Genomic DNA, 144179 nt, shown 5'->3' with positions numbered 1-144179 from the left:
GTTAACATTTTTAATGCACTTTTAATGCAGCCTTGTGTTAAAAGTGTCATTATTTACCGAATGACACTTCATGACACCAGACATAAACATTCATGAAAAGTCCTTCATGTTTATGACGGTGTCATCATTATGCACACCCCTTCAAATAAATAGTGTTACCAAAGTTTCTCCTGCAGTCATCTGACTGGTTGTATCACCTCCTGAGAGCCGATGATGACAGTAAACACTTCCTACTGTGTTGTCATCTCAGTAAATACAAATGTTCCTCTTGCCTTGTTCACGTGTAATCTATATTGTTCTTTCACATTCCAACAATTGATAGCAGTTTTGAAACTCGATCTGTAATTTCGGACCGGTTTTTCTAGTTTGATACGGTACTTTTCAACATGTCTCACTGTGGAAGGGCGTATCCTATCAACAGTTTCTAACAGCACCTGTTATTGACAGTAGGTGACCAGCCACGATTTACATGCTTTTATTGATGATGGATTGATGAGAATGGGCTGAACAGCGACGATGTTGTTGGAGCCGTTGCCTTGCAGCAGGAAGTGATCTAGGGCCTTTCTCGCGTGAGGTTTTTTATCTTCTCCCAATTATTGTGTGGATTCTATCCGGGTACACTGGTTTCCTCTCACCGTCCAAAATCATGCCTTTTTTTAATTAAACCTTTACTTAACACTCCAGGTATGTTTTAGATGAGCGATCGACATTATAACATAAAGATAAAAAAAGTTGCTTCTGCATAATGAAGTTAAGTTACTGAGTCTGTTTTTAGTAGTAGTAGTAGCAGTTGTATTTATCTTTTTCTTTCTCAAAAAGTTATTTTTCTTGAACTGCTTCTGGTCTACATTTCTGTACATTTTAACAAGAAGGCTCAAATTGGAGCACTTGGCTGCCCTCTAGTGGTCAGAGTCTGAATGACATCCATTGTAATTGATGTAGCGGTAGAGTTGTTGCCCCTCAGACGGAGCCTATTGTTCCTCAGTTCAAGTCCCGAGGTCTTCGCTTCATGTCCCCAGCCTCGTCTTTGTCAAATTATTTAAAGTCAAAAAAACTACTGACAGGACAAAAACAAATAAAAACGTACAACCCTGTTTAGCATAAGCAGCATCCATAGTTTAATGTAAATACTTGTAATTGGAAAATAATGATGTCCAATTATGTCTAATATCGCCACAGGCGTCAGCCAGAAGGCCCTCAAACCCTCGCGGTAACCCAAAGGAACTAGAGGGGATAAACACTGGGGGGGCGTGATTACCGACTGGCTGACAGGTGTACTCATTAGCTGATGCAGAACAGGTGTGAGAACCTGAAAAATGAGGCAATTGCTGGAGCCGAATGGCAAGAAATAAAGTCACCTCGCACTCCGAAAACTACAAAGAGACAGAAGCCGGAAAAAGTAAGCAACACCCTAATTTCAATACTAAACAGTAAACAATCAATTCACAAAAAACAGATATGGCTTTCCATTGTTCATGGCGGCTAATCCCAGTTAAATAGGAAAGGACTTTGGCTGAGGTCAAGCTGGCTCACAGCCCTTAAGATCAGCTGGCACACTTGAGGCCACGGCACCAGGCACGGGCCGGTGTCTGGGCTGGACGGACAGCTGGAGGGGGCTGGGGGAGGTTCTCTGTCTGGGATACACACAAACACACACATCATCTTTTATTGCCTCCACTGTACCAAGGCGAGTCTTTGTTGAAGCTTTACTTGTTCATTAGTAGAGGAAATTATTCCATATCCCGGTCAAAACATGTAAGAGTAGAGTGCTTTATTGTGACACCAGAACAATATGGAAATGAAAGACTTGTGTTGATATGCATGGATGGTTTTGGTGAACAAAAATGACAACTTATCGTTGTGGCACTGGGTTGTTTGCTTTAATTTTCACTATGCTTTCTGCAACATCTGAAATAAAAGCATTTTATTAGGGGTTTTTTTTGTCTTAAATACGTTAATCACCTCACATATACTACGTAGTTTGTTGGGGTTTACTTCTCATGAGACTTTTCTGTCAGGCAAAAGTTTGAGTCGTGCGTTCTTCTGCTAACTAGCTGCTAAAAGACGCTTGCTAGCTAGCTTGCCGGCTTTTTGCAGCTATCATGGGTAAGTGCAAATTTATTGCCAGTTGGCTGGATGACTGTCCGTTTGTCTTCGCCACTGGTTAGATGCATGCTGTGCAACAACGCTTGGCACTCTGGGGGACAACACTAGAGAGCCATGTGCTGTGTGAGAAGCACAAAGCGGCTGCCAAGAGGCACAAGCAGACCCTAGAAATGTCAGTTTGTTCCCCCGGTGTGGCTAAAGCGCCTCAGAAAACGGTCAGCGCTGCTACTAGCACTGATCTAAAAGCAGCATTTGGTGCGACGCAGACGCCAAATTCAGAAGTTTTTTTAATTTTAAACTCGGCGGTCAAGCACCAGTCTGACCTGTGGAAAAACTTCATTTCAACAAAGTTGTTACTGTGGAGAGAAATACAGCGGAGACAGAGGAAAAGGAGAATAGAGAACCACAGATGTAGTCATGATGACAAATACAAAGAGATCAAAATGGACTGTAATCAATGTATTTAATTGAAAAAAATGTGACATCTATGATTAATATCACAAGGTGAACCTTTTCTTAAATTTCTTAAGCAGTCTTAAATTTGAGTTGATGAAACCAGCAGAAACCCTTTACTGTGACCTGAGAGCTCAGATCTGGGCTGTTGAGTAATTGTAAAATAAATAAGTCAGGTTTTTTAGTTTTCAACCTTGGTCAAGCTAAAAGTCATCAACATTTTTGGCACATTTCTAATTATTTGACTTCTTTGGGCTGCTGTTATTTCTTTTTCCATTGAATAGAAATGAGCAACTTCTACTTTCTTTGATAACACCTATTCACTCCCCGTTTGACTAGAACGGGTGAGAAAGCCTAGAGATTCACAATTTGAATCACTTTTCATTATTAGTTTGACTATCAGTGTGGATTTCTCTTGCCTCAGCATTTAATTCCAATCAACACCACAATCTCATACCTTAAACAAAAAAACCCGTCCTATCCCAACTCCAGGCCTTTAAAATGAAGTGCCTTGTCTGTGTCAGACAAAAAGTTTTTTCTGTGCATACGCCACAATGCCAACAGTATCCATTTCAATGGTCACCCTCAACCTCGAGCAAAGTGCTGGCACGCCCCTTGTCATTTATAATATCAGGCTGACTGGCCTATTGATGGTGAGAACAAAGCCTCAGTGTGGCCAGCGTACTGTGGTGGCCGTAGAAACATGGCGCGTCCCTGGTGACTGACGATGCCACGCTGGCTGCGACCACAGCCTGGCACAGGAGGGGCAGTGGCCCGGGTGTGTGTGGGTGTGTGTGTGCGTGGGTGGGTGGGTGGGTGGGTGTTGGAGTTTGAGGGGTTGGGTGGGCATTTGGTGGTTGTGGCAGCTGGCGGTAAGAAAACAAAGTTGGGGGGCAGGGAATTCCACTTTTATAAAGAATCCCCTGTGTGAAGCCAACGCGACGCCACACCCTAGATGCAGCAGCAGCATGAACCCTTGTACGTTCACCTTTGCACACACTGAGAGGTGCACTCTGGTCATTTTACCTTTGTTTCTATCCATGCCAGTGTTTGATCTGCAGCTGTGCGAGTCACTGACGTTGGCTAGCTGCTGCCATGCTAGCCAACGTCATGTTCCCTGAGCTGTTTATTAGTTTCAAGTAGCTAGGGTTTGCAATCAGAGCGTCTCAGCTGAGTCATGTCACGGACGTTCGTGTTCCCACATTAGAGCCCCCGAAAAAATGTTAGTGTTTGCGTCACTGGCTGCACTGAAATAGCTTCCCTGAAAATGAGCTCAGGCTCTAGGTAACTCAAAACGTCTGTACGCGCACAAGCTCCCAGATGTTTGTTTGGATGTTTATGTTAAATTTCGGAGTCTGCTGATACCCAGAGACATTCTCAAGTGTCACGCTGTGACGGACTGTTTACGAGAGCATAAACGGACGCGTTAAACGCGACTGCGAGCGAGGCCCGTCGCACCGGGGACCAGTTACAGGAGCAGGACTCGCCCAGCTGTCTTTGAGGACAAATGCTACTTCAGGCAACTGCTTATTCTTCTCACTCGTTCACCACCCCGCCCCACACACACACACACTCCCCTCTGCACACACACACACACCCCCTCTTTATCCCCAGTGTGTTTACTTGGCTTTACATACTAAAAACCATCTTAAGTGCTCCGAACGCTTCGGTAACGGGACCAGAGGAGCTCCATGTGGTGACAGCTTCCTAGAAAAAGGTTGGAGGAGGTTAAAGTGTTTATGGATTGATGGCATTTTGGTTTACGCCTTTCATCTGTAATGGATGGTAATGGGTAGCGGAGTTTGTTTTTGTATTTTTCTTCCCATTTGTTTGAGCCTTGGCCTCATTCCAGCCTTTCTTAGCAATACTTCACTAAGTCCTCAAGATAACAAACACTTTGAGTTTCATAATTCTCAGCTCTTTAAAGTTGCACATTTTTTTTTTTTATTTTAGTGTTGGGGAGAAAAAAAAGTTGTTTGCCTTAAATTCTTTAAGGCCCAGATAATCAGTCTTTAACAGCTCATTATTACGTAACCCATCTGATTTTTATGCTTTCGATAAACCAGAATTATTATGGAATTATTTTTTAAGGTAGAAGCTGCAGCTGGTTGCAGATTTTTATGTTACACTGAAAAGTATTAAAAATGCTGAAAAATACTTGAATATTGTAAATGTTTTGTTGGTTACATGTGAATGTTTCTTCCCACACATTTCCAAAAGTGGATATTGGATATATGAGGGTAACATAGTATTTTATTGTGCTATAAAATATAAAATATTGCCCATTTAAAACTTAGTATCACATTCTTAATTAAAATAAACAAAATAATATTAGGACTGTAATGTTGGTTATTTTAGCAGAAGTTGGAAAAATTGCTGCTTTTGTGATTAAAAAATGTACTAGTTGATGTTGTACATTATTTTGTAAATGACAAAGTAACTTTGAAACTTATTTTTACTCAAGGTTGCCACGAGGTGATAATTTTATACTCCCCCATTAAACAAAAGTACCTCACTTTAAGAAATAAAACACGTCGTTTAAGCCAAATTCAATCTTCTGTTAATTCTGGACATTAAAGCCTCTCTTGTTGCCGTTACGTTATAAATATTGCTCATGTCTCATTTGTAATTTTCAGATTTTTTTTTTCTTTCAGCTTAAAGCAGTAATAATTGAATAAACAAAGAACATATGAAGAAGCAAACTGAACCAGCTTGAGTCACCAACCCCTTAACACCACATATTCATGGGAGGAAAATATAAATATTCTTCAAAGTCAAGCATCAAAGCCGTCCTCCAACAAGCTCATAGCTGCTTTAATTTACGGCTGATTTAAACCTCCAAGCGAGACATACGTACATTTCTGTGTCCGTTCAACGCATGTACACGAGTGGAAGTATTCGACGTACTCGGAGCACAGGCCTTCGGCGTCGCACGGGCACGTTAAAATAAAGTTACTAAAACCCCATAAAACCCTAATAGGGGTTTCATGAAAGGAGGCGTGTGCAGTGAACAACGGAGATAAAACGCCAAGTAGGACAAAGAGAGGAGGATGGGAGGAGTGGACACAAGGGATTGTATGTCCTTGTGAAAGCAGGCCTCAGAAACAAAAGCAGCATTGAGCAGCATATCCACTTTAAAGAGAGATTAGCTGGCGCTCACACACACTCCCGCACATCGCTAGCAGCACCGCCGCCGCAGAAATGAGCTTTGGCTGCAGTTTAGCGACACGTGGCGCGGCCCTTGATGGTCACCGTCAGCGTCAGGTGCTCTCGCTCAGTTTCCTGTTGTTTTAAGCGGAGCCCCCCCACCGTCGTCCCATTCTTTTCTCTCTTCTCCCTCTCTCCCTCTCTCTCTCTTTCCCTCTCTCTCTCCTTGTGAAGCTGCCCTCAGGCCTCCACCTTCATGCCTCCACACTCTGCTTCCACCCCTCTCTCCTCTCTCCGTCCATCTTTTTCTCCTGCTCTCGCAAACACAAAGAGCGCTTTGTACGTTGCGATGCTGAAGTGAAGGGAAGCCGGTCTCGCTGGCAGCACGCTGGCCCGCCGTGAATCTGAGCCCGTCTAGCTCTGTTCTCCAGCTGGCACAGAGGCGGCCGGTGGTGCAGTTTGGTTCGCGCGTCCGGGTCGGTCACTTTGAGGACAGCCGACATGTTGGTTCGGGATTCATTCATGAACTCTATCGATTTAACTTCTTCTGCATCTTTAAGGCTTTTTTTGTTTTTTATTTTTACACACGTCTTGCAAATTGCCTCTCCGTTGGCATTAGCCAAATTACAGGAGCGTATCAAGCAAACATTTTTACATCTTTCGATTTAAACTGATGGTTTTTAGGTGTGTTCTGTTTTTTTTTTTTCTTCTTCTTTTTTCCAAATGCAAACCAGAGTCTCGAGTCTTTAGGAACCTGAATTCAAGCACATAAAAAGCACACAAGCATGCAAACAAGTTTGGCTGTGCTAAACAATGCTTTGGACTGAAACCGTTGAGTCTGAAGACAGACCCTCATAAAGTACAATCAGTTTTCTTTTCAAACACTTTCAAAAAAACTCAAAACCCGACACACTCTGCCAAGGTTTTTACATGAAAGCCCGTGCTGTTGGACACAAAGGAAACCCAGCTTGTAATGAGACGCTATCGCGTTTCATAATCACAGTTCAGGCCCAGAACCGAACACAGAAGTGAAAAAACAAAAAAATAAAGAATCAACCGACTCACAAATCAGCAAAAATAAACTTCTCAAGTTTTGATGTTTGGATGTTTGCGACGCTTTTCACTTCTGATCCAAGTTTGTTTATTTTTCATATGAGCTTCTCGAAGTTTCCTGCTGTTCTGGTTGAAAAGCTCCATGTTGAAAATTAAAACGTGAAAGTCAGATTACTGTACAATATGTTTGCGATTGAGTATGCTACCCAATAATACGTTTGTTAAATACTCAGCTCTCAACATTTTAGTTTTTTTTATTATTATCTAAGCCGCTGCATCAGAACTGTCCCAACTCTGCTGTAAATTTGTTATTTATATTAAGTGTAGTGAATAAGTGTTTTGCTTTTTCTTTTGTTTTTGTTTTGTCACATTTAAATGTTTCATTACATAACCTGGGTGAAGATAACCACATCCTCCCCTTTGGTCAATTACAAATCAGCCATGTTTAAACACATTTACATATCTCTTGCCACATTTTGACTTGATTATTGCCAGACCTGCAGCAACACATTATGCTCTAATCAAAAGAAATTCAAAAGCAGATGAGAAAGAAGATAACCGACACCAAGCTGTTTAGAAAAGGGTTTGGGACTCCAGTAAACCAGTTTTTGAGAGAGCTAAACCCTGCAGGCCTTTCTTGCTTTGGTTAAGTTCATGGTAGAGGTTAAAGGGGAAAGACCGCTGCTGTTCATAAAACTCAGAAAGGTACATCGCACATTTCCCGCCCTACGAAAACATCTTGGTGATCCCGAAGACAGTCAGGAGATTTTTTTGTGAAGTCCTAAGCAGCATTTCATGATTTTCAGATAGTGCAACAGAACAAAATCGCTTCCGAAAATAGCAGTTCTACATTGTCACATTCTTTTTGAGGTGATGTAAACAGCTCAGTAATTTTAATTGTTTATTTTTTACTTTATGATCACCCAACGAAACCTTGACGATCCAAAAACAGTCTGTCGTTGCTCCCAAGTATAAAAAATTTCAAGCTGCCATCAATATTAGCCACTTCAAGCACTCAAAATGCTGAGGTGAGTGAATCTATCAATTTCCCCCCAATATAGAAGAATAAATACAGTCATTGTTGGGTTTCTGTTGGAACATTTAATTAGCATTGGCCTCAGTTAGAGTGAACTATATGTGATATGTTACATTTTAAAGCTTTGACAGCCATTTGAGCAAAATATCTGTAGCAGTCTAGAATTCACAACTCGCATCCTCCAGTGTCACATAGACAATCATAACATCCTGAAATGTTAAAAGGCAAGCCAGATATACACATGTGAATGGGGAATTATCTATTTTCACAAAGTCAGCAAGCGTTTTGTATAGTGTAGTGATTGGATGAACTCGATAAGCAAACTGTTCCTCTTTTCTCTGCTTACTTTAAAATAGTTTTTATGCTTTTTATCGAAGGCATGTGAGGATTCAGTCGGTGAGTTTTCAAAATGATTTTTTGTTCACGTGACAAAAACACAAAAATAATACTACACTGCTGATTTGTTTCAGGCTTCTAGATCTCAAGCAGGGTATTGACTTCTGCTTTTCTTCTGCCCGTTTGTTTCTTGTAAAAACCCCAAACTTAGACGAGGCCACACCTCTCGCAAGAAAAGCACAATCTGTTCTGACAGGTGACTTCTGTGGAATTTACAGAAAACATTTAGTGGACAAAAAATGATAGGCATACACTCCTAAGTGCTGGAGAGGTTACTAACATTTTTTTCCACGGCGTTCCAGGAAGTGATAACATCTGAGATATGAATAGAAATGCTGGCTGAACACCATTTTTGTCATGGTCAGGCCCGAGACCGGCGACCTGCGGTGCAGGACTAACAAAGACTCATCTTGAACTCCAAGGTTGACCATAAAAAGTAAATATGGAGCGCTGTGACATGCGAATACACACACGTTTTATGAGGCTTTTGTTTTATTGCCTGATGTTAATAAATATTATATCCTCTCCAGTTATAAACAGCATTTTTTTCACCATTTTATCATCTTTATATTCATCCTGCTTTTATGCAGTAATGATAGTGATGACCTGTGTGTAATGCTAGCCTGTTGTTGGCCCACCAGAAAGGCCAGTGTGTACACCCTATACTGTTTCTGCTTGCCAAAGCCAGCATGCGTGTGTGTGCGTGTGTGTGTGTGTGTGTGTGTGTGTGCGTGCGTGCGTGCGTGTGTGTGTGTGCGTGTGTTTGAGTCACAAAGGGCAGCTAGGTAGTCTAAATCCAGCATCATATGACCTGAAACTATTTGCTACTTTGAGCAAAATGTGTTTGCAGCCTTTTGTTCTCAACACTGATCCGTCAGCATTTGTAGCTTTGTTGTTGTTTTTTTAACACAACCTTTCTAACAGTTTTCCTAACAGATGATTATAACTCATGCAATGGAGATTACAACTACTGATGACAGAGATACTGGAAGTCCAGCAAGAACTTCTCGCAAATGGCCCATTATCTGACAGGTTACAATACAAGATAACAAAAAGTTGTGGTTTGTTAAGTTAAAGCAACAGAACAGAACCAGCTTCCTACCACTTAGTTCAATATGTTAGTAAGTGACTCATGTAACGTAGAAGTAAAATCTAAACAGGTACTTAAACTTTAAGGATTACACTACATGTGTTTCCATTGACCATCTTATGGCGCAATTTGACATTTCGAAAATGAATTTGGATGTTTGGATTTTTGGCCATATTGAAAGTGGCTCATTTCTCAAAGTTGCTTTTTTCGCATCACATGGTCAACAAGCGGATGTTGCCACTGGCTCAAACTACGAAAAAGACGGTGGCAGAAAGTGGTAGGCCAATCAGGGCGCACCGAGCTTTTTTTAATAACTTGTGGCGTGAACAAACTCATTCACATGTGACTCGTTTCGTACCTTTACTCTATGTTCTCCATAGAGTCGCGAAGCAATCAACCAACTCTCTGTCCGCTTTCATAGGCATATCACTTCCATTTCTTGTTTTTCCTCAATTTTCTCAACCGTGTTTCAGCTGAAACTGTTCGTCATTCATAACCATCATTTAGGTTCTCAGAGAAACGGCAGTGAACGGCAAAGGTGTGGACGAATGTTGATGTCAGATGAGAGATAAGAGACGAGACTGTGCAGACTGATTAGAGATGATGGAGCAAATAACTACTCATTACAGCCCAGAGTGGAGGAAGATACCATCTTACAAGGCGTCAAGCCTTCCAGCAGCAACACGGGTTGGCACTCTGTTTGGCTAAGAACAGGAAGCCGAGGTTGGAATTCACACGTTGCTCACCAAAATTAGACGACAGACTTAGAAAATGTTCCCATGAGGAACGAGTCTGGATTCCAGCACCAACATTCACAATATTAAGATGATAGGGTCAGAATTTATTAGGCAACATGAAACTGATTTCTTGGGTGTGACGATGTGTTCAGTGTACTCCTATTGCCTCCCTAGGTATGTGGGGAGATTCTCATGGTTGTACAGCTGACAAATCTGCAGCAACTGCAACTTTATTCCCATTACAAATATGTGCAAAACGTTGTCAATTATCTGTTGATGTCAAAAAAATCATAATTTTGCAATTGCGGTGTTTCCACTAAATAAGAAATGCAATTAAAGTCACATGTGAATCAGTCTGTTCATGCAGTAAGCCATTAGAAAAACGTGTTGTGACGTCATCCTTGTACCATTCCTGTTGTCTTCTTTCTTTTCTGGCAGTAGCAACATTTGATTGTTCATTTCAATTTTTATTTGTTTTATTTTATTTCGGTTGTATATTTAGATATAGCTGAAAAATCATCACGTTGAAAAACGGGATTTTTTTTTTTTTAATTGCCGTTTTTCCATGTAGCGAATTTATTTTCGGAATTCCAATTTGCGCTATTTTGTGGATAATGGAAGCACAGCTTGTGTGGTTTTGTAATGCCAGATAATATCACAAAACTAGCTTGGCCATCGCCTTCCTACGCCATTCTCATCTCCCTTCATTGCTCCATCTGGGCTTTTTCCCCATTCACTTGGATTCCTCCTATTTTCTAACAGGCCAATCAGCAAACAGAAGAAGTTGTGAACAATAACATCAATTTTCTGCTCTGTTTTAAACTTGTAGTCTGCCTGTAGTTTCAGCGATGGCAGCGGAGGAAGTGAACGAAGCTGTTCAGTCTGTGTTGGCCATGCTTCCAAATATTCAGTTAACATCAGGATGTTTTTTGGGGGGTTTTTTACATTAAAGGTCATTTCTGGTAAGCTTCATAGCATCAAACTGACCATATGTTAGTGATTGGGTAAAATGTAAAGCCTTATCAGAGTACACGCCTCCAGGAAGCAAGGAGCCAGTTTTGACCAGGCTGCCATTAAACATACTGAAGGTAATATGATGTCCAGCCTGTAGTAGCAACGCGTAGCTAAGAAAGCGCGTGTGTTAAAAGTACAAAGAAATAAGATACTGGCTTCATGCAGCCTAGCATAGAACTAAAGCTTTGGAATTTACTCCCACATTATTTCCATAAATAAAATAGGTCAACATTATGTTTCAGTAAGATATATGGAGGAAGACGGTAAATATACTAACAGGAAAACAAAATCCATGACTTGGTTTTAGAAGAAAGTTATTTCCATAGGAAATCAACAATATGTCACTTAATTTGTTCGACTACAAGAATAAAAGCTAACGTTTGGCAGAACAAAACTGCGTTGCTGTGAAGACGTCTGGTGATAAAAGGGTTAAAGCCACAGGCCTTGTAAGGTTACTGTGGTGGGAAAACACATTACAGATTTATTACAGCATGAGACGGCGCTGATCTGTACAATGGCTTCTGTCTTGTCTTATCTCTTTTTCTGCTCCGGCTCTATTGTCTCGTGCCAACATGAGGATTTCAGTGTCTTGTTTTTGTTGAGGGAAAAAAAAGTTGTGACCTGGACAGGCACATTTTGCAGCGCACTGCTAACGCTGGTACGCTTTTCTTTTTCCTCTTCTGCCGTCCTTGTGTTTTTATCAATGCTTATCCCTTTTTTTTCCTTTTTTTTTTCCACCACGTTGTTCCCAGAATCCCTTCAAGACTGCTGTCAGAAAGAGGGAGAACAAGGAGAGGAGGAGACAAATATCACATTATGAGTTACGGTTTCTATTATTGCCTGTGTGGTATGTGAAGAAAGAAAAAAAACAAAACATTTTTGTATTCAGTCGAGACATCTCTGACATCTCTGTGCACCGTGTCCAAGGCTTGTTTTCGCTTCTTGAACGAGCCGCGCCGCTTTGCAACACCTAATTACGGCTGTCAGTGCTACCACACGCTCCCTCATTCTGCTCCATCCAGGATCTCGTATCCCTCTTGCGTGTCGTGTCTCCATTTGTCAAAGAATCATGCGATGGTAGAGTTTGGCACGGCTGGAAGAATGCAGCGACTGCAGATTTTGAGCCTTTCTCCAAAGCTTCCAGAGCTTCCAACAGATGGCAGTGTGAGTCGCTGAATGTGGGAAGGTCAGCTTGGGAAGCACAGAAACGCTTCTGCAAAGATTTTTAACTTTAGTGAAGAGGAGGGGGGACGAAAAATCTTTTTTTTTTTTTTTTTTTTTAAAGCTTCATAAGTTTTACAGACCTGTAAATATTTTTCCTCCTTTACAGATTTGTTTAAATCTACTTTCATGTAAAGGAAAAATGAGTAAATAAAACATCTGTTGATTTTATCTACTAATGTAACAAAGCTGATGTGACCTTAAGCTAAAAATAATAATTTAAAAAAAAAAGGTATTTGCTCATTTTAGCAAATCAAGACAGAACCTCGCTGACAACACGAAGGAGGCCGGAAGCTCTTTAAAGCCAACGCATCGAGCTCTGGTGAAAAGAAATTAAACACCAAAACCACAATGAGAGTCAGTAACCACAAACAGAGTAAACAAGGAACAATGGTGGACTTTCCCAGGACTTGGTTTTTGTTTTGGCCTATCAGAATTACCCTAAGAGAGCATTAGTGTCTAATCCAGGAAGTCACCAAGTGACCCTGAGCAACATGGAAAGTGTTGCAGGATTCACCAGGTCAGGTCAGGTCAGGTGAGCGTTGTTTATATCTAAAAAAAAAAAAAGCTGTTCATCGGATGTTTCAATGCCTCTACCTGAAAAAGAATACAAAGTGTCTTTCAATTTTGCAAAATAGCCTAATGACACCCAAAGTTTAGGAATATATCCTGTGGATTTAGAGGTCAAAGTGGGAACTGTTTGGACGGTGTGTCCCAAACACACCACTTCAGGAAAAGTATAAGGGCCACACTAAGAACATTTAAAAAAAATAAATTATGAGAATAAACTTGTACGAGAAAAAAGTCAAAGTGTTACAAGAGTAAAATTGTACAAGAATAAAGTCAGGATGTTACGATTTTTTTTTTCTGGTATTATTTCGACTGTTTTTTTTTTTGTTGTTTTTTAAATACTTTGACTTTATTCTCATATTATTTCAACTTTATTCTGGTCATTTTATTTTTTTAATTTAGTTTTTAGTCTTAGCGTGGCTCTATACTGACCTACAGTCAAGCACGGTGGTGGCAGTGTGATGTCTTGGACAACTTTGCTACTTCAAGATCTGGACGACTCAACGTAATTAATGGAACCAAGAAAACAAATGAAATAAAATAAATTAACTGATGTTAACCCTAACAATACCTAACCCTACCAACACATGGACCAAAGTTGGTTTGGGTAACTTTTTTTTTCGTACAAAATATATGCTATTTGTATGCTACGGTGGCCTGAAATGTCTAAATGTCAAAAAAGCAAAAGCGAGTAATCTATGTATGGAGTTGTTGTACTCAAAATAACAGCAGTGAGTGTGTTAGGAAAAGAAAAAAGAAAAAACACATTCACAGTATTTAATTTCCGCAGTGTTTTGCAAGAGATTCCTATTTATTCTGGATGCAGCGCCACGTCTCAGAAAAGGTGCCCTGCAGCCACAGCCTGGATATATCGCACCTTATCGTGAGTCAGGTGTATGTCAACACGCTCAGTGTAATCAGACTGGCTGGTTCAGCTTTGGGCAAAACAATTTCAGCCGTTTACAGCGCAGAGCGTATGGGCATGCAGGCTTTTCAGTCGCAGACTGTCTGAGAACTTGGACCTGCGGTTGGAGTCCCCAACGGGGGACACGGGTCTTTGTTTCTCAGGCTTTGTTTGTTGTTTGCTACGTGACAATAAGACGAGGAGAAGCTAGCCGCGTTTGTGTGCGTGTATTATATGCGGCCCTGTTTATCTGCGTGTGTGCTCGTACAGCAGCAGATAGCAGACGGAGCGTCCCCCAGGGGAGAGCAGGAAGGTGGTTCAGGAAGGGAGTTCCTGTGTGAACAGGAGCTCTCTGTTGTCCCCACCGCTTGTCTCCGTGTCTCCACAAGTCCTCGTGGAGACCGGAAAGCACACGAATTCCTGATTAAAGATCAAACTACTAAAGATGTTTGGCGTTTTCCAGAAGTATCCGACGGTTATGTGGTAACCTGCGCTGTGGCAGTTCACGTTTCACGGCTTTTTGACTGAAAAGCTAAAATGTTCACCTCAAACGCTTCAAGATCGATTTTGGAGAATGAAACAAAATTGTGCGTATGATTAAGTGTTTTCAGTCTGATGAGTAAATGTTTGGCTGAACCAGTAGCAAGTTTTTCACTCCAAAACCATAAAATCTTACCTAGTATTTTATTTTTTTTGGTCTCGTTTCTTTTGCAGATATCTCAATACGCTTGAAATAAAACTACAAATAGCTTTTCAGATCAACACAGGAGCTTGTTTTAAATAAATTATTTCTTAATATTGATCGTAAAAGACCCACTAGAATACAATAACTGAAATACATTAAGAAGGGAATTGAATTAAGACATTGCCTAATGAAAAAATGGGTTGCACTGGATTTTATTTAGGGGTATCGTTTTAATGGAGGCTTGAAACAAATGCACATTTTCCATTGTATATTGCATTGAAGCCCATTTCCATGAAGGAAAGGGTAAAGCATTGTATATTGCATTGAAGCCCATTTCCATGAAGGAAAGGGTAAAAGCCAGCAAGGAGTCATAATTTCGACTTTCGAAGTCATAATGTTGTAGATGTAAAATTATAATTTCGGCTTTCCAAGTCATAATTATGAGACTCCAAGTCGTCATTTTGAGTTTCAAAGTCATAATTTCGACTTGCTAAGTCATAATTTTGACTTTCGAGCTCATAATTACAATTTATTGGGAGAAAATGTGGAAAACCATTTACTATTTTTCCTTCCATTTCACATTTATGCCCTTCTTTCTGTTGCTCTGTCTCGTAGACTCCCACTGCAGTATACTGGAAATTTCAGTTTGTGGTGTGGGGGGAAAAAATGTGAAAACATCTACGGGGATTCAAAAGAAATGTTATTTTTCATAACTTATTTAAAAGCTTGTTTATTAAATTAGAAATACTTCATGTACGGAAACCAAAATAGACATATTTAAGCATCTGAGCAACCGAGCAGCACCCATATTTAGTTATTGTCTACAAGTCTAGAGATAACACTAAGCAAACAGAACCTCGCTGACAACATGAAGGAGGCTGAACTGATCAGTTGTTCTCTAAACACTTCCAGCTTGTTAAACATATCACCAAAGGTTTAATCTGCATGCGTTTGTGGAGCTGAGCTGTCGGACGGGGAAACCCCCTGCAGCTGAGCGGCCATGTTTTTGACCGTCCCATGTGCTGCCTGTGGTCAGAGGACAGCTGGAGCGTCACCTGTCACCGGGTCGCACGTCAACGCAGTGTGTCACTCAGACGCCTCAGAGAAAAATTCAATGAGAAAAGATGGGCAAAGCTCCAAAACTTTGTCATCCAACCTTTGATTTCAGTTCATCCGTTTACTGGGAAAGTCGATTAGATGTGAAGGAAGAGGTCTGGTTGTTTGAGCTCCTGATGATTCCTTTTAAGTAACTGGAACTAAATTCAGTGTCACATTCAATTAGAGCAGCAACTAATGATTAATTTACTAATCGATTAATTGATGGTTAATTGATTAATCAGATAATATTTTTAAAAAATGTATTTAACCATTTTAGACGTTCTTATACAGTAATCAAAATACATTAGAAAGGGAACTGAATTATGTCTGTGCATCTTTTAAATAAGAAAATAAACGTTTTATTGCCCATAATGCCACTAAAATTATGCCATTTGAAGAGTTTTGGCTAAAACATTTTTACAGACAACAATGTTTATATTAATGTAATTAAATGTATTCTACAGTTTTGGCTCAACTTCTTCTCTGTTTTTTTTTTCACAGCAAATGTCTTGTTTTTTAGTCTGTTGGCAATTACTAAACTAGTTGACCATTATTTCAATACTCGATTCATCACGATTCATCACGATTAATCCGATGAATCGTTTCAGCTCTCGTTGTAATTGTGCTGGCCGACACACTGCCGCGTTCCAGCATCAACTTTACATGCAGTAGAGATCCAGCTCTGTTTGATCAGGATGACTATATTTTGTCACAGCTTCTTTTACATCTGAGAACCAAAATGAAAAAAATAAATAAGTTAGAAGGATGACAAAAATCTTTGACTCTTTTGTTACTGAAGAAAAGAAAGACTGAAATATTGTAGGGTTCAAATCCATCCATGTCCCATTTTATTGGTGTGAACAGGTGGGATTAGTTATTTACAACTGACTTTATTCCTTTGTAGGATGAATATTTTCTCTTGGTGTAACGAGAGGATTTTCATGCTCAAAGATCTTCATTTATTATTTCCTTTTTTTTTTAAAGTAGGAAATGTAAGTAAAAATGACAACACAGAGAAAAAAAACAGTGAGAGAGTAGGTTAGAGAGTTAGCAACAACCTGCTAGATGGAATCACATAAAATAATTTCTGTTTGCTAAATACCAGAAAACCTGTCATGAACCTCTATTTTATTATTTATTTATTTTTTAGATTTTTTTTACCTTTTCACAAGCTTCTCGCAATTTTGGTCATTTTAACTAACCTAACACACGAGACGTTTTTTGGTCTGGTTTAACTTCAGACAGTGATATGCACAAAATGTGCATATCATTTTATTCGGTGTATGTAAATATCTGGTTCCAGCTGTATGAGCCAGTCTAATATGTCCGTCTCAGCTAGAACGTGTTTTGGTTATGCATGGAAAAGGAAATTTGAGAATGGATAGATATTTGTATTCCCTGTCCTGCTGTCTAGTAAATAATCTGTAGTCTGATAATCTGGTAAACTCGGTTCGACTGGGGACCAAAATTGCAACATTTGTTAAATTTTCAGCTGCTGGGGTTCGCCTTCACCCTGCTCTGTGTCAAACAAACCAAACTATTGAAAAACGTGTTCACCTCCTCGCCTGTGGTGGCGCTGCACCAAGAGCCAGTGGAGGAAACGACACAAAAACCTTCCTAGACAAACGGACGAGAGTTTGATTAAAGCGACTTAAGAGGACCAGTGTGAACGCAGCCCAAGTTTCCCAAATTCATCCGTCGGTGGTTTTTGCAAGTGCCTTACTAACAGTCTGAACAGCTTAGAAATGCTTTCTACAAACATGAATCCGAAAAAGTCTGAAATCTTCGAATTAAAGTATGTAGAAACTCTGACCTAGGCGTCACGAGGAAGATGTTTACTTTGCAGCGAGAGCATTGCGTTCTCTGAATGAGGAATTTTATCAGTAAATATCTGAATAAATCAAACAGAAACAAGCTATAAAAAAAAAAACTCCACCCTTTTACGCTTCTCTCGTTTTCAGTCACTGTGGTAAAGTGAAAGGAAATCTAATTGTATACCACACAGCGTGAAAATCACCGGCAACATGTCGATACAGGTTCTCAACCTTTCACCCTCACTGTTCCTTCAGGGCTCTGTCACCAGCCAAAGCCTCAGATGTAAATCCTGATCAGTAAATCGTGTTATCGCAGCGCCGTTGTGTAATTTAGTGTTCTTTTCTTTTTTTCTCCCCTGCTCCATTTCAGGCTCCAGCGAGAAGGCTGATAACTCGACAGAGTTGTGCCCATGCAAGATGTTTACGATATTTTATTTATCTGTAGTCTTCATCTGGGCTCTGGCGCGTGCTTTGTCTGCTTTGCACAACCATTTGGGTCACAGTTCATTCTCAGACGGGGGTGGAAGAAAGAAATCTGTACGAGCTGAAAATTCAAACCTCTGGCTGAAAGAGTCAGAAAAGAGGCGGCACATTGTGCTCACGTTGTGCTGGTTGTGGTTTCGATCAGCGGAGCCGTTTTTCTCCTGTTTGGTGCCACAGAGATGGCAAGTCAAGTTTATCACTACATGTACTATCGAGCATGTCAGCAGTGATGCGGCTGTGTGATATTTCTACACCATAAAAACATCAGAGTTCATCAAATATCTTCTACTTACAAATACGACGGGGCATTACGGCCACACTTAGAAAAAATTAGCAACAAATGAAATTACGAGGATAAAGTTATGACATTATGAGAATAAAGTTGAAATTTTGAGAATAAGTCATAGTATTACTTGAATAAAGTAATAAAATACAAGAATAAAGTCATCGTATTTTTATTACTTTTTCCATAATAATATGAGAATGAAATGGTAATATTCTGACTTTCTACTTTATTCCCATAAGACTATGCTCATAATAGTATGAATTTATTCTTGTATAACATATTTATTCTTGTAATAGTATGACTTTCATCTTGTATTTTTATTACTTTATTCACATAATATTGTGACTTTATTCTTGTAGGAGTTCATTCTTGTAGTATTTTGACTTTATTATAGTAATTTTCTATACATTTTTTATTTTCTCAGTTATTTTCTTAATTTTCTTCATTTGAAGTTTTTTTTTTACTTCCTTATACTCTGTTATGTCCTACAAATCAAAGGCAACTCTAAACCAGCGAGATTTTAAACCAGTGGGTTTTTAACCTTAATTTAAAGCAACTCTGTTTCAGCAGTTTTGCAGTTTTCTGGAAGTTTGCTCCAGATTACAGCCTAGAAGCTGAAAGCTGCTTTTCTGTGTTTGGTTCTGGTTCTGGGGACACAGACCAGACCAGACCAGAATCAGAACCAGAACACCTGAATGGTCCACAAGGTTGACACAACAACGGCACCGACAACAGATATTTAATGTATTTTGGTTCTGATCCACATCAAAGATGCCTTAGATATCGTAAAGCAAAAAGTTCTCCGTTATGACCTCACTTAAACTCTGATTCCTTCTCTGACGTTTTGCGACCATCCTCAATAATTGTGATTTATACCGTCCTCCTCATTACAGCTCATACCTCCACGGGGAGAATAGCTGCTAAACATCCCCCTCTGCCATAAAAACGTCTGAGCCATCAGGCGCACACACAGTAAAAGACGAGGAGACGGAACAAACGAACCCTAAAGCCAATGAAATCGCCGTTAGCTGTCTGAGTGAGCGCTGCCAGGAGGCGCTCGGTCTGGCCGGAGCCGATATCAGAGTTTAGTAAGAAGACAGGAGTCTGAATCTGTCCGTTCAGCTCCGCGCGTCAGATGTTGGGCTCCTTTGATGTGCTTTAATGTCGAGGCTTTGATTCACAAAGAGCCATTCTTATCACTTTCCTCAGGTTTTGGAAGCCATTTCAGTCGTCACAGGTTGTTGGTTGGAACCTGTAAGTAGTTGTTGGAGGATAAGTCGACGAGTACAAAGCAATTCCTCAGCTCTGAAGCTCTTTGTAGTTAGAAACCTGTGTGGACTAGACGTTTTGGATATCTTTACTTGTAGCTTAATTTGGCTGTGTGCACCTATTGCTAATCATGTCTGATCTTAGACACAAACTTAAAGGTTTTTGGTTTTAGCCGTTATTGTAAATTTAGAGATTAATGCTCTGTGGTTCAAAATCAGTTGGACAAATTCAAATTTTCCATCACGTTCAAAGTTGGCCGTTCCTCTTAGTTTTGAGTGAGTTTGGAAAGGCCATCATTGGCACCGTGCGCTTGTTATGGGTCGACACAATGTTTGCTTTTTATTTAGAAAGGAAGCGAGATTTTCCAGAGAACCAATGTGTACAAGTAATTGTTAGACTTTTACAAAACAGGGGGGGGGGAATCTGCATAAACTCTTAATCAGACCACTTCACACTGCTTTCATTATTTACATACTAACTGTAGACTTCAATTTATTATATAAATTAGCTTTCAAAGGTTTTTAAAACCATGCAATGCATCACTTTCCTTCCACTACAAGGTAATTCTTGAAGTCTGAATCACTGGAGCCCAGTTAATGCGTGTGTGACGTTGAATTTGACAAAATGCAAAACACTGAAAAAAAAGAAGCATTTTCCATACTTTTCACAGAATGCAAATTACAGATCGTAGACGGCTCTGTAAAGGCGGACGACATCCAGACCGTGAAGCGCTTTGAACGGCCCGAGGCCTTATCGTTCTGGATTACTTAATTTGCGGTTCGCAGCAGAACGCAAGGCGAAACGAAGTCATTTCTGCTTCCTACCTCTGAGTTGCAGTAATCACTATAATCTAAAGCTATAGTGAGGTGGAAATTAAAGTGCAGGTGCCGGAAAGTTCCAATCCGACTTTGCATTCGGCAGTCTGTCTGCGTCGGAGTCTGTTTGACTCAGGTGTCGCTTCCAAACCCAAACTTGTTCTCTTCTATAGAGTAAATTTCTTCACGTAACATCTTATTTTTAGAGATTAGTTGGTGTTTTTGTTCAGAATTTGCTTAACAACGCTACATTCAATGACACCCCTAAAAAAGATTTCTGCGCCTGAAGGTTGGAGCGGGTTATTTTCTCTTCGACTTGCACTAATTTGTCTTTAAGGAAGCAGGAAATAGTCTGGTGAGTAACCAGACTCATGAAAGCGTATTGCTAATTTTAAAATGGCTCTGTGTTAGGGGTCCTAGCTGAGAAGAACAAACAGATTTAGTCGTTGTGGTTTTGAACATTTTATATAGAAATGCAACGATCGCTCACTCTTTTATAGCCGATACCAATTTTTAGGTTTCGTTTGAGATCCGACTCGGATACTGACAGATTCAGATTTTTTTTTCTTAAAACAATAAAAAAAAATTTTTTAAAAACGTCCTCCAGGATCTTTCATGGAGGTTGTAGTTTTAAAACTCAACATAAAATGATGCAATCTTCCATATTTATTCACCAAAACATCTGATCGAGGGAAAATCGCTTGTTTTAAATTTTTTTATTGCATACAGTTTCGCACTGACTGGACTTTTTATGTTGAAACTCTAGAAAAACAAAAGATAAAAAAACATACTAAACATATTATGTCGTCACTTTCCTAAAAAAAAAAAAATGGTAAGAATGGTATTCTGCCAAATGATGACTTCTGCAAAAAATGACTTGGGCTTTTATATTAGGAAGGTATAAGAGAAACGGTAGAGGTCACCTTACTTAAAGTTCATAAACTCTGAACTCTCAGTGATATTTTTTTTTTTTTTTATGCCAGCCGGTCTGGTGTTTACTTGAGCTGGTGAGACGTGGCCTTTTATCTGCAGTCATCCCCGTGGTTAGACTCTCGGAGATGTGTGTGTGTGCCGGGTGACACACCTGTGTTTACAGTTTATCAAGCGGCTGGCGTGTGTGTGTGTGTGTGTGTGTGTGTGTGTGTGTGTGTGTGTGTGTGTGTGTGTGTGTGTGTGTGTGTGTGTGTGTGTGTGTGTGTGTGTGTGTGTGTGTGTGTGTGTGTGTGTGTATGTGTGTGGGGGTGTATGTGTGTGTCTGTCAGCCCACTCATACATCATATACCTTAGCAGCTTTTTGTAATGAGTGGCTTTACCAGGTAAGACGCCAACGGCGAGACGTGTCATTACGTCTCTTGCTACCCTGTCATTGCGACGGCAGCCACTTTGCAGCGGCACAAAGTCGCCGGCTCACTCTGGTTTAGCGTGTTGATCTGGCGTTGAACTATCCAGTTAAAATTTCTCTCTTTTCATCTCTCTCAGATTCACCAGATGGACCGGAAAATGGACTCCATCCTGCGGATTCTGACGGAGCAGTTCCCACCCAAGCCGGATCTGACGTCCAAGCCGTCCATCCGCCGAGTGACCATCCAGAAGCGCATGGGCACCAGCATCGACGAGGCGCCCTGACAGAGCGGCGATGACCACGACCAGGCGGAGGGCAATTGAAACACTGGGACTTCACTTCAACAGCCTCGCCCCCTCCTCAGGGGGAGTTTGTCTCACAAAGCAAAAGGGGCCTCAGTCTTCCACAACGTCCTCTTTTGTTTTTGTTTTTTCTTTTCCATCAGCTTTAAACCCAAAAGAAAATGCTACTGTTTTATGCTAACCAGGGCAAAACGGCCTCTGCCGGCTGAAAAGTCCGACCTCATTCTCCGGACTAACGACGTCTCCTGCGACCTCACTGTGGCACCCGGCCGCTCAGGCAGCAACATGTTCTATGAATTCATTTCACCGCATTAGCCTCGTAAGCGCACTACTCCATGACGTTAATTTATGTGTGGCCTGTCACTGAGCAGCATTCCTCCCTTCCAAATATTATTCCACAGCTAACTAACCCCTTAATGAAGTCGTAATGCAATCAAAGCGCTCCGGTTTCTCAATGGCACTCGAAGGGGAAAAAAAGTTGTAAACCCACAACCGAGCCAAGGCATTCTTCAAATCCGTCTGATTATCTTGGCTCAATCGGCACCTACACAACAGAGCCTTGCGCCGCAGACACACATCCATCCAGCCTGACTGGACTCAGATTGAAACGAGCGTTTGTTTGTGGAAACTGGATAACACGGGGAGTGGGAAAGGAAGATTACCTGTTGGTTTTGCCCTCACTGCACTGCAGTTGGCATAGCGATGACTTACTGCCACAGCAGATGAATTTGATGCACCCTGTGTTTTTAAATGGATAAATAGGATTTTTTTTTTTTTTTTTAATTGAGAACAATAGTTCCCTTACCTGTTGGTGGAGGTCATATGGTTTTGGTGAATTTATAGAAATCCTAGAGATGGTGGAAAGCTAACAGCTTGTCAGACGGATCCCCCTTGAAACGGAAGGTTTGCTATTTTAGAGGATGTAGTTTCACAAAAGAAGGTGGTTAATTCTGCTGCTGCTTTTCCTGCCAAACACACCTGAATTACTACATCCAGATGCATCGCTTGAGGCTGCAAGCTGAATCAATCTGTCCAGTCGGCTAATCGGGAGTCCAAGTGGATAAATTGCCTCATTGCATCCATCGATGCCTTTGCAAAAATAATTATATTCAATATTCTAATTATTAATTACTATTAATTAATAATTTAATTATTTTAAAGGTTTAGACACCCCAGGTTTAAGCTAGTGAGCCAGTTAGCATCACCATCTAGCATAACTTTAGCATAGCGTCACAGGTTTTAACACTTAGTCTCAGCAACAAACGTGACTGTCATACAAAAGTGTGAAAGGTTAATATTCCCCATTATGCCATCGTATCCTATGATTACAGTCTCAGCTAGCCTGTAGCTAGCTGTTAGCCTTCCAGCACTTTACAAACTCATTGCCATGTGATGCGTTTCTGCTTCAGGTAAATGAATTATTACTGATAACTTCATAGAAGTTGACTTCAAAAAAATATTTAGTATCCATTTACAAAATAATAATAATAACAATAAAAGATTCAGGCACTCCACACTAATAGTTATACTGCAAAACAAATGTTTTGTGGTTTGTTTTGTTTTTCTTGCTGTGATTGCACCTCTTGTCCAAATCTTACGTTTTTGGCGATATTTTTATAAAGTGATTTTGAAGTGAAGATTTTTAAGAACTCTTTTTTTTTTTTTTTTTTTATGTTTACTACACAAACCTTTGGGCAAACAATGACATGACAGCCTAATTTTGCACATCCTCACTATTGCTCTGGGTGTCAGTGGTGCGAAGTTTCTGAGTTTCAAGTCAGAAACACAAACTGAACAACTGAGTTTGAAAAATGTTAAAGATCAGATCTGATTAGGGTACTAATCACATTCAAAGGTAAAGGTAAACTTGTTTGCATCGAATTCTGAGAGAAACTGAAAGCAGCACAAGCAAGTACTAACAATGACCACGACTATGGTCAGGCTTTCTGTTGTTGACGTTTGTCTAGTTAGCTTTTGGGCAGCAAGGCATCATTGTTGCCTCAACCTTTATCGTATCGTTCATTAATTTATTGCGATAATTTCCTCAGCATGATAAGGATCTTCATCTATCGTTGTCCAAAGCTGACCGTATCGTTTCAATTGTTGGTTTTTACAATTTTTCTCCACCTTTGATACTTTTTTGTTCTATAAAAGTATCAATAAGCATCAATGAATTTAAAAACGTATTAATAGATTCTTATAGTCAATTTTATCGATCTCATACCACAAAATGTGAAATTTTTTTAAGCCCAGCAGCATCAAAATTTAATTCTTGTAACTTTTTTTGTGAGCTGGAGTGTATCTGAAATAATATTCTTTTTTTTAAATATCTGGACTCACATAATTGAGTCAAATGTTGCTTTGAGATAAAAAAAAAAAGGTTCTTGTTTTGTATTTCATCATTTTAAGACGTGTGGGTGGTGGAAAACAGAAAGTAGCTCAGCTATGTTGCCATTGTAATGGAAGACCTCTCGTAATTATAGCGTGCACATTCCTGAAAACACGGACACACACACACACACACACACACACACACACACACACACACACACATACATATGCACGCGTAAAAGCGGGGTGAACAAGGGCAGCAGAAGAAGATGATTTTCTCTGCACTAGTATGTATTTTTATATTTGCGGTGGTTAAAATGACCTGTTATTTATCTCGTATCACATAAAGCAGATGGATTTGAAGAGAGCTCTCGTTGCTTCTCCTGTACAGTTTTCTAAGAGTTGTAAATAGAAACATTGCCTTATTGCACTGTGTTTATAACAACGTGAAAAGATCAACCCAGGATGTGTACAAGAAACGCTGTCAGACTTGTGAAGTCAAAATGTGTAAAAATCATTTGAAATGCTATTTAAGACATTCCCTCTTTATTGTAGCTTTGCTGTAAATAATAAAAATCCTTTTCAATATAAAATGTTACTCTCAGTTCGTCTGTTACTCTGGCTTGGAAAAGGAATTCATACTTTGGTGAACTTTTGTTTACATTTTGGCAAATACTACCAAAACGAAACAAATTAATGTTGGATTGTGAATTTCTTAGAAAATGATGTTGCAGTATGTTTCGAATGAAATGGTTATAAAACAATATTGCAAACTTTGAGAACCAAATGGAGCGCTGCTTAAGTAAATCGTTCCAAAATATTTTTTTTCATACTATTTCTAATTTCAATCAATTATTTGGCTCAGGCCATCACTTCAAGAAAGCTACGATTCGTAAAACCGACACCAAAGTATAACAAGATGCTCAAAAGGCCTCTTTTTAATTTTGTTTTAGAATCCCTACTTCATTATCTTAATATTACAACTTTATTCTGGTAATTAAAAAAAAAAAATACAACATTTTCTAAAAATTAAATCTTCAGAACCTAAAAATTCGATTAATCGATTTTACCGATTAATCACCGAGCCCTAGAAACACATCAATCCTACTTTCTACCACAAGGGAGTGAAAAGAAAGAAGAAAAAAAAAGGACTGATAACATGTTAACAGCACAGACTTTGAACCTCATTACTGAGTTAGGCATGTAGAGAATCTGTACGTTCGTCTTCAAAAGCCAAGAAATACCGGGGATGTCCCAAGATCAGCACTGACTGGAGAGAAAGGCGAGATGAAGCAGAGGAGTGACAGTAAGCGGCGTGAGGAAGACGGCAACACCCTGATGAGAGAGGAAGAACGATTATAGGGCCATCTTCAACACGTATCGGGACGTATCTGGACATATCGGGATGTATCTGGACATATCGGGATGTATCTGGACATATCGGGGCGTGGTCCTCTGGTCCCTCTTGTCCCCTCACCCCTGTTCGGCCACTGGATTTTGGCAGCGAGAGAGAAAGAGAGGCCCCATGGCAAGGCGGCGCTCTGCGTGCCCGTGGTTCCCCTTTCATCTCTAGAGAAGACAGAGAAAGACTCCCACTTCAAAAGACAGTTTGATCTCAGAAGTGCACGAGAGTGCAACCTAAAAGAGGATCTGAGGAAGCATTTAAAGGCGGAATATAAAGGGGCGCAGTGTCGCAGATGCGGGACGTGGAAGTACAGTCTGGAGGAAGTCTGCGGGATCGTGAGACGGCAGACTCTCTGAGCCTCGTTGATCATCCTCAGCCTCTTTGATTCTGCCTGCTTTGTCCCACCGAGAACAGAACTGATTTTCATGAGGCTGGTGAAAAGCTGCCTGCTTCAGACTATGACTTTTTGTTAAATCCCAAACTAGTGAAGGAACTAGTTTGGGTTTCCTCCGTATACTCTTTAGCCAAGTACGTACAGAAACCATTGATGAAAACACACGTAATCCTGTCAAATGTATGTACTAATGTCTTTATACTGTGATTCCTACGTCAGATTGTTTGCTGATTCTGTTTCTGATAACCAGTCATCACCACTCTGTCTGACATTATATTTGATCTTTCTTTGGGGTAGTTATGATTATCAAAATGATTTTCTATGTGCTAAAATGCCAGAATAATCTGAATTAATCTGTCGGAATTTGTTTTTATTTTTTTCAAATTCAGAAGTTGAAATGCATTTCTTTAGTCAGGGTGTCCATGCGTCTTTAAAAAGACTTAAATTAGTGTATGTGTAATTAAGGCCATAAAATGTCTGAAATTCTTTTAAAAGATGTAAATCGTCCTTGAATACATTAATCACAGGCCTTCTCGCTTATTGTTTTTTTTTTCTCGCAGGACTTTCCTGCATGTTCCTCTGTGAGTTCTTCTTTCTGGACTTGGTCTGTCACTGTTACAAATGTTGCTGGACAATAAATTGCCCTAAAAGTGACTGAGACCAAGTGATTTAATGGTAATACCATAGTAGTGCAAGAACATCCTCTCAAAGATCAATAAACTGTCAATTCTAATAAACATTTGACTCTGGATCCAGAAAACACTTTAAATACCCATTATAAATATCCTTGTGCAGACTGCCATGGTCTAGCTGAACAAGTATCATTATCAAATATTCAGGAGGTTAATACAAAGCAAAATATGATTAGTTGAAGCACATCGGTGTTTACTCTAAATAAAAGAGGGAAGTGCAGCGGAGGACATTCCTGGAACTGAAGCTGGAACAACAGCGAGTCAAGAACAAGGGGCTGGTCACTTCCTGCTCAGCTGTGAATCTGAAACATGGATCTGGGAATAAGATCAGAGGTCACTGGGCGAGAGGCAGGATCCACCCTGGACAGGTTACCAGCCCGTTACCACGGCAACGGCTGTGGGAAGAAGCCGGAGTACTCGGAGATAGACCCGTCGATAAGCAATGAATTAACTGCATGATGAATTAAAACGAGAGCAATAATTTTCACTTGCATGAATTATTATTATTTTTCTCTTCTCTCTCTTTCCACCAAAAACTGGATAACGGTTTTGGTTGTTGTTTTGATTATTTATATAGTTTATATAGCTGTGACAATAGACTTGGCTCACACATGTCTTTAGCATATTATGGCTGCTGTGTGTTACTGTTTGACCGGAGGGATGCACTCTGGAGCCTGGTAACCGGTAGCCACACAAAAAAAGTAGCTCATGAATATGCAAGTACATTTTTTTAAAAACCACCAAATATCCTACAGATGTTGAAGGTTAATTAGCTGAAATGTGCAAACTGTGATCGCCTCGGCGGTTCCCCAACGATTTTCAGAGCGAATAAAATCTTGACCTCAGATTTTATGGTGGCAGTTTGAGTAAATTCCAGGATATCATGAAGGCTGATGAGATGAAATGTTGAAAATAAATAAGTTAATTAAAATTCACTTGCTTACCTAATTTGCACAATATGACCCGTTAGGGTAGTTTAGATAATCTTACCAGCTGCGTTTCCGCAGACCATAACATTTTAGCACAGTTTGACATTTCAAAATAATAAATTTGCGTAATGGAAACACGGCAATTTCAGGGGGGGGGGAAAAATCTGGTTTTTCAATCACAGGTTTTTGTGCTATAGTGATGTGTTTTTGTTTTTGTTTGTTTTTTGGGGGCCAAATCACAATCGATTTTTTTCACAAAACTGCAGTGGGAACACTTTTTTTTCCCACAACGTACGACTCGCATGCCAATGATGCAAACCACGAAGAAGACGCCTGCAGGAAGTAGTTTGTGGATTATGGAGCGGCATATTTGTTAATGCAATCGGGGGAACAGATTTACTCACAAGAGATTTTAATTGCATTTGTTATTTAAAGAAAACACACTGTAATTTCAACCTTAGCGGAATATAGACAAAGTTTTGTGGACATTTGTAATGGAAACGCAGCAGGAGTTGACTCAACACACAAACCTCATACAACAACTCGTATAATTTTGTCTGATTGTGTTGGATGAACAGAATAACACTCGAAATGACTCGTGTTTTGTCAAACATGGTTTCCTCCACAGAAACATGAACTGTCAGCATCGATTTGCAGCAAATGACGCAGCAGGCGAGAACCTTGGTGCAAATATGATCGCATCCACCAAGAAGTTCAAGGACAGACATTTAGGTACTATGTAGAAAGCCACAGGGATTTCAATCATTCTCTAAAAGCAGAGTCAGCCAGGCGATCGGGTTCTCGCCGGGACAGAGCTTGCTCAAGAATCGCAGCAGACACGAGGCAGATACACTTAAAGAAAAGAGAGAAAAGAAGAAGAAGAAAAAGCTAATCAGAAGAAATCAAATCTTCAAGGACAGATTCTGTAAGAAGAATCAAGAATGTTCAGCAGAGGGCTCTTGTGGAGTTATTTTTAACGTTTCCTGGAAAACGGACTGTCCAGAGACGAGAAAAGTTAAACGTTACCATGAGTAACTGCGTCATGCCAACGGTGAAGCACCCAGAGACCATTCACAGCTACGCCTAAAGCACTGACAGAGCGCCAGCAACGCATTCTCCAGGAGAAACTTTGTCAAAGAGTCCAGAAACAATTTGCTGATAAGAATCAACACTGTAGAGTCACAGGACGAAAAGTGTAAAAGTAGCAAAAAGTAAAGAGGAAATGCAATCAAAGAGAAGTGTGAATTATCATTATGATACGTTCAACTCGCAGTAGAACAGTGGACATTTTCCAAAACTAAAATAAGCTCATGTTTTAACCCATTTAGGTAGCCAGTTGTCTCTGTTTAGATCAGTAAAAACGCATTAAAGATTAAACTTTTTTAGTCCAGAAGTCCTGCCTGAATTGAACCGAAGCTGACAATGAAAGTCAGGCTTTGTTGGCCAAACCCGGGAACTTTGAAATCGTCTGGTGGCCGACTTTATAACCACGTTTATGCAGATGCAGGATAAAGTAATATTTCCAGGCTTATTAATGAAATTCTGCAAAAGGGGATGATCAATCACTTCAAAGACCACATGTTCTGTCGTCTTTGCTGGACAGTGAAGCCGTGGGACTGGAGTGTGTCGTCACAATGCGTAGCGGTCGGGTCGGGTCGGGTGGAAGGGCGCCTAGGGGCCACCTGTCCAGAGAGGCCCAGGCGAGTCGAGGCCCAGCCGGTCTATATAAAAACACACAAGTGTCAACAGGTGGGCCTGTTTGCACACGTGTTAGTACTGCATCACTCTGAATGGTGACAAACATTGTGGGCAGCAGCTGATGCCAGCCACTCGGTCAGGAGTCGTCCCTAAATAACCAGCAGTTGCCTGAGAGGACAGTTGTTGGAGCTTCGTGGTTTCCCTCCCCCCCACCCCTACCCCACGTCTCGCTGAAAAATAGTCATTAGAAGATTACTCTGAGTTCACTCAGCTAGTTTCATTAAAATGTCAAAGTGCCAGATTTAAAATGCCACGTAGTGGGCACTGCAGATGACTGAAAAGCACAAAGTTTAGTTCAAAAATTAATATTAAAAAAGTCACAGTTTCCATGATGTCAAAATCATATTTCTTTCCCTGCGTTTGGTCAGATCGAGCCTCGTAAAAGTCTCCACGTCCCTTGCACGTTTGCACACTTTTTCCACATAACAACCACAAAGTTAAATGTGTTTTATTGAGGTTTTAACATGGAAGAGACCAACACAAAGTTGATTAAACGTTTGGAATGGAATGAAAATTTTTAGTTTCAGATTCCCTTTTGAATTTTTCCTCAACAATTCATTCACAAAAATTGTTTTGATTTGGTCTCAAATGGTCATTTATTGCACTTTATTTAGGGGTGGGGGGGGGAGCATACAAATGTGTTTCTTGTTTCTGTTTTTCATGTTCTTATGTTATTAAAGTATTTTATAGACGCCTAAACCTTGTCCAGAAAACCTCCCAAAACCACCTGAAGGTCAGAAGTTTGATGAGATATCAAACTTAATTAATTAAAAAGCAGTAAGAATAATAAATAGCAAAAGGGTGACAAACAATAAGCACCGCTGCCGTTCTGGGGACTCTGAAGGAGGCGTCTAGCTAAGCTAGGTCACAGTCACAGCGCCCCCTATCAGTAGCAACTGGGGAACAGTCAATGTTATACTGCAGACCGAGAATAGCTGAAGCGCTGTTTAAAAAAAATAATCATAAAAAGAAAGACATCAGTTTGTTGCTTGTGGCAAAAATCAATAAAAATGTCAAAGAAAGGCTTTTTTTTATTGCATACATTTAAGTTTTCTTGAAAGTAATCCTAAAATATCACCCCGTCTTGTGAGTTTTACGAAATGTTACACCGCCATTATTTTACGCTTTCAACAATCTGCAGTATTTTGTGTTGGTCTATCAAAACCCAGTAAAATACATTAAATCTGATGGTTGTAAGTTGATCAAACGTGGAGACGTTCATGGGGTGTGAAGGCGCAGAAAACTGCTGTCAGAGACTCTGCCCTGCAGGAAATCCATGTTTTCTGAGACAGTACCTGTTTCAGAAAACAATTTTCTTTTCCATCCCCTTGCAGTCATGGCAGTTACTTTGTACCCTTTGACCTCTCGTCTGCTTGGTCCGAGAGAGGCAGCATCACCCTATGGGATAATAAATCAACCGAAAGTCAAAAGGTTAGCTCAACCCCCTGCGACCTTTGGCCGTACAAGGATTCCCTCGGCCATATGTCTGTGGTTTACCATCCACCTACGCCCTTCGACGGACCAAAACACAGCAACTGAGCTTCACAACCTGCCGGCCAAACAAACCCCACCTGAAGGAGGCGACGGTGAGCAGGATCCCTGCTGATTCGATGCTTTGGCTTTCAGTAGAGGTCATGTTTGAGGTCATGTTTAACTTAGATTGGGGTGAAGAGACGGTGACGGCTTTGCTGAGAAAAAGTCTTTTTTTTTGGTCACTCTTGAAAATTTTAGATAATCACAAAGTATCAGATGAATATAAGGCAGTTCCCAAATCACAATTTGAATTAATTAGGGGGGGGAAAAAAGCTATCCAAGCCAACCTGGCGCTCTGTGAAAAACTAATAGCTTCCTGGTGGCTGTGCCACCATTGGCAGCACCGTCTGCCACTAGGGGTTTGCAATAATTGGTAGTGAGTCTTTTTCAGCACTGTGCAGGAATCTACAGTTCCTAGCACACTTCTTTTAATTGGCCCTACCGCAGCTTCTCAGTCGGATTCAAATCCGTACTTTGAGTAGGCCACTTCAAGATGTTGCTTCTTTGAGCCGTTATGCAGGTTTTCTTAGGCGGTACTGCTGTTTCATCCGAGAGGGTTCAAGTTTCAGGTCGCAAACCATGTCGTCCTTCAAGATTTTCTGACAAAGGGCAAAGGTCGTACATCCATCAATCATAGAAAATCGCCTAAATCTAGATCTAGATCAGCAACGTTTACAACCCAAAGAGCCAATTTTACTTTCCGGAAAGCCAAACAAAGCTGTAAATGTCACTCGACTTTCTGAAAAAGGACAATTTGTAATTTTAGATAAATCTTTAATTTAGGAAATTTGTTTATAATTTAGAAAAATAAAATTTAGCTAAAAAAAAAAGAAAAAAAAAGACGCATGTTTTGTTTTTTTTTCCCCTGTGGGGTCATTCAGTTCCAGAACCTTCAAGGCAAAATGAGTTCAAGATTTTTACATTTCGTGTCGATCATTACATAATGCGGTTTTGATGATGCTTTAACGCCCCGATTTTATCAAGTTTTGCTGTTACAAGTGAATATCTTTTCACATACAGAATCTTTTCACATACAGAATATCTTTTCACATTGTTTCTTCCTGAAGAAACGATGCATGTGAACATTGCTTCTTGTATTTACTTGGCTTATCCTTGATATTGATCTTTGATTACCTGAAACGTTAAAGTGCGACAAGATAACAAAAGCAGAAGCGATCTGTAAAGGGAGAAACACTTTTTCACAGCATCATATGACCGATACAAAGAGAACCCCACCCCCCAGACCCCCCAAAAATAATAACAATAAAACAAAACAAAAAAAAAACAGGGAGATACGTTTTGGCTAAATAATAACAAATAAACAACAAACATAACTGGATCGACTTCAGTGATGTGATGGGGTTTGGCGAATTGCAAAGCGACGCACAGACGATGCAGAATTTGACATCTGTGCGTCACAGTCGTAAGTTTAGATTAGAGAGAGAGAGAAAAAATATATTTTATATGAAAAAGAGGAAGTGAGAGAAGAAGAACAACGCAGAGTTTCCTTGAAAAACCTGCCGAGCGCTTCTGTGTAAGAGGGTTTCATTATTACACGCGTCTCGTTGCACATAGCACACATTTTTCAGAAATGATGTACGGAGAAAAACGGCGTCGAGATGCTGAAAAGATACTGGAGTCTTTTTTTTTTTTTTTTTTTTTACAACATCAGCCTCACTCTCATCAGTCATTCACCGGGTTTGCTGTTGCGCACTGAGCCGGGAGAACAATTGGTCAAACGTGTGTTGAGCTGCTAAGTATATAAATATCTATCTGCTTTATGCACGTCTCCTCTCGGTTACTTTTACACCGCAAGGCAGCGGAATATCCCCCCAAAGACCGACATCACTCTCCGCAGCGAGTGAAAATTGAAAGCTGAGTGAAAAATGGAGCGCTAGGAAGCCAATGGACCACATCCACGGCTGTCCGTAAGCGGAGGTAGGTTTTCATATGGTGCCGAGGCTGCTTTTCTCATCAAGCGCCGGCCGGCCAGGAGGAGAACACGCTCGCTCAGTCTGAACGGCGGGAAGCTTTTCAACACCAGAACCGAGGGCCGTGCTTTTGCCGCGCCGGGGCCCCTGAGAGCCTCCTGACGAGGGCAGCAGAAGCAAAAGAAGAAGAAAAAAAAAATAAGGAAAGGACACAGGGGGAGTATATTCACATGAAATGTGGTCGGATTTGCCACTCTAGAAAAGTGGAAACTTCTGGTACCAGCGTGGAGAGCGGGCGATGAGGACTGTTTTCCCCTCTTTACATTCTAACCAGCCCCGGTCCCTTCCCCGCGCTGGGAGAGTCATCGGATATATGCAGCGGTCAGAGTTGCATCATGTAGAAATATTTGGTGTCGCATGAAATCCATCCTAACACCGCCCAAACTGTCATCGTACTGCTTAGTGAAAAAGCCCCTGCCGCTAATTTTACACCCAGTAAGGACATGGAAAGCTGGGCTCGGCGGTACAAGCGAGTCTGATCTGAGCCATGTCAGCTAAGCTAAGCTAAGCTAAGCTAAGCTAAGCTAAACACGCTGATAGACGATTACCAGAACTGAACATATGGAGAAAGAGTGATGGTTCCATGTTGAAGACAAATGCCGTTTGGTTTTATATATTTCCCTTTACTATTTAACTGTATGCGGTTACTTAGCGCCCCTCATCACCAACACACACACACACACGCACGCACGCACACACACACACACACACACACACACACACACACACACAACGTGTAAGTTCAAAAGTTCAGTGGCTCTTTTAGTCATGCTGCTGCCTCGCAAACGTATTCATACACACCGAACTGCCATCTCCACAAACTTTAATGTATTTCACCAGGAGTTTAACTCCTTCGTACCCAACATGGCGTATTGTATTTCTTTCAACAGTGCCACAGTTTTATCTTAAATGTACACAGAAGAAAAGAAATGATTCTATATTTCAAGAGAAACACATTTAAACTATTTCCATCATGACGGAGGCGTATATTTTGGTGGACAACAGATTGAACTGGAGACTCTACAAGAAGGGACAGAGCAGATTGTACGTTACATCTTGAGGAAGCTTATTATGTCCTTCAATGTTTGGAGCAAGACGTCGCAGATCTTCTCTAAGTGTCTCTAAGTTTTCTGCCGTTATCTGTTGGGGTAGCAACAGGCTGATGATGTCTATAGACGAATTCTTCACAAGAGCCAGAAAATGATGAACAACTCTGAGCATCCACTTTATGAGACCGTCAGAAAAACAGCCATCAGCACCTCAAACAACTCTTTGAAGATAACAGCTACAACATTTCATCTCTCTTTGGAGTCAAAGTATTTTTTCATTTTGAAATATACTCAAAAGGAGCAAACACAGTCGAGTCACAAACTTTACATTTTCGTTCATATTCTCTAAAATTTTGCTAGGATGTGTAAACATATGAATACATCTATAAAGGCCGGATTAGTGAAGAGCACAGCTGATAGTTGTACCAACAAAAAATGTTTTTCCACTTGAACCTCTGGATCTCCGCAGCTCCTCCAGAGTTATCACAGACCTTTTGCTTGCTTCTCTGATTAATGACCCGGCCTGCAGGGTTGGGTGAGCGGCCGGTTTGAATTATGTGACTTCTGAAGCCAGTTGGATAGACTTGATTTTATTCCAGGGTATCACGGTAAAGGCAAACGAACAAATAGGCCGCACTTTTCAGATTTCTATTTGTCATTTTCCTTTCACGTCACAATTATGTGCTGCGTTGTGTTTATCTACCAGGCAAAATCCTAATGAAACACATGAAAATTTGTGGATGTAACATAATTCAGTGATTTTTCCACCCTTTGGAAATAAAAACCTCATATAAGTCATGTCATGCCAAGATAAAATTAGTTTCTTATAAAAGAGAAAAAGTTAAGAAAATAGATTTTTCCTAGAGAAAAAAAAAATGTGGAGATTTCCTGTTCGTTGCTTTTAAAATGTTATGTGAAGTGCTTTGACTCTCACCATTCTAATTATTATTTAGCGATAGCTATACCTTGATTAGGGAATAGAATAGATTAGGATATAACTTTATTAATCTCGCAGTGGGGAAACTGACTTGTTACAGTAGCACAGAAACAAAATATAGTTCATTGAACAACTCAATAATACTTACTGATAAAAAGAAACTTGAAAATCTGTGAGATTCTGAAATACAGAATATGTTCTTTTGTGCGAGGTCATATGTGAAAAGTGTGACTAGACCTATTTATATAAATATATCACGGGCCAAAATCGGCAGCAGCGAAATTCATCATACACTCAGAACCGTTTGTTGGACTCTTTTCAGAAGAGGCCTTTTCTGACTTTACATGGTGCAGCAGCTAAATCAATAAATAATTGATGATTTATCCATGCATTGACTTTATCAGAAGAGAACAACGTGAAATTGAGCATGAAGAAAAGGCCACTCTATCTCCACAGCACAGATGCTCCAAACTGGGAACTCTGCCTCTGCTTCTCGGCCAGATGCATCTGAACGCAGATGCATCTGGCCGAGTCAGGAGCGAAGTCTGTTCCCGTCAGGAACAGAAATTCCTGACGGGATTTCTGTTCCAGGTACCGTCCGCTGGCGCTGGTCAGGAGAGAAAGGGGAGATAAAGGACGGACGAGTCAAGAGTGAGCGTGCAACGCGGCCCATGCTAGCTTTGCAAGGTCTTGAGCTGCGTGCTTGAGCAGATTTGGGCTGATAGAAGATAAAGGCTCTTTGATAGGCTGCAGGTGTGCCGCTTTAATGAGCTCTACCCCCGGCTCCCCCCGCTCCCTCGCTTTCTCCCTGCCTTTCTTTTTCCTCTCAGTCGTGCCGCTGAAGCACATCTGCACATCTGTCATTCAGTGCTCTGCGGCATCTCTCACCTCTTAACCTTTCCTCTCTCTGCCTGCCAGTCAATCCTGAACTCACACCGCACCACGGCGCTGCAACTTGCAACTCCTGCAGATATGACTCGCTCTACTATGAATCTGATCCAAATCCCTCCCTGTGTGGGGGGGAAACTCACACACACACACACACACACACACACACACACACACACACACACACACACACACACACACACACACAGACGCATAGATAAAATGCACACGAGACCTGGGCCAGATTTTAGAAAGGGCTTACAAAGGCAGAAGCCCAGGGCCCCAATTTTCTTGGAGTCGGGAGGGCTACAGATATTTTTCTACTATTATTTTATTTAATCGATTTAATTTTTAAACGTGTGTCTTGCAATTATTGCACTTTATATAAAAACCACAGGTCCATATTAGGAGAGTTGTAATAATATTTTGGGAATGTATGAATATAAACAATACTTACAACAATATTTGAAAACAATTAAGTTATAGTATTTTCTTTTTGGGAGGCGTGGGATAACATGAAGCTGCAGGGCAAGGGATGTAATATTAACCCACCATCATCATTTGGTATCATTAGTTCATACATAGTTTATGTGTAACTGCAATTTGCATTCGAGAAAGAGCTTTTCTCCATAAATCCGGCCCTGCACGGATATCAGTCACTGAAAACTGAAAAATTTCGGCTGTCGATTGTGAGAAAGTTCCACATTTCGACGTCACCGTCCAGACACCTTGAGTCAGCTGTAGTTGCCATGCCAGGCCTCTGTATGGCGCTGTGATTTTAGCATGTCATTAAACGCCCATGCGCGTTTGATCTTCAGCTTCCGCCTCATTGTAAATCACCTTCTTTCCGTCTCCCATGTACCGAGAAAAGTGCTCCATGTAACACACATATTCCTTATCATCAATTGCGTTAAACTGAACAAGTTAAGTAGCACAACACAGCTCAAAGCTATCCGCCATTGTTTTCGTTGTTATCTGCCCGCGCAGATAAAACCATTCTGCGCATGTGCGCTTGCACAGACGTGGAGTAGCTGTTTCACACCTCAGCAGCAGAGGGTGTTACAGATAAGTATCATTGTGATACCTGGTTTCAAAAAGAGTTTCAAATGTAGTTTTGTAACTTTTAAAATAAAAATCTAGTAAATGTAAAAAAAATAAAATAAAATTACAGCCACTGTGTCTGGGTACCAACAAAAATGTTGTGGTTTTAACTGAAGAGCTGCTCCGACATGTAAACGACCCAGCTCGAGAAGAAGAAGCGGAGGCAGAAAGAGGAAGGGATGTGAGATGCTTGCAGTCTCGTGCTTTCCCTTCTTTCGGAGGCTCGGGTGCCATGGGACTAGTTCAATGACGTATGTTGTGGCTCGACAGGAAACTCGGGGAGGAACTTGTGGCTTTATATTAAGTGTCGGGGCGGTTAACAGGAAAAGATAACCTGTTTGTGTTGATGTAGCGCGGAAGTGTGAATTCTTGGCACACGGAGGAAACGTAGCGAGGGTTTAAACCGAGTGTCTTGCTGGAATGTCCCGAGAGCTCAGTTCAGTGTGGGTTTGGTTTGGGCTGGCTGCGTTCAGGCTGCAGCAGGCTGTTGTCTCACAGTGACCCAGTGTTTGTGTGAACCGCTTAATTTAGGAAGTTGCATAAAATGAATTGGCCTTTGAATATCCCAATAAGGCACCTGGCGGGAATTAGATGGGAATGATAAGGAATTGTATGAATTTGCAAGGCAAATCAAGTTGTGATCGTCATTCCAACTGTGTAGAAAAGGGCGGTGGAGAGGAAAAAAAGTGAGTGGAATACATTCACAGAAACAAAGCCCAAACAATGAGAGTTCAGCTAGTGTGGGAGTTATAAAAATGAAGAAATAAAATGAGAGAAAGAGAGAGAGAGGCTCTAAAATTGCCACAGAAAACGGGTCATGATTCATGAGCAAATTGGTCGGACTTTCACAAACAATGCCACATTTTGTAAGTGTGTAATTATTCCTGCAGTACGGCGAGATTATAGGCCGACCTCCTTCAGCCCAGAGGCATAAGTAAACGCCCTGTTTGCGCTTATATGAAATAACAGGTTGTTGACTCAAATCTTTGCGCGTATTTGTGCTGACAGTACGGGCAGAAGGAAGGAAATAAATATGGCTGTGGCAAAGCGAAGCGGGCCGACGTGAAACACAGCTACAGATTCGAGCTACACCTGGAATTACAGTATATATATATATATATATATATATATATATATATATATATATATATATATATATATATATATATATATATATATATATATATATATATGTCTGTGTTCACATTTATTTTGGTTTCAGTTTGACGAGCGGAAAAATATCACTTTTTTTTTTTTAGCACTTATTAATATATAGTCATTTTTATGGCTACTTTAAAACAAATACATATAAAGTAAATTTATTTGACGAGAAAAATTAAATGTGAACCTTATTACACAGTGATACTTCAAGAACGGAGAAGTGAAGGTTTTCAATGATGGCTTCAAATGAATAAGAACAAAAAAATGTTTCTCTGAAAATGTTTAATATTGTAATGTAAGGCCAATGACATTATTTAGACAGAAGTGTTATGGCGTACACAATTATGAGGTGACTTCCAACTACAGCTGTACAGCAGGCAGTCGTCAACGCCTGCTGATTGGGGAGCCACAAAAGTGCTTTATCCAAACATATTGGAAAGTTGAGTGGAAGTGAAGCCAAGCGCTTTTTGCTAAGATTCACAACGCTCATTACTAGATATCACAAGACAAAAATAACCAAAGCAAACACCAAATACGTTGTCAAAAGAAAGAGCGTCGTATCAAATGCTACTGTAAAGTTAAGTGGAAGGAAAAATGGTTGGCGTAAAATCTTGACCCAAAGCCAAGCAGACACAGATGCATTGAGAACATATCCTTCCTTCTGTTGAGCCACTTCCGTACCAGAGACAAGGCGTTCCCGTTGCTTGAGGTCAAGTGGGAGGTGACTGTAGTTGCCATGTCACCGGCGGTTTGTCCTGCTGTGTTTTATCAAGTCCAAAGTCATATTTAAATGCACTTCATGCCTGCCTTTAGTGACAAACTTCACTGAGATGCTGATTACATTTTCCAGCAGGACTCGACACCACTTACACTGTCAAAAATACCAATACCTACTTTAATGACCCATTTATCACCGAAACTGACTGACGGCAAAACTGATGAGACCCGAGTGCATATACAGTACAGTACATAGAAATACCAGTAATAAAATGTATTTTGTGTCTTTTGTTTAACACCTTGGGTAACGTACAGATTTGAATAAACATCGTCACATTTAAATTTTTGAATTGAATCGCGGAACTAATTGACGTTTTGCCCATTGGAAGCAGGTAATACTGATGTGAACTCAGCATTTCGGCCACAATGTCACAATATTTCCCTCCTTTGCTTTTTCACCTCGTCATGAAGTCAGTCAGTCAGATGGCCAGCCAGTCAGTCAGTCAGTCAGTCAATCAGTCTGCTGTTTGGGCAGGGTGGAGGATTGTAGACGGGCCCTTTGTTTGAACAGAGGAGCCCCAGACACAACAGTGGCCAGGCCCGGCCCCTACACAATGGCCCTCGGCACAAAGGCCCACACACTGGGACAATGGGGCCCGAGCTCGGAGGTGGGGGTTCGGGGGAGGTTTGATGGAACGGCTGGGTTGAGGTTGTCCACCTGCACGCTTCAGAACCGGACAGTCCCCACCTTTCCCACCCGCCCGCTCGCCCACACACACAGAGACCACTTCCACCCCTCATAACACACAGGGGTTAAAGAATATGAATAAAAACAAGCTGCTGCAGGTGTCCTCCTGCGCTGGAGGCGTGAGGAGGAGGCAGGGAAATTCTGTGCAGTGAAAACCTTTATTTGGATTTTTACAGCCAAAGATGTGCAGTGACTGAAACTGAGACGCTCAGCAGTCTGGTTTCAGACAGCAAGAAGAGGCAGATTAAAACTGGATGAAATCAAGACTGCACGTAAAATGCAATAATAATTATATATATTATATGCATTGTTTCCTACATTTTACATTGGGGAAAATATTTAAATGTATTTAAGTGCTAAAATACAGACATTTTATATAATATACAAATTTTATATAATATACAATAGTACTCTTTAATTTCTCTCAAACACACTCCTGTTTGTATTTTTATAGAATAGGACATTGTATGTATGTCAAAAGATAATTTACACTGTAACGGCTGTTAGACATTTTTTTTAATAGTCATGAATGTGTCCAGAATGAATATTTACTGAACCCAAAAAGTGACATTACACCACATTTGGACTGGGGTTTGATTAAACCAGAAAATGACTTAAAGAAGGACTATAAACAACTACACACACACACACACACACATTTAAGAATATAACAAAATATAAAATAAAATGTTTCCTCTCTACATTTTCCTGTCCAAGTAAATATTTTTTTCTAAACAAATGTTTTTTTTTTTTCCATAACTCCAGGGGTAAGGTGCTGAACACTACTGGTTGCACTCAGTGGTCTGCTTTTCTAAACTGCTCTCTCATTGGACGAACCAAGCGTCAATCATTCAGCCTCATTAGGAGACTCACCTCACTGATTTTTCACCCAGCTGCTTAAAAAAAAACAACCCAAACTGACGTCTGAATGGTAAAAATGTTTATGAAAATGTATGTATAATTTTAATTCCTTTATCCAACATAGTGCATTTAGTGTATGCCAAGCATGGACTTTTTATACCCAGTGTAAGAAGTAAAAAAAATAAAAAATAAAGTCCAACTTTAATTTTCTCTTTTATTGATTGCAACATCTTTTTATCCACACATTACAAAAATGCACAACAAATATCAGGCTCAGTCTGCAACCTTATAAGGGGGAGGAAAAAAAATCTACCAAATAAAATATGCTTTAACAAAATAAAAACAATTATAGTAACGTAAATGCCACTTTGGATAACCGTAATCAAGAAACCTTTTTTTTTAACTCTAAAAAAAAAAAAAATCTCAACATAAATAAGTTAGTATAATTTCTCAGTGTTTTTTGTTTACATTTTTTTTAACAAAATATGTACAGATGTACATTGCAAAAAAAAAAAAAAAAAAAAGTCTACACAATTACACAGGCGTGGCGACTGCATTTGTGGGACGAGCCGTTAATCGTCAAATACAGGAGAAGCTTTGAGATCCTCACACTTGCATCCTCAGCAGGTTTAAAATATTGGGGCAAGAGGGAAATAAGGGATGGAAGAAAAAAAAAAAGCGCCTAAGTTATCACAAAGAAATACAATGTGAAGTCATCTGCATAAAAGCAACCATGTATTTGGTATTGTAGGAGAAATAACCGCTGTCTAAAGTAAAAACCCTTCCATCTGCAAAGCAGTAAGGCACATCAGGGTAGAGTCAATAAGTTCGCATGTCCTTCTGTAAATATCTCAGCTAGTCCAAAGCATCTGAGGAGTGCAGAACTACAACAGGGAGGGGGGAGAAAGGTCCAAACAAGTGCTTAAAAGCAACTCTAAAAATTAGAAAATAAATAGAATATCCTCACTGATTTGTTTTTTTTTTTTAAGTTTCCTCCTCTTAAAAGAGCTAAAAATTTTGGCCAAAAAAATAAATAAAAAAAAAGCAAAATTAAAAATAAATGAGCTACATTTGTACCATTCTTCAATGTCGAGTTAGGAAAATGACGGAGTGAAGTCACGCTGTAAAGAAACCGTAAGACGCCATGATTTGTTTTTGTTTTTTTTAAAGTGTAGCAATTAGGGACCGTGTCAACTTCGCACGAGCAGAACAGCATTTCCAGAAAGAAAGAAAGAAAAAAAAAAAATTTCAAACTACACTGCAATTCTTCAAGTCAAATCAAATTTCACACTTTTAGCATAAAGGATTTGTTTTAAAAATCATAATGTTTCTTATGTGCTACATATGAAGAGAAATATATATATTTATTAATTTATATACACAGGTAGTAAAAAAAAAAAAAAAGAAAAAAAAAAAGGAGCAAAAAAGGAAATCCAACCTAATTGCACACTGCTACATCGACTGCTGTTAGAGGCAGTAACATTTAACTGAGTGCCAAAAAACTTTAGTGTTTCTATTCAGTGCTTCAACAGCGTCCTCCCCAGTCTTCAGGAGAGCTGATATGTTTCTGATGCTGCGTAGATCCTCGTCCAAAAGGAAAAAAAAAAAAAAAAACAACACTGAGGTCTCCCACGTTTAGGGAAAAACAAGGGGGAGGGGGCATCTTCTCTGTGGGGCGAGAACAAGGAAGAGAGAGAGAGAGAAGAAAAACATGCAAGTTAGTACAACAGAACATTGTGTAACATTTTCTGTAAGGACAAGAAAAAGAAGTAGAGTTTTTCCCCTGAGGATGTTTCCTGATGTGGAAAAACTGTTTTAAGAGCCTCAATGTGAAATACAAAAATATTATTTGTGTAAACATCAGAAAGTATGTTTTTTTTGTTTTGTTTCTGTAGTTTTAATATCTAGAAGCCAATTTTACATTTTAAGTCATAGTTTGTGAGCCTCTCCAAGTGTTATTTTTTTTAGCTCATACAATTAAGATGCAGGTTAGCTTCCTGTTTTTAAATATATATATAAAACATTTAAGTCAGAAATTAATCTAAAAGAGAAAATACATACACAAAATATTAAGATATCATTAAAAATATACATAGTGGAAGTTCTAAATTTCTTTCCACATTATTATTTTTTTTTTTACAAATTTCTTATTTAAAAGGAATTCAAAATATATTATACCTGCCTCTACTGGTTAGGTTTCATTATTAAAAATATACCTTTATATATAAAAAAAAAATGTTCTCTTCTTCAACGTGGTAAAAACAAATTTAAACCAGACCCTCTTCACTGTGACCCACTTGGTTTTTGATTTCAGACCTGCACGCTCTTCTACCCCTGCAGGGAGAGATGTGTGTGTGTGTGTGTGTGTGTGTGTGTGTGTTGTAACAGGAGTGTGTGAGCGCAGCGTGTGGGTGCGTGCGTGTGTGTTTTTGCAGCTCTCGAAGAGACCAGCCCCTTTCCGTCCCTGCTCTGCTGTGAGGGCAGTGGCTGCTGACGTGTTACTACTACACTGTTGTTCAGCACTTGTTTACAGTTAAGTAGGAAACGAGCAGCACCGAAACACCTGCAGTTAAAGGGCTAAAAATAATGTCCAGCTCAGTTTTGTGTTTCTTTTTCTTGTTTTCACTCGCAACGTTTGTCTGTCTGGTGTTAATGGGGCAGAAGTTTATCGATAAAACTCGACGAGTCGGCAAAATGTTCCCTTTGGTTGTCCAAAAAAAAAAAAAAATACAAATTTTAATCTAATTTTACAAAGTGAAAAGTGTATTTTATGCCACGCGTAGGAAGGGCCACGGTGTTTTCCTTTTATTATTTTTGTTTTTTTAAACCAAGTATAGGCTACCTAATGTTCGTCTCTCTGACATCGTGTGTGGAGAAAAAGGGGGTTAAAATATAATTTTCTTACCGTTTTGCTAGTCCTCACGTTTGCCTCTTGGGACTGGACTTTCTGGGTGTGTGTTCAACAGAGTGGCTCAGGGTTGGACAGCTAACTTCATCTGGGCTGCTGCGTGACCTCTTACTTTGCGCCGTGGTGTCTGCGAAAAACAACAATTAAAAAAAAGTTTGTTTTTATCATTTTACTATCTTCCATATTGATGCATGTATGAAAGTAATATGCCAACACCGTGAGCCGTAGAACTTAATGTTCCGCAGCAGCGAATTAGAGCTGAAAACATGTAGAAAAATAAAGAAAAAAAAGAAGAAAAGAAAAAAAAAAAGTAGTACCGTGACAAGGTCTTTTCCTCAGCCCGGTGCACTGCTCCGTACACTCAGTCAGTACGTCAGACATGCTCGTATCGCAGCTATGATTCCCGTTTAGATCCACATTGTTATTCCCAGAGCAGACGCCTTTCTCCCTCCGCGGGGGCCGCACGTAGAAATCCGGGACCTCAGCGGGGTCCACTAGTTCCCATGTGAGCCTGGCGTTAGGCAGCGGCTCGTCACTGGCAAAGTCGAAGCCCCACTTGGCGGACGCAGCCTCCTGCAGCTCCAGCATATGTCCCTTTAAATCCCTCTTTAACTCTTCGTGGTCCACCGAGCCGAAGAGGCTTCGGCAGGCTGACGGCTTCGGGTGTTCCATAACCCGGGGCTCCGTCCGTTCCAACGTCGGGCTTCCGTTTGAAAGTCGAACGTCTGACATTTTACCCCCCAAAAAAGCTGAATCTTCGAGCAGCCAGGAGCGTCCGGTTTTCATAAGAAAAAACACGTCGCCGGAGAGTGAGAGAAAAAAAAAAAAAAAAAAAAAGATACAGAAAAAAAAAAAACAACGGGTATCTCCTCGTCACGGGGGGAAAGATCCGAAACAGGCGTGAAACGGCTTATGCCATGCGTATGTCAAGCTGGAGGCGCAAACGGCTTCTGCGGTGTTCTGACGCCGGAGATAGTCCCCGCGAATCATCAAAACAAACTGCAGAGGAACCGAAGGAGCTCTTGTCAATTCCGTCCCGGACTGAGAGAAGCTGCAGAATAACCTCAGTACCCAATATGGCGATTCAGAGGCGTTGTGGGGACGGAGGGAGAAGGCTGGGCTCGGATGGAGGAGGGCCAGCGCATGTGATTGACACACAGAGCTATTTAAATCCCAGCGAGGCTGTTCATTTGCTGAACGCAGAGGCCACGCCCATGTTTTTTTTTTTTTTTTTTAAAGCGCCAGCATTTTAAGTAATCTGGGCCAACTTTGTAAATAAGCTTACATTTCGACACAATTTAAATCTTGATCAGCCGGGAGGTATTAATAAAAAAAATGTAAAAAATCATTGCAAGACTGTTAACCAGTGTCTGTATGTTTTATGAACATGCTGTTTGGATTTGATTTTTAAAGATGCCTTTTCAAATAATTTTATTTAATAGCAAGTCGTTTTAAGTTATTGCTATACATAAATTAATTACAGAGCAGATTGAGTATTACATACACTGCAAAATTTAATTTAATGTTTCAACTTTTTTTTAAAAAGTGAAATGGCTGCTTTGAGTTTTGACAGCTGACTGAACTTCTTTGGCAATTGCTAAAACTTGAAAGTTTTACCAGCTTGAGGCAGAAAAGCTGTGCAGTGGTCAGGTGGTTCTGTTTTTGATGTTATTTGAATGACCTTTTTACCTCTCCTCACTGATTAGCTATTAGCCTGTAGCTGTTGGTTTCAAATTTGTTCCCAAAAATAAAAAAACAAAACAAAATATTCCATGATCATGGTATAGTTAATATATTTAGGTTGCGTTTTATATGATAAACACTACGCATGATGCATAGAAAACCACATACATTTGATCGTATCTTTGTTCTTTAATTATGTGTGCATTCTTGCCATTTTTTTGTTCTTTGCCAGCAAAGCACTCTGAAAGCACTTGATAAATGTATTATTAAATATTGGTGAATGTAAAATTAAAATTAGAATTTGCAAAAACAAATGCCAAAAACAGAGATAAAGAAAAACAATCACATTTGCAGAAAAGCGAGAATTTCTTCTTAAGCAACAATAATGGACAGGGAAAAAAAAAAAACCTTACATAAACAGTATTTAAGTAAAACTTATTTTTGAACTCAAACTGCATCATAAACTGTCTTTCCCCCCCAACATGAGATTGTTGTCTCCTAAAGTGTGCAGGTTGTGTTACACTCTACAGAAGTAAAAAGAAGAAAAAAAATTTAAACTGCAACAAAACATCCATCCATTTTCTTACACCCTTGTCCCTCAGTGGGGTCGGGAAGGGTTGCAACAAAACACCATAATTAAACAATTTTAAAAAATAATAATTTGCTTAAAATAGGACCGTAAGCTTTTTGGGAGAAATGATGCAATTTAGTTTAGCGGTGAGCAGCTGTTGACTTGAAAGGTTACAGTAGGATAAATGGCCCGTTAGGTGCTCCGTGGACGGCCACACAGGCAATGTCGCCCTCTTGTGTTCACTGCCTCAAAAGTCTGCTGCAGAGGCAAGTCGACAGAAAAACATTTCTTAACCAAATGTTGTTTTAATAGCAAATCTTTAGATAAACAGCACATCTACATATGTACGTATATATAACACTAAATGACCAGCCACTTATCAGTCCATCAACATCTCCCACAGACTCTTCTCAAGTTTTTCCTCCTACCTTCCCTGTAAGTCAGTGGGGCAGCCTCAGAGGCTGAGCCACTTGACGATGTGAAAGTTTTTCTTGCCCACTCTGAGCAGGGTGAGTCCATTAGACAGTATGTGGATGTTGGGGATGAGGACCTGCTCCGGTTTGTCTTCCCTTTTGTGGTTGATCCATACTGCTCCTTCTGAAATCATCCGATACCTGAACGCAAGCGATCACACGATACGATTCAGGTAAATCAAGAACTTTTAACTACTTAAGCTTGTATGCCTGACAAGCTACAACAGTCATTCAGTATATTCAGGTAGTCAGCAGACCTCATTCTCTGGGCTCATAATGTTGCTGGACCTACTAGACCTGATCAACTCCAGCATTGCCCCTAAAGGCTGGTACAGTAGACACCAGCTCTCTCGGAAAGTGAAACTTTTACCCCAGTTAGCTTCACTGATTAAAAGTTTTCTTATGGCTAGACAGCAGTTCAGTTCCAATTCCTTGTGTTCTTACTTTCACCATTAAACACGTCCCCGAGTCCTGCTGTTTTTCCCCATTGCTTTCACCAAACATTTAGGTGGTTGCCAAACACAATCATTCGGGATTTTCTTTTGCCCCCCAACCACATCTCTTCCTCAAAGATGATGGTTTACCGCTTTCCTTCCAGCGTTTATTAAATCAATGAGCACTTTTTGACCAAATGTTTCAAGAAAACGCCATCAGCTCTGGCGTTTTCTCTACTTCACGCACGCTAGTGACCCTTCTAAAACAGACCAACATCTTTTCCACAATCATGGGATGAGTCTTTGGACCCGGTTGGTTAAGAAATTCTGAGTCAATACAACCAAAACAAACCTGTGTGTGTAGTGCCTGTGGGAGAAATAACTTGTGGTGTTTTACAAACGACAAAAGTGAGATCCTACGACTAAAATCGGACGCCTTTCCAGTTGTTTTGTGAAGAAGAAAGTTGCACCCATTTTCTTCTTCAGAGGTTTTCTTTCAGTGGACCAGCTTTCCTAACTGCTGATGAGAAGCAACCCCACAACCAACGGCAGAGCTCTGTTATAGTATGTGCTCATGAGGAACTTACCCTTTGGGCCCATCAGGGATGGCGCTGGCCTTACGGCAGGCGTCTAGCACCGTGGTCCCCGGCTCCAAAAACATTTCTTGGAAAGGAGCCTCCCTGAAGAGCTCCTGAAGCTCCTCGTCACTCATTTGCTCCAACGCCTGAATGCTGCTGTGATACAACGCATTGGTACATCTGCAGGGACAAACAATACAGCTTTTAGACAGCTCCTCCAGGATTTTTGTGATTTACAGTTGTCAAAATCTCATATTCTGTGGGGTTGCTTTAGAAATACTTCCTCATTAATCCTCATCCAAAATCTACAAATAAGAAGAAAAATATATATACATTTAATGACCACTGACTATAACTTGACATCAAGCAAAGGTTGAGGCAGCAGTGCAGCACAAGCAGAGGTTAAGCTAGACTTTTTCCTTGTCCATCATTTTGACCAATGAGATCAAAAATATTCCCTAATAATCTATTTTTACCAGTTAATTTTTTTATGTTAACATGTTCAATTGTGTTTAATTTAATTTGGTTTAACTAATCATAATTACAATAATTATGATAAAGCAAAATGTGTTATTGTGTCAGGTCTAGTCAGATGGAAAATGTTCCTTTAACACGACCTGTGAGAAATACTGCCACCTGCAGGTGGGAGTTAGAAGTCACCTAAACTCAATGTTTTTTTTTTGTGGGGGGGGGGGATTTGGTGTAACGCTTAAAAAGAAAAACCTCCACGGACCAATTCTGACCTCTTGGCGCTCTCCAGGCCCTCCTTTCCATGCACCAGTTTGGTCACCTCTGCAGCCAGTCGTTTGTGGGCGAGGCGTTTGCTTGGGTCCTCCCTCTGCTGCTCCATCAGCTTCTCCACCTCCTCCAGGGACAAAAAGGTAAATAGCTTCAAGTATCTGCAAAACACCCACACAATGCACTTCAGCTTCCTTGTCACTGGGGTTCAGGCATCAACAGAACCGGTGAGCTTTCTTCTCTGCGTACCGCTCCACGCTGGCATCTGGCTGTCGGAGGAAGAACTGGTAGAGCTCGAAGGGGGACGTCTTGTCTCTGTTGAGCCACACTGCGTTGCCGGCGGTTTTCCCCAGCTTGTCACCGGTGGTGCTGGTCACCAGCGGGATGGTCAGGCCATACACCTCCTCCCCACTTACTCTTAAAAAGAATGTTTTAAAAACTTATTTGAATGGTTACATGGGAGAATATGGTCAAACTAAATTGCAGAGCTGGTCATAACAAGAGATTAGGTAAAGCAGAAACATGGGGAGACGATTATTTCACTCTCCCCGCAGTTAAAATAATGTGGCGAAAGTGGTATATTTTAGAGCCAGATAACATGAAAAAAAATAAAAATCTGAGAGCCTGAGGAAAAATTGACAAATGAGATTTTCATTGCTTTTCTGTTTGGGATAAGTCATTTTAAACAAACACCTTCGCACCTCAAACAAAACCATGCCTACTAAGACAGGAAGCAGCGGTAAATATGGATGACGATGTAGCGGCTGGAAACATCTCATGGTAATGAAAGAGCAGATTGTTTTGACTCAAGTAATGGGTGTGGCCACTTGATGGCAAAAGATAGAGAGAAATGTATAGAGTCACCACATCTGCTGCAAAGTTCAGCGGTGCAGGAAACATCAACGATGAGTTGTGCGGAAGTAAACGGGTGGGAAAGAAAATCGAACATGTTTTGCTCCTGAATAATGAAACGATTACGATCTTGTTTGGAAGCCAACAAACAACCCAAACTTGAAGGATGAGGTTGGCTCAAGCTATGGATAGCTTGGTCAGGGAATAAACACTAAAGTGGACTACGATTGTCGTTTGTAAGCATAAAGTTTATCAACCAAAAAAAAAAGCTTTCATTTACAGTGATTTTTACTATTGCTCTCCGTCGGTCCAAAATATCCACTGACGTCCATCGATTTCCCTTCAAACTGTCCTCGGTACATTCAGCTGCAATTATTAGCTTCAGGTACTTCCATCCACCATGTCATTAGCTTATAACAACATTTTAGGACTAAGCTAGATGTTTTGCAGTTTTGAATGCTTAAGTCAGTGTTTGCCAACCCTGGTCCTCAAGGCACACTGTCCTACATGTTTTGGAGCAGGGGTGTCAAACTCCAGTCCTCGAGGGCCACTGTCCTGCAACTTTTAGATGTCCCTCTGCTGCACCACACCTGAATAGAATAATTAGGTCATTAGCAAGGCTCTGGAGAACACATCTACACAAAGAGGATGTAATTAAGTCATTTCATTCCAGTGTTTTGTACCTGTGGCACATCTAAACACTGCAGGACAGCGGCCCTTGAGGACTGGAGTTTGACACCTGTGTTTTAGAGGTTTCCCTGCTTTAATGTGCCCAATTCAACTGATTGCAGTTCAGCAAACGCCTGTTAATCAGTCATCGATTGAAACCAGCTGGTCTGAAGCATGGAAATACCTAAAACATGCAGGGCAGTGTGCCTGGAGGACCAGAGTTGGGAAACACTGGCTTAAGTGTACTTTAAAAAAAATGTTAAAGCAGCTCATGATTAAAATGTAGCAAGTTTTTTTTTATTTTTATGTGAGGCTGGAACAACTGCTGAATAAGTAGTTAATCTAAAGTAGGTGATTCAACGTGCTGAAGCTTGCCTGTGCATATCAGAGTAAAAATGCTGGTCAAAACTGGAGCACAAATGGAGAAATCTGTTTGAATGGTGCCAGCGGTTTGGGATATCTATGTGGGAGGAATTACAGGCAGGTAAAACTGGTTCTGGCTGTGAAAACCTTTAAACTGGTAAAGAAGTTTACTTCTCAGGTGGAGGAAAAACCCTGAAAACATAGCCAAAGTCTGTGTTAGAATGGCCCAGTCAAAGTCGAGGCCTGAATCCAATTGAGAACCTGTATGAGACCCATTAAAAGTTTTCACTTGTGAAACCTGCAACTAATTATTTTTAGATCTTTGGATATCAAAATACACAACTAGGGATATCCGGCCATTTTTTATTCTGATTTCCAAATGCAGCCTGGAACAAAGCTGGAAGGGAAATTTACTTGTGAATGTACTCATGTCCGGACATCAAATTGCCCAGCTGGTCGGTGCCTCCGAGCTGAATCCTGCAGCCGTATATTTGGTGGAGGTGGTAGAAGTCATAAGCTTGGAACACCTGGTAGGTGAACTCTGTCAGGCTCATACCGTCTGCGCTCCTCAGCCGGGACTGCACGCTGTGGCGGCTGAGCATGGTCCCCATCCGGAAGTGCCTGCCGGTCCCCGACAGAAAGTCCACCACCCCCCAGCTCTTATACCAGCTCCGATTGTTCAGCACGTTCACGGTGCCCAGCGGCCTCGAGCGGTCGTGGAAAAGCACCTCGTGGTTGACAAAAATCCTCTGAATGCTCTCCCGGATGCCGCGGGTGTTCTCCCCCACCACATCCGCGGACAGCCGCTCGCGCTCGCTCGTTTTCCCGCTCGGGTCCCCGATTTGCGCCGTGGCCCCTCCGAGCAGCGCGACGACGTTGTGCCCGGCGCTCCGGAAGTGGAGCAGGCCGATAATGGCGAGCAGGTTGCCCACATGGAGGCTGTCGGCTGTGGGGTCGAAGCCGCAGTATACAGTCTGAGGAGCGGACTGGAGCAGCCGGGGAAGTTGGTCCTGTGCTGCGTTTTCTGGGAAAGAATCCTTCAGAACACCGCGCTTATGTAGCGACAGGAGCAGTCCGCTGGACGCAGCGGCAGAGCGGTGAAATTTAGACCCGAGTGTGAGGAAGAGACGCGCTCGTCTCCGGAGGCTACAGGACGCGTGTCGCGAAACACAACAGCAGAACCCGAGCATGGACACCGCCATGTTGGACAATGTGACGAGAAGGAGGAAGAGCGTAAGATAATTTGATAAATGCAGACTGCCCCCTGCTGGAGTGGTTCTGAATCAGAGAAATCGCAGACATGGCAGTGGCTGCTTATTTACTAAGCAAGAGTCAAGGTCACAAGACTCTGCTATCGTCATTTTGTGGGTCAGATTGGGAACGACTGAATTAAAGAGGAAGTTCTGGATTTATGAAATGTGATTCTATAAAAAAAAATTCACTCAAATTCTAATTTTTATTAGTATCATCGGTGTACTTTCATAGAAATGAGTATCAAGCATTTTTGTGGAAAATATTTAAGGTTTCATCTTCAAAGTTAGCTTTTTGCATTTCCAAATGTTTTAAGCTCATGCCTTTAGCATAACACAAGGTGTTTAATCTCTCTTCCGATTCCTCATTGTGAGATTACTTTTATTACAGATAACGGAACTATAAAAATCTACACAAATATCTTTACTTTAAGCAAGCTACACTGTAGCCCAGTTTGGCCCCAGAGTTTCAGTCTAAGAAATTATTTGTCAGAGAAACAATTACTTTATTTTAACTGTAAAAGCTCAAATTTGATAATAAAAAAACAAAACTTAAAAATAATAAATTCAAACAGACTCAAGTTGTTCTTTCAAATGTCAACAAAGTAGATGACTTCAAAATCATTTTATTTTTTTAAATCCATTCAATGTCAATTTGCCTTCTTGCAAAGTACTAACTATGCATGACTAAATATTCAGTACATTCAAACATTTACAGTATTATCCAAGCCATAAAACACACGGACAACAACATCCAAAAATGCTTTCAGCCTCTGAAGTAGACTAGAGCTGCAGAAATAAACAAGTTGAAGGTCACAAAACAAAAAGAAAAACCTAATTCCTATGACTGCTGCCCCTGGAAAACAATCTGTCCGAACTGGAAAAGAAAAGCAATTTTTCTTGTATTGTTGCTTCTGTTTATGGGCTCCAAAGCAGAGCAGCACAGACTTATTGTGTTAGATTGAGTAAGAAAGACAGGGACAGAGAAACAGTACCTTTCTATATCCTGAGCTAGTGCAACAAAGGAAGACTAAGATTCCCTGATACAAATTAAAAAGTCCCTTGTCAATTCTTCGTCAAACAAACGCCCCCCAAGAGTAAACCAGCTTAACCTCTCGGGCCTTTTTTGTAGTGCTTCATTCATCTTCAGTTTTGCTTTGAAAAACCCTTTTGAGCAAATCCTTCATTTTCATTGACTGACGATCGATTTCTGTTGAAAAATCTGACGAACCATTCTATAGGTTTCCGTTAGGTCACACGAACAGGTCAATTGCTTACAATTTTTTAATCGCACGAGTCTTCGACGTTGGCGTGTACACACACACACACACACACACACACACACACACACGCACACACACTAAGGCACATGTTGTTGGTGGTTGATCGCCAAGCATGACCTGCGAGGTGAAAAACTGAGCTGCATTCGGTGAATTCTTTGCAGTCTGAGACAAGATATACAGTTGAAGCCAGATATATACATATGTTTTCCCCTGTTTGACATCAAATCAGTTTTTTTCTGTTGTAAATCAGTTAAGATTACAGACATTTCCATTTCCTTAACGCCAGAATAACGAGTAAGATCTTTTTATTTGAGAAAAGCATTTGTTTCTTGAAATCCAAACTGTTTTCTTTGCCTTTATGCCACTGGGAGAAGTTCAAGATGAGTTTTTTTTTGACTTTGTAAGCTTCTGATAGGTAATTCACAATATTTAAGTAAAGTCCTACCTCTGGATATATTTTAAGTCAATACCTCAAACACACTTCTCCCTTGTGTGACATCATTCTATGATTAAAAAATAATAAAAAAAAAATTCAGGAAAAAGATTGTGATTGCAAACATATCTGGTAAATATCCATATGTACCATCTGCTTAAATAATTTTATGGCGGCATAAACAACATGGGAATGTCCAGCCGATGTCGTCAAGGTAGGAGACGCATATCCTAGAGACAAACGCGTTTTGGTGTGAAAGATGCTAGCTGAAGCGCCACTCAGAGACGAAGAGGCCATTACTTAAAATGCCAGATAATAGTTTGCCAATGAACTCGGGATAAATACCTGCTGGTGACATGTTGAATGATGAAGCAAACATTGAAATGTTTGACCATCATGATCACTGCTACATTTGGAGGCAAAAGTGGGACGAGAACACCATGCCAGCTGTGAAGCACAGCGTTGGCAGTGTTATATTGTGTGACTGTTTTGCGTCAGGAGGGACTGGTGCGCTTAACAGGAAAGGCGACACAGTGAGAAAATAAAAACATTATGTGGAGATGCTGAAGTAAACGTGGACAATGACAATCTCGGCATACCCCAAAAAAATAAATGTAAAAAGTTACTTTTATTGCAGTGGCCATCGTAACGCATTGATCTCACTCCTATAGAAAGTTTGTGGGTAAATATGACAAGTTTTAAAGGCAACTATCAAATAATATGCAAACTTCAGAATTTTAATAATTATTCTGGCATTTACCAAGCAGAAATAATTTTGAGTAATCTTAACTGGCCTAAAACAGAAACGTTTAGTTTGGTGAAATTAGTTTAATGGAATGTCAAAAAAAAAATGTAACAATTGAAGGTTTATGCAAATATCTGGTTTCAACTCTAAGTGAGAACGTTAGAGGCAGCTTGGAGGTTGGTAATCTATCCGTGGCAGAGCTCATTGTTTGAGTTAGTACAACATAGCAGCAAGTCTGGAGAGAAAAGTCAGACAGAAACAAGCTTGGAAAGCAATCTGTTCTAAATCTACATTACTGCATCATCTATACTCTGATAGCATACAACGTGATGGCTAATTATGAGTGCATTTAGACTCTCTGATAGCAAACAGAGATTCAATCTGTCAAAACAAACAAAAAAAATGAAAAGACAAAACATTTTGCGGTTGAGGCTGCTAATAAAAAAATCTCTGTGCATATATTATCTCTATTTGTATTCTGATGTGCAACCTGAGAAAACGGTATCAAAAGACACGCTATTTCAACGTATGATCAACACTATATCGTAGCTAAACATTAACAAGATATCGCCTCATCGTTAAACTATAGCCGGAGACGACGGAGTCAAGTTTTTAAATCAATCACAAAATGTTATAAGCCAGTACAGTCCGAAGCCGTCTTCGGTTCAGATCAAAAAGGATTCGGTTCAGTGGCGAAATGACGAACAGCTGGAAGCAACAGTTTTGATGGTTTAAACCAAAGGAATGTCCCCAGCAGGGTTCAGATTTGTGGATATTCCGATCGCCCCGTTTCACCTCGATTCTATTTACACTTTCAAACCGTGTCATTTCTGAATAAAACTTTATCAGATATAGTCGCACGTACACGTTTTTAGTATAAAAATATGATCTAATTCAAGTGAAAATACAAACATTAAAGCAACACGAACAAGCAGTACACATTTTTTTGAACGTAAAAGTCTTTAGCAAAATTAGGGATGTGCAGTCCATTACTATAATGTGACTTTAAGATTTAGCTTTTAGTAGGGGTAAATGGTAATGTAATTAGCTATGTACAAACACAATGCGGTGTCATTAGGGCGTGAAAAAAAGATTAAAAAAAACAAAACAAAAAAAAAAAGACGACGCTGCAAGTCAGAAAAAAGGTTCCACAAGATGAATCCACTTTGTTACTTTTAAAGCACCAAAATAATTATAATAGTAGAGCTGCACATATATTGAAAAGAGCCGTAAAATAATTTGAGTCAAACATTTGTGCACAAATGCTTTCCATACACCATGCATTTGAAGATTTCTTATATGACTGAAGAGAACCTGCTCTGATTGTTGGAGGTCTCGTAGTCAAAGCTGTTAGTCCACATTCACTTTAAAGAAATAAAATGTTTAGAAAACATCTTTTTGTCCAAGAAAACTCTGATGTAAAATCTTGTTGGAGCTGCTTTATCTGAGACGCTACATAGAGATTAAAACTACTTGCACAAATTTGAATTGTGAAGAGCTGGAGGTAACTTTGCTCGTCCTGTTTAGTGAGATTACAGCGTCAAAAGACAAGCAATCCTCATTAAAAATTCAGCTTTATTTTAAATCAAGGTAGACTAAATCATTTTATGGTTATTTAAAGTTTTGTTTTTCATGGGTGGATATTAAACAGATGATCATATGCTTCTCGTATTATTCCGCATGTGTGTTTTTATGTTACAAAATCCAAGTAGACATTTCCCTTCCTTCTGGAAGCTAGCATGTTCTTCTTATACAAATGGTTGGGTGACAGCAAAATGCCGGAGTTGCCTCGTTATAAACATGCATTGAGACATTGGGTTACAACTGGGCCTGGATGATTTTTGGCTAAACCGCCTCTGATTGGGCTCTGGTTTTTTTCCGAACAGTAACCTCAGACGGTAGCGCAACCAGGACGAGAAAACACTCTTTAAGCTAATGTGAGTTAGCCAACGGCAAACTAGTTTTAGTGTCAGTTTGAAATTAAGCCAAAGCAAACAAGGTTTAGAAAATCTCAGAGTTGAGGTAAGGATCTACACTATGTGGGGAATATGCAGAAAGGTCGCTCTTTACATTTAATGCTAACCACGCTAGTGGCTAAAACAAAGTTAAAATCAAGTTCAAATTCTAACTCTGTCATCACTTTGTCCTCCTTTGAGAATAATAGTAAAACTGATGTGATGGCATCTCTTCTATGAACATAAAAATCTATGAACAGTTGATGACAATAAAAAAAAAAACAGTATTGGCAGGTTTTCAAAGCTATGAAATAGGCTACAAACTGCTGAAAAACTGATTGGGTACATGTATAAAGACTACATGAAAAAAAAGTTGTGGGTTTCTTTGTGACAACATAGAAAACGGGGAAGGAGGCGCTATAGCTGAGGCAATGTGACACAAACAAAAAGAAAACATTAATTTCTATATTTAGGCTTCTGTTGAGATTCTAGTGCGGCTCAAGTTTGAGTCGGACCACAAACCACGAGCACAAAGCGCGGGACGGAGTGTCAAACATCTGAGTGTGTGTGTTTTTTTTAGGAAAACGGCTCAGACATTTGTGAACAAATCACAGACAAGTTTGTGCTTACGCTGTGCAACAAGATGCAGTTTCAAGTCAAAACCCGGTAATCACAATTCAGCTTGGGATCGTGTTTGTACGTTTGGCGACTCCTCGGATGTGTCCGGTTGTATGAAGAAGAACATGCTGGAAGGCTTGGAAGCAGCAGGATTGTTTCGCTGCCAGGTCGGGGTGGTTTAACTGATGCTGACTTTATATGGCTCTTAAACTTCAGTATAAAAATCTCTTTTCGAAACGCACAACTGGAGTGGCAATCATCGAGTTCCCCGACTTCCCTCCTTTTCACCGTAGGTTAATAGCCGAGTTTGGTCAGAAATGCTACACAGATTTCTACAAAGTGGCTTTAATCAGACGGTGTTTCACATCTGACCTAGTTCTTTTTTTCTGTCTCAGAAGGTTCCAAGCAATGGAGTGGTGAGAAGCCAGACCAACCAAAGGAACCGTCCGCCAGAGAAAAGTTCCTTCAAGCTGACCGGAAGCCAGAAGCGAATTTTGCCGCGCCGGAGACGGCACGGCTCAAAGTGGTTGAACCCTAGCTTAACGTGTCTTCTCTGAACGGTTTTGTTTCTGTTCCGTCAGCTGGTTGCTGCAGTCCCTCAGTACATGTCTCTGTAGATCTCCTGTAGGAGCGGGTGCAGGGACGTGTCCTCTGTCTTTTTGATCTCCTGCACCAGCTGCGCGTGCTCCGTGACCAGCTGCCGGAGGTCGGCCAGTTTCTGCAGCAGTTTGGGGAACAGGAAGGTGTCGTCGGGGTGGTTGGCCAGCAGGTGGAGCTGGAGGACGCGGACGATGCTCTCCTGCATCACCTCGATGTGCGACACGTTCACCAGGCCCGGTCGGTCTGAAGGCAGAGGAAGTCGGAGGAGACATTGTGATTGTCCAAGGTTCAATTTCTCAGAAAATAATGCGATACAGATCAGTTAAAAGGAACAAATCACTGTGTGTGTGGTGAAACCGTGTAATGTACGGTCGTAAAGGGTAGAACAAACATAACTGTACAAATTTCCCTCTAGCCTCACCTCCGCAGCAGATGATGGCAGCGACAAACAGCGCCAGGTCACTGTCGTCCAGCTCCAGCGCGTTGAACTTCATGGCGAACTGGAACTTGGGCTCCATCATGTCGCTGAACGGCCGCCGCAGGCTCTTGAGGAACTCCCGGGTGATGAAGCCCGAGCCGTACGCCACGAGGAGGCCGTCTTTGTTCATGCTGGAGGCGAGCATGGCAAAGAGCGCTTCGTACACGCCGTACTTCAGGAGCGTCACCTGGTCGTTCAGGTCCAGGCTCGAGAAGCCCGGCACGGACTTCGCGAACTCAGTGAGCTCCGTGACGGTTTCCACCGATGTGCACTGGCAGCAGTGGAAAATCCGAACCTCGGCCTCTCTGTCCTTGAGGGCCCCCGCCGAGCCGACCATCTTGGCCACCAGCGTTTGCTCCGCCAGCTGCAGCGTCTCCATGTCGTGGACCACGAACGGCTGCGGAGGGAGAGGTGATTAATCAATTATTAACATTTAGTAGTCGACTGGAGTATATAAACTCTAAAAGTGACCAAAACTGTACAAAAAAATATATACATTTGTCTATAAAAATGTTCCACCCAGAACATTATCATTTTCACCCAATTCAAAATTCTGTATTATTTTGCTATTCATTGATTGATCAAAAAAAAAAAAAAATTAGTTGGCAGTATTTTTAGCTGTAGATGAATTCTTTGCTACAAATGAACGAACATGCACTAAATGAATGTTGTTACTGCATTTCAGGCAATAAAATGTTTGTTCTTTTTAAATCGAATAATTGAATTGTTTGCGCATTTGGATCTTTTGTTGTATGTAAAAAAGTGGCCAAACGGAAAATCTGCAGAATGTGGCAATTCTTTTTATCCGATTAATCGATTAATCGTCAGAATAAGCAGTAGAACGCAGCCCTATTGATAATGCGTTCAAACTGAAATGCGGCCGTCTTTACAGTGTGTACGGCTCAGAGCTAACTGGTAGCAGATGAACATGGAAAATTCTGACTCGGCACAAAAGCGGGATGTTTATACATAATCGTTAGTAAGTCAAAAGTCAGAACCCTCAGCCCTTATTGACACGTTGAAATTTACTGTCATGGACTCATTTATGTGGACGATCGTCTAAATCCTCTCACAACAAACAGAAGAGCTTTGAAGGCAGAATTAAACAACTTAAAAGGTAAAATTGTAGCCATTTATTTAACACACACACACGCACGCACGCACTCACGCACACACACACACACACATATATAAGATGTAAAGATGGAGAGGGACCCAGTACTGGAAGAAGAGATGAGAGGCTACACCTGCTGCTGAAGAACTCGGGGTGATGAAGACTGATTTAACAGAAGGCCAAAGAGGAAAGTGTGCGCACACCTCCATCTGCCTCACACCTACAGTCTTTATGCAAGCAGAGAGGGCAGACGGAGAAAACGCAACAAAGTTCCAGCAGACCTGAAACGAAATGCCCACGGTTGAGTAGAAAGACATCCACAACTTTGGCCTGTGCCGCTATTTACAGAAATGATGTTCCAGGACGTAATGGGTGTTCTTTGCTTCTATTTAAGCTCCACAGCTGTTTGCGTAGGCTGCTAGCGTACCAGCATATTATGCTAGTTCAAAACAATGTGCACCTTTGAATTGAGGGGAAAAGTCAGGGGCTCACCAAGGTGTGTAGCAGGAGAACTTTAACCAGAAAACAGGACTTGCTAACACACAGCTCTCTGAGGAACGCGGCTGATGATTAGACATCAGGTTGATTTAAGAAGAAAAAAAAAAAAAATCATAAATGATGTTAACTCTAGGGCTTATTAGGAGCATAATCCTTATTTTTTACTCCTAGCAAAATCAAAGATTTTAAAAGTAAAACTATTGATCTACAAACACGCACATTTCCAACTGAGTACATCCCAGCTACTGCTTTCACCAGGCGTTTTGATCTCCAAAGGCTCTGAGTAACATCTACTGTATGTTTGAACACGGATGGAAACTTGCCCCGTCTTTCCCGACCCATTTTACGCCCACAAACATCCATCCGAGGAGTTTTCAACCAGCTCTGGGCTTTGGCTTCTGGCCCGAATTCAACCACTTTTTCCCCACTTCAATGAACAAAGAAGGAAAAAGAGAACGTTTGTAGAGACCACCCAGAGAGGGAGTCCTTTTTGTCATTTCTTGTGGTAAAAAAGATACTACAGACTTTGAGTTAAAACATTTTAGACATTTTTAAGACTAATATGAATGAAATTTACGACATGCATCCACAGAAATGTACAAACTTCATCCGGCCAACTGGTGATAAATTTCCATTTACCCATGATAGACAAAAATGCTAGCTAGCTAGGAAGGCTATGTTAGCAGTCATTCGCAATGAAGGTGTCTGAGAGTGACCCAAACTTTTGCCTGACAAGAAAGGCCAGAGAAAAAAAAGAAAAAACATACCATATATGAAATTAAGATGTTTAAGATTTGTGATTAAAATATGTAAGGCCAACTTACTTTTTTAAAAATTACTTTAAGGCCTTAATTTAAGACTTGTTATGGATGCGTGGACGCCCCGTATCACACCGAGACGATTCTTTGACTGCAGACTTCTAGAGTCGTCCGAAATCATTTCTTTAGGGAGAAACTAATCGATGTTTCCTGTGCAGTCAACGCCTTTCACTCACCAACCAACCACTTTAAGTCAACGTACAGGGTTGCTGGTCTTTCCGGTGAGTATGGTCCGAGCCTTGGCCTTGTTCATGTTGAAGTTCTTCAGGTAGGCCTCGTATATCTGCCTGGCCAGCGTCTTCTGGTCAGCCAGCTGGGGGTTCACCACCTCCCTCTCCCCCGTCACCATCTCTGCCTTGAGCTTCAGCTTCTCCGACTGGGGCATCCTGCCGAACCGGATGGCTGCGGAGAGTGGATTTAGAGGCAGACAGAGATTATTTTGCTGACGTTTAAAGCCTTAAAAAAACCGCATAAAAGAAACCAGCAGATGGCCTAAAGATGCTGAAGTTTGAATCTGATAACAGTAAGAACGTAGTAACACAGACTTTGAATTATGAATGCTAAATAATCAGACAACAAGCAGTCTGTTTTGTTTCAGGGTCGCTTTTCTGCACATAGATGCTCTGCGTGTGTTCAGGTGTGAAGCAATGCTTTATTCGTTTGGTACGCGTTTGTGGTGAACCGACATACCGGATACTATCGGTATAAATACGTGTACTGCTACATCCCAACTGATGATTGTCTGAAACTTGAAATTGAAGCAGATATACAGACAGTTACGCCGGATAGTGACCAAATATATGTAAACTTCTGAATTCGAGGAACGTTACAAAATACATTTCTAAAAATGATCTTGCTCAGTTTTCTGGCATTTAACAAAGAGAAATAATTTTGGAAATTCAAACTAATCCAAAACGAAGACAAGTTTGGCCTGATTTCATTTCAGAAAGTGAGAAAAAAATGTGTGTCTTTTTATTCAGCGTACGTAAATATCTGGTTTCAACTGTTTAAAAATGCAACAGGTTTTTAAAGTGTTTCTAAACACTGAGCAGATTTTTTTTTATGTTTCCATTTGTAATTTAATTATTTATGTTTTTTCATGAGCTCCAAGTCTTCCAGGTTTGAAGGCTTCTTTGCAATCACCGTAATCTTTAGGAGCCTCCTTAAAACATTGCTTCCAGGTCGAAGAAACGTTGAAAATTAACAATTTTAATTACAGATATAATTGACGATTTTAGCAGTGGTGGTAAGAGTGGATTACGTTTAGGTAAATCATTTTATTTCTCCTCTTATCTTTTAAACACTGCGTTGATGTCAAATCCTTGTATTTTCACACAATAAGATATCCTTTTAACCTTTCAGGAAGTATTGAATAAAGGCAGCACAAAACAAAGTGGGCTTCCTTTCAGTAAAATGTACTTCCACTCGTCCCTTATGAAAGTGCGATGGCGTCTCTCAGACAGGTTGATCCTATTTAGCTAATAATGGTGATTAGAGGTGACCTGTCTTTGACCCCCACCTCTGTGGTTTAACCCTATAAGAGCCTAATGCAGCATATAAATCTCTCTTTACCCAAGTTAAGACGGGTGTCTCAGGTTTTAATGGATTTGATGAGGCCAGGCTGTTGTCCACGTACGGATAAACAAACACACACACACACACACACACACACACACACACACACACATACAGTCACACACACACACACACACACACACATCTCCCTGAGAACACACAGTGTTCAGCTGCACCCTGCCTTTATTGTACCATAAAGCCACAGAGGACCTGATTTGTTGACCCGCCTCATGTTCGAGTACGGAGTGGGACCGAGCCGGGACGCGACTCCTGACCCGGATAACGACACTGGGGATGGAGGGGATCTCGTTATATTGCCGCTCACAAAGCAAGATCATCTGAAGACCCTCGGAAGGAGCTGAGTCGAATCAAGATGTGAAGTGATTGGCTTTCAGCTCGGTATTAAGCTCACTCCCCGCGAGCCAATATGAGCAGATGAAGCGTGAGGGGGGAGTGGAGCGGGTAAGGAAGCTGGGCACGGTTGGGAGACGGCCGGATCGGTTCTGTCCAATCGTCCGTTTCAGCGATCCGTCTTTTTAGCGGCCGGTATTGTTATTACCCACATTTGCGGTGCGAGAAAAAACGCGTTGGTCAAAAATGGCATTTTATTCCATTGGAATAATCTCACCCATAACAAATCAGCGTTTCCCCCACGGTCCTTCAGACAGAAACTTGGGCCTTTGGTGAGCCTTGTTTCTATTTTCCAGCTCTGACTGCAGACATGGCAACGTTAAGAGAGAAGGTATTCCCTCGAAGCAACTTACCAATTTATGAAGAGCGGCACTTACTTTCTTTACTGTCTTTCCCATTTTGAGGAGTCACCAATAGAAATGGGACTCTGTTGCCTATTTAATTAGATTAAATCCAAACAGACCTCACTTATCCCAGAAGGAAATTAAAGGTTGTTGTAACTCATATTATATAGTTTCCTTTAAAGAGAGAATTGTAGATCATCTCCTGTAGCAGTCTGTATTACAGCGGTTTTGAAGAAGCCTCTGAATGAAGACGCTCTGTTGTCGAGTCGTCCGTAAGTTTGCTGACGATGAGTTTGTTTTGTACTTGTGAGAGCACAGCGCCCTTTGATATCCCCCAAAAAACCAAAAACTCTTTGCTTATAAATGAACTTTCTCGAAACACCGACCGAATTAGAAAACTATAGTTTGCTTTTAAAGAACACTTCCGTTATGATCATTTAGAAATGTTTCCTAATTGTGCAGAGGGTCGTCAAGTTTTCATGCAACATGGAGATTCAACTGCGAAATCAATCAGTCGTCGATGTAAAATTAGCTGCATGTGCCGAAGACAGAATCAGATCGCTCTCATCTAAAATGTCTTTCCCCTCCGGTTACATTTAGGTTCATGAAACTTAATACACAGGCTGCAAGCAGGACCACAGCTGACTCAAATACTACGACAAGTTGCTGAGTAGTAAAGGACCATCAGCATCAAAGTTTCGACAATCTTCAAGAGCAAGTGAGTAAAAAAAAGAAAAGAACAAAATACAGTTTTTTTTGTCTCCGTACAGCGTGGAGTGCTGTATAGAAGTGTGCAAACTTCCTTTGTAAACCCACACAAACACACGTCAGTTATTTCCTCTATGACCTGCATCAAAGTACCTTATTTTTTTTTACGTCTGATCACAGTTTTGTGGTTGCCGGCCTCCTGTGTACACACAGCAACATTTACCAGAAGCTTTAGATTTTTTTCTAATCCTAAAGAGTGACTGGCTGCACTTTCAGAGAATAAAAATTTACTTTTACAAGCCGACTTTCTAAAACTATGTTTCTGTCGCAGTGCCAATACTAACAGAAAGTGTAAAAAAATAAAATAAAATAAAAGAGTAATCAGCAGTAGAGAGCAATTCATCGGGAGGTGACAACAGGGACAGGAGCTGAGGAATGACCGGAGAAATGCTGGGAAAAGATGCAGTTTGTTGCTGTTCAAGACACCGGTGACGACGACTAATGCACTTTCTGAGTTAACGCCTCGCGCTCGGTCAGATATGATGTTTCACAAAGTCGCTACAATGATGACGAACTTTTAATAAACTCTGGCCGAACTCCGGCTTTCAAAAACTCGGACGTTGCACAAAAATGTTGCAATTTAATTTTCAATTCGAAGGTTAAGGAGATAAATGAAAATTATTATTACAATTATTGGATTCAGCTACTTGCCGTGTTAACACTCAAGGACACATCTACATTAATGATTTTTATTTTTTAAACGTATCATGTAGTTTTTTTTTTAGCTCCAAAAATCCTGGCTGGCAGTTCTGCATCCAAGCATTTTTATAGAAAGTTGAGTGGAAAGAAAAAGTGTGGTACAAAAAGGTGTGCAAGCACTTCATGCTTCCCTCTGCTGACAAACTTGGTAGTGATTTCAGTTTCCAGCAGGACTTTGCGCCTGAACATGCTGCAAATATTGCCAACACCCGCCTCAATCGCCATGGTGACATTGTGACAAAGCAGAGAGGATGAACTTACTGAGCGTCTTCAGCAGAACCACAGACTAATTAATCACATCTATACCACACTAAGAATTCACAATATGTCGCGAAGGTGTCATCGTTGCAATATCAGTGTGTGACGGTGTGTTAGGAGTGCGGCAACGCAGCAACTTTGTTGCCGTATTTAGTGACTTTTCGGACTAAAAATTTGCATTGGCCAAAATCGGAAACAGCAGGAAAGACTTTTTAAATTGGTATCCAACGTTTGTGCAGCAGAAATTTTTGTGTTTGCCGCCATCATTTTAAAGATATTAATAAATGTTTCCAGAGGTTCTGGAAACCTGTTTTCTGTTTGTGCCGTTACAATTTTTAAGATTTTACAAAAAAAAGTTAGAGGTCACCAGAGGTCAACTCGCCCGCCCGCCGGCAGAAACGTAGCACCAACGTTTGACAAAAATTCCCTTTCATTTATAGAAGGCGCAGCTGTGAGGTATAATAATCGGTCAACAAAAATAAAGTTCTGAAATATATCGCTTGTATTTTATTTATTTATTTTTTATAATATACGAGTTTCATTTGATCTGTTATAAACCTATAAGCTGGTTGAGGTTACCAAGGTGCACGCTTTATAAATATAACACTAAACTGCTTTTAGCTACTGTTCAAGTTTCCATAGCAACAGCAGCAGCCTGCTCTGTTCTCTTAGCCGGCTTAGTGCGTTTAAGTTTTCTGCATGACAGTGTTGGCATTGCCCAAACACACACCGTCTGCAGGACTCACCGTTGTGGGACATGCCCACGGCCAGGCACTTCTGGAAGCGGCAGTATTGGCACTTGTTGCGGTTCTTTTTTTGGATCTTGCAGCGGCGTTCACACCTGTCGTACTCCAGCTTCAGACGGATGGTCCGCCGAAAGAAACCCTGCAGGAAAACAGACCCAAAGAAGAAACAAGAAATATATAATTATGTATTGTTTTTAAATTGGAAGAGTGAATTAAATTTTTTGGGCTGGAGAGAGAGAAAAAAAAAATCAAGCAGACCTCGAGAAAGCAAATTCCTCGCAACGTTTTGAAAGAAACACTTTGACGAGGAGTTACTTTTTCGTGAGATGCAACATCAGAAAACACTGTTTCTAAGCAATGTTTTTCTGAGTTACATCACTTTGAAAAGAGAAACGTTTCGCTCAGATGAAACATTTTTGCGTTTGGAAAATATAAAATAAACCAACCTAACCAAACCAACGGTTATCTTGTTCTCAATATTCACAAAGCAACATTGAACTGATTCAGCGGATCACATTAAATCCATTTTAGTCACAGGTGACACCAAAGCGCCGTCGCTAAGGCCCAGAAATGGTCAGAAAGCAAGAGGTGACCCGGGGTTACCGAGACGCTCGACCAGCGTGTTCAGCCCATGTTGAATGACTCTCCCCCACTAACCCCGGCGGGTCACATGCGAACCCAGGCCGACACGAAACAAAGGCGCCGGGACAGCACTTCGGCCCCGCCCCTAGAAGACGGCGAGCCAACGCTGCTTGTGTCCGGTGTCATAACCGGTCAGTGTGCTGACATCACAGGGAGTCGCATTTCTCCGCTGCGGTCAAAAATCCAAACCAGGGGCGTCTATTTGTGGGACCGCCGGCTCGTTTTACACAGGGATGTTCTTCCTGCAGGTGCCAAACTTTCACCTACCTACCGGCTACATGCAGAAACGCTGGTAGAAGCTGGAGTGAAGCGGACAAGCGCAAAATCTCTTGGAGCACTTGAGCTTTTTTTTTTTTTTTTTTTGCATTTTTGGCACAAATCAACCCAAAACGTCAGTATTGAGTTGAGATTTTTCTATGAGAAGGCAACAGCAGGTGGTGTGAAATGGCCCAGTTAAAGTCCAAATGACAATTTGTGGCGAGTCTTGAAATCGAATGTCTATCGCGCTCCGTTCAATCTGACCGAGTTTGAACAATTTTACAAAGAAGCAGCAACTTGAAGCTGTTTTTGTAGAAAGGGTGGCTTTAAAAAGTGTCGACTTGTGGGGGTAAATATAGAAGCATGCCACACTTAAAAGATGTTTTTAGCAACAAAAAAAAAAATATAAAAAATCTGAAAACCAGTTATTCTTTTCCTCACACTATAAGACATGACCTTGCATTGGTCTGCGAGATAAAGATCCTGTTAAAAATCTAACATTTGTGATGTTTGCACAAGCTTTTCTATTGCTTATTATTAAAAGTCTGCATGAAATCAGATCTTCAATCAAACGGACCCGTCAGATGAAGCCGTTTGATCTGCAGTTGTAAGTTTAAAACCCTAAATAAAGAAGGTTTTCAGACTGATCTGACTCAGTATTGACTGATGGGAAAAAGGCGGCGTGTGGGTTTATTTAGCAACAAAACAATGTCATGTAAATGAGATGCATCTTGATGATTTTTAGACGTCAATGAAGGTTTAAACAAACCACAGAGTGACGGCTTGGTTAAGATCAGCTGCACCTTCTGCCTTTGCTGGCTTTGATCAGGTCAGGTTTACTTCAGCAAAGCAAAGGTGTTGTGTGCTTCTGCAACATCACGCAACACGTTTCCTTTCTGACGTGACTTTCTACTATAGGCAGAGGTTAAAGTGATCGAGTTGACCTATGGCTTCTGCGATAAGCCGTTTTACAACACAAAACCACACATGCTCACCTCTACACACACACATACCTTACACACCTCTTGAACATTTTCCATATTGCAACCAGAAACTTTAGTTTACAATAAACTAACTTAAGTTTAGTTTATTGTAATGGGTGTAGAGTAATACAAATACATCTTTTTAATCCGTTTTTATATATAAATTTCATCAGTGCTTTGCAGAAACTTAACAGAACAACAACTGCAAGTCATTTTTGGAGGTTTATAAATGGAAGAAGGGTTCGATGAATGCGCATATGAAACTGGGGGGTTTGGTACCCCAAAAAAGGTTAAGAACCACTGGATTAAGCATTTATTGCATAATCTGGGATTAAGGCATTTGTTTAAAATTTCGTAAAAAAAAACCCCAAAACAAAACATAAAACCCACTGCTAATTGCTAAAGCCTGTATTTGTCTATATTTACACACATTAGTTGTAAATGGTTACAAAGATCCCTTTTATGTGAAGGTTCGGCTTCACATAGAAAGCCCAACCTGGACACAGAGCCGTCTCACTGCAACTAAAGTTCAAAAAGATTGAAAGGTTTCTTATTGTTGTCCTTTGTTTTCTCTCAGAAACAGCCGTGGGTCGTTCTACAGCGAGGCTAGTGAACAATTAACAAAGAGATTAGCGAACGAGTCCAAGTGAAGCCGAGCCCGATGTTTTAGAAGTTACATCAACACACGAGTCACAGGACAGGTTCTGGAGGCAGAGCGGTCGATAACGCTGCTATACAGCTTTCCTAATGTTCTTAGTTGCTTCATTGGGTTGATCATTAGCAAAAAAATAAACAAAAAAACAAAGAGGATGTTCAGTCAGGACTCAGTTTCCAATGTTTCACCAACATCTTCGCTAACGATGCAGCGACTCACCTTGCAGCCCTCGCAGGCGTGAACGCCGTAGTGGTAACCCGAGGCCCGGTCAGAACACACGCGGCACTCCAGATTGAGCGAAGAGGAGGGAGATAAGAGCTCCTCCTGGGTGGGAGCCATCCCGCAAACAACGGAGGACGGGCTGGACGCCGGCGTCAAGGCGTCTGCAAAACACACAAACAGTGACTGTGGCACCGCAGCTTTGACAACAAATATAAAAAAAAAAATAAAAAAAAAGTCAGATAGAAACTGATTTCTAAAAGACGATGTATCCAAAGTAGGACTCAAATGATTTATCATGATGAATCAATTAATGATGTAGACGTCAACTAATTTAATAATCGATTAATCGTTAACAGGAACATGCGGTCGGAAAAAAGACTATTTGCTAAAAAAGCCAAAAAAAACAAAACATTCATAGCAGAAATTAAGCGAACATTGTGCAAAACGGAATTGAATTATTTGTTTATTTGCATCTTCTAATATATTTCTAACCAGATGTAAAAAGACTTAAGTGGTTAAAAGAAACATCTGTAGAATGTGGCAATTTTTTATTCGATTAATCATCAAGATAACTGACAGAATAATCGCTTACTAAAATAATCGTTAGCTGCAGCCATAAGCAGAAAGATTAAATGGTATCCACATAAATATTTTTGTCGAAATAAAAAAAATAGCAGAAAAGGAAAGAGTCACAGTCTGCAAAAAGTTAACATTGTTTTTGATTTTGTTGGTAATCTGTAGAAATCGGCCAATCACACGCTCAATCAGCCTGATAAAAAACCCAAAGAGTAAGATCTTCAGCAGATAACAGGAAGGCGGAGAATACAGCAAAGTGGCTCTGTTTTATCGTTTAGTTCTTTAGAAAAGCCTGATTTCAGAAAAGCTGGGCGTGCAAACGATACCAACAAAGACGCTACGAACAGTTTACAACTTAAACTCTGTAATGTCTGCATACGTTTTAAAACAGCAGAAGTGTTTTACAGTGTGTGATGTCAACTGTGCTTCTAATATAAAATAGGATTAATCACGATTAACTGTGATGAATTGATTATTGAAATAACTGTTTGCTAATTTTTATAATCAATTAATTGGTAACCAGAAAATGCAGACTAAAAAAAAAGACGATTTACTGAAAGAATAACATAATCAGAGCAAAACATTACAAAAACATTTTGCAATCAAGATAAAAACTCTTGTCTGCAAATATGTTCTACCCAGAACTGTTTCTGTGAAAAAGTTCACCAAGTTCAAACTCTGTAAAGAAAATAAATCTATCAAGCACCCTTTGATATTGAAATATTAATCAATTAATCCAAAAACAGTCAACAGATTAGCCCTACACTGTACTGATGTTAAGTCAAGCAGAAAAAAATGATCTTTTCGCATGCCAATGTTGATTCTTTTTAGCCGCAAATGCACTAAAAGAAATACCAGGTTACTGCGTTTCAGGCAGTAAAATGTTCATTTTCATATTTGAAAAAGGGGATTAAATGGTTAAATGAAAAATCATTACGTACCAATTTCTTTTATCCAATTAATCGTCAGAATAATCAATTACTACAACAATTGTTAGAGTAATTATTTATTCTACATTACGAGTGCAACTGACTAATGTTCCCAAATTTTCTCATTTTGTATTTCTAAAAGAGAAATTGGCTAAATCTATATCAGCAGGTCACAGCAAATAAAAACATTTTTAAAAATTGCCCAAAGCATCTCCACATGAAACCAGATTTAACACTACAATCCTGTTTTTGCCTTAATCCACAGACTTCGCATTAATTCAGTAACCTTAAGATATTTTGAAGCGAACAAAGAAAAAACTATTAACTATTTCCGCCTTAGTGAAAACATTTGCTGTTCTGATCTACCAAAAAAAAAAAAAACCTGTGAAACTCAAAAAGATTTTTGACCTTTTTCCCCTCAAACAAAGACACTTTGTTCCATGATAGCAACCGTTTACACTGAGATCTCAGCATGCTAGCTGCAACAGCATTACAGTGGTACACAGGGAGCAGCAATGATCAGGTCACAGGACTTTAGCGCGGGTTGCCAAAAACACTCGTCTATTTTCACCGCCTGAGCGGAACATGGCTGGCAGAGCCTCCTCGGTGCCCACAAAGCACCGGCGAAGTGGTGCAAAACAGTGGCTCTAAGTCAAGCCACATGAGTTTAGGTGAGTGCTGCCAGGCTGGGGATAAGCAACATTTGGCAGCGGCCTGCGTTCCAGCCTCGTGCAAATCCACATGTTTCATCCGAGCGAGGACACGGAGAACATGCCAGCTCCGAACCTTCACCGTCTCTCCACAGATGCATCATAAAAGCTGCTAAACCCCCTCCCAGCGACTCTTCCATGACATCATCGGCATTCCTGCCATTGCTTCCACAGTCTTCACTGCGTCGGCAGGCCTGCGCCGACCTTAAAACCTGCAAGGTGCCGACAACATTATTATTATTTTTTTTTTTTTTGACAGATTCGCCGGACTTCCGACGTCTTTTAGTAGGGAGACGCAGCAGCGAAGCGGATGTTTCCCGAGAGATCGTGTAGGGTGGCAGAGGAATGTGTGAATTCCTCACCGAAGAAGGGGGAGGAAGAGAGAGTAGGAGATGAGAGAGGAAGCTGTGAGCGCAGGAGAGAGAAGGCCAACAGGAACGAGGGGGACTGGGCCAGGAGAGCGTCTCATTGGGTAATCAGGAAAAGACTACAGTTAATCTAAACCCTTTTTGCTAACAGGCTTTAAGATGTAGGCCAGTAGAAGAGGCTGAGCAAGAAAAAAAAAGCGGACTGGGAACGCATTGTAGTGCAATCTTAATGGAGGTTAAGAGACAGTGGTGTTTTCCCCGAGGTAAATCAACTTTAAGACTTTTTAAAACTTTATAAATGCCACTCTGAGTGACATTTAAAAAACTGTAAATATAAAGAATTCATAAGGCTTTCTACAGTCAGTGTAGTGCCAAGTTTAAAAGTTTTTTTTTTTTTTTTCATGAATTTAGCCTCATGGGTTGACGGAACAGAAGTGAGCCAATGGTGAAAACGAGCTCCCTTACGTAGACATGCTAACACGCGAGCTAGTGACGCGACATAAGAAAGTTAAAAATGTCAAACTTTTTTTTTTTCCACTGTCGATACTATTGCGTCACATGAGTGGCGACGGCTTTTACCCGTCGCAGTCGTTTGTCATCTCTCGTGCGTTGAGCGAGAGCTAGCTAGCTAGCTAGCTACTGAGGGTGGGGATGTTAGCCGCTAACGGCAGACTCAATCGCTTCAAAACACAATGAAGATGTCGGCACACGACTCAAACTTTTCCCTGACAGCCCCGCTCCATGAGGGGAAAAAAGAAAACTACACGAGATTAAATAGACCTGATCAATTTAAGACGACAACCATGTTTTTTGTGCATTTTATTTGGATTTGATTGACCAACTCAAAGTAGTGCATATTTGTGAAATTGTGAAAAAGAAGAATGCATGTCTTTTTTTAGTTTAAAAATAAAAGTCTAAAAGGGTGGTAAAGGCATGGGAAGTCATTTTTCACAACCCATGTAAGTGTGAAAAAGGTGCCAAGATCAGAAGAGAGCAATACTGAACTATTTGACTGTCATGCAAAAAGGTATGCGTGGAGGACTTCTCTGCTTGCGTTACCTAGGACAGTGTTTTTCAACCTTTTTTGAGCCAAGGTACATTGTTTTAATTGAAAAAATCACGGGGCACACCACCAACCAAAAATGTAAACAAAGATACTCTGTAGCCGCCTATATTACATATATAGTCATTCTTATCAAAGTGTCTTGAATAGGAATCAAACAAACACAAAAAATTATTTTTATCATATTTTACATTTCTTATTTCAAATTGCACTCAACATGTCCACTTCAAAAATACACCTGAATAATGCCACAACACTGTCGTGTGTGATGTATGAATGTAGTAACATTCATGCATCACTAATTCTCGTTTTAATGTAAAATGCTCTGTACCTACTGCCATGTAGTGATAATAAAATTATTATTATATATAATTATTAATATATATTATTATTACATGATTACGCTGCTAGTCACTACTACAGCAAAGACAATCAAAGATGGCATTATTTGCAGATAATTAATTCGTTTTCAAAAAATCTTTTAAAACCAATTACCATATCTTCCGGACTATGAGCGCACCATACTATAAACCGTAGCTTCACATTTTTTTTAACCCCCCGGGAAACTTGCATATATCAGCCGCACCGGGCTACAGGCCGCTGGTATATCTGCCGCTCTCGGTTTCCCAGCAGAGGGCAATGTCCTAACAACTGCTGGATATATTAAGGACGCAGTTCTCAGTCTCCAAATCCGGTTTTGTTCACGCCGAGTTTACGTGCAGCGGCTTTATTTCCCTCCTGTACTGCCAGATCGATACTCCTCAACTTAGAAGCTGCATCATATGAGTTTGAAAACATTTCTCCGTCGTGCCTGCTGCTAGCGTGTGCTTGTTCTAAATCAGTGGTCTCCAAACTATGGCCCGCGGGCCGGATCTGGCCCGCCTCCACATTTGGTCCGGCCCCCTGAACAATACCAGAGAGCATTTAGATTTTTTTTCATCTACCGTATTTTTCAGACTATAAGCAGCTACTTTTTTCCTAAGCTTTGAACCTTGCGGCTTATATATGGATTTTTCTTCAACCACCAGGGGGCTCTTTAGCAGGAAGTGAATCATTGGAAGTCAAAATTGGAAATAAAAGCAGAAAACGCCCATTAAAACGGAATTAGGTTTTAATAGGGAATTGAAATTTGAGAATGTTGTTGATCAGTTAAATAGCATTGAGGGGAAAAAGAAGATTTTTTGTTTTTTTTTTAATAATACTGGGATCATTATGAGAATTTGAGGTAGAGATATTAGGATCCAGTAGATGGCAAGCTGCCGTTGAAATCTAAAGAAGAAGAAGGAGGCACCCATTTTCATTTAGCACATGCATGTGGCAGACACGAAGGATCAGCACTTTTACTGCTACAGTTACTGTTCGGAAACTACCGTAATCAGTTCAGTTAAACAGTTACAAAAATGTCATGTTTACCGTTTTTTTTTTTTTTTTAACTTTGGGGTTGCGACTTATAGTCCAGTGCTGCTTATAGTCCGGAAAATACGGTATTTATTTCATTAATAGCGTTATTTATTTCCTGGATTTTTTCTGTGAAGAACCCAGAGAGGTTATTTGTGCTTTCTGGAAAACAATAAATTTTTACATTTAGGCACTCCTGCAATCGTCACACTTTTTCAGTTACAAACCGACTCCGGCCCCCCACCAGAGAAGGGAAAAGTTATGTGGCCCTCACAGGAAAAAGTTTGGGGACCCCTGTTATAAATGAAAATTAGCGCGTTCTTCTTTGATTTCCAATTTCGACTTCCAATGATTCACTTCCTGCTAAAGAGCCACCTGGTGGTTGAAGAAAAATCCACAGAAAAGCCGCATGTTCAAAGTGTAGGAAAAAAGTAGCATCTTGTAGTCCGGAAAATACGGTAGGTGAAATTGGATAATTTCCATGGCACACCTGACGATCACTCACGGTTCACAAGTGTGCCACGGCACAGTGTTGAAAAACACTGACCTAGGATACTGGAACCTTCAGACCCGTTGTGGGAGGACTGGTATTCCGTGACGTCGAGGGAGCTAAGGGCGTCCTCGTCAAGGGATGTGGGGATGTCCTGAAGCGCCTCCATGCTGCCCATGAAATCGTCATCACCACACAGGGGGCCATCCAGCACCGAGTCCTCCAGCGGAGACGGGGGCTGGTAGAGGCTCTCTATGTCGACCATTGTGATGGTGGTGCGTGCTGGTGGTGCCGTCACACATGAGACTAAAGGCCAGAAATCAGAAGAGGGGAGAAAGAAAGATTATTCAGACAGATAACACAAAAAAATACTGGCACACACCATCAACGATGTATTTAATGTTTATTTTCACCATCTAATGGGATTGTGGGATTTTCTCTTTGCCTTACAGGACAATTTTATACCTGGAAAAAGCCTGCCACAGAGGAAGGGCATCTTTTTTCTTTTCACATCTTGAATTTTTCTAGGTGAGGTTGGATCAATTCCTGTGTGGTAATGTGATAGAAAGTAACCTGCACATCAAACAACAGTCAAATGTTAGTTGCGTTATAGCAAATAGGAAACCAATGGGAACAACAGCAACTCGGTCACGTAACAGCCATTTAACGCCACACTGCATCGTCAATGGACGACGACATGAAGACGGTTCTGCAATGTCAGTAGCTACAAACCTCCAAACTGCACGTGGCAAATCAGATTAGCTCAAGAACATTGCATAGAGAGCTACACAGAACAGGTTTTCATGGCCAAGCATCTGTAATGACGGCTTAAATCACGTTATACAAGACTTTATATTAGAGCAACGAAAAGTGTCAAAATCAATCTTGCTTTAGCATGACACCATTGGACTTTACAGTAGTGGGAGACTCAATTGCCTCCATCTGCCAATCATATGGACGAGTCTACGAAACAGACCTTCCTCATCCAACATCGGTGTTTGGCCTCACAAATGCAATTCTGGAAAACGAATCAAAAATTCCCATCAACACAAGCCTAAACCTTGTGGGAAGCCGTCAAAAACGAGTTGAAGCTGTTACAGCTATAAAGAGTCGGCTAATATCATATAAAACCCAGGCTTTACTTGCTAAGCGCTATTTGTTTGTTTTAGTTGGAGTTTTTAATACAAAGTGACAGTGAAGACGGGTTAAGTCAGGTTTATAGCTGATGCGTTAAGCTGGGAACGAGGGGGATGCGCACCAATTGTGCCGTCCCTGCACACTGGCCTCTCAAGCTATTATTTCCAGATTATGATGCCTGCTTGTGCACCTCTGAACTTTTGTAACTTAACATTTTTCTGTACTAAAACGCAGTGGGCCGCTGGTGGACCGCCTTAGCATAGCTACCAACCTGGTCTGGCAGATTTTACGGGGGAAATTCTGCCTATGAGTAAGAATGGGATGTCACTCAATTTAATTTGGGTGTGAAGGTAAGTGACCAATATCCTTATCAGCATTAACAGCACTGACTAATGCATTTTTATCTACAAGTGCTCATAATTCAATACCGTATTGGTTAATTCAGCCCTAATGAGCAAGACACCAAATGGTGATGAACCTGAATTGGCAGAGCACAGAGAAATCTAATCTGCATTATTAGTATCATCTCCAAGATGTTCAATCTATGTATAACACCTACATAGTGTAGCGTGTTAAAGCATAAACAGGCAGAATGAGGAACTGATACACAATGCGCCAAGACTTTATATAACACAATACCATTTCTTACATTTCAATAAATATAACCAATGATGAGTGACGCATCATGCGCTGTGGTATTTTAACATTTTAGTACAACATTGTGACTGTATTTAGGTATATATATGTCACTGGGCCAGTGACATGTATACTGCGACACTGGCTTGAGGAGACTTGATAGGTTGGCATGTGTAGCTGATGAACTCTGCCGAACTGCTTGATGTGAAGATGGAGAGAGCTACAGAGAGGACTGGACGTCCATGAAGAAGTGGCAGCAGGAATACTCTGTAGATTAATAAATGTAGCCCCTAAACATTTGCTTGTCAATCTTCAGTTATCCATATTCATCAGACACTCCAAAGAAAATCCAATGAGAGGAGGAGAAGTGTCAAAAGATGGTGTTTTTAAAATTACCGTGTGTCATGTCACCACGTTTAGGTGAACCTGATCTTGTCCTGTAATTTGTTACAGTTCAAATTTATTTCTTCTTTTATCCACAATATTCTCTTGAGAGCTGTTGTCCTCATTTTTTCCCTTTCCCTCCACCTTGGTCTTTTTTACTTTTAAGCACTTATGGGGAACAGTGGCAAAGCATGAAACTGCTCTCACATACACTCCTGATCAAAATCTTAAGACCAGTCAAAAAGTTGCAAGAATTTGCATTTTGCACTATTGGATCTTAAGAAGGTTCCAAGTAGATCTTCACAATATTAAAGGAAAAAATCAGTGCAAGAGACAAGAACTTTTGAGCGGGGAATTAATTGAAAATTGCATTTACACTCAAACATGATTTTTTCAGCAGACCAAAAGTTTAAGACCATAGTCTTTAAAAGCCAAAAGCTGTGCAAAAATCTGGATTCCATGTCATTTTCTGTCAAGTCTTTACAGTGTCAAGACCTCCTGATGGCAAAAGCAAAAAAGCTCACCGACTTTGAACGTGGTAGGATTGTTGAGCTGCATAAGCAAGGCCTCTCACAACATGCCATCGCTGCTGAGGTTGGATGCAGTAAGACAGTCATTTTGCATTTTTTAAATGATCCTGAGGGTTATGGAACAAAAAAGTCAAGTGGTAGACCCAAAAACTTTCACCAGCTCTGAGCTGCAGTATCCAATTGGCTGTCCGTCAAGACACGGGACGATCCTCTACCCAAATTAAGGCCATTACTGGTGCTGACTGCAGCCAATAACCATCAGACGGCATCTGCGAGAAGGGCTTCAGAAACAAAAAACGTCTTCAAAGGCCACGTCTTCATCAACGCCATAAAATTACCCGTTTAGACTTTCCAAGGGTGCACCAAACATGGGACATTGACAGGTGGAAGAAAGTCGTCTTCTCTGACGAGAAAAAATGTAACCTTGATGGTCCTGATGGCTTCCAACGTAACGGCATGACAAGGAGATCCCACCTGAGATGTTTTCTAAACGGCACAGTGGTGGGGGCGCCATCATGATTTGGGGTGCGTTTTCCTTCAATGGAACAATGGAGCTTCAGGTTGTGCAGGGGCGTCAAACAGCAGCTGGCTATGTTGAGATGTTGCAGCGGGCATCCCTCATGACTGAGGGCCCTCATCTGTGTGGTAATGATTGGGTTTTACAACAGGACAATGCTGCAGTTCACAATGCCCGCCTGACAAAGGAGTTCTTCCAAGAGAATAACATCACTCTTTTGGACCATCCTGCATGTTTTCCAGATCTAAACCCAATTGAGAACATTTGGGGATGGATGGCAAGGGACGTTTACAAAAATGGACATCAGTTCCAGACAGTGGATGCCCTTCGTGAAGCCATCTTCAACACTTGGAGCAACGTTCCCACTAGCCTCCTGGAAACACTGGCATCAAGCATGCCTAAACGATTGAAGTCATCAACAAGAATGGTGGAGCTACTAATTACTGAGTCCTTTTTTTTGACACTTTGATTTCTGTTTTGGGGGGTTTTCGGGGGTTTTTGAGCTATGGTCTTAAACTTTTAATCAGCTGAAAAAAATCATGTTAGAGTGTAAATGCAGTTTTCAATTAATTCTCCGCTCAAAAGTTTTTGTCTCTTACGCTGATTTCTTCTTTTAACATTGTGAAGCTCTACTTAGAACCTTTTTAAGATCCAATAGTGCAAAATGCAAATTCTTGCAGTTTTTTAACTGGTCTTAATTGATCAGGAGTGTATTAAGCATTTCTGTAAAACTCGGGCGCTGTAGGCGGATGGCTGAGATTCCATAAAGGAGCGATCATACCAGTTACCTGCATTTCTCCTGACTAATTCCTTCCTTCCCCACAATCCTAATGATTACTAAGCTTTATGAGCGAGTTGGGCTTCTAGCCCAATGGGTCCAATCGACATAATAAATGTATTATTTAATGTATCATATTTATGAGCGAGCGTCTGCAGTTGTAAAGAAAGTTTACCTTTTGCACAAATTGTCCGGCGGACATTCGCTTTGAGTCCGCCTCGACCAGGCGCAGTCCTCCCAAAGAAGTATGTCAGAGGATGTTGGAGGCAACATGGACTGCTACTGCGCATATTACATAACAGGTAGTTGCCAGGTAACCAAAGAGTAAGTGATTGATGCCATAGTGACGAAACGCATCATTATCGTTTTATTGCCCAGCCCTCTCTGCCGGTACTGCTTCAAGGGACGAAAAATAAAAGTTTTGACTAAAATTTGTAAATATAACTGTCCATTAATAAACAACTGATTGGGATGGGACAAAGTCATGGTGGTAAACATTTTTTCACTTTACCACAGCAAACTTTGATTCATTCAATTTTGTGTGACAAAATGCAAAAGGACAACTAGCTTTTATCGCCATGTTTCACAGTGTGGATGTTTCATCGCATGAAACATCAGCAGAATCAGACAAAAGGACATTGAATAGAAATCCATGCCAGAAAAAATAAATAAATAAATAGGAAGTAGACAAAGGAATAAGTAATGGGCTATCACATAATGATGTGAAATGTGGAAAAAAATTAAGGGGGTTTGAAAACTTTTTACCGTTTTCACCTGAAAACCTTTTCAAACACATTCATAACTGGACTCATGACACCTCCCACCCTCTGATAATGGACCAAGCTAGCCTCATGTTTCCACCAACATGCAAAGGAATGTAAACACACACAGAGCAGATTAGCTGGAGTCTGGAGAGGTTTAGTCGATGTGGTTTGAAGACAGACACACATACGGACAGGAATGTCATCCAATGTCATTTAGTAGCAGGACAGTGAGCGATTGGTTATGGTTGCATAAAGGTTTTGCCTAAATGATTTACATGTTTGTGTCAACTAAACCAAGACTGCTAGGGGATGTAGCACTCACTGATTAGCTTAGAATTAGGGTTTGAAAAGGGGATGAGTAGGCAAGACTCCAACAAACACATCAAATGAGTTCAAAACCAGAGGTAACAGGCTTGATTTGGCGCACTTAAAGAATAATTGACCAATTATCAACGCTGGAATCATGTATGGAAAAAAATTCTCACAAAGGCCTGTGGAGGTTTATTGTACAACAGGTTAAACGTTGAATTAGCAGCCTCAACCGATAATCACGTCACTGTCTGTGCAAGCAAAGGCTAAATCTGATGAGTTTCTACTTATAACCCAGCCCACACAATATCCATCTACGGACAAGACAGGACAGCTTTTAAACTCTACAACAGATAAAAGTAGTTATAGTGTGACATTGGCATGAAGACAGCTGCTTGGTTCCCCAACACAAGCTAGCTCAAAAAGTGAATGTGGACCCTCAGGAAAGTAAACGTCATCCACAAGGATTCACTGATGAGTTTGCACCCTCAGTTTAAAGAGTAGTTGTAGATTACTTTAAATCTACAGATGGCCATATGTCTAGATAGGTTGATGATTATAGATTATTTCATCATCACCAAGAATTGATGAATTTAAGGTACTTTGGAAACTCCGTAAATCTGAACTTCTGTCACCGGCGTTTGCTTGCGTCTTTTCTTCGAAATCTAAAAAATGAGCACTATTCAACTTAAATAAATACTACTCACTTCAGGTAGATGAAATGCTGAAATGTTCTTGAGATTGAGAAATAAAAATAATGCTGACGCTGTTGCATATGTTTTTGATGTGAAGTTTTTAAAACCCACATCCGATTCTTTACCTTCTTGATTCATTGACTTGAGTTGAATCAAAGTATTCACTCAAAGCTAAACATCCATGCACGTAATGCAAACCGGCATATTTAAAGTGTGAGCTTTCCCCGTGAACGCCGTCATTCCACCACAGGCAAAGATGACCTATTTTGGCAAACAAGAGGTGATAAACGGCGCGTTGGGAAGTAAAACAATCTTACCTTAGTTAATCAAAGAGTTGGACGTTTTCTATGCAGCGTTAAATCCCTGACTGCATGACGTCTACCTGCTTAGAAGGGCTTGTTACAATCATTCATTGTCGGTCCATATGTCTGACTGCATGAAGGGGCCACAAGTTAATGTTTAATCCATCTATCTTGTGGCCCGAGTCCCAGCAATCCTGTGAGAGGAAGAACCCAGAGGGACAAAACAGAAGGAACGTAGGCCGATGGGGCTGTCCCACCAGCGTGTCTATGTGTCTGAAGAGTCCACACTATGAGTTCAGTCTGGACAGTAAACACTCAACCCAAGCCTTATCACTTGACTTTGATATACTGGCAAGCAGGCCCTTTTATCGTTATGGAGACTGAGCAAAGTACAGCTCAGCCAGGGTAATTGAGACTTGGCTTTATTATGTGTGGGGTGTTGTGCTTTTTTTTGTGGCAAATGAGCCACATTACGAAACAAAAAGAGATGATATAATCCTTTCAATAGGAAATGTATGATTTAAACGCATGGCGAAGAGCTCATTTTACACTAGAAGACCCCATGCTTGTTAGTGCTGATATGAACTACTACAAAATGGAAGCTGTTTGATGCTGAGGAATCAGTGTGGTGATGGGTGTACTTTAACACCCCCCTGGTCAAGTCGGTGCCTTATTCCTGTCTTGAAGTGTTTAGTGAAAGAAGCTTCAGGAGCCGCCACTCACAACAGCAGCTACATTTCTTGTGTTAAGCCGCTCCTTCACCAGAGTGGTCAGACGTTTCTCACCTGGTTTGATGAGCAAAGTAACAGTAGTGCTGCCCAGTGGGTTTCATTTTGAAATCAAGTTCTCAGAGTCTGGAGGAAAGTGGAAAAATGTCCTCGGTGAAAAGGCATCGCTAATTCACTTTATGAAAAGGCTCTTTTTATTTTCCTGGAAAACTTGTAACTTGTTCACACCGATAAAAGAACCAATCCCTGCTCTAGTGAAGAACACTATCCCCGTTCTTGATTGGCCAGCTCACTCTCCTGATCGAAAACATCTTAGAGAACCAATGCAGTGTTGACTCTAGGAAGATTAGAGCCGCAAGACCCGGCAATTCAGACAGCCAGAGGCCATCATAAAACCAACCTGGGCTTCCTTAACATCTCAACACTGCAACAGACCACACTGATGCAGCAATTTACATAAAGGGACCAAATATTACATCCAGAACATACTTTTATGTTGTATCTTACACAATTTCCCCTTTTTGTTTAATTTGGCCTTTTTATTACTTGTAAACCGAACTCATCACAAAGAACATTAAAAAAATTCAAGAAATGCATCCCTCTGAGTGATGAATGGAAATGAAATGAATAATTCTTTCACCAAATTACGGAATTGATTCATCTCGTAATAATATCCCAGTTTATTGACCACCATTTAAACTTGGACGGTTGAAATGATGCGAGAAAAGTTTTCAGAAACTTATACCAACACTTCAAAGACGCATCAAAAACGATGCACCTGAATCGTGACAAATGCGTCACGTCAAGCCTCGACTGCCACATAAATCAACAAGCTGGTTTTAACTAGCGTCCAACACGTGTTTTCGAAGTGCTAGCTGAGATTAGCAGTCTTATTGCCTGTCAACATGACCTGCATCCAGCGCCGCCCCCAGCGGAGAAATAAACAGAGTTACATAAACGCCCTCCGCCCTCACCAACCTCATCCCCGGTGGACCCTGACCTCTATGCTGACAACGTGTTCACTGCCCGAAATGTTCTCACAAGCGGGGTGAGCGTACACGCCGACCAGGCTGTCAGAGGACAGGCCGCGATGTGACCGTGTCGGGTTACCTGAGGGGTCTGCGGTGACCTGCCTGTTGCTCCCCTCTTCTACCCCCTCGCCCCACCGCCGCCTGTTTATAGCACATCATTACGTGGTGGAAAGTTGGCCTGCGTGTGCCACTGTTGTGGACTCACAGCAGACGAATGAAAATATCTAATTACCGTTATCAAGAGCAGGAAATTGTTTTGGAGCAGCAGCTCGCCCAGACCGTAGGTTTGTTTTTGGGAAAGGTGTTTCAATAAAGTGGGAAATGTGGCAAAAAACAGAGCTGGTCAACAATCTCAGCTCAGACTTACAGACATTTGTTTACAGAGACTTCACAAATTCATTTTATTTATCATTTCTGTTTCATTTATTTTGGATGTTTAAAATGTCTTTCAGTTCCACTGTTTAAATATTCATTGGAATTGAAAGTTTAATGATCTTTGAGAACGTGTTCTTGCATTATTACGCCATCATCATTACATTACTTGAAAATGGTCTCAAATCAGCAATATTATCGCTTATCGCAATAACCTCTGGGACAATTTATCGTCCAGCAAAATTTGTTTCCGTGACAAGCCTGATCATTACCGATGGGACAAAATTAATTTTTAGGTTTTACAAAAAGAGTACAGATTTAAGAAACCTCACATTGTGTTTGAAATACTTTTTAATGATCTTTTGATGACTGAAATATTCCTAGTCTCTAAAAAATGTTTCATTTACCACTATTTTGGAAACTCAAATCAAATCCCTTCTCTTTTGACTAAGTGGATATATTACAAGCAATAGAAAACTTGTTCGTGGCGCGAGTGATAGATGATTCCTTACCAGTATTTTGTCTTAAGGTCATTACAGAGAAATGTTGCACCAGCCGATGCCTCGCCTCGCTATGTGCAATTACTGGTAGTAGGATTACAAAACTATTCTGCTACAAATCTACCCTCATCAACAGTTTCCCCTAGTTTAATATCAAAATAAGTACCTACTTAAAAACTGAGAAATTGTGAAAGGGAAGAAAAAATAATTTTCTTAAAAGAAAACAGTTTGGGTTGAAGAGATTGAAAGCTACTGATGCACTTGTGTAATTCATCCAGTGCAGCTAGCGTAGCAACCACATGTTTGAAAATGTAAACAAATGTGTGCAAAAACACAGAAATCAACATTTCCTAGTAAACCTTGGAATCAGGTTTACTAGGAAACCTGTTACTTTTTATACAAAAAAGTCTGGTTAGACAAGAAAAGTAAGAGTTTCTGCCAAAAAAAAAAAAAAAAAACAGAAATCTTTAGATTAATTGCAGAAAATTTTCTATTAAAAAAATATTGAAAAAAATAACTTTTTTTACAGAAAAATTTCTATTAAAAATAACTTTCCGAGTTTCAAAGGTTGAGCACTTTCAAGTTTTGGTGGAAATGTACTCCTTTTTTTCCTATCTACAATTACCCTAATACACCGTCATAAGTTTAAGCGAGTTAAAAGTGTACTTAATTTCCCATGAGACACATTTTTCTAATTCTTAAAACTAACATGGCTGTCGCTGCTTTTTATTAGAACAATAAAAACTCCATACTTGACTTCAGTTTTCTCCCCTGCTCTTTGCAGATGTTTGACCAGATGTTCAGTAAAAAAAAAAAAAAAAAAAAAAAGTGTCAGCATTTTAGTTCTGAGCCAAGGCTGGCTGCCTTTTGCAACTTTTTTTTTTTTTTTTAAACTGATTTCCAAATCGGTCCAGAGGATCAAGCAGACCACCATTACAAAAAGTCCCAAAGTTCATCCAAGCTATAAACGTCTGAGTGAAGAAATCGTTGCAAGCCATCACTTGACAGATGTGGCGCTAAAGTAACAAGACTGGAAGGAAGAATTGCATGTATTTCACAAAGCTGACATTGTTGAAGAGATGAAACAATAAAAAAAAAAAAAGAGAAATGACAACAATAAATCAATGACTTCAGGAGTGTTTTGGGTGACAAAACGGGTAAAAGGCTCCTAAATTTCACAAGCCAGTGAGGAATTTCCTGCACCGCTGAACAACAATGGAGTACGAAGTGGCCTGATTGGTCCGATCTCTAAAACAAAGACAAGAACAACATGAAGCAGAGAGAGAGATTTGTCTTCTCAAAGACAGCTGTGTGTATCTCGTTTCATTTTCCAGCGTGACGCTGGAGCACCGAGTTCCCCCTCTCGGGTTGCCAAACCGGCCCACGTGTTCGTGGAGAGGCATGCAGCACTCGGGCCTGGTGACAGAAAAGCACTAATTTGCCACCCAGTTAAGTACAACAAGAGACCAAAATGTTCCTGCGCACTAAAACAGGGGCTGGAAGCAGGAGCTGCCGTTAGCATGTTCTTTCATCGTCATTTCACTTGGTGAAATGATGATTTCACTCGATCTGCGTTTATGACATCATTGTCAAAGTTAAATTATGAATGCGTTACACACTTATGCACATTTGTGACTTTCATATCGCTGACTAGAATGGGTTAGAATGCGTTAGACCAAGACATAGTGGTGCAAAATTTTTGAGGAGGAAGAAAGGTTGTTTTTTTTTATGGATAAAAATCTGAAATGTGTGGCATGCACTTGTGTCCAGCTTCCCTGTGCTTGCTAAAGAATGATGTTGATATTTCAGTGGGTCTGGTATCCTTAGGAATTTTTCTCCTACTAGTCACATAAAACTTGTCAACATAAAGTACTCAAACTGTACTTCCAAAAAATAAGTAAAAAAAAAATTAACTTTTGTCCTCAAAAATGCAAAAGAAATTAGTGATTTTTTTTTCCTATTTGACTGCTTGACAATAAGCTAAATATACATTTTAAATAATCAGAAACGTTGTTTGATTTTTGCTGAAAACAGGGACTTTTGTAAATCATTGTGTATCAACAACATATAAGACAAACTGATACGCTTAGAAAAAAAAGACAGAAAATTTCAAACATTTTCTGAGTCTGCTCTTCTCAACTTCCTTGGTATAAAAGGGCCAAACAAAAACCATTCGGCGGAGTTCAGATTCAATTTGATTCAAAAATACTCAAATTATCCAAAAGGGAAGTTACATTTTGTCCAAACTCATATCATCCAAGCATCTTTAGAGAGCTGCTAGGATGGTGACATTGTGGGGCAGTAAGGCATCTCCAGTAGCAGTCAGATTTGCAACGACTTTAAAGAAGCCTCTGACTGAAGACTGTTGCTGTCTGACAGTGTTATTCCTGTCATAGCAATGCCTCAATTTGCCCCAAAATATCCGTCAATTTCCCAATTTGCCATAAGTATTCACTTTGGACAAACTTAAGCCATTTTTCAACAAAGTCCGGTTTTTTTGGATTGCTGTGGTGGCGCATGGGCAAAGCAAGACCCACATGTTGAGGCCTTGGTCCTCGTGCTGGTGGTCGCAGGTTCGATTCCCGGCCTGGTGACATTTGCCACATGTCTCTCCTCTCTCATTGCCCTCTTTCCTGTCAAACTACTTTCAAATAAAGGCCACTAGAGCCAACAAAACCTTAAAAAAAAACAAAGTCTGGTTTTGTGGAAGACATGAACTGGCAGCATCAGAAACAAACAAACAAAAAAAGCTCTCCATTATTTTCTATAAAACAGTCAACTTGAGCTATTTATTGTCACGGCCGAAGAATGCGGTACTCCTTCTTTGTTTTTTTTTTTATCAGTTCTGTTCAGGAGAATCATATCTGATCAAAAAAGTCCAGCAGTCTGTCCTCCACTAAGTGCCAAAGGTGAAATGTGACGTGCGTCAATTGAGGAAGAACTTCCTCTTAGTAGCATCTGCAGCTCCTCCAGAGTTACCATCAACATTTCGGTTGCTTCTCAGATTCTCATTGTGTGACCTACTTTTACGAGGTTCTGATAGATTTGATATGCATTATTTAAAAAACGTATGAGCTAGGACGGTTTCCACAGATTAACTAATTCAGTGGGCTATGTACTATATGCAACAAATGTGGGTGCTACGTTAGCGAGGGCGCCAAAACGATGATAGAACAATTATTTCTATTCCGTATTGAAGAGCTTTTTGGGGGGGTGGGAATATAATGCAACTACATACATCTCAAAAAGTACATGATTGCTCCGCTGAACTGATTCCCACTCAACTATTACACCAGTTAAAGCAAAACCAGTTTGAACATTTAGCTTACATACTGCATCCCTTCCTGATTATTAACCCAATCTCCTGTCCAGAGCTGCTTACTGTAAGTCTGGCTGCAGGGCCACAATCCTATTCAACTCAGAGGGACTTTACCATGAGGAAGGCTCAGAGGGGGGTGGGGCCGGCCGGGTCAGACGAAGGTTAAAGCTGGCCGGTGTCGGGCATGAGTTGGAAAACAAAAGGATCAGAGAGGTGAGCACAAACAGCCGTTGGTAAGAGAGAAAATGTTCTCTGCTTCTGTCTGTAAGCACAGGTTCTCCAAAGTGTACACACCTCTGGAGAAAAGACAGAATTTGTTTTTAAGTAAAATCGGTAGCTCTTTGAACTACTGTGGTGCTCAAATGTGCAAAACAAATAAACTTGACTACGGTTTTTCTGACATTTGCTCATTTGCATCTTTCCAAAAAAAAAAAAAGAAAAAGAAAAGAAAGCATCCAGGTCTTGCCAACATCTCCAAAAGTTGTTGGAGAGGTCGGATCAAACCCAAATTAAACTTTGATTTACAATCCCGAAAGTAAAAGTTTGTTACTACGACAACAATTAATCAACACACCCACAATGAAGCAAGGTGGTGGCAGCATCATGATCTAAGGCTACTGTTACTTTGAAACTTATCTTTTATATTACGCTTTATCAAACAACAGTTAACATATGCAGTGCTTATATTTTTGATATTTTTGGCAGCATGTTTCAGTCTCACAAATTCCAATTTGCAATCCTCCTCTATCCATCTTTCAGAAGACAAGAAAAACAAATTATATATAGATTTAATCACAATATGAAAGCAGATAAAATATCGTCACCTTCTTTTAATGACATGTCATTTTTGCCAAAAGTGACTTTGGCAGAAAATCAGTTTTGGCAAAAAAAACTAAAAACTTATGCCATTAATTTAGAAAGGTGACGATATCCAAATAGTTATTTTCAAAGAGGATCCGATCTGACTGGTTCGATATAGTTCAACCAGAGTTTCCACAACTTCTCACATTTATTCAACTCGACAGCTAGAGTCTCCATAACATGAATATTATGAAGCACGTCCATCTGAAACTTCTTTGTAACTAAAATCAAATCAACCAATGTTCTCAGTTAAACTGGACTGGAAACATTTCCCATTTAAAAACTCTATTTTTTTAAAAATTAATTCATCTTTATTTATTATTATTTTGCATCGTAAAGACCTGAAGTTTTTCACAGACGTGTGTCTATTATAGAGCCCTTTAGAAGGAGAAGATGATGATGTTTATGAAGCCCGTTCTGTGTGTTCTGCCCATGGAAGTGCAGTCAAACTCATCCTAATCTAATCTATTCCAGGCATGTGGGCGTGGCTTCAACAAGTCCTCAGACCTCGTCTTCACACCTACTCTTCACATGAACAAAAGCTTCCAGCGTTAAAACCTCAATCAACAAATAATAATAGTAATTACTGCTGCTGTCACTCATTCTGCTCACGTTTCCGTAACTGACAGATGATGAACCTCGAATATGTTCGCCCAGGGTAGAGAACCTGAAAGTCCAGTTTGAGGAGCCCGACCGGGGCAGCTGTGCTTTACACCGTGTTCTCATCTACGCGGAGCCGAATACCTGACTCAGGTTCCTGAATTCAAAGCTGCCCAGAGACATTCGGCAGAAGCTGTCGATGAAAAAAACACGACGATGGTCGCCGTAGGGTGAAAATAACGAGTCAGTAACGTCTGAGCAGGAGCAGCACATTTTTCTTTTCTTCTGGTTATCCGGGAGATCAATAAATTAATTATTTTCAACAGAGGTGCAAAGTTGAAAAAAACAAAACAAAAAAAAAGACCTTTTTCTTTTTTCACATCAAAGTGACGTGTATCCTCCAGAATTCAGCAAGGCACAAATTTGAGGGAAAATAGCTAATAACGCTACAACTGGTGCAGCAGAGTACTGTGAAGATCTTTAAAGTCTGGATACATGCATATAAATTTGTACGGTCACCCCTCAGGCCATATGTTATTATATTTACCACTACCCACTTTAATTTCAGGATGAAAACCTTTTAAACCAGTTATTGCCGTAAAATGTTTCCCATTTTCACGACTTCCATGAACTTTATGTCACATCAAATGTTTTCAACTCATCCTGTTCGTACAACTTTAAAGTAAAAATATGTAGCAAAGTCAGAAACTGAAGACTTTGCTGTTTGCGATTCTCAAACCAGTCGTCAACTGGAAGGAGATAAAGATGAGTGACAGACTGAGACAGTCTTAACGGTTAGCATTAGCGTAAACTAATTGTTTTCTGTGTTTAACGTTTTAACATTCGCATCTGCTAATTATTTGTTTAGCGGTTTAGCGTTAGCTTTCGCTGATTGTTTTAAGCACTTAGATTAAACAAATTGTTTTATGTATTTAGGGCTTTACCATTAGCTTCCGCTAATTGTTGTACGAGTTATGTGGTTTTAGCATTAGCAGAGTATTCTACTGTAATAGGTCTCGGCAGTTTCAGTGCAAAAATAAATTTCCCTCGACGACCATGTCGGACACATTGAATGTTTTAGTGGCTAACTGTATTTTCTTCTTTTTTAAAAAAAAAATCAAGCTTCTGGGAACCCAGTTAGTTTCTTGCATCTACATGTGAAAGAATTTGTTCAAATATTCAATTATCCGCTGTACTTTTTTTTAAAGGAACATTAGATTCAATTTTCTAGCATGAAATTCGGGAACCAAAGCTGACTGCTGTTGAAACTTTACTTAGCAAAACCCAGCAACTCCACATCCTGATGATACCGCCACCATTTCTCAGTGACAAGGATGATACACGATTAAAAATCATACGCTGCGGTTCGACATCGTCCAATCACAACACTTTATCCTTCTCTCCAGGTTCTGGGAGACCTTAGTCAAGCCTGTGTGTTTTCCTTGGAAGAAAAGGCTTCTGTATTGCAACCTTACCCCTTAACCTAGACATATGGAGAAGACAGGAGAGTGTTGTGTCATGGTGAACCCAATCCACCTCCTTCAGCAGCGCCTCATGACAGCCTCCCTAAAAGCTTTTTGCAAGATTGCTTTGGAAGTTTATGTAATGTCGCTGTTGTCCAACTTTTTCCTCCGGTTATTGTGCCATGGTATATAAATAATGCTCTGCAGGCCAGTAGGGAGTGATTGTGAAAACCAGATGGATTCCCAGTGGGCTTTTTTGTCATAAAGGGTCGATGTAAAAGTCAAGTCGGCGACTGAGCCGCTTCCTTCTGTGATGAAAAGGAGCAGCCAACGATTACGCTGCAGCTCCGACCTTCATGTGCGAACAACCAGCATCCAAGAGGAGCCTGAAGAGAGGTACGAATTTTAAAAAAAAAGAAAAAAAAAGGAAAGTATTCATGCCAAACTACTGCACTTTTTCTAATAAAAGCTCAGATATGGTGAACTGTGTAGTGGTGCCCAAATTTTCTGCCACAAGGACCAAAATCACAAAACTTTTTTTTTTTTATTAAACTGACTTTCATGGGAAATGGCTTTCGCCAAATACAAAAGAAAATTCCTACAACCGCTAAAATCTCATGAAAATCAGTTTGGTTTACATTTTGTGAAGAGGAAAGTTGCGTTCAGTGTCTTCTTCAGAGGTTTTTGTGTGGTTCGCTTCAGCGGTTGTTGGTGCAGCGCCACCACAGGCGAGGGGAGTGTACTGCTTTCTCAAAGGGTTCGAATCATTTGATAGGGCAGTGTGAAAGCGAGTCGCATCAGCTGAAAATGGAACGAATGTAGCAATGTTGGACCCTTAAGCCCTTTAAGCGGTGCAATTCTAAAAGTGTAGCGCTCAAGGTGATAACATGTTGGAGTTATGTTAATTATGATTTATGTTGACTTTTGTGCAAATTTTTTGCATGCTTGGGCAATTATTCCCTCTGGTTTTGGAAGCTGCTGAGAGGATTTTTCTGCTCTTACTAGATTAGTTGTTATGATGCTTAACCATGGCAAGTGTGTTATTTTTTTTATGCAGCTCATTGACATCCCCAATACTCAAATTATACCTGAATTACGGCCCTAAATACCAGAGCATACCTTCATTTCATTTAGATGCGTTTGATTCCTTGGGGTGACACTCTAAACTACGACTTTAGCGAAAGGAAGCTGCACTAATTCAGAATAAAGACTTCAACGTAGTGGAAATAAGGAAGTCACAACGCTGAAAATAAATATCGTAAAGTATTTTTGCCAAACAGTTTAATTCATCATTCTTCTTTTTTGAGCTACTTCACTTTTTTTTTTTAAAAAGACTTATCTAAACTCCTCACACTTTAGTAAAATAAAAGGAGAGGCTACATTTTTAGCTTGTTCCTGATATCATTTATAGTCGAGGGCTCTGAGTTGATACTGTTAGGACACACTGTAAAGTCTGATGGTTGCTTAGACACAAAACAGCCCAAAAGAATTTTTTTTTTTTTAAATCACAAAAGTGTGAGTAAAAATTTTTTTTTTTCAAAATTGCCAGTAGAGCTTCTAGGAAACAACAAAAATACAGAAGTAAGTTTCACGTGTCGCCTCCTGCAGTAACGCCACCTACTCCGTTATCAGGTCTGTTAGTTAAAAATAAACAGAATTTGAACTTGTTCGGGGCTTGGTTCGGAGATTCTGTCACATTTCAAGGACTATAAACGTGTTTGTTTTTATAACAGTAGAGAAAAGAAAAGAAAAAAAAACAGCCAATAAAAGACGCCGTCTCTTTGATAGATTAGACGAGTACAAATGGATTTCTAACAACGCTCAGTTTCAGATAAGGTGACCTTTGAACCGCAAGCGGTCACAACGCCTGACTTTAAGCAAACCTCACAGGGCTGAATATAAAGAACATTTCAGATGCAGGTTTGTAACTGAAAGCTGATCTTCAACTTCTGCACTACCGTCTTATTTCTAAGTATATTCCAGTATTTAGTTTATTTATTTGTTACATTTCATGTAAGTTTTGCGACTTTGTTTATAGTTGGACCCTTCTGTCATTTTCCATTTTATGTTAAATGTAAACATAAATTGAAGTGAATTTTACATCCGGTTGGTAATTACTGATTGCTGTTCACATGTTTGCTTCTTTTCTATTAACCTGCGGAAAACCGGTTGTGTAACATTCAACTCTATGAAAGGTTGTAAATTAATAATGTGTAATCCGGACGCAAGAGTGAAAAACATTGTCAGAGCTTTTTTCTTTTTTTTAAAACTGGGGACGGGATAGAAAAAACAGATTTATATTCAATTTATTGGCAAAAGTCTCTCTAATTACTCCCATTCCATTTAACAGATAAACATCTAAAAGTTCAATTGTGGCTGGTCACAAATGAAAAAGCATAAGCTGTCAAACAGCTTCTGTAGAAATTAGTTTTGTTTTCTTCTTGTTTGTCCCACTTGTTGGCTGTGTTCAAACAAGAAGAGTTTTCCTTCCACTCAACTTTACAGTACAGCACAGGGTGTCAAAAACTGTCTGGAGGACAACTGCCAAGGCAGCACTGCTTTCAGCAATTATAAAAACTATAACATAGGGGAAAAAAACATAACATTTCTGCAATAAAAATCCTTTTGTTGTTACTCTTCAGCAGTGTTGCATTTTTCTGAGAAATGTAGTTTTTGGGGGGGGTTTGGTCCGAGATAGTAAATAATCCACTGAAATCTATTTTTGTGTTTAATTAATATGCTCAGATGCTTGAAGGACTGAATTACAGACGGTACTTTTTTTTTATGTGCCATTGCAAATGTATTGCAATGCACCTGAATGTGCCAAATATGAACAGGAGTGACTTAAGACAGGAAGATGGGTCAGTCTTAGGGTTATGAAGGAGTTGCCAACCAGAAGCTACACATTAACCAGTGTTATTTCTAAGGATTTTTTTTATTTTTATTCGTCATCGCTTGTCACTGTTCGTCACGGACAAAAGTGGGAAAACAGACATTAAAGTGGTAAAAAAGTAAACACAGAAATGTTGAAAACCTGAGCAAAAAAAAAAATTACAAAATTTACATCGTGTGAAATTTGAAAACATCTTCCACATGCTGTTAGCCAAATATCAATATCATTCTTTTCCTGGTAAACGCCACTTTTTTTTTTTTAAGGAAATAAAGTAAAAAACAAAAACTAGCACGTCAGTTGATTTTCTTGAAACTAAAAAATAAAAGGTTTATCAAAGTACAAGCTGATTATAGACAGAAAGCTGAAGAACTCTGAGCTTTTGATCAAGAGAAACAATATTTTAAAACCACTGATGGCCAACTAAAGCTGATGGAGGGAAAACAAATGGTGGCACCTTTTGTTTTTCTGTCCAGTTTATAGGTGCATTCTCTGCAGCATGAATGTGTGAATTTAAACAGTGTTTAGTTCCTCTTACTTAATTGCAACAGTTAGTTGCTCTGTTTTAACAGACATCCACAGACTGTTCAGCAGAGTAACAATAAGCCTGTAAACAGTGTTTGCAGTGTGTTTGGCTCTATAACCAATAGCTTACATCACAGAATGTCGTGCCTATTGATGAACAAGCTGCGCAGGCGTACTAATCAGACCCTGTTTAGCCAAACCATAGCTGCAAAATTAATGCCAATGCTTCCAGATTCCTGCAGCATTTTTTATTTTTTTTTATTTTAATTTTTTTTTTTTTTGGCAAAGTGCAGGCAGAAGTCAAAGCCGGACAAACTTCCAAGTTCATCAGTGCGTTTTGTTTGGTGTGCAACCAAAAACATTCAGCAAGTTGATGGAAGCGTCTTTAGCTCCTGCAGGAGGAGGGCGGACTAATTGAATAAAATGTGGATTTGTACCTTAGAGCGGACAGCGCGGTCCAACGCAGCCATCATCTCCTTGGTTGGAAAACCTTGCTAGGCTCACGCGGGGTCGTTGAGTGGAGGCAGAAGAAGAAGTAGAAGTAGAAGAAGAAGAGGACGAGGGAGGTGAAGGGGGCGGGGGGGGAGGCCACTGTCCCTGACGCCGATCACGTCCACGTTTTCTCCCCGCTGTGCCGCCGCCGCCGACTCTCCTGTCAAAGACCCCCCAACACATCCACGCGCAGCAGAGACATGGTGCTCCCACCCCGCCGGAAGTGGCGTCATGAGTGACGGCGCGGCAGGGAAAGACGAGAAAACGCACACACACATACATACACACACACACACACACCCTCCGTCGACACACCTACAGTTTCAGCGAATGGGAGCAGAGCAGCTGCTTCCTTTGTGAAGGACGCCCCCTAACCACGAAGACGAACCACTGAAGCCCCTCTGCTCGCTGCAAGGACGCGGAACCGGGGTTCACTGCTAGCAAGGAGAGTTGCACAACAGCAGGCTAACCAGTTGCAGGAGTCATAAACACTCGAGAGCACAGGCAGAGAGAAGAGTTTATGTCCGACTGCGTGAATTTGTCTGGAGGAAGATGTAGAGATGAAGCCGGAAGTCAAGTGGCTCTGAAAAACTTTGACAAAAAAACAAAAACAATAAAGATGTAATATAAAATCCAAGCTATAACAGTTTAAACATTTTTTTTTGATTGAATAACTGGATGAAATATCCACAAAAAATGAGTCCAACACAACCTTTTTTGTCATTAGGTTGGAAATGATGTGCTTATTTTGACGATTCATAGCGCTATCAGCCTACAGACACAAACTTAGAGAAAATTAAGGATTTTAACAGCATTTTCTACCAATATAAACATTCCTTAGAATTAAATATATTGGAATATTTTGAGGGTTTTCGCTTTTTTTTAATTTTTTTAAGAAAAACGAAATAAAGTTATCCACATCCACGTTATCCACAAAATCAGTGCATTTTGTTTGGTGTGCAACCAAAACATTCATCAAGTTGATGGAAGCGTCTTTAGCTCCTGCAGGAGGAGGCCGGACTAATTGAATAAAATGTGGATTTGTACCTTAGAGCGGACAGCGCGGTCATCTCCTTGTTTGGAAAACCTTGCTAGGCTCAAATAAACATAAAAAAATGCTGCAAGAATCTGGAAGGATTAGCATTAATTTTGTAGCTATGGTTTGGCTAAAAAGGTTCTGATTAGTACGCCTGCGCAGCTTGCTCATCAATAGGCACATTCTGTGATGTAAGCTATTGGTTATAGAGCCAAACACTCACCGCAAACACTGTTTACAGGCTTATTGTTATTCTGCTGAACAGTCTGTGGATGTCTGTTAAACCGGATTAACAGATGGGATTAACAGATGTGTCTGGATTGGCAGACACCCTTAAGCCTCCCTGGTAAGGTCTATTCAGGGGTCCTGGAGAGGAGGGTCCGTCGGATAGTCGAACCTCGGATTCAGGAAGAGCAGTGTGGTTTTCGTCCTGGTCGTGGAACACTGGACCAGCTCTACACCCTCAGCAGGGTCCTGGAGGGAGTTTGCCCAACCAGTCTACATGTGTTTTGTGGACTTGGAGAAAGCGTTCGACCGTGACCCTCGGGGGGCTCTGTGGGGGTTCTCCGGGAGTATGGGGTACCAGGCCCTTTGATACGGGCTGTCAGGTCCCTGTATGACCGGTGTCAGAGTCTGGTCCGCATTGCCGGCAGTAAGTCGGGCTCGTTTCCGGTGAGAGTTGGACTCTGCCAAGGCTGCCCTTTTTCACCGATTCTGTTCATTACTTTCATGGACAGAATTTCTAGGTGCAACCGAGGTGTTGAGGGGATCCGTTTTGGTGGCCTTAGGAACGCATCTCTGCTTTTTGCAGATGATGTCGTCCTGTTGGCTTCATCAGATCGTGATCTGCAGCTCTTGCTGGAGCGGTTCGCGGCCGAGTGTGAAGCGGCCGGGATGAGGCTCAGTGCCTCCAAATCCGAGGCCATGGTGTTGAGCAGGAAAAGGGTAGAGTGCCTTCTCCGGGTCAGGGGGGGTCGTCCTGCCTCAAGTGGAGGAGTTTAAGTATCTGGGGATCTTGTTCGTGAATGAGGGAAGAAGGGAGCGGGAGATCGACAGGCGGATTGGGGCAGCGTCTACTGTGAAGCGGGCGCTGTACCGGTCTGTCAGGGTGAAGAGAGATCTGAGTCAAAAAGCAAAGCTCTCGATTTACCGGTCGATCTACGTTCCCTCCCTCATCTATGGTCATGAGCTTTGGGTCATGACCGAAAGAACGAGATCACGGGTACAAGCGGCCGAAATGGGTTTCCTCCGCAGGGTGGCTGGGCTCTCCCTTAGAGATAGGGTGAGAAGCTCTGTCATCCGGGAGGGACTCAGAGTAGAGCCACTGCTCCTCCACGTCGAGAGGAGCCAGTTGAGGTGGCTCGGGCATCTGGTCAGTATGCCTCCTGGACTCCTCCCTGGTGAGGTGTTCCAGGCATGTCCCACCGGGAGGAGGAAGACCCAGGACACGCTAGAGGGACTATGTCTCTCGGCTGGCCTGGGAACGCCTTGGGATTCCCCCGGAAAAGCTGGAAGAAGTGGCTGGGGAGAGGGAAGTCTGGGCCTCCCTTCTGAAGCTGCTGCCCCTGCGAACTGACCTCAGATAAGCGGCAGAAAATGGATGGATTGAAATAAAGTTATGATTGAAAAGTAATAACACATTTTTACAGTTAATATTTATCAAAAATTATTAGCTTTTTTTTTTTTTTTTTTTAATTTGATGTAAAATGTGTGGCCCTAAAAAGGTTTTATTTAGCTGGACACATGGTTGTGGACCTCTGCATACTTTTCAGTTGTTGGATTTAAATGTATCCTCCTCTCGGGGATCAATTCACCAGGTCGTCTTAGGTATCAGCTACAGATGTAGCAAAAGGACACATTATGCAATCTAAAACTGATCTTCTAGTTGGGGGGCGCCTTTCCTTTCCTCTCTTAGAACAAACGTTAGAAAACTAGGGCCTCTAAAGCACAGAACTGTAGAAATGTGAAATGGCTCCAGTGAAATCACGCTGAGCTCGGCCAGAGAGGCGGAATGTCGTCACTTTTCCAGATGCCTTGGCTGGACACTGTGATTCATGTGTTGAGATGATCAGTTTGCAGGTCTGCTATTCTTGTGCAAAAAAAAAAAAAAAAAATCTGGACAAAGTCACAGCCAGAGAGCTAATTCCTCTCCACTCTGGCAGCAGAGCCAGATTATGAGGACTTCCAGTCAAACTGTTGCAATGAGCTGCCTCCTAATGAAGCAGCCCTGATTTCTCAACTCAGACCAGATGCCGAGTGCGCAGCCCTGCCTGTCAGTCTGTCCCGCCGTGTGTCCTCACTCCGTCCGCTCTGAGCTGCATGCTCTGTCCTGTGGCTGCTGGTCTGACGTTTGGCACGAAGCCATCGGACTGACTGTTCAGAGTGAACACAGAGGATCTGCTCTTAAAGCTGCAGCATGTAGCTTATATTGACGTTATGTATATATATTCTGTTTACATATTTATTCAAGCTGCCACTATGTCAGCACAGTACATTATGAGACAGATAATCTGTGAAAAGAATGTATCTCCTCTGCCTTCCTCTGTGGTTCTACTGCCATCTGCAGAAATACACAGCTCAGTCAGAAACAACCAATCAGAGCCAGGAGGAGGGCGTTAAGCTGACAATCACCACTGTGTATGTATTTCTCCCTTGCCATTACATTACAGCCACTTCGCCACACTGGACACCCCATAGCTACTCAGGCCAGTTCTTTTTATTTTTTTTTGCTTTCAGAAATCGTCTTTGAATGTCCTAAAAAGCCCAATATAAGTTTAATGAATTATTATTAGTTAGCATGTCCACTGACGATGGGGGATAAAGTTTTCCTGTAGCAATATGCTGTTTCTCCACCATTAGCACACTTTTCAGCACGTACATAGGCATGATTGGCAGCACTGAGACCCTCCCCCTGTTTCTGATTGGCTGTTTCTGACTGGGAGTGGTGCATTTGGAGCCAATGGATGTTGATTCTTTCACAGATTGTCTCATTTCACAACATGGTGACAGTTTTAACAAATATCCATCCATCCATTGTCTTTACACCCTTGTCCCTCAGTGGGGTAAGGAGGGTTGCTGGTGCCCATCTCCAGCTAACGTTCCAGGCGAGAGGCGAGGTCACCCTGTCGCCAGTCTGTCGCAGGGCAACACAGAGACACACAGGACAAACAACCATACACACACACACACTCACACCTAGGGAGAATTTGGAGAGGCCAATTAACCTGACAGATCCTCTGGATTCATCTAAAATAAGCTAAAACAAACCAGAGTGACCAAACGTTCAAACGCCCCCACATGACCTGCAGCAGTGAAAGATGATTCTATGATAGCATAAATACACACCGGACATTTGTTATTTTTAAAGAAAAGAAAAAGAAAAAAGAGCCATTACTCCTCCCTCTTCACATTATGTGTTGGTCTATTAAGAATCTGAAAAAGTTCCAACATGTGCGCATGTGTTCGTGAGGTTGTGGAGCTAATGCTTTTAATGATGACGATAAAGTCATTGACCGACTACTTATGAACTCTTTGACCTTTGAGATGCCTCAGAAGGTCATCTTACTCCTCAGCCTCTTTCTTGCATCGGTCATTTCCTCGTCTGCTGACGCGCCTTTTTCCCAGCTTGTCAGCCCAGAATCTGTTTATGAGTTTAACAAACTATATGCAAACTTTCAGCCGCTACGTCCGACTTGTCTGGTTATTGTTTTTCTTCTTTGTGTCTCGACGTCTGTCGTTTGTTTTATCGTGTTTCTGCTGCCACTCACCTGTTTGTTCGTCCTCCTCCTGCATCGTGTCCGTCTCTCTGTTCGGGTTAAATTCTCTCCTTGGTTCTCAAATCTGTAGCAACCAGAAGGTTTTGGGTTTTTTTTCTACCCCCCGCGTCTGGTTTTCTATTTCAGGATCAATAAATGTTATATTTGCCCTCCATTGGTTGACTTCCTTGCTTGCTCAGTCCTTCCCTGAGCGTATCCAAACCAATCAGGCATAACATTATGACCAGATGTGACTAGATGACTGGGTCAGAGTAGCTCCAAAACGGCAACTCTTGTTCTGCATCAAACGTTTTTGGAATGTAGGGCATCTAAACGCCATCTTTGTTTGTCCAAAATTGTCATTTTGGAGAAATTTTGGAATTAAAGTTAACGTAGCTTAAATTACCCTTTTAAAGGAAAGTAAAAATAACCTCACATTGTGGCAGTCATTTAAATTTCTGACTTTTTGGGAGCAAGTCAGTCTAAAAAAAAAAAACTACTTTCAAGACTGCCAATACTGTGGAAAAGTCTTAATTTATTCATATTTTCTAGATTTTTTAAAATTTTTTGGTGGGCTATGATTTGTCAATAATTTTCAATCCTGAACCGTTTGCAGAGGAATGCATTTTGCTAAGCTAAGTTATTAAATCAAATCAGAAAATCCTTCCAAAGCTCAAGAAATGTACAATTGTTCAGTCACAATCTGTTTATACTTGTAAAGTGAACAAACAAAGTGTGACGGAAATAAAACGGCATTTCAACACAATGTTCATTTCAAATTCAAAAACACTTTATCAGTCTTAACGGGAAATTAAACGTTGTATCTTACATCACACAGTGAACTGACGTAGACGCTGATGCTGCTGTGGGTGGACAGCGTCTCCTGTAGCAGTCTGTTTCACAACGGTGCCTCTGACTGAACACGCTGCTGTATAATACGGTGATTTCCAAAGAGGTTTTGGGTGAAAATGTGATGCTTGTCTCGGGTTCTATCGCAGATTATTCCTTTTAACCCAAAAAACATAACTTTCAAATCCGGAGAGTTTTTTTTTTCTCTTCTTTTTAACACTTTGAACTTGTTTGCCGCACAGAAGGAAAAATAAACAGAAGAATAAACAAACAAAAGACTTCCAAAACTCTGGAGGGAGACAGAGTTTTATGACTGAAACATCATAAGAACACAGAGAACTTACGGCTGGTTTCGATTATCGGTCTGATATTAATGCGTTTACGCTGAACGACTAATTTTCCCAGCCATTGGGTGCTTTAAGTTTTGGGGCGAATCACAACATGGCGTCCTTTCTGAAAAGTAAAACATAATTAGCATCTGTTGGAGTTTGTATTTTAGTGCTCCTCCAAACTGTTTCTTGCCGTTGAGGGAGCGCTGCTGTTTATCGTACGATCTTCCTCAAGATTACTTGAAGAATTAATTGAAATAAAGCCAGAATACGATCAAGCTGGGAGATAAACAGCGTGGTCTGGTTTTAATCTCTCGTTTCAGTTCACTAAAAGGAGGGATTTTTTTGTTTTTTTTGAAACACTTGCTCTGTCTCCTCCTGCACTCAAAGACCTTCTCTTCCTCTTCTTCCTTTGCCAGCGATTAAATATTTTGCAACATCATCGGGGGAATAAACGTCTCAGCTCTGCTCCATCTCAGGGGTCGCCTTGTGTTTCCAGGTGGTTTTTGAGCACTGTTTTGTAAATAATGACACTTTAACGCAAATTTGGCACTTTTAATGGACTTTCAATGCAACTTTTAGAGCAACTTTGCATTAAAAGTGTCATTATTTACAGAATGACACTTCATGACATCTGTCATAAACATTCATAAAGACTCGTTCATGTTCATGACAGGTGTTGCGTCATGTTTATGACAGCGTCATTTCCGCCATATATAGTGTTACCTTTATTTCTAACTTCATAAATATCTCGGTTTGAAACACGTCCTGATTTAGGATCTCAGTTTGGAATTTTTTTTGCACATTTCCTGCCACCGCTGATCTTCAGAGTAGAACAGAAAACAGCATAAATATTTACATAAGAAAAGTTCTTAAATTGTTAAAAACAATAGTAATAATAATATATTGTACAAGACTATAACAGAAGTTATTAAACATAAAATCAGCGGACTCGCGATCCAAGGCATGTGCAGCTGAGTCGGATCAATAAGTAACTCAAATAAATATCCTTAAAATTCACTTTAAAATTTTTTTAAAAATTGATTTAAACACAGTAAGTGAATTTTGCAGTTTTACGTTGTAATACGTCAGACAGGGAAGGTAATTCTCAACTGCATGACAAAGAAAGGTGCTGTGTCAAGAAAGAGCTCCGACTCTTAACGCACGTTAGCAGAGATATTAGCTGCACTGCATCGAGCCCCTCCGTTTTCTCAATCTTCGCAGCGCATGGAGAAACTTCAGACTGTGAGGACACGGCTTGTTGCACCACTCCTGCCGAGGGCAGACAGTCCGCATGCAGTAATAATCTCTGGTCAAGACCGACTGTCTGGACAGCAGCTGCTTTCATAATTAAGGGAGACCTCAAGAGAGCTTTCCACATCCAGATGATATAGGGACAGCTGCACCCCTCCAGCCCCTCCATCCACTCGGCTTGCTTACAACACGTCTCTGCCTGAGCTGAACCCGAGAGCAATCAGGCAAAAAAAAAAGAAAAAAAGAAAGAAAGAAAAGAAAAAAGAATTCTGGAGAAGCAGAAAATGAGAAGAAGTCATGATTGGCTTTGAAAGGAGAGATCGCCGAGCGTCAGGGATTTGCCAGAAGCTGCTGCAGCAGACTGACTCACTCCGAGGCGCTCTGGGTTCCTCTGATTCATGCTGAATGTACGAGTTAAAAACAAACAAACAAACAAACAAACAAACAAACAAACAAACAAACAAACAAACAAACAAACAAACAAACAAATTAATAAAGACAGTGGAACAGCTGTCAATGTTTCCGCTGTTTGGACTCTTCTCCTGCCCTAATCCGAAAATTATTTTGAGTATGTGGAGGGTCACTGCAGGTCACGGTGAGAACCGAGTTCAGCTGAGACGCTTCTGCTGCCCCCTGGTGGTGCCAAGGACCGCTAAGAAGTTGCACAAATACCGACTGCTTAAGTTTGAGTACTTTGAATACTTTTTCCAACAAACAAGACCTTTGTTAATAATCAAGAAGGAAACCCAATGACTGACATGTCACTCAAATAACAACAGAAGTAAGTTGAGTAATTATTATTATTATTATTTTTTCCTTTGGTTATCACATTCCATAGGGGTAAAACATTTTTTGCATATTTGAACAAATCAGAGCATTAATGAGTCTAAAATTTTATAATTAAAGAAAATTTCTAACAGAGCACTGCAGGACAAAAAAAAGTACTTTTGGTCTAGTTTCTAAGCAAATACCTGGACTTAAAATAAGACAACATTAATGTACAAGTACATTTTCAGCAAGATGTAGGAGCTTGTTTCAAATCAACAATTCCTTAAAAAGTGCAAGTTCTCTGGCAGGTTATTTAACTTAGAACAATGTGGTTAACTTAACCACTTAGCTTAGTTTATGCAATATTAAGAATATGTAAGAAATGCAAATAAATAATTCAACTCTTTTTTCTAAATAAGAAAACGTAACTTTTTATTGCCTAGCATGCACCAACAGAGCAAGCATTCTTTCAGTGTGTGATTCATCATTTATAGCAAAGGATGCATCTGCAGCTAATAATAATAATAATAATAAATATTTAAATAATCCCTTTCTGGTTCGCTTAACACCAGTGCAGTGTAGGGCTGATTTTATTTTATTTTAATGGTTAATAAATGGACAGCAAAAGGTGCTTAATAGGAGAATTTTATAGAACTGAGGTGAAGCAAAAACTATGACACTTGAGGCATCCTAAATAATTTGCAGTCAAAATAAAGTGCAGTTTATAGATTCTTTGCACGGCTTTGGCTTAACAGTGTTGCTTTTCCAGCAAATAGCCAATTAATCGATTGCTAATTAGTAATGAATCGTTTATCATGACGAATAATCATTTCGCCGCGATAAATCAATTGTCTCATACCCAACATTTAAGATTTTAAAGAACTCTATGGGTCACCACTAGGTGGTGCTCTTGCCATGTGCACGGAAGTGAACCGGCCTTGGAAGGTGATGATGGCACAGAAGTTATACTTTGCATATATTAACCGGTTCGTATAAAACGCACGCAGTGTTTTTAGCTGGCATGTCGTTTTGGCCCAACGTTTCTGGGAGCAGCGTGTCAAACCGCGCCCGTCTCTCTCTGCTTCGCCGGTTCATTTGAGGGACCTGCCCACACACAGGCTTCAGTCCTATCCACTTACATTCAATCAATAGCGCTTCTCTGTTTCTACAGCTCTGACATCATAGAGGCGTTCGAGAAGAAGAAGAAGAAAAAAGAAGCAGCACTGTTGTGGGGATTATTCTCTTCGATTTCCAGGCAAAAAGAAAAACCCCGACCTCATTATTAAATTGTGACTTGTGTATGTCATATTGAGTATCGAGTGCATTTCATTAGTTCCTCGCCGTACGAAGAGGGGAAGAGGAAAAAAAGAGGAAGCGGCGAGGCAGGAGAGGAGGTCATGGATGGAGGGTGGCCTTTAGAGATGCAGCCCCAGAGGCAGGATGCACACAGTCTTTGTTTCACACGGCTTCAGCGGCTCGGCTCCCTCTGTTCTATCGTCGTGTCTCAGGCTCAAATCGATTCAATATGGTGGCTGTTGGGTTGGTGAGGGGTGGGGGGGGGAGAGGAGGAGGACAGCTACACAGAGGGTGCAGCACTCACGCAAAACACACCCAGGACCGGTCTAGACACAAAAGCAGAATCCAAACTTCACGCTCCGCTAGCAGCGGCGTGGTGTTAAATAAATCCTCTCCTTGCGTCAGATGCTTAAGGAGATTGCGTAACTTTCTCAGCTTGTACAAATGAGCTCAAAGGAGGAATTTTTTTAAAGTGTATTTTTTAAGTGTTTATCTCTGACCCAAAGGTTATTCAAGCGATAAGTGAAAGTAGAGGGGGTGAACGAGGGCTCGACCTTGATACGAGATACGGGGCTGCGCTCTCAGACGGTGAGGCAGGTGTGATGCCAAACTTGGCCCACTGTCTGGCAGCCGCCTCGCTATCTTTGCGTGAGAGAGTATTTATGTGAGCCGCTGGCCAGAGGGAGAGCGAACACTGTAACCCTCATCTGCTGTCGTATGAATCACGCTGGAGCCCGGGAGGTGAGACGGGGCCGAGGCTAATGTTTCCATCTGCTCTGCTAGAAGGTTTTAGGACATGACTTGGCTGCTGCTTCGTGTCTGAACTGGATCGGGGTCGTATCCTGACTTACCCCCCACATCTTCTCAACAGGTTTATACAGTTCAGGGTGTTTGATAGTGAGGTTGTGTTAAAAGATTTCCACCCAAGTTGTGATAACTTACCTTCATTCACTACAAATCCAGATCAGGTAGTTCGGGAGGCTGAAGCTAACGGCCAAGATGACAGCAGACTTCCACTGGACCGAATAATGTCGTAAAGCAAACACGGGTTCACAAAGTTTTTAACCGCCATTACATTTGCAGTAGGCGGTTATTTACAAGGAATGATAGGATGGATCACTGACAGGAAATTGAAGCTGGAGGCGGTGCGCCACCAATGATCCTCCTATGTAAAAAAAAAAAAAAAAATGCACTGAGAGCTGAATACGTGACACATTTGCCTTACATATAAAAAAATTTAATTAAAGCAACTTAAAACTCAATTAAATCCCCTCTACTGAAACCACAACGTCTTCACTTCTTTAGAGAAGCCTCTTGTACTAAGGGTAATACATGTGAAGCGTTTCCAGTCCAAGTTTCTGTTTTACAAAAAAGGCAAAGCAGTGTAAAAATAAATAAAAGTCTTCCCCTATAATACGACAATATTTCTTACATTTACATATTTTCACCATTTCTCTGACCAGAAACACAAACTGTTTTGTTTCTGCCAGACATTTTAGACGTCTCAGTGTTTGTTTGACACAGGAAGATCATCAGTGGCGCACCGACTCCAACTGACATTAACAGCCCAATGCAAATGTAAAAAGGCTTAAAAGATTTAGAAATACATTTTCACTTTATCTCTGATTAACCATTAACTTTTTAAGCTAGTTGTTATCTTCAGGCTGCAGGTTGACATAGTGAACAGTGTACAATATGTTCATAGTAAGTGTCTAAGGTTCGATTTTATCGTTAACGTTGCGTTTAGGGCTTACAACAAAAGAGCAAATTTGTTTAATAACAAAGGCTGAAAATGAAGTAACAACTGGATGGACACTTGTCAGCTAATCTAGATTTATATCAAATTAGGAAGAAATTAGGAAGTTAACTCCCATAAAAACCCTGAACTTAACCTTCAGGCAAGGTATTTTTAGCTGCATAGCACAAATTCAGCATTAAGGCAATTCAAAGTGCTTAATTGCCGCGGCAAAGTAAATGGAAAATGACGACGAGTTAAACACAGATCAGAGTATACGACGTTCCAGTTATTATTGATCAAAGGCAGCCTTATACAAAATAGTTTTTAGCCTTGATTTAAAGAGAACTCGGTGTTTCATCAGTTTTCCGGTAGTTTGTTCCAGATTAGTGGAGCATTTAAGGAATGTCATGGATGATGCATGACAAGAGGAGTTTCAATGTCAGCAGTAGTTTAGAAATCCACCCTGTACACAGTTGTCCATGCATGGGATCTGTTGCCATGGGGTGAGAGGGGTGCAACTATGCGCACACACACACACACTCAAACCTAAGATCAATTTAGATCTTAGATTTGAACCCAGGACCTTTTTGCTGCAAAGCTACAGCGCTATCAACCGCTCCACCATGTAGCCCTAGCTTAAAAAACATTACCAGCAACACACAACATTGAATGTTAAATTAAATAAGAACACAGAGCATTTTATGATCTATTTTCTTTTTATTTTGGTTAAAAAAAAAAAAAAAGGCTTTTACCTGCTGCTAATATTGCACCACTGACAATCAAAAGCTGCTCTCCAAGCTAAAGGCGGCTCAGTGACTCAAACTGGTTGGGTCTGTTGGTTTCTGTATGGTGTAGGATTGCTGCCCTTCGGGGAAGGCAGTAGGTTGTATAGTTATCTCCTGATTGGGCAAAATCACTACCCCGAAACCACACAACCTACTACCTCACCCCGTACGAACATCAGAAAAGGCCCTAAGCGTTTGCCACAGAACTCGGCGATCTCTAACAAACGTGCGTTCTTTCAGCAACAGGAACCCGCCATCCTCATATGGTCTTTTTGTGACGCTTTGATTTCTATATTTCACATATCACAAAAGACGTGGCAAAGGAACAGTTTTACAACAGAAGACAACAGGTGAAATTGCAATGACTGTCTAAAACAAGAGCTTAAACTTGAGAGCAAAACCACCAAAAGTTGCCACAAACCATTTGCAACTAAGGTTCAAATTCCTGCGTCCCGGTTAGATCCTGTGTCCACTCTGTCCGTAAAGCTTGTCATTTCTGATGTTGAGCCGGTTTCAGAGTTCTCCGGTGCTGGCGTCTGACGACATTACAGCCACTTCAGGAAAGACAGTAAGTTGTATAGTTATCTGACAGAAAGGGTGTGACCCCTAAAACTATACAACCTACTACCTCACCCCAAAGGACAGTCTTGAGGTAAAAAAAACAACAACAAAAAAACAAATAAAAAAACAAAAAAAAACACAGCTTTCTCTCTCTCTCTGCTCCCGCCTGAGTTCATGCCTGTAATCCGCTTCGACACACTTCGCTGAATGCAAAGCAGCAGTTATGATTCACAGAAACACAAACACGCGCGGCGCTTTCCTCTGGGACGCGGCGCCGTGAAAGGAGCCTGTGTGTGGAGAGCACAATGTGACAACTGGGTCTTCGAGTTCATGGCTCAGGCTGAAGGGGAATTCAAATGATCTGACTGGGGCAACCATTTCCCAAACAAATTGCGCGGGCAAAGATATTTTCACATTCAAATGCAACCTGTAGGCAACGTATATGCTGCAGGTGTAATTGGAACTAATAGGTTTAACCACAGAAGTATAACAATGTTTAGTAAGCATTACCTCCTATTTGTCCCACTTTGAGTTTACGTATGAAACGTTGGTGGAGCTGATTTAAATAGCAATTAGATCTAATCAACACATGATGATTGAGAATGTTTTAAATATATTCATACCTGCTGTCATGTCGCAAACACAAACCTCAAAGGACTTTGTTGGTATTTTGTGTGATAGATCGACATAAAGTAGTGCTTAATTAAGGAAAATTAAGGAAATTAATTCACGATTTTTACAAATAAAAAAAAATAGAGGTGTGATTTTAGCATGACTTTACTCCCGATACTTCTTTAAAAATCTGTTAAAAAAGTCACTAAGCCCATTTAAATATTTCCCAACTGGACAATTATTAGTTTGTAATTTGATTTTGAATAGATATTTTATTAGCTTGTTAATTTCTTAATTGCTCATGTTGCTGTGTTTGTAATTTTATTCGTTTTGTTTAATTGAAACAGGTTCGTCTTGTAAGAGATCTCAATGAGACAACCCGTAGAAACAAAGGTTTAAAAAAAACAACAAACAATTAAATAAAACTATAAGAAGTGCTGTTTGTACAGAAAACACACGTGGAAAAAGAAGCTCTGGTTCAATGAGACCAAAACTGAACTTTTTCCATTGTAAAACATGGCAGTGGCGGTATCATGCTGCGGGGGAGCCAGTTCTCCAGCAAGAACAGGCCTAAGACAGAGTCGTGCAGAGTTGTGAAGTAAAACCTCAGTCCAGTCTTGTCACAGATTCTCATTTGACTAGGCCATTCACATGAATATGCAATAATGGAAACCATTCCATTGTAGTTCCATCTATCTTAGCACTGACTTTGACCAACTTCCTTATCGTTGGTGAAGAAAAGTGTCCCCACAGCATCATGCTGCCACTGCCATGTTTCACAGTGGGGATGACGAGGTCAGGGAGGCTTGTAAGATTAATTTATCACTTTAATTTAGCATTTTGGATACAAAAATAAGCTCACACTGGGTTCACCTGACCACAACACAATGTTTTCACGACGCCCCCTGCAGGGCAGGTGGCAAACTGCAAACAGCAATGGCTGCTTTTACGCTGAGATTTAATCACACACAGGTGGGCTCCATTTATTAACTAAGTGGCACTAATTGGTGGCGCTGGATTGTATTTAAGAGTATCACAGAAAAGGAGGTTCAGCGCAAATGCACACCACACTTTTCAGAGTTTTACTTGCAAAGTCATGCATCTTTTATTTTTTGTATCATTTCAGGAGCCACCATCACAAAAACACATTAAAGTTTGTGCTCATAACACGATGAAATGTGGGGACGTTCAGGAGGTTTGAACACGTCCGCGAGGCGTTGTCGGAGCGGTGCAACGTTCACACAACGCTCTGCGGGGTTTCTTGTTTCCTAGAGTTGCTTTTCTTTGTTTCCAAGACAAGGGTGGCTGAGCCCAACAGAGCTCTCATCCCGGTCCACATGTGTGGAGCGCAGGGCCACAGCTGCTGCCTCTGTTAATGCTTCTCACCTGCTCCATAACATGTGGCAGGGAGCGGCGATGGGGGCGAACGGGGTCGGCGCTGGCCTCCTGCCTCCTCCACCTCCCGCCCCGTCACGGTTTCAGCAGCACATCAGGTAGTCTTCATCTAAAAAAAAAAAAAAAAAGAGGGAAGAAAAACCCAAGAGGGAAAATCTGTTACTTCTGTAACAAAGGAAATGGTGAAATATTTCAACATGATGACTTTTAGATTTGACGTCTGTGAGATCAATTACAAACACCCCAGAGGTTGTCAGCTCATACAGGGGGGTCGAGTGGGGGAAGTGTGATCTGTTCTTTTCTTGCTTAGGAGCGAACATACTTTTCAACTTTCTTCGCAGCCGATTGATTTTTCTTTTTTTTGTGGTAAGCCAGATCAGGCATGGCCGATATCTTATATGCTGCTTGACAAACACCACGCCGTTCTCCGTGTTTACTCTGCGCACAAACACACCGCCGAACAAAAAGTCACGTGAGAGCGGCCTCGGCCGGCACGTACTCCTGAAGAACTAGTACCTATATGCGAGGGAACAAACGTACAGCACAGTACGTTACGGAACGGTATGTCTTGAGCTGAGAGGCCCCATTGTGTCTGCTCAGTGGTGAGCCTGAGCCTCCCTGCATTATTCAACGGTGCCTTACTTACACCATAGCATTGTGGATTGTAAGTATGCACAAGCACAGACCCGTAGAGACACAAAAGGAGCATGCTGACACTCTGCAGATGAAGATAAGCTGACAGGGGACGAATGGAAACGCAGAGTACGCGCACACTTAACAGTAAATTAACCAGGGACGGGGATCCGTTTCAAGATCTTGCTGCTAATTCTAATTAGAGTTTAGATTGGGTCTAAAACATCCAGTCAAACCCGATCTGACCCGACTGATTAACTTTAATTAGAGGGCCAAAGTAAACCCAACATATTGTGTTAATTACACTTTTACTGCTTTCAATTGTAGAGCTTAATCTGATTGAGCGGTGCAACTTCTGCTTTTAGCTTTTGTTTAGCATCTTCCAGCTCCATTTTGGTGCTTGCTGTAACTGCAGGGTGAGTCAGGTGCACGTCATTTGGGATGTGTGACTGATAGGAGCGAAGCAAGGCGGGGCCGCGTAATGCACTTATTGTGCAGTGTGCTGCGCTTGTTACAGTCTAAATGACATTGTCACCATACCTCCTTAAACTGTCATCTCCTTTATTTACACTATAGTCAGTAGATTAACACATATTGTAAATTCTTGTTTGGTTTTCTATGTGCTGCATGTATTGTAAGCTTATTAATTCCCCAACATGACCAGCAAGCAAATAATTTTGGGGCTAGCTCTGGCCATAAATCTAAACTCTAAATCTACTTTGAAAATTACATTTAAAAGAGTCAAAATTTTTGGCACAGTTTGTCTGAAAAGGTTTTTATAACTCACCGATATCCTACTTCAGCAGATGCAACAAGAAATCATCTGTTGGCCGGAATATGTCAATTATTAGCTTGATCGGCTAAACTCAAAAATCTGATATCTGTTCCGATAGGTGAATAGACCAGACTAGAGCTGCACAATATATTCCATTGAAATCATCATCGCAATATGTGCAATATTCCAAATTAATGAATTCATAAAAATGCATCCCAGCAAGATTTTTTACCAGTTGAACTCCTCATCGCTGTCCATACAAGACAGAAAATATAGGTAAGTGAAAGATTCATTCGGACTGTGAGAGAGGAAGACTTTCAGCAGATAACAGGAAGGTTGAACATGCTACAGCACAGTTGCTACGTTTTATCCTTTAGAGCCGTCAACCTGTGTTAGTCATGGAACATGCTGGGTGAGAGAAATTATGTGAAATCCTTTGAGGAACTACTTTTTCAGAATGCAAGTTGTGCTAATCGCAAACTTAAGACGCCAAAACATCGTCTGATAATCAATTTTTCTGTTTCACAGAGACTACTCTCCCACACACACTCATACACACACCATGTGGCGTTGTTTCTGCTCGTAACATAAATAGTTAACAAATGGGGAAGACAAGAAAACAATATTGTCAGTGCTGTTTTCATATGCTCTCAAAAACTAGAACCAGCAGAAAATTATTCACTATATTCTGACTGGAACTTCTGCTGGATAACTCCTAGCGCCTTCATTTACTGAAGCATAAAATCTGAAAAATTTGTCCTGGATGCTAAAGTTAATGGCTAGACCATAGCAGACTTTTGTCAACTTAAAACAACTTTGATCTATAGCTTGAAACATGAATTCAAACAGATAGCATTTTGTGCACCTTTATAGTTTTATAAAACCTTTACAGTTTTATAAAGGTGCACCACTAAACATTGGACATTGCAATTTTTTTGGCTGATTGTTGCATACAACCTTTAAAAAATCGAACATGCCGATTCTGATTTTGCCCAGTACAGATTTTTTTTTTGTCTGAAAAGTTGCTAAATATAGCAAGAAGTTGCTGAGTTGGCAACAGTTTGTTAACATGCAGTCATGACCTGGTGGACCGGTCCATCAGTCAACCCTCTCACAGCAAAGCAAAACAAGTCAGTGGTGGATTTTTAGACTTTTGCCAAATTAGATAAGATTGGTGGATAAGATCGATTTCACATTTAGTTATCGGCCGATCACCAATCTCCCAAAATTGGTGTTCACCAGGCTGATTTATCGCCTGTCGCACCCCTACTTATTTACAATCATAACTGCACTTATTTTTACAGGAAATTGAAGTAGGAGACAGTGTATCGCCAGTGAACTTCCAGTGTGGAAACTGTTGCATCTGAACATGTAACAGTTTGTGGTCCAAGTAATTACCTAATGTAAAAGCATTGCAGGGTAAAAGAAAAGGGGAAAATGTTACAATTTACGTATACCGTTTACTCCACTGTTAAATCAGACAGTTACTTAGACTAAAAACATGTTACAAGTAAAATCATTGTTGATGCACTACTTCCTGTCTTCATTTCCTGTATAAATAATAATCAACACTGCAAATGTGATGACTGCTTACAGGTTCATGTTTTTGAGATGAAATGTTGAGGGATTTTGGTCTTCGCCCCTCTTGAATTACCTTTAACCTCTTGTCCAACCTCTCTGGACATACACGCTAAATGAGGACGCCGAGAGAGTCGCCTGCTTCAACTATTCTGAGCTTTTGTACCACTCGATGCATAAATGGTTTGGGCTCTAAGTAAAAAATGTAAATCATGTTTGAGTCTTGTAAAACGCTCAGCGACATGTGGCCCTGACTTCATAAGGCAGGGTCAAGGCGCACTCCTCCCAGTCTGCTGACTGGACATACTTCAGTCTAATATAGTTTATGACTGCAGGGTCCTGGCCAGCTGAGTGCATGTTCAGGAAAGCTACTGCTTTCAAGTGAAGCCAGCTCTTATAATGCAGCGACAGAGAGACATTCACACCTACACGCAGCAGAGGACACACGCGCCCACACACTTTTTTCACCCAAACTTCATCCACCTTAAAAGTTCAGCCTTCTCAGAAGTGTGCAATCGTGGCAAAGCGTCCCCTTCAGTCGTGTCGCTGACACGCCGCTTCCATCGACTCCTCGGAGGTTCTGCGGTGCAAAAAGTCTTGCTTTCCACACCTCGCTGTCTCGTAATGTCACACGAACGCACGAGCAACTAAATAAAGTCAACAGACGGGCTTCGCGAGGACACGGTTTTAAGACAGGCGTCCACTTGCAGCGGCTCGGCGAGGCCCCCCTCCCCTCAAGGGAGCCAGGCACAACATGATCTTCGTTTACGTCATCTCATTTTCACAACGGCGTTTGCAGCAAAAAGGAAAAAAGAAAAAAAGCGCACGCTGCCTAAAAAGTCGCTGCAATTCAATCACACTTGAGTCTTGAGTGCCTCGGCGCCCATCAATCAATACCCAAGCATAGTTTGACTGCAGTGACAGTCGCGGTGGAGTGCTGTAACCCTGTAACCCGATCTGTGGGGCTCTCCAATCTCTTTGGTCAGTCCGTGTAAGGACTGTTCAGGAAAAAAAAGAGGTTCTTGTAAAATTTATGACCACTCTTTGCATCTACCTGGTTATGATTTAAGCCATCCTGATTGAATCAGTTGTTCGGCTGAACTGCAGATTTGTAGCTGTGTTCATACTGAGTCGCACCTCTGGGGCAAATTTGATAAACTGTGCAAAGTTCAGCAGATTTTGCAGACTTTATTCCCACTTTTGTTCCTTGAAGTCTTTGACATTTTCTCAGGTTGCAACCACAAACATGGTTACAATTTTTTTATTATTGTTACTTTTTGAAAACATTTATATTTATCGTAATTTACTTCCCCAGACTTTAGGAAGAGCTTTTACTAGGGCTGCAGTCCAGGGCTTAAATTTTTGGAGAACTCACAGATTTTTTTTTTTGATGAATGTGTGTTTAACAAACATTGCACTTTATACAAAACTAATAGGCCCATATCAGGCAAGTTGCATAAACATTTTGGGATTGTTATGAATATAAACAAAACTCACAGATTTGAAAATTGTAAAGTTATGGTCAATTTGTTTGGGAACAACAAGGAGCCACTGGCCAGGGAACGTATTAAACTCACAAAGCATCACTTCATAGCAGCTGATATATTACTTAATAATGTTCTGCAATTTGAATTAGCAACATATTTTGTTCTCAGTGGACAGGGGACCAAAACTGGCCCACATCCTTGCAATTCTGGCTTTGCTGATACCCTTAAACAAATCCTTTTGTGCCTTTGCAATAGATTACATAGTTTCTTATTCTATGTTTCTCCAGAATAAAATTTCCTCTGCAAACTTTTATACATCTGAAACCTATATCTGAAAGTTTAAGTTCAAAATATTCACACAGGACTGTGTTAAAATTAAATTAAAAACTATTAAAGACTTCGTTAAAATTATACAAAGTAAATCAGTGTATAATTTAATCTCTATAAATCCAGCTGTTCTGTGAAGGACTCACAATCCTGGTTTGAATGCAAATGTGGAGCCAAGCAGACGGGAAACTGTTGCAAAAGCAGGAAGCAGACTGTAACGCAGTGCATTATGTGTAAATGTGACCAAAACAAATGAGCGAGTTTAGAACTAGCGTTAGGATTAGCTTGAGATCTTTTGCCAACAGCAAAAGAGAAATGGGATAATAACTTAAATCTGATGGCACTCTATTTCTATGTAGGTTTCTTGAAGAAAGAAGTTGCGCTCATGTCTTCTTCAGAGGTTTTCATGTCGTTTCCTTCAGTGGTTCTTGGTGCAGCGCCACCACAGGCGAAATGGGGAACAGGTTTTTCAATTAGTTTGGATTATCTGACACAATGCAGTGTGAAAGCGAATCACAGCAGCTGAAAATGTAACAAATGTTGCAATCAAACCGAGTCTACCTGAACTACAAACCAGATGTGAAAACACTCTTGCATTTAAATTTGGGGATTTAAAACCTGTCCATTGTGGTTGCTTTTAACAACTTCTGTATTACATTAGTTCTTGTATTTATTTGGAAAACAAATACGTAATGCTGCTTTCATAATGTAAGGGGTCTGCTTTAGACAAAAGATGTTTGAGTGAGGATGGGAGGAATCCAGATAGCAATGGCAAGGACATTTATAAAGTGAAGCATGGCTACTGTGCACCCCCCCGCCTCTGCCCAGACCCGCCATCTATTTATACCAGGGCCAAGGGGCAGGCAGCAGGAGGAGGCAGGATAGGAGCTGGGGGGCGGAGGAGAGGTGTGGGGGGTGTGGGCAGGTTCTGTTACACATGCCAGGGGCAATGGCTGAGGCAAGCCGCAGGGGGATTCTGCTCAAAGTCAGACAGGCTGACCTCGCCGTCACCTTTGCATGAGGCAGATATTAGGCTTGCAAACCATGTGAGAGCGTGTGCGATATACAGAACAAGAGTTTTTTTTACGGGAGCACGCACGCCGTCCGATTGTGCGTTGCAGCTTCACCTACACGTCTGAGCTCGGGTTTCACCTGCGAGTTCGTTGCTGCCGATCAACATGTGTCCTGACGTGTGTGACGGAGCGAGGTAGCGCGCGAGCACACAAGCTCGTAACGCTCTTTGTGTGTTTGCCTGTCAGGATAAACTGTCCCCTGGTGATTTAGCTCTCCACTCCGCCCCCGGCAGAGCCATGAAAACATGCTGGGAGAAGAGGGCGGGGATTAGGCAGACTTAGCTGATCCCCAGCCTTGCAGCCTTGCAGCCCCATCTTTTAGTGTAAAAATGTGACCCTAATCATTGTAATGACAGGGTGCGCAGCAGGGGTTGCTCAGACCACTCAGTCCAACCTTGCCAGCTGCCTCTCATTTCTCACACATGCAGTATTTGACGTTACGTGCGTGGAAGAGCAGAGAGGGGTTTGCATGTGCACAGGCGGGAGACTCAGGTCGGCAAAGAAGCGGCTTTGTTTAGGTTTAGACGTCACATTTTGGAAGACATTGCTTCAGGAGAGACTTAGAAACTTATTTTTATGAACTGCATCCTTCAGTGAGAGAACCAGGATGAAGCTATGATTCTTGTGTTCCAAGTTAACACAAGGGTTGTATTCACACCAACCCTGTTTAGCTTAGCAATTGAACTCTAGTTCGTTTGTCTACGAAATCCGGTTCGTTTTGGGAAGCAAACTCTGATTTGCTTAAAAATGTAAACTGATTAACGTGAAATCTGGTGTGGTTCGAAAGCAGGAAGTGGACCATCGTAAAGGGAATTCTGGGTAAAAACAACCAAAACAAACAAGCAAATGTAGCCCTAGAGGAAAAAATGGCTGATGATGTTTTACCAAAGACAACAGTGAATTCCTGTAACCGCTAAAATCCGACTCTACTCCATGTTTGTTGAAAAGCATTCTCACTTGTTTGAAAAGAAACTTAGCTCATGTCTTCTTCTGAAGTTTTTGTGTTTCCTTCAGTAGTTCTTAGTGCAGCGCCATCACAGGCGACACGGTAAACAGGTTTTTCAAAGAGTTTGGTTCACAGCAGCTGAAAATGTAACAAAGGTTGAAACTTTGGACCCCAATCAACCGGAGCCACCGGACTAAGAGGTGTGAAAACACAATAAAACCACGCTAAGCCTAACCCTAACCTGGAAGTAAATGTAAAACCTATTAGGGGGAAGGGATTTCCTTTGCTAGGGCAGGAAAACCTGTCACAAGATGCAAAATACCTGACTGAGGTGGAAGCTCACCTTCTTGCAAGACAACAACCAAGAACATACAGCCAAGCTTGAATGGAAAGGGTTGGAATCAAAGCCTGCTAATGTGTTGAAATGGCCTAGCCAAAGCCCGGACCTAAACCAAAGCCAGAGCCTGTGAGAAAACTGAAACTGCTGCTCACAAATGCTTTTTGTCCAAGTTTTGACCCAATATGTCAGTCTTTTGATGAACAAACAAAACCAGGTATCTCTTTTCCTCCACATTTATACATTTTTTAACATCCATAGTCGTCATGTCAGCAATCATCTCAATTTCTTTAGCATATTTCAGCACTGATCTTGGTGAGCCTCGTGCTGTAATCCACCTGTTGGGTCTCCGGCCATTACCACAGGTCTACAGTCCTTTTGCTTCACCCAGTCTACAGACATCTCTCTCCCTTCAACTTAACCAGCGCCTCATCAGGCTGCATCTGCTGCCAGCTATATTTAGAGAGCGGGACACATGGATTTGAACTTCGACTTACAGATGGGAGGGAGAGACCCGTAACCTTTGAGAGGTTGTTTCTTCCAGGCAACAGCGGAGTTAAGTCAGCAGTTCTAGCTGAAAGCTGCGGCCGTAAATAAAGCCCAGTTAGCTGCAGTTAGAACCAAAAACCTGGATTTGGCAGCGGTTATTAGCGGATGTGCAGTTTTTCGCGACAACTGCCAGAATGAAAGCGAACGTACAGTAAAGTTCTCCGATAAAGAGACACAGAATCGTGAAAAAAAAACCAAACAAACTGCGATGCGTTTCTGTGGCTTCAAATCTCCCCCTCTTCAAGTGGAGGCCACGTTTCAGCCTAAAAGTGCTTTGAGCGTGCCGTGGCGCTCACACCGCAGTCAGCGTGTGATATGTGACCATGTTGCACGGCCATCTGCTCTATATAACCATAAACAAACGCGGGCCGGCCAGCTCCGCCGTATCACTTCCAAGAGGTCTAGGCTGTCTGAATGTATTCATGCTTTAGTCTCTGGATAGATGCTGGAGCGATATGCCCCAGAAACTGGCCATGCTTATGCAACGGCATTTAATAATTCATTCCGCAAACACAATATGGACGCCGCTCTGTCCTATATGCAAACACATGGGCAGATTAAGGAGGGAGCAGCCAAAGGGGACAGAGTGCATGCTGCACTGTTAACGGAGCTCCTGACTGACTGGCTGCCTGTCGCAATGAGAGCTCGTCTGTGACAGGCCTAAATAGGCTGCCTATTACTGACAAGGAGGAATGAGGAGGGGGGATTTCTGCTATGTTCTGCAGCTAGACTCTAAATTAGAGTCTAAATTTGAGACAGTGCGTACGTATTTATACATATGGCATAACTTCGAGTCTCGCAAACGTATTCGCACCCTGTGAACTTTGCCGTGTTGCAGCTGCAAACTTCAGCGTGCCTGGTTGGGATTTTAATGTGACAGGCACAGAACGGTGCATTTTAAAAATGTGTGGGCTGTAAAAAAGAAAAAAAAAAAATCTCAAAAGATGCAGCATTCATTCAGCCCGTTTTACTCCAGTGTCCTGAATAAAACCCACCAGTTGCCTTTTGATCGCCTAGTTTGTAAAGAAGAGTCTCGCTTTGTGTAGTGTCTAGTGCAAATAAATTGAAATAGAGGAAAACCAACATTTTGAGCGAGGTTGAAGTCAATAATTACATGAAATCAATTAACAGGCTGATTTTTTCCACTGAGAGCAAGACATTTTCCTCCATGTTGTAAGTGAAAATTCTGCCAGTGGAAAGTGGAACTAGTACTTTTAAAAAAAATCTATTTTTAAGAATTAATGACTTAAAACAAGTTCCTATAACCTGCTGAAAAGTTACCTGTCTTGTTTCAATGTGTAACCGAAGATATTTTCACAAGAAACTAGTGAGGAAAAAAAAAACACTTGGTAAGATTTTGTGTTTTATAAATGCAACTATTGTTAAAAGAAAGCCATGGGAAGACATTCTGCTGTTATAACGTGGAAAAAGATGCTCTATTTAGACGGGACTAAACCAATGTTTTTGGCATACATGGAAAACTGTATTTGTGGAAAAAAACACTGAGAAATTGTGGCGGAAGCATCATAGTTTTGAAAAATGTTTTTGTTTTTTTTGTTTTTGCTGGGACGCTTCAAATTAGATTGGATTGAAATCAGGTCAGGGATCTAAAACAATATTTTAAAAATTGATGTCCATCAATCGACCTCCATCCGATCTGAGTGAGCTCAAGCTGCTCTGCAAATGAAAACGGGTAAAAGTTTCAACCTCCATGAAGAGTAGCTTGTTTGCTCTAACTTGTGTAAAACGTGAAAACAAAGCAATCAACTAAAGGGAAAAGGAGATCTGGTCAGCTAGTGTAAATCTGAATTGGACTGATTCAGATTTATGGGAACACGAAGAGTTCAAATTAGCAAAACAATAAAGACTTTATCTAATTGTCTTTATTGATAAACGCAAATTCATTTGCTTTTTTCAGGTGAAATGAGCAAAGTAAAAAAAAAAGCCTCATCAGACACATCTAGATATCTGGTATCTGTGGTCTTAAGGGTCAGATGAGAGGAGGATCTTCATAACATCTGCACATGTAATCAAATGCCTGGCGCATACAGGATTCCAGATAGTTGATGTAGTCAGAGGTTGCGAGGCGGGGCCGGGGTCGGGAGGGTTACCGAGTTCATATGATGCAGCCACAGCAACAGCGGCGGGCGCTCAGGCTGAAAACAGGTAAAAGGGCCGGCGACGCGTGTTTATTTAGAGAACCACGAGCAAACAAGCTGAAGGAAAACGCGGGCAAATAATGCACGGCGGAGGGGCGGTGGGAAGCAGCTTTGGCTCATGTGATAAAGAACAGCTGACGGAGGCCAGCTTTTTGGACAAAAAGAGTTGTTTTTTAACCATCTAGTCAGCCAGAACAGAAGTGAAACAACTCTCTGTAAGAAACAAACAAAAAAGAAAAAGAAAAAGAGAGAGAGAGATGGTTAACGCTTCCTGCGACTCCTCTCCGTTTATTTTAATTCGCTCCTCAACCCGGCGTCCAGTTGCAGCCTCTTTTCCTCCGCTCCTCTCCGTCCCTCTCGTCCAACTACCTGACTACTTTGGCAGCGATTGCACAAAATGGCGGTGAGGGGAGCTGAGTGCTGGAAGGCACAAGAGTGGAAGCCATTTTCTCACAGATCCGGGCCCGGGCACAGAGAGAGAGGACTTCCACTGTACGCCTGGCGGACAGTAAAGATTAGCCTGAAAGCGTTTTATCGTGAAGATTATGTTTGTTTGTGTTTCTTAATGTACTCCACTAATAAGCCACTGGGACCTGCTTGAGTTTTTTAAAATGGAATAAAGCCGCAGACGTTATGATTTTAATCTAATACAAGCGCACAAAGAGAAAGGAAGTAAGAGTAAACAAAGCCGTGAGACGCCGTGTGCATAACAAATGAAAGATGGACAAAATCGTATCGCTGACATTATCTGAATAAATTAAACGCGAGACAAAACAACAGGGAGACATTTTGATAAATTTCAATTTATCCTGACTAGAGGTGCACCGATCAGTCAACCAGAGATGGGGAGCAGCTGCAACTCAAACATCAGCAGTCAAATCATGTTACTTTAAATATTTTCACACCTGATAATCGATTGGGTTTGGTTTTAGACTTTGTTTGATTGGGAATCAAAATGGGCAATATCTGTTATCGCCTGGTGCGGTATGCTTTCCTGCTTCACATGAACCAAATCCTTTGAAGAAACCTGTTCACACCCCTCACCTGTGGTGGTGCTGCAGCAAAACCCACTGAAGGAAACAACACAAAGACCTCAGGAGAAGACATGAGCGCAACTTTCTCCTTCGCAAAGCGTAAACAAAAATGGAGTAGCATCAGATTTTAGCAGATTTGGAATTGGTCTAAGTCTTGCACAAGCCATTGTTTTGGTTGTGTTTACCCAGGATGTCTTGTGTCACAGTCCATTCCCTACTTTTGGAGCGATCTCGGCTTTCCCATAAGTGTTCACAAACCGGACTTTCCATGCAAACAACCCAGACTTTAATTAAAGCGACCCAAACAGGGCTGGTGCGAATGCACCCTTAATCTCATGGAACGCTTGTGAGTGATGCTGCACTCACCTTGGCATGCCAGATGCTTAAAACTAAAACTGAAACTGTCACTATGGCCTACTTTCAGATTAACTAGGCTAATAGCTTTCTGTCCCTTTAGGGGTTCTTGTAAATTATTGAAATTTCATTCCCAGATGGTCTACTGATCCTTAAATATATATATGTGAAAAAAATGCAGTGAAAACAAGGCAAAAGTAACATTCCCCACTGCAACACAGTTGAACTCCACGCCTTTTATCCCAATACACATGCTCTATTCATAGAAGCACTGCAGCAAAAGATGTAGACTTAACGTTCCACTAAATTTTCCTCATGCAAGGGTAACATGTTTTTCAAAACACCAGAATCCAAGATGAGATCAGGTAAATGCTTTGACGCGGTAATGCAGATTAATTTCTTTAATTTCGTGCTGAATTCCAAACATTTCCTGTTTTGTCTTACAGGCCATTGGGGGGGGGATGTGGATGCAGCACATAAGATACAAATAAAAAGCTAAACAGTTAGTATTGGCCAGGAAGTGCCTGAATGGTGCATCTCTAATCCAAACTGTACAGTGAATCAAATTTATAGTGCCATAACGGTACTTACAATGCTGCCTTTGACTTCGTTGCTTGTTGGTAAAATATTAGCGCCAGAGGCTGGAACTCCATCCCACAACCTGCAAGAGGGAGAGAGAAAAATCAAATGACAGCTCGCAGTGCAAAAAAAGAGATGCTAAAAAAACCAAGAAGGATGAGCAGAAATCTGATCGGCACAACAATGTGTTAGAGAGCCTCCGGGCAGGAGCGGAGGGGCTGCAGGGTCTTCTTCTTCTTCTTCGTGGCCTGTTTACTAATAAGCTCGCCCCATAGCTTGGCCCTGCAGTGGAACCTCATTAGCCGAACACGCAACACGCTGCTGGCCCCTGTGCGCCACTGTCGGTGCCGTATGCTCACCCGACACCGACATGCCGGCCCCGGCCTTGGCCTTGCCCAGAATCACCCACTCGCTGGGTAGACGCGCACGCGCAACTGGCATGCTCGGTTCGCTGAAAGCCTGCGGTGTCATGTGCGTGGGAGAAGCGGAGCATCTGCGTGTACTTGTGAGCATAATAACTGCCTCACTGCATACACAGCACACCATGACCCGGTTTGCACATCGCGGACCACGTGCGGGCCTGCGCGGCGTTAACGTACACGCCGATCTCGTGCGCGGAGAGCCAACGCGGCCATGTGGAGGTGTAGCGTCATGAGAAACAGCAGAGCTGGTTAGTCATCCATCTGAATCTCAGGCTGCAGAAGACAACAACCACAAAAAAACAAACAAACAAAAAAAAGAGCGTGATGGAGGACAAAACGAGACACTAGCACCGTCCTCCAGCAGACCCAAGGAAGACCCCCCCTCCCCCCCCCTGCCAATTAAAAGGCTGCACTCGTTTTTGGCAGCTGCCAAGGGGTGATAATTCTGTACAAGGACGCTAATCTCTGCGCGGGACATTGCCGGGGACTCGTCCCTTTATATTTTGTCTCCAACATTTGTAATTACAGGCACCGGCTTGGATCGCTGCCAGCGCATGTTTGTGTGCTCATGAGTAACCCAACTCCTCCAGCCCGTGGAGGGGAGATTCATGTCCGATCTGTGCGCTCGCTGTGAGTGTGGGTGTGCTGTTTTTATGTGCACGCATGTTGGTGACTCACGGAGCCTGGTCTGCTCTATGAGCAGAGGGAATAATCTGCAGTATTTTTGGTTAATGTATCACAGGGTACTGTACAAAAAACATAAATTACAGCACCTTTACTTGCACCTCCTGACCCGTTCTCTATTACAATCACAAGTTGCTGCACTTTTATGGTACTTTTTGTGACAGGCTGACACAAAGAGTTCACAGTTAAAAAAAAAACAACAACCAAAAAACAGAAACTGAGTCAACTAGTTTTCTGTTTGAGTGTGTTTTAGGTCAAGTCCACACATGGCTGAATATTTGACAAAACAAATACATTTTTATGCATTTGGGCCTTTCATCCACATGAAAACTCTGTTAAATTCACTAATAATTCATCAAAGTGGAGAGTTGAGAAAACACAAGAAAACAAATATTTAGGATCTTGCACATTACAGTCTGCGATAAATAATGCACCAACATATTCACATAATTATTTACCCTTGTATCTTATTGACTTTATATTCTAATAAGCAGTTTAAAAGTAGCTCAGCCTATAAGTCTATCTATTCACACATATGAACTTCCTGCTGCCATGTTTGATTCCTAACAGGAAGTTGTTGTACTGGCACAATCTGATTGGCTGACACAGGCTTTAGCTTTGCGCTCCACTGACCCCCTGTGGGTTTGATATGTTTACAGCAACGCTCATGTGCAATTTATGAGTTTATGAAGAAAAAGAAAAAACCTTTCTCACAACAAGACCTTAACCAGTTCACGGAGACTTTTTTGACCACATGTCTTTGCAAAATGATTGGATGAAGAACGTGTTTGGAACATCAGATACCAAGTTTCGCTCCAGATCCACCAGTTCCTGGTGTGACTGTTTAGCTCAGAGGTGTTCAATCCATACATTTCTTTCCACGGCATGTTAAAATTTGTGGAAAATAATGTGAAAATATTACTGGTGCTCTTAGTTTCCTTCTGTTACAAAAAAATGTTAAATGATACCATTAAAAACTGCTAGAATGTGCATTTGTTATTATATCTATACGTAAAAGCTCTTAATCATTTCAGCCAAAATTTTTAAGAGCCGTTGTGTAAAATTCAAAGAGCCACAGGTTGCTTTAGTCCCTCCACAGTGGGTGAACCTTAACATTTGACAAAAGTGATATAAAACTGAGCAGTGTTTTTGAACATAAGGATAATAACAAATATCACTACTAGCAGTATATTTATGCTATATTTGCATAGCATTTAGAAATAACAGCATAAAAATAACACTAATAAGAAATAATGTTGCTTTGGCTTTTCTTTTAGTCACTAGGCTGAAAACTTTATTTTGAATGTTTTTTTAATATTTTTATTCAATTGTAGAATTAATTTAATTGTTAAAACTAATGAAGCTGATGAGCAACCATTTCTGAAAGATCATGCCGGTTTTGTTTCTCTAGTAAAATGTTACTTAATGAGAATGAGGGTAAAAATGTCTATTTGCATTGTGAAGGTTGTTGACCCCTGACCTAAGCCATTCAGTCAGCTTCAAGGCATTTGCAGCCTCTTCAACTAGTTCTTTGCATCAACAGCCTTATTATTAACTCTGACCATCTTCCCTGGTTCCCTGCAATGCTAGGTTTCTGTTACACACTTGAAGGTCAACGTCACCTTCCAGATGATAAAAACAAACATAAAAACGTTCAAAAAGACCAACAATTAACAACCACTGGAGTACTTTATAGATGCTCCACAAGAGCAGAAGAATGTGTTCTCTTTCCCAGAAGTGCACAAACAAAATTACATCATTCAAAACTAAAGTTTTGGAGTTCTTCCAGCTTTTTCTTGATGCATGTTCTGAGCAGAACGGGTTTCTTGTTTGGTGTCAGAGAAATATGAAGGTGGGGTGTTGAGTGAGAAGGACCAATAAAGAGAAATATTTTAATTATTTGGGCCTTTATGGTGAGAACATTTTAATAAGTCTTTTTTTTATTACAAATTTATGTTGATCCCAAAACCCTAGATTTAGACTTTAGTGACCCCTCAGTAGAAACATTAACACACAGTCTTAACACACTGCAGAAGATAACATCCCAAAAAAAATCAATGAATTGTACATGGAGTTAGATTCAACAGAAAAAATCTAGCTAGTTTTTGCATTTAGTTAGATACTAATTAGATTGCTAGATAGCTAGCAAAAATATTATCTTGCAAAAACTGCAATTACAACTAGCTAGCTAGCTAGACAGCTAGATAGCTAGCTGTCTAGGTAGTGAAAACTTAACTAGCTAGATATCTAACTACTATCTAGATAGCTAGCTACACAGATAGCAATACACATAAATAGCTATCTAGATAGCTATCTATGTACATAGCTATCTAGCTAGCTAGTTGTTTGGTCATGCCTTCTTACCATGGCAGGACCAACAAAGGTTGTTGTCCAGTAGTGGAGCTATCACCGTTTTTCACTGACGGTGGAAATCAGTGAAAAACCACTATAAGAATGAGCTGCAATAGCAAAGCCAGAACTTGTGCATTTCTCCAAAAGTAGCCAAGATCATTTAGTTCTTCGCTGATGAACTAGTAGCAGAATGATGGAGTTGAAATGAACCGGGCGGGGGCGGGGGCCAGCAGTTAAACAGTATTTTCATAGCTGAGGAGTTGCAGGCGAGCCTTTTCAACACTTCCAATTTTACCTTCATGTGGAAATATGTTGCTGATTTTGCAATTTTTCTCCCTCTAACTAAATTGCCTTGGCGACAACGGAGGCCAAGAAGCTGGGGAAATATACGAGTTCTGGAAGAGAGAAGAGTTGAGCGGGTGCAGCTCAGGTTTTATCTGGAATATCGCTTTCCCTGGCAGGTACATAAAGCAAGTATCTGTCCGGGCGACGAGCGCTGAGAGGCGCAGACCTGTGACGTTACAGATCACGCGCATCTGAAAACAATCGTCATAAGAGCAGAGAAGCGGCTTGATTAGAAGTCCCAAACATTGCTTAAATGCGCAGTCTTTATTTAGTGGGTCACATAATCAGCATAAATTTGAGAAGGGGTGAAATAAGAACGACAGAAAAAAAGCCTTGACCTCTCTTAAGTCAAGGAGGCCATGATGCAAAGCAGCCATTTGAAAGTCACACAGGTCTAGTTTCAGAGCGTATGGAGGAAAAGAGGAATAGGTATGGGGAAGGAAAATCCACATCATCCGTCACCCTGAAACTCTCCCCCAGTCCAATATTATGTCATTATGACCGCGTGGACCGTCTCTGCGGAGTTACTGCGGTTTTCAGGATAAATTACATGTGACACTCCCAGCTGGCATCCTGATTAACACGAGGGGAATAAAACAGCCAATCCCCCAGCAGCCACCGGGGCTAATGGCTTCCATGTATGGGTAAAAAAAATAAAAATAAAAAAATAAAACAGCATAGCCAGCATTTATGAAAAAGTTAAACCAATGTATAAATCCTGGCGTTATCCTCTGAAATAACTAAGCCATAAAAGCGACGTCGAACGTGGAGTGCTTTGTTAGTGGGTTGGCGTGCGGAGCGCCTCGGCCTGGCCGTCCTGCCGCCCTCCCCTCCATTCAGACCGGGCCGGCACTACATCAGGAGCAGCCTCATGCGAGTGTCTGCCTCAGCCTTTAGTGGCCACTGTAGATCCACTCATCCGCTCTCCCCATGTTCCCAGTGCAGGAGGGAAGGCGAGGGAGAGGGAGACTAGTTAGTCTCCACCATGCAGACCTGATCAGAGGGGGCTGGAGCGAAAGACGTTCGAACTTTAGCTTCACATTGGGGTTTAACAATCTCTGGTTTAAAAACAAAATTGCATTACATCAGATGTAGCAGCTTCTATATGGCAAAACAAAAAGGTGTCAGAAAGTTCTGCAGGATGGTTTTGGTTTTAAGCCTTCTATTTTAGGCTTTTTCCCCCCTGCTAGCTTCATTGTGTATTCTCTTTGTCTGAATTCAAATGTACAAATGGGATCTTCTAAATACATATTTTATTCTTAATTTACTCAAGTTCAATGACAGCATGCAAAAATTACCCATTTTATGTTACTTCTGGTTAATTATTCATCGTTTGCAGCAAAGGTGTATCATTAAAAGTCAAATGAATTAAATAGTGATAAAAATTCAATCAGAAACTGCAGTTTCTTAGTTTTTGTTCTGCATTTAAAGTAGCACAGTAAAGATTCTTCACTTTAAAAAAGAAAAAAAAAAACAGAAGCTTTGCTAGCATGTCAAAATTCACACATTTAAACAATGTGTTGATTGGGCCCCCTGTTCACAACTTCACTTTGGTTTAATATTAGGCAGGAGCAAATTGAAGGCAGCAAACTCATAAAGGAGTTCGCTGCTTATGAGTAATAATCATCCCACTTTATCCATTAAACCAACACAGCAGAGCTATGGCGGCTTTTTTCGGTCAGAGGCGCTGGTTCGAACACACGGGCAGAAACGCACAGACGCTACGCCACATGTGACCTATCCTAGATTCACCAGTCAGTAATGCTTTGGAAATTAAACTCGTCTTTTATTTCACCTGCTGAGTGAATTTGTGTTCCCCCCCCCACTGGTTTCAGCACATTTTAATCTGGAATCAGCATTATTGTCTAATTAATTACTTGTGCTGTGAGGCCATATCTATTTGAAGAATTTTTTTTCTTTGGCTTTCTTTGCTTTCAAAAAATAATTTAGATGGTTAAAAAGTGAGGATATAAAATTAAACCCTTCTCACTCTGATACATAAATATTTGAAAAATTTCACAACAGAAATACATTTATCTTGTGTGTGTGTGTGTGTGTGTGTGTGTACATATACGTTTATATACATATATGTCTAAAAATCCACAATGACATAATTACATAATTATTTGTAAAAAGAAAAAAAATCCCAACGAGCCTCCAATCACTTTGCAATCCAGTCGACCCTCACACACACACACACACACACACACACACACACACACACACACACACACACACACACACACACACACACACACACACACACACACACACACACACACACACAAGCACAAAAGGACACACACTCTCCCAAATAAATAACTCTAAAGTGAGGAAGACTAAAGGAATTCCAGCAAAAATAATTTTTCATTTAAATTAGGCACCTGGTGAAAATTATATCTGCATTTAAAAATATACTGCAAAAAATAAATAAATAAATAAATAAATTAAAACAAGAATCCGCTATTACAATTTGTTAAAATAAAAAAAAGAAAAACGTTGTATCGTGATTCAGAAATGTAACTTGACAGAATTAAACGAACGCAGATAAATTATTTTAATTCATGTCGATTTTCAGCAACTCTTTTTTAGTTTTATTCTTTTCGCTCAATCCTATTCGTTTTGTTACATTCAGATCATTATTGTTTCTTTTTATTTCATAATGTTTGCTTTCTGCAAATTGCACATTCTAAAAAAACTCACAAATTTAGACACAACTCCATGGTCAAGTTCAAGGTTAAAGACGACCTCAAGTTCAAGTTCAAGTGCAAAAATATTTCTGTCTATTTTTTGCAATGTGTGTGCTGTGTAATACAAAAAATTCTTATTTAAAACTCCCAAATAATTATAAGATTAGCAAAAAAGGATCTGTTGCAATCTGTGAAAGCCATTCTGCGGATTTAATAAAGAAAAACCGTAAAATGGCCGACACACGAAGCACTGGATTCACACCCTGAAACGGTGCAAAGAAGAAGATTTTCTTTAAAAAAAAAAAAATCATCTAGTTGTTTTAAAAGAAACAACTAATGGCATTAACACAACCAGTCAATCAAGGGAAAATACTCACTGCTGAACATAAGAGTTTGCCTGTGAACTTGTGTTTTGTGCGTGCGCCGCCGACGCGTGCGTATTCCTAGCTGTGATTAATCCGAAGTTAGCTTTCGTGCGAGAGAAAAAAAAAAGAAATGCGTCTGCGTCGGCTCTGTCGAAGCCGTCCTCGTACTCAGGTGGACTCTGACAAAAGAGGCGCCTCAGCACCCTGCCATCTGCCTCTCTACATGCAACCATCATCTGGAATCCTGCCATCCACTGCCACAAAAGGCCCGAGGGGTGGTGAGATGCCATGCTCTGCCAGCCCGAGATATCTGCCCACGAGCTACTTCAGCAGAAGCTAGCGCTGAAATGCATTTAACTCGACCGCACGTACGAAGAGCTTCAATCATCCCCCCCAAAAAAGCCCTGAGTGACGTCACAGTCAGGTTTGTCCTTCAAGAATGCCCTCTTCTGTTCGGCAGCACGACAACTTGGGAGCTTGTTAGAGAATCACAGGGCAGGAAGGGGCGGATAGAGACGATTCACAGGAATAGAAAAGATGCAGGGATATAACATTTTTTTTTTTTTTAATTTGACATTTTGGTTCATTTATATCTATTAATCGACTTACAAACCAGGTGGGATAGGTAATAACGCTACAATTTAGATTTTAAGTGTATTTGTTTTTGCAAAACAAAATTCAGCGAAAAATATGTCAGGTTCAAATTAGCATAATGTACACTTTACAAAAAATCTGCAAAATTGTCTTAAAATTTATTTTTGCGTTGCAGTTGCTTAGCAATATCTATGACTCAGTTTTAAAAAAAATACTAGCATTTCTAAATTTTTTTTTCTTTTACAGAGGAATCAGTTTCAACGTGATTTTGCTGATGCTGAGAGATAAATATAATTTATTTTTGTATTCAAAAATTCAGATAAGGATCTACCAATCAATCCAACCCAACCTACCTATCCACACACACGCACGCACACACCCACGCACCAATACACACACAAATCTGGTGTTTATGTGATTGATATACAGATATTTTCACTACAGAGCAAATTTTAGTAAATTTTCTGATAAACATTTCGCTCCAAAGAGCCGGAAGCGGTTCGAACCGATCAGTACATTATGTCCTTGTCTGTGTACACTGCATCCGAAGCTCGAACCGCATCCCTCGAATGAAATTCCTCCACAACTATGGCCCTCCGCTTATTCACTGATCCCCACCAACTGCAATCCAAGAGCCACTGATTACTTTTGTTGGCGCGCTGCTATTTCCCCCCCCCCCCCAAAATTCTGTCATTTAGTTTCAGAACACAAAAATAAATTCAGATTGAAATTTTTCTCAGTTCTGTTGGTTCTTTTGTGTGTTTAAAAGCGGCATTTCAGACAGAAACGGGCCCGCAAGAGTTAAGAAAGTTTGAATTGAATAAAATAAAAATTAAAAATTAAAAAAGCATCAAAAGTTTGCTGTTGCAAAAGAACTGGTGTCGAAACTCTGCAAGAATATGTGCGTGAAATAAAAATAAAATAAATACTCACAGGCTCCAGAGAGCAAGAAGGTGAATGTTTGTTCAGGGGATGAATTTCCGTCCAGTTCTCCTCGACGTAGATCCGTACCTCCTGTTAAGAAGAGGAGAGAGCCATGAGCTCCGGGTCAGAGCTTCTTCAGGTACCAAGTGATCCCCCCGACCCAGGAGCCCCTCTGCCCCTTCCATCAGACTGTCCCACTTCCAGCTCAGCCTTCAGTTCCGGCTGCAGCTCTTGGGGTCAGTCCCACCTTTGAGCCTTGGCTGCCACCCCCCCACCCACCTTAGCGACAGCTAGCCCATCTCCTCTACGGCGGACAGTCCGGTCTGGGCCGGCGGCGCGAGGCCCGACACGACGAGAGGCCGCCACACGGTGGTCGGAGGGGCTCCGGCTCGGCCCCGTCCGCCCCGGTTAACAAGTCTTTCAGTGAGGAATGTTAGCAAACAGGCGCACGGCATGTCTGATGCATGCAAATGGCACAGGCGCTCCGAATCCCAGTCTCGGCATGAATAATGCAGCTTTTCTGACCGCCGCGCTCCCCTCATCACGCCCCAAATCAGATGCCTTCACTCCGAATCAGAAAAGTGTCAAAGTATTTAGTTTACTGCTGAAACGTTTAGTTTCAACACTGCGCACACACACACAGAAATACACAATCACAGAGGAACAATTTGTACATGCAAGGGGGCGCAACGTGCAAACACCAGATATTCCGATGCAACTATTCAAAGATTGTTTTCCGACTCGGAACGTTTTCCCTCTGCTGTTGAGTTTAAAATTTTCTTTTGTCTGGAGTTGGCACCTGTCCCAGAAAGCGCTTCGGCTCAGCTCTCCACTCGTTCCCTTTCAGTCGGCGTGAAGCGGGGAGAGAGAGAGATAGACGGACGGAGAGAGAGCGAGAGAGAGGGAGAGACAAACGGCAAGACACGGGAAGGAAACAAGAGGGGGGCAAAAAGCTGAGCGAAAAAACAAACACGGTACGGAAGTTCATGCGGGTCAAAAGTGGCGATGGCGGACGGGTGTTTAGAAACACTGAAACGTGCAGCAGCCGCCTTCCGGCCACACAGGCCGCGTTCTCCTCACTGAAATCCACTGTGTGGTCATCCAGACCGCAAGCCTACCGCAAGCAGGTTACCCGAAATGGCGCCCCGGCTTTCCCATCCAGCCGAGAAATTTCATCCCTCGTGCCCCCCTCCCTGCCCTCTGGTCCCCACGCACCAGGCCGCCGAAAAGGAAAAAGATTTAAAAAAATTAAAAATCCATTCAAAAGAAAACCAGAAGCGAATGAATTCGACTCAAAAACCGTAAGCGGAGAGGGGGGGCAAAAAAAAATCCCCAACAAAGTTAGAATATTTTGTTCTTTCTAAGTGAAAAAAAGAAATTCAACAGCAAAAGGGCGAGAAAATCCAAAGAAAGACGCAAAAAAATCTATGCAGCAAAAGTCAGAGAAAAGGCCCCTGGAATATCAACTTGTTGCCAGGTTTTGCAGAACTGCTGCTGTGCAGCTAGTTGGAAGCAGAGGGTTAAAATCCAGCTAGTAGTGAGTGAAAAAAAAGAAAAGAAAAAAAGAAAAAGCAGCTCCGTCTATGGAAGGGTGGGCTGTGGGGAGGCCCTGACTGTAGAAATAGCAGCACTTTTTTTCCTCTCTCTCTTTTCCCCTCGCAGAGCTTCAGTCTCCCCCTTGCGTGAGGCTGGAGCAGAAAGAGGGGAGCAAACGAAACGGGGAAGAAGAAAGACAGGGGGGGGGTGAAAAAGAGACAGAGAGAGAGAAAAAGAGAGAGAGAGGGAGAGGAGGAGACAGTGAACGCGTAGTGAAGAGGGGGGGTGTTGCTGATGATGAAATAGAAGGCGTAGCGGAGCGCGCGAAGCCGTCACTTTTTCATCACATGTCCAACACGGCGAGGAACTGTATTTGAATTGAGGAGGAGGTAGGAAGGGGGAGAGAGAGAGAAATGAGAGAGAGAGATCTGAATGTGGGAGGGGTAGAGGTGGAGAAACAACTCTCCAGCAGCGCGCAGGCGCAGTGGCTCCTGCTCCCACTGGGGTCCTCCATACAGTACCTCTGCCTTACTGTACATCAGCTAGTGAAGGGGGAAATAAGAAAAAGAAAAAGCAACGAACATAAATAAACGGAGGGGAGAGAGAGAAGGGGAAGAGAAAAAAAGACGCACAGCTGAAAGGAAATCTGAAATATGCAACGCTTCTTCTGAGAGCTCGTTAAATTATTAACTTCCTGTCTCGCTACGGTGCAGTTCTAGTTGCTTAAAAAAACACACACGCACACACACACACTCACGCACGCACGCATGCACACACACACACACACGCACGCACGCACACCCCCCCCCACACACACACACCGATGGGAGGTCCTCGCTCGTACTTTTGCTGGCAGGAAAAACAAACACGTGAAGCAGCCCTAGCGAGCGAGCGAACGAACGAACGAACGAACGGATTCATGGGATGGAGGACAAAAAAAAAAAGAAAAAAAAATAACAGAAGAGCACAAGCATGGAGAATGAAAATTTCAGTAACCTGGAAGGGAGCCTCCTCCTTTTCATACACACCCCCCCCCCCCTCCACACGCCCACACACACACACACGCACGCACGCACGCGCACACACACACACACACACACACACACACACACACACACACACACACACACACACACACACACACACACACCCTCTGCTGCAAAGCTTGAACCCTCGAAACCTATTCTGGCACAAAACATTGATAGTTCTGATTTATTTTTCCTGTATTTCCCGCAGAGACCTTTTCTCCCCAGCTGCCCTGTCGCCTACCAAAGCTTAAAAAGTTTATAGAAAATGAACCGAATTGTGTTTCTCTCTCTCTCTTTAGAGAAAGAGATGCTGGTCGGCCCCTTCTGAAACAGAAGAGCAGGTTTGCTTAAATGGATTTCATGTTCTAATTTACATGAAGAGTAGGTGAGGCGCAGGAAGGAGCAGAAAAAGGGGGGAGCGCTTGGGCTGCTTCCACCATCTTAGATTGTATTGATTATTCTTTGCTCTCTCACACATGCTAGCCCTCCCTCCTCTCTTCTGCTTCTTTTTCCTGCCACCTTCTCTCCTCGATAGGCTTTTTCTCCCCGTTTTGTGGCAGATTACTGTAACGCTATTGTACAACAACTTCCTGCCAGTTTTTGCTCCGCTTCTAAAACCACTGCGAAAAGGGCAGAGCTCGTGGCTCAAACTTTTTCCTTCTTCTTCTTCTTTTTTCACTCCCCACCCCCTATCCTTTCCCTTTGGCCTCGAACCAGAGCAGATTCTATACGGAGAGGAAAAAGGACATGTTAAAAAAAACCCAAAACAAAACAGAGAGAGAGTCTGTTACAGAGGAACTATTCTGATTTCATTTCTGCTTTCTAAACTGCTGGCTGGGGAGTTGAGGAGGGCGAGCGGGGACTGCATGCCTAGCAGAGACAATGGGAGGAAAAAAAAAGAAAAGGTGGGGGTTCAACTTTTTCTTACTCTTTTTACGCTGTGAAAACTTTCCATGTCGGTGTTTGGAGGGCGCCGAGCTCTTTACAGGGGCTTGAGGAGGTTTTTCAAACATGGCTGCTACCGTTTTGCAAAAAAAAAAAAAAAGAGGGGGTTGCTGGCTTCTGCGCACACCCACCGCCTCTGGTTTTCCTCCGGTTCTCCTTTCTGACTACGAAAATCCCAACGCCTCCCTTCGTACTTCTTGTTTGCTCAGTCTCTTTCTGCGATTGCACACCAGGGTGGAACGGGAGGCGAATGAGTTGTTTTGGGTTTTTCTTTTGAAAGAAAACGTTGCAGTTCGTTTGGTTTTTTTCCCAGTCCTCTCCCCCTTCGAGCTCAATTCGGACTCCCAACGCCGGCACCAGCTATATCCCCAGCTTTTAGAAAAAGGAGCCCCGGTTCCACGTCACATCTCGCCATGCGTTTTAGCCAATTGAAAAACCACTGACTTTATTATGGTCTTGATGTATAAAGCCGTCATGTGTGTATATGTTGGGGAACTTCATTTGGAGGAGGGGAAAAAAATGAAATGAAATGAAAAGAGGGATGATGAAAGAGAATATGCCTGAAAAACTCCAGGATTAAACGATGGCGGCTTGCAGCGGGAAACTTTGTGGGTGTTTTGCTGGGTGTGCAGGCTTGCACTTTGCAGCAGCGTAAAGTTCATCTGAGGATACGGTTTTGGGTTTTGGTGCGGTGCCAGCTCCCACCGCGGCGCTCCTTTTACTTCAGCCCTCTGATGCTCATCCAATTTATTTATTATGCCCAATTTAGACATCTTTCATTTATCATAATCCTGGAGAATAGAGTAATTTTTTTTTTATTTTCAGAAGAATTAAGGAGTCCAATTGATGAATTTTTTTGTGTGCAACTTTCAGTTTTTATAGTTACTTTTTCGCTTTTTGCTTTGGAGTGAAATTTTTTGGAAAAGTCAAACAAATGAAAATACTCAGTAAAGAAAACATTAAACTAAAGATGGGAGTTGCTTCTTTTACAAATAAATAAACAAACAAAAATCCACCAATCACATTTACCTGATTGTGAACATAAAACAAGATGGCAGACAAAGCTGTGAAATAGCCCGCAATTTATCTGCAATATTCTAGTAAAAAATATAATTTATTCCCACCAAAAAAGCAAAATAAATCTGCATCAATCGAATTATTCCATATCTTTATAGACAGACCCAAAGAATATTACAAATATTGAAAATTTAAAAATAAAAATAAATAATCACTTTTAGGAAAAAAATAATTTGAACAAAAACTACAACTTGTGAACAGACTATTAGCTCGTTGTTATTCATTTTTTTCCCTCACTTTTCCATCAGGGAGAAAACGCCAAACACATATTTAAGTGAAATAAACAACATTTTTCACTCAGGTCAGAAACTTTCAGATATTTTTCTAGTAACGCGAAGAAAAAAAAAACCCTACCCAGCAGACGATAAGCGATCCACAACAACAAACAACATCTGCATTTCTAATTTTAAACAAAACATCAAAACGCCATCGGAGGGGAAACAGGAAGTGGTCAGCATCTATGATCGGAGAGCTTCTCCTAACCGACTAACTCAGGACAAGATGAAAGCAAACCACAAGCCTCCCTTCATGACACCGGGTTCCACAATATACTTTCTAGAAACAGGAGCGCGTAGTGTGTGTGTGTGTGTGTGTGTATACGTGCGTGTGTGTGAGGTGGTCTCGGTTAAGCCCTGCACGTGTCTAAACAACTTCTCTATTACGCTCGAGACCTTTGGGGGCACTCCCCCATCGAGCGGGGAACAAAGGCCGTGACCCTGGGGTCAAAAGTGTTACATGGGAGGCTAAGCGGGCCCATTCACTTCTCCGCCGCTGTTTGCTTTAAGAAGGTAAAGATTACGAACACATTAACTATTACCGATTAGGGAGCAGGCGGGAGGGGGGATCCCTCGTGGGAGCCAGGTCCCAGGGCAGCACATCACATCCTATTAACACAGCCTGACCTTTGACCCCAGCTCGTCACCCACAGGCAGTCAAGTGTGACCGTCGGTTTCTGCTCTCTGAGCCTCTGAGACATTCAGGGAAGTAGATGAGTGGAGGAAAAGGAAACTTTTAAAAGATAAAATAAATAAAAACAGCTTTCTGTGCACACAGGAGTGGAGGGTTTGGTGTTTGCATCGGTGCTGCGCTCTGGTTTCGGCTTGGACCTCAGACCCGTTTGTGCGCTCACGTGATGTCGGGTTTTCGGCGCGATCCGATCGGAGAAGTCGTACAAATCGTGCAGGAATGCTCGGGCTTCATGAAATGGTTGCATGTGCAGCAAAAGCTCTCAAAAAACAAAATGGAGGAGATGAGGCATGCGCAGAAGGGGGATTCTATATATACATATATACATTATATTTTAGATAATGGTGATGTAGCGCTCCGTGAAAGGCGTAAGGAGCAGGTCCTTCATGATCCGGATTTCTGATTGCATCCGAACATTATTGTTTAACCCTGAGCCCAGACAGAGAAGCTCTTTCCCAGCTAAATACTGCTGAGTTTTAAAAACACACCTTTTTTGTTTTGTTTTTTTTTATATCTATATTGCTTCTGATTAAATCTTCTAGTTTTTGTTTCGGGTAAACTGTGGAGAAAAAGACTTCCAGAACATAAATTCAAATTTAAGAAGCCTATGTGCCTATTTTAAAACAGATACTTCATTATATGTAAAATTACAAAACATTAGTAAAAAAAAAGTAGTAAAATATTAGATTTTGTCTTTCGTATATAATCCTATCTTGATTTTTCTTCTGTTTTTGACTGAATAATAGAAAAGTAAAAAGGGGAAAATTCCTGTGTCCTTATAATGTATAAGATATAGAAACATGTAAAATGTTAAATTTTATTTCACCATGACAAACAAAAAAAATCACTTTTCCCCTTTAATTAACTCTATTTAGACTTTATCATGTAAATAGTCGTGATTCTAATGTTTAAGAAAATAAGCAAAAATGTCAGAATTTTTTCCTCTCAGTCCACAATTCAGTCTTTAAAAAAGTAATGTATTCCTTTGTCTGTAAAAAAAACAAGAAAAAAAAAGGGTCAGTTAAATAACATTTAATTTGTATTTATTTATGACAAAAAATGCAATAATTATTGTTGGAAATTATGCTTATCTAAGTGACGAATATTTGATTTAATTTAAAGAACAAACAAAACTCAACCATTTCTACTTTTTAGAAGAATTTTAGTTAAAAGTTTTTATTATATGTTTACGATGTAAACCGTTTTCTACATCCTACTGCTTAATTTTACCTAATTTAAAACGTATTTAACCTCATTTATTCTCAGTAAGGACTTTAGAAACTTCACATTAATTTTTCTCCTATAATTTAAAGTAAAAAAAAATAAACTTTTGTGAAAATGCAGAAAAAAAAATGTTGGCACACGTGTTGTAATCCTCTTGGCCAGCTTCAACTTTAACAATCCAGAAATTTCAAAAACCACATTTTCAAGCTTTCTGATTACTGGATAATTTGCAAATGAATTCATCTTTTAAAAAATAATAATAATAATAATTAGAGGAGAGACGAAATAAAAAAAGCAGAAACAAACTCACTTTGTTGTCTTTTCTTTCCTCACAGGATTTCAAAAGAGCACCAGGAGGAAGAGGAGCAGAGCAGAGGCTAGAAACGATGGACCTGCTCGACAGCAGAGCTCAGAGTGGACAACCCAGCCTGGGAGGGACGCGCCCTCACTGAAGCCACTTTTGGCAGCAGCCCCCCTCAGGAGTCAGCCACATTGTGCCGGACTGGCGCCGTGTTCAGACTCAAACTAATGCAGCTCATGCAGCAGATCCACATACGTCTCGCCAGCGTCGCTTTCAGAAGCGTTAATAAAGACACGTCAAACACGAGTTAACGCCAATGCAGAGGAGATTTAGTTGATTTTAGGGCGTAAGGGCGAAAGGCAAAATTGTTTCACGCAACAATTGTTTTTAAAATCAAGCACAACGTTTTGTGAAATGTATTTTTGTATTTATTTACTGTGACTCAGCAATGGGGATAGCACAATTTAAACACATTACTACAAAGATTTAAAACAAAAATGCAAAACATAATCTACAGGTTTAATTTAAAACAGCAAAGCAAAAACATTCCCACTGCTGGTAAAATAAAACCATTATAGTGAAAAAGATTACATTCCTTTAATATTTAGTTTGTTGACACTTGGTAACTTAAATAAATGCTTGCTATGTAGAAAATCACTCATTTTTAATGTCCTGCTCAGGATAGGGTCACAAGAATAACAATCATAATTTAGCTGGTTATTTAATTAATTATTTAATTAACGTTTTGTGTTTTTTTTTTTACCCCGGTGAGATCATTAAGAACTGGTTCTCTTTTACATTGCCAATAAAAGCAAATGTCTTTAGTAGTCTGTAGGTTTGAAATAGTTTTACCTTAATTGGAAAAGTCTGTTTTTTTTTTGTCACCAGACTTTTTTCCAAAACTGACAACTTTGCCTTTTTTGTATGCGAGGAAACAGTGTAGTAGTGGTTTTTCTTCCAGCCGGCTGATTACAAGTGTGCAGCAACATGTGGGGCAGGGAGCCGCGCTACATTACTCCACACGACGTATGGACAGGGAAAACTTTGATCCAAATGCGTGTGTTTCCTCTGGCATCTGGTTAAAGTGGATACTAAACAACAGGAGAGGAAACTTTCTAAGCCTTGGTTCAGGTTGGCATGACAACCAGAGCAGATCAGAAGCCCAGAACCCTCTGAGGTTTCCATGAAAGACAAGACGATTCTAGGTGTATTTGAAAGCATTTTTTTGGTGTTTAGGCTGTGCGTCCACAGGTGAAGTGTATGATCTTTTCTTAATCACCTTATCATTTAACATAAAGTTACACTGGGATTTCTGTTTTACAATCCCACTACGTAGAACCAGAACCAAACATGGAGAAGGAACATTCAGCTTCTGAGCACCATTAATCTGGAACAAACTTCCAGAAAACTACAAAGCTGCTGAAACACTGAGTTCCTTTAAACCCACCTGTTTAAGAGTCACTTTTGATTAGCAATAAAGGGATTATTGATCAACAAATTTGATGAACATTTTCTTCATGATTTTGATGACGGTATTTGACAAAATGTCACATTTTGCTTGTTTCATAATCGGTTACTGCGTTATGTTTTTATTGTGAGCTGTGTCGTTGGTGAAATGAGTTATACAAATAAGCTTTGGCTTACAGATTCTAGGCATTTCAAAACAAAGGAATGGAAGGGCACAGCATTTTATTAAAATGTACAAGTTTTTAATTACAACTATTTTGAACAATTTTCCACCTGAACACTTTCTGAAAACCTGTGAAACGCTGTGAAAAGCAGTCTTAATTTTTGTCCCAGTTCAAAAGACGCCCGACTGGCAGCAGCCCGGCCACCGCTGCCGCTCGGTGTTTTTTGTGTTGCTCTCTGGCACCGTTACTACACCGTTTTCTGTGGAGCTACTTCCTGTCATGTTTGCATGCATTTTTTCTTAATCGTTTACAAAGAAACGTCTCAGTGCTTCATACAGACATCAGAGTCTGAAATAAACTGAATGCCATCAGTGCTGGTATATGTCTATAATGATTAAACCACAGGAACATTCGACAAACGGTAACTCTATAAGATCACATCATGTATTCGATTCTAGTCAGTTTTATTTATACGCCGCCAATTCACAACAAATGTCGTCTCCCCAGGGAATTTACAAATAAATCTGCTTTATTTCAATTATGCATACGTTCCAGTTGATACCAGTTATCAAGCTGTACTGTAAGCTCGATTAATTTTGTTAAGTAGTTTAAAAAGTTTCTATTTTTCTGTTTGTACAAGTATGTAAGTATTTAGATGATAATCAAAATCGAAGTGTGAAATTATGAAATAAATATTTTATTTACTTGGAAGGCTCTTTCAGGTTTGTCTTTAACTTATTACGAACATTTTACAGGTCTGTCACAATAAGCAATAAATCAATTAATTGTATGATACCTTTAATCAAAATCAATAATTTCCATTTGCATAATTTCTCGTTTTTCTCTTTTCTCTCTTTCTACGAAAAAACATGCGTGACTAAAGTCTTCAGTCTGGTGTTTTGGTCTCAATCAGACCTTTTTTTATTATGTTTGTTGTTTCTGTTGTTTTATTTATTTATTTTAGATATTTAAAATGTCTTCCAGTTCCAGTGTTAAATGTTCATTAGAATTTAGAGTTTATTGTCGTTTCAGAATGCGTAACTTTATATTACTTGAAAATAGCCTCAAACCACCAATATTATCATTTATCTCACAAACTTCTGAGACAATTTATCGTCCGGCAAAATGGCCTAGATGGACAGAAAGAATATCTTTTCCTTTCCATTAACCGCTTTGTGAATATATATTTTTTTTAATCTATGACTTCTTTAGAAAATTTTGTACAATTTTAGTGGCTTGTAATAAAATACAAAAAAAGCTCTTTCTAAGTCATCTTAACTCACAGCATCAGGACTCCACATACCTGGACTCACGAGGAGAGCTGACACTTTAAGCAACCCTGTGTTTTTTGTTTTATCCTCCGTGATGGCAACCCTAGTGTTTTATGGGCCCGGACTGTCTGTGCCGCAGGGCTGCCAGAGGTCCAACGGCACCGCCTCAACGCTGCGTTTCATCCACTCGCGTTTTGTTATGTCACACACCCCGAACCCGCATCCCTCGGCCCGGCTGAGAACATGTCAAGTGTGCGCCCTAATGCGCTTTATCCTTTTCATAAACACTGCTGCCACTCCCGGTGCCTCCTCCGGGGCAGAGCCACAAACCGAGCCAGAACCCGAATCCCTTCACGACTCCCTTCCTCAGCACGACGCTTCAACCAAAAAAACAAAACAAAACTATTAAAGCAGGTATTTTGCTGAGAGCAATAAAGACCACCGAAATATGCTTCTAAACTTCTGCACTGTGAAAAAAAAAGCAAATGCATTAGGATCCCTTGGAAGATCCTGATGTGAAAGTGTCGTCGCCTGAAAAGCTCTGATTAGGGAGAGTTCAGGCTGGGCTGACAGACTGACAAGTGTGATGTTATTTCCAGTAGGATATTTATCTACGTGGGAGAAGAGCTGAGATTTACAGGACAGCTGCAAAAACAGAGGCTGCACTCCAAGAGCAATTTCATTAGCACTCTCGGTTTCTGCAAAAAAATAAAAAATAAATCTTACATAAGTTCAAAGTGTCTTTGCTGCAGAGGCATATCAAAATTTATATTTTACTCTTTATTGTTAGCATTTGATATTGCATGCAAGCAATAATGGCTACAATTATATTGTGTAAAGCTGTTGGGAATGCAAAGATGAGCCAAAATGTAGATTCATTTCTGCCATTTTTACGCTTTTAACTGAAAATAAAAACTCAGAAATACTGGCTGTAATTATGTAAAAATCTGGATTTTCTGCACTTTGTATAAATGAGGCAGCGGCCTGCACAAGTTCTTCACTCGTGCAGCGAAATTATATAGTTAATCTATTTGAAACAGAACAGCAAAAATGATCTCAGGGCTGTTAAAATAACTACTTATTATTAAAGCTATGATAATCCTTTCACTATTACTTTACTTTTGATGCACAGACCTTAAAAATAAACAAACATATAATTAGTAGTAGATTTCAGTTCCTTATTTCATCTCTTTAAATTCATTTCTAATCATTTTGGTTCTTTTCCAATTAAAAAGACAAGAGGAAAAAAAGAAAGGGTCCGGCCTTTAAACATGCACCCAAAGTGAATATTACCCACTGTGTTGTGCTTTTTACAGAGCGACACGAGGACGACAAGCTGATACCAGCCGGTTAATTCGTCAGTCCATCAGCTCAGGTCACTCAGCAGACCTAATTACCTGTAGTTTCCCCCCAACTAGAGTTTCAAAGAGTGATGGATGACACTCCTTTGGACTACACACCATTAAAATACATTTTATAATTGCCTCACGTGTCAATCTAACATAATGGGTGTGTGAAGAGGGACTGTGAGGAAACATACTGTGGCTTCACTGAATTGTGGTAATTACACACAAAGTTAGAACTACAAAAACAGATCCAATCATCTAATGGCTTTTATTTAAAACAGAACAGCGACAATTATTCCTCCTACGGCAAAGAAAAACAAAAACAAACATTTCATTTTTACAATTACGATGTCAGATAGTTATCCTTGGCAAAATTATATCTGAAAAGATAAATTATTTCACACCCCAAACACTTGCATGTAGGAATTAAAATCTAATAAATAGATTTGCTAGTATTTAAGAGTTTGTTAAGTAGAACAAATCTTTGAGTGTGAGAAACGTGTATTATCCCTCTTTCTGCCAGCTTACCGGCAGTGTGCAGGCTGCGAAATGAGAAGCAGGTGATCGGTTTGTGTGATCTGCAACAAGAGACCGTGATCGGCGATCACCGATCATACACTTTTTCACGGAAATCGGCCGATTATGATCGGTGGTCGATCGATTGGCACACCCCTACTTGCAAGCACATTTTTTTCTCATTTCAAGCGTACTAAAGTATTTGCATTAGAAACTGGACAAAAGTACTTGGTAAGATTTTGTTTTTTTACAGTGCAAACTGTTACTTTGGGTTGGATTCAGACCTCACTAAGCCCCTGTCATCCACATAAAGGAGCTTCGTACAGCTCTTAGCTAGTGTTGTTACTGTTTATATACTGTGTATACTGTTTAACAGTAACAACGCTATCAACGCTTCATCAAGTTTCCATAAATTAACTTCATGAACTTTAAGATGTGTATTTCACACTTGTGGTTGAAGTACTGAAATGTTTTAGGTTTAACTCCCTAGAAGATGAGTGATACCAACAATCATCTAGCCAAAGGTGTTGACAGAGTTCGGGAAGCTGTGGCCTGGCGACCCCTGACCTTTCACACCGGCTCAGACGGGCAGAAGGTCAGGAAAAGGACATGGAGTTGGAAGAGGGAAGTGAATTCTATCCTTCCGTTTCTCCGCGGTCCTGCGTGCATCGACAGCAAGATGAGCTGGACGCCGTTCCAAAATCCACACTCGTTTGGCTGGGAGCAAAGCACCGTGGCCCGGGTGCGTTTCAAAGGAAGTGCTGAGGAAAGCGGGTTTTTTTTTTGCACCAGAAACCCCTGCACTTGACTGAGTGTGTGCTTGCCTGCTGCTGTGCCTTTTGGGCCGACTTGACCCAACTCATTATCCCTCAGCACCAATATCTGTCATCTGACGGGGCCAAAATGGCTGGCGGCCCACTTGCTTCCCCCTTCTGACAGAGAAAAACTCTACCTCGTCTCGTCTTATTGTAGCGCTCGACAATATTTTATCATCGTCCCCACACCTCGTAAATATTAGTGCCTCTGCAGAGACACTGCGTGAGATTGAGAGGTTGGAAGGCGAACAGCAGAGCCTTCGCTCTTGCATTGCCTTCGGTTGAGTCGCTGCCTGTGGAGGCGACAACCTGCCAGTGACAAACGCTAATGCCCCCTTAGAATGCCACAGACTGGAAGAGAGACCGCAAAAAATGAGAGCACATTCATTTTTCAGAACGCCAGATGCTACAGCACATCAGTGCCTCGCAAGTAGGGGCATGGAAGGAGCCCGAAAGAGAGACCGAGAGCAGGCCTACGATAAAGAGGAAATGAAAAAGAGAACAGGGGATTTCGTGGCAGTAAGATCTGATGCCGGTCTCCGTTCCACAAAGTTCAACGTCGATGTGCGCAACTCTCTCTCTCTCTCTCTCTCTCTCTCTGCAGACGAGAAATCTGGCAGGGTGTGGGTCAGGGGACAGGGCTGAGTCTAGTGTTGGGGGTGGGGTTGGACTGCTGGAGAGTGATCTTTTTTTTCCAGTGGGGTGAAAGGCGGATGGTCATGTGTGCAGAGGCTCATGACAAAAGGGTCTTTTATGTGCAGCGTATGCAGATAGAGGAGGCTCCTTTGTGCACAGATGGAGATCCCATGCCTGGGTCTGCCTGCGGTGCAGAGAGAAGGGAGGGCGGAGAGGATAGAGGAGTGTTGGTGAAGGGAGGAGAGGGGAGGGGAGGGAGGAGTGTCTCTGGCACTGAGTGCCATCACTGTGTCTGGTGGGGGATGGGGCACGGAAAAGGAGAACCGAGCTGTCCTGGTCCTACCAGGTTCGGCTGGGAGGAGGGGCTTCAAGTCTTGCTGAGAGGATACAGAAACGTGCAACCTGATAGTGGCATGGCACAGACCTCGAACAAGTGGATCGGAGGTCAGACATTGTTGGCGAGTAATTGCCGCCGGTGTTCGATGTTGGCAGGTTTGGAAAACGTGGTTCATCGCTGACAAGGTGGGGGAGTTCAAAAGGCCACATACAGCAGCTCTCAAAAGTAAACACACCTCTGTTAAAAATGTTAAGCTTTCATACTATGAAAAGATGACCGTGATAAATTATTTGAAAACATTTTCTACATATAAAGTACGGGGGCACCCATTGCAATTTTCTGACTGATCACCGATTACTGATCTCACCTGCTGTTTCAGATTTTGGAATACGCCAATTTTTTGGGGATGTTCTGTTGCTAAATATAGCAAGAAAGCCTCTGAGTTGGCAACAGTGTTGTGACGATTGTTAACTGCAAACGTGCAGACATGACCTGGTGGGTCGGTCCGTCAGTCAAACCTTTCTGACAGAGCAAAACAGTGGTTGATTTTCAGATCTTTGCTGAGGTAGATAAGATCGGCTCCACATGTAAGTATCAACCAATCACTGATCTTCCAAAATTAAAGAAATCAGCGCATCCCTAACATAAAGTGAAATCAATACTACACAAATCAAGTGAAAATCCAGAAGTAATATTGCTGCATGGAAGTGTAAATCCTTAAGCTGATACTTTGTTGATTTGGTTGACAAGAGCGAGATCTGAAGCTCTTATGTAAGGTACAGCGGACAAATATTCCCTAGAAAAAGATGAACGATGTCAAGCTGATACAAATCCTTAAGCTGATACTTTGTTGATTTGGTTGACAAGAGCGAGATCTGAAGCTCTTATGTAAGGTACAGCGGACAAATATTCCCTAGTAAAGATGAACGATGTCAAGAGACTCTTACCTAAGAAGACCAAATGCTGAAACTGAATCAAAATGTACTGGTTGTCCCTGAGCATCTCTGAGTTTCCCTTAGACGGACTGGTGATTTGTTTACGGACTGAGATCTGTGTCCCCCGACTCTTGCTCGATGGCGACTGGAGATATCTCCCCTCCCACACATAGAAAGGCGTGTTTAGATAATGGATTCAATATTCTAATTTTTACATCACAAAAACCTGACATTAGTAGAGATGTGTACCATATTTTAGCAAGCAAGAGAAAAAAAAAAAGTCAGGTCAAAGTCAGACTTTCCCGGTTTGTACCACTCTCTTTTCTAAGTCGTATTATGGCGAATCGTTGTTCTAAATGTTATCCTTCTATTCTTTGAATTTATTTAGTCAAGTGACAAACATTTCAAATGTTCCATCTTGTTGACCTTTCTACGTTGAGAGACTGAGAGTCTCCTCTGTGCTAAGAAGATGTTAAGCCCTTTGAAGCAGCATGTCTTCCAAGACAAGGATGCCACAACGTTCAGGGAAGAGACTCTTATCCTGCGTGAGAATCCACTGACTGATCACTTAAACAGAAACCTCTGAATATGATGGTGACCCTGACAAACCAATGAGTCAGAAATATTGGGTCACTTGAAGAAGATGAGTTCAACAAAATTTATATAAAAAACTAATCATCTTTGCAGTTTTAGAACCAAAGACGAGGTATTAAAAAATGCTAAGCTTTGTCGACTGGAGAGTAACCAAGGATGGGTTTGACTTTTTAAGACCGGACTTCATCAAGGATAGTCATAATTGGAGGCTAAACTTCAGCTACCAACTTCATAGAAACTATGTAAAAAAACAAAAAAAACTGGAATTCATTTTTTCATACTAAAATAAAATGGCAAACGAATAAATCCAATTTCATTTTGACAAATTCATGTAATTTACGGGAAGCTGCACTACCCAAAATGTTGCCACCCAAAAAACTTACAAGTAATGGTCACTTTCTCAATTCCTATTTAGCTAACTGCATGCTAATCTTCTGAAGTCAGGCATCCTGTAGATGAGAAATATCGGGTGACCTCACACCCAGGGTTTCCTCCTGTGTATTATAAGCCTGGCGGGTCAGCAGGCTTTACTTCTGTCCTCACCAGGCTAAGCATTGCTTATATTTTTTTAAAGGTTTTGTTGGCTCTAGTGGCCTTTCTTTGAAAGTAGTTTGATAGGAAAGAGGGGGAAGACACGCGGCAAATGCCGCCAGGCCGGGAATTGAGCCTGCGACCACCGGCATGAGGACTAAGGCCTCAGTACATGGGTTGTGCTTTGCCACCACAGCACTCAACTTTGCTTATTTTTTGTAAGATTTTAATTTTTTAAAATATTTTTTAAGACCTTATAGCTGGTGTTCAGATATTAATATTCCAATATTTTAATAACACATAATTATCAAGTGATATTTTCAAATTTCATGTGAACTTTAAACATTTTTTTAACTCAAAAACCTAGCATCCTGCCACTGGACTTAGCAGGTTTTCTGGGGGAAATTTTGCACAGCAAAAGATTTGCTTGGGCTCATTGATTACTGGTGGTTCAGTCCATCAGACAAGACAATATTTAGTTCACAAGCAAAATGCAAGAAAAGATTTTGAGAAAAGGTGTCCCTCCCAGGAATACTGACACAAAAACTCCCACTCCGGGAAGCAGTATTTTGATTTTTCATAAATGATATGTGTGTAGTGTGGGTCCCACGCTACACACAGAAGGCATGCTCTATGTTAAATCATGGCTTCCTAGGAACATGTTTCTGCACCAAAAGCTTTGCCACAGTAAGATATGGAGTTGATTTAGAAAATGTTCACAACTTGTTAGTTTCCATAGCAACATGTCCCACCCTAATGATCACATCAAAGGTCAAAGAAAATGAATTCATTAATGTCAGTGAGAGGAAAGCAGAAAGAGGTCTTCTGTTGTTTTGCAGGTAATGAGCCAAAGTGATAACAACTTCACCAAACACGAGGCAGAGCGGCGAATCCTGATGCAGTCGCTGCTCCGGTTTCATCCGGCCACACGCTGAAGTGTCTTTGGGCAAAATACGGAGCTCCACACTGCTCCCATTTCACATTGGTTTCTGCACCATGGAGTGAGAAGCACTATCTGTTTGCAGTTAATACGTTCAAATGCATCACTAAAACGAGAAAAAAAGAGTGATTTCAAAATTGTGCTCACATGAAAATGTTTTAGCCAAAATAAGCCAAAATGCAGACTGAATCAGCAACACTTTAGGGCTGAAGCGATTAATTGGATTAATTGTGATGAATCACTGAAATAATCACTAACTAATTTAGCAATTGATTAATTATTCCTCAAGTGGCATAGTTTTAGCTTCACCTAGTTCACATTCAGTAAAAAAAAAAAAATTATGAAAATCTTCCATTTAGCATCTTTTGCTATCCAATTGGTTAACGTCCAAGTTTCTAATTTTAGACTGATCTGATCTAACTTTCTCTTCACTTTGCTACAAGAGATCTTTCGTTACTTGTGGTAAAAACAAAGGTGACTGAGTGATTTGCATTTCAAACGCATAAAGATTATGTGGGCCTGGCATCTTAAACTGTATTTGTAATGTTCTGGTTCAGTTCAGTGATCTGCCAAATTTGACATATTTAACTTTAAGTAAGTGGTGTCCTGATGAAGGCCATTTCAAAACGTGTGGTGTTTTTTCAAGACACTTATTTGTGTTTACGGGTCTTTGAATGTACAGTCATAGCCACGCAGAACACTGCAAAGAAATTGGAAATGCTTTTTTTTTTTAATCACTACTTTTACTGTTACAAATACTATCACAAAATCTTAAGTTCCCTCCATTTCACACTTGTCATGCATTTAAGATGTTTTAACAAATCCACAGTGATTTTTGTGTTTGATTATGCTGAAAAATGCACAGGATTTATTTGTTATTTGTAATCTTAATCTTAATATAAATTCGCAGCAACAGACATTTTTCAACAAGTGTTGATTTGAAGTCCTCTGGATTGTTCAGTGTCTTAAACTACATTTTTAAAATGTCTAAATCTGTGCTAAAGTTTTATTTATGGATTTTAAAGACAAATTTTGTTTTCTGCAGGGGCTCCCCTCAAACAACTACCATTAACGGGTCGTTTCTCAGCTGAAGCTCTGAGCTGACACCAAGCCACAAGAAGCATCTGTAGCATCTGGCGTTCTGAAAAAAAACAGTGTTTTTTTTTTTTTACTGATCTTTTCTGGAAAAGAAACAATCTTTTTACCGTGTGACCTCCTGTACAGGGAAGGAAATGCAGTCTTACTGGCATTGTCCGGATATTCTGGGCTATTTTGTTACAAATTGGATTAAAGAGATGTTTTAAAACGATTTCTTAGAAGTTGATGTCAGCGCTCCATCTATTACCTACAGTAAAAACTGCTGAGAGTCGCCGGTGTGGCAAAGCAGAGAAAACATACAAAACTAGTTAGCTGAAAAGTTGGGCCGGTCTAAAATCACATTTCTGTTGTTTTTAAAAAATAAAATAAAATCACAAATATAGTCCCTTAATCAACATTGTCCTTTTGAGGGAATTCCTGAATGGTTCAAACCCCTCAGGGGATGGATAAAGTGTTTGGGTTTTGACTAGGCCCAGTCTCTGGTGGATTTTCTGGATTGTTTTGGATTCATTGTCCAGTTTAGCTTGATGGTCTCACGTTTTCCATGATTACCTTCTAAAAC

General features: G+C 40.9%; 4 protein-coding genes and 3 long non-coding RNA genes across 10 annotated transcripts in view; 2 read left to right on the top strand and 5 right to left on the bottom strand.

Annotated features, from left to right (window-relative positions):
* The window catches only part of LOC145551942 (uncharacterized), a 15765-nt gene extending 1389 nt beyond the window's left edge, over positions 1-14376 (bottom strand). The window contains exon 1 of the long non-coding RNA XR_014087828.1: positions 5417-14376. This is a non-coding gene — a long non-coding RNA (uncharacterized LOC145551942). The remainder of the gene's footprint in view (positions 1-5416) is intronic.
* The window catches only part of kcnq1.2 (potassium voltage-gated channel, KQT-like subfamily, member 1.2), a 206465-nt gene extending 181587 nt beyond the window's left edge, over positions 1-24878 (top strand). For both annotated transcript variants that reach the window (XM_081607835.1, XM_081607836.1), the window contains one exon: positions 21657-24878. In XM_081607835.1, the coding sequence (XP_081463961.1) occupies positions 21657-21803 (147 nt within the window). In that variant the 3' untranslated portion in view covers positions 21804-24878. The remainder of the gene's footprint in view (positions 1-21656) is intronic.
* A 15638-nt stretch (positions 24879-40516) lies between these two features.
* On the bottom strand, positions 40517-44909 carry cdkn1bb (cyclin dependent kinase inhibitor 1Bb). The gene is made up of 3 exons (XM_008411125.3): positions 43542-44909; positions 43222-43351; positions 40517-41984 (listed from the first exon to the last, which is right to left on the bottom strand). Exons 1-2 carry the CDS (start codon positions 44008-44010, stop codon positions 43236-43238), a joined length of 585 nt encoding a protein of 194 aa, XP_008409347.1. The 5' UTR covers positions 44011-44909; the 3' UTR covers positions 40517-41984; positions 43222-43235.
* Positions 44910-45076: 167 nt separating this feature from the next.
* Positions 45077-50799, bottom strand: yars2 (tyrosyl-tRNA synthetase 2, mitochondrial). Of its 2 annotated transcripts, XM_008411127.3 has the most exons (6): positions 50000-50799; positions 47951-48118; positions 47707-47862; positions 46973-47143; positions 45907-46092; positions 45077-45736 (listed from the first exon to the last, which is right to left on the bottom strand). In XM_008411127.3, exons 1-5 carry the CDS (start codon positions 50785-50787, stop codon positions 45933-45935), a joined length of 1443 nt encoding a protein of 480 aa, XP_008409349.2. In that variant the 5' UTR covers positions 50788-50799; the 3' UTR covers positions 45077-45736; positions 45907-45932. The 2 variants fall into 2 exon arrangements, with proteins under 2 accessions (XP_008409349.2, XP_081463960.1); XM_081607834.1 differs by having other exon boundaries at positions 45077-46092.
* Positions 50800-51417: 618 nt separating this feature from the next.
* Positions 51418-93601, bottom strand: pparab (peroxisome proliferator-activated receptor alpha b). 2 transcript variants are annotated; one of them, XM_008411129.3, is made up of 8 exons: positions 91251-93601; positions 72938-73045; positions 72530-72778; positions 66936-67099; positions 64179-64317; positions 59580-59779; positions 56891-57344; positions 51418-56712 (listed from the first exon to the last, which is right to left on the bottom strand). In XM_008411129.3, exons 2-8 carry the CDS (start codon positions 72966-72968, stop codon positions 56468-56470), a joined length of 1482 nt encoding a protein of 493 aa, XP_008409351.1. In that variant the 5' UTR covers positions 72969-73045; positions 91251-93601; the 3' UTR covers positions 51418-56467. The 2 variants fall into 2 exon arrangements, with proteins under 2 accessions (XP_008409351.1, XP_081463959.1); XM_081607833.1 differs by lacking the exons at positions 66936-67099; positions 72530-72778; positions 72938-73045; positions 91251-93601 and adding an exon at positions 64625-65137.
* Positions 93602-103027: 9426 nt separating this feature from the next.
* On the bottom strand, positions 103028-129482 carry LOC103465914 (uncharacterized). Its single transcript, XR_001776701.2, has 4 exons — positions 129383-129482; positions 125900-125980; positions 117527-117596; positions 103028-105792 (listed from the first exon to the last, which is right to left on the bottom strand). It is a non-coding gene; the product is annotated as an uncharacterized LOC103465914 (long non-coding RNA).
* On the top strand, positions 127696-135309 carry LOC145551941 (uncharacterized). Its single transcript, XR_014087827.1, has 2 exons — positions 127696-129359; positions 133002-135309. It is a non-coding gene; the product is annotated as an uncharacterized LOC145551941 (long non-coding RNA).
* Positions 135310-144179: the final 8870 nt, after the last annotated feature.

Source organism: Poecilia reticulata, chromosome 6 (genome assembly GCF_904066995.2).
Source record: "Poecilia reticulata chromosome 6, P_reticulata-male-v2, whole genome shotgun sequence".
NCBI lineage: Eukaryota > Metazoa > Chordata > Actinopteri > Cyprinodontiformes > Poeciliidae > Poecilia > Poecilia reticulata.
Note: the sequence above shows the minus strand (reverse complement) of the source record. Positions and strands in the feature narration are given on the sequence as shown.

Coding starts and splice junctions, on each gene's coding strand:
- cdkn1bb (XM_008411125.3), bottom strand. CDS start 44,010: ATGAAAACCGGACGCTCCTGGCTGCTCGAAGATTCAGCTTTTTTGGGG. Junction 43,352..43,541: donor GAGGAAAAGACCTTGTCACG/GTACTACTTTTT, acceptor TGTTTTTCGCAG/ACACCACGGCGCAAAGTAAG.
- pparab (XM_008411129.3), bottom strand. CDS start 72,968: ATGCCCTTCCTCTGTGGCAGGCTTTTTCCAG. Junction 72,779..72,937: donor CTGTGGCAGGCTTTTTCCAG/GTATAAAATTGT, acceptor TCTGGCCTTTAG/TCTCATGTGTGACGGCACCA. Junction 59,780..64,178: donor CGTGGGCATGTCCCACAACG/GTGAGTCCTGCA, acceptor CACTCTCCGCAG/CCATCCGGTTCGGCAGGATG.
- yars2 (XM_081607834.1), bottom strand. CDS start 50,787: ATGGCGGTGTCCATGCTCGGGTTCTGCTGTTGTGTTTCGCGACACGCG. Junction 47,144..47,706: donor GGCCTGGAGAGCGCCAAGAG/GTCAGAATTGGT, acceptor TTGTCCCTGCAG/ATGTACCAATGCGTTGTATC. Junction 46,093..46,972: donor ATCCCTGATGGGCCCAAAGG/GTAAGTTCCTCA, acceptor GCTTGCGTTCAG/GTATCGGATGATTTCAGAAG.